The 142,752-nt window shown below is 40.2% G+C and overlaps 1 protein-coding gene across 1 annotated transcript; it reads right to left on the reverse strand.

Moving 5' to 3' along the window:
• Positions 1 to 1,354: 1,354 nt before the first annotated feature.
• Positions 1,355 to 80,147, reverse strand: Hephl1 (hephaestin like 1). Its single transcript, XM_069989571.1, has 20 exons — positions 79,981 to 80,147; positions 58,787 to 59,031; positions 47,875 to 48,087; positions 47,085 to 47,264; positions 44,346 to 44,600; positions 41,532 to 41,700; positions 38,809 to 38,948; positions 38,543 to 38,674; positions 36,619 to 36,830; positions 33,382 to 33,532; positions 29,041 to 29,253; positions 25,566 to 25,779; positions 21,281 to 21,420; positions 18,886 to 19,026; positions 12,345 to 12,451; positions 9,278 to 9,500; positions 6,278 to 6,417; positions 2,128 to 2,290; positions 1,641 to 1,706; positions 1,355 to 1,557 (listed from the first exon to the last, which is right to left on the reverse strand). The coding sequence occupies exons 1-20, from the start codon at positions 80,145 to 80,147 to the stop codon at positions 1,355 to 1,357; spliced, it is 3,474 nt and encodes a 1,157-aa protein (XP_069845672.1).
• Between the last annotated feature and the right edge of the window lie 62,605 nt (positions 80,148 to 142,752).

A 142,752-nucleotide genomic window follows, 5' to 3' on the forward strand; every position in this document is an offset into this window, starting at 1 on the left:
AAAATTCAAGCCCAGACTTGAAGTTCCAACCATTACTGACAGCCCTGAGAGGTCAAGTAAACTCCCAAGGAGCCTGACTCAGTGGTGAAACCAAGCCCTCTCCTTCACAGATTCTACCTCTCACAGTCTGAAACAGAAATATGAATTCTCTAGTTGATATTTGAAAACACAGACATTGCCGAAAAATATGTTATAAAAACATGTAACATGAAGTGAATTGTAAACAGCCCTGAGAGGTCAAGTAAACTCCCAAGGAGCCTGACTCAGTGGTGAAACCAAGCCCTCTCCTTCACAGATTCTACCTCTCACAGTCTGAAACAGAAATATGAATTCTCTAGTTGATATTTGAAAACACAGACATTGCCGAAAAATATGTTATAAAAACATGTAACATGAAGTGAATTGTAAACATTCAAGTATTTCTACAGGTTTGAATAAAAACAGCAGCAATTTAATTAAAAAAAAACTATTACTTTGTCTTGTATAACTAAATGTGCACAGGCTATTTTAAGTAAGAAGAATAGGCCAGAGTAAGTGGATAAAGCCTCCAAAATTTGCATTTGGTTAGATCTATCAGCCAATAGATGTTGAATTAGACCTTTTAGTGAACTCCTCATAAACTTATTTTCCCAAGAAAAATGAGGGAAATCTTTATATAACAGTGTTGACAATCAATGCTATTAGTTAGATAAATGTCTGAGGCACTATAACTAAATTGTCCATCTGGAAACAACTAGCTAGAAAAGCGTTTAATCTAAAAGTTATTAAAACAAAACAAAAAACATAAAAAACCTGGCACCAGTGACTCATGCCTGTAATCATAGCTACTTAGGAAATTGAGATCTGAGGATAGAGGTTGGAAGTCAGCCTGAGGGGACAAATCCATGAAACTCTTATCCCCAATTAACAAGCAAGGCTGAAAGTGGAGGTGTGGCTCACTCAAGTGGTAGAGCACTAGCCTCCAGTAAAAAGCCAAACAAGGGTAGTAGGCCCCAAGTTTAAGCCTCAGTATTGGCATGAAAAAAAAAGAAAGAAAGTTACAAAACATGGAGTATGAAGACATTTTTCAGAGGATCTCCACTTAAGCAAATTCATTGAGAGAACAGAGTAAGAGTAGGCATCTCAGGCCTGTGCCTTATTTTCCTGTATACTTTGTACGTGAGGATTATTCACAGCCCATTAAAAATAAATAAATAAAAGCAAATTGCTTCGGATGATGTTCCAGAAGATCAGAACCCTGACCCAGAGCACAGTGTCAGCCTTCCTTGGTGATTGATGCCACGGTCTGGTTTGCCCATGGCTGCTGTCGAACCAGCGGAGGTGACTCACTCCTTGCAGAGGTAAACCAGATGGGTCACAGGGCATCGGTGGGCAGTGCACAAGACTGGACTTCGCGGTAAGCCATCTGCCTCCTCGCAGAACGGAGTCTGAGGAGGAGAATGATGGTAGCAACCAGGAGAAGAAGTCCCATGATGAAAAGGATGACCAAGGCTGCCTTGGCACCTCTTGGACCCAGATTCTTGCCAAAGAAATAGAGCCCCTCACTGCCAGGTTGTTCTGTGAAAAAGGAAAGGGAAACATCAGACACCTGCCTCTCTTTCAGGAGGGGAACACTGAGGCATTTGCACACATTTCATTACCATTGGAGGGCACTGTGGCTGGGGGGGCTCCTCCAGGAGCCTTCGTGGAGTATGGAATTCTGTTGTCTGGGCAAACAGGAAGGTAAAAGTTAAATTTGTTGTTTTATAAACACAGCAGTGATTTTGCCCCATAGGCATCTGCCATCTTTCTCACTGATCTACTTCATGCTACTGCACATGCATTGCTACCCCTCCACTTTGCTAGCTTCTGCTCACTCATTGAGCTTCGCTGTCCTGAGCTTCACAGACTTTGAAACCTTGGTTCTTATCTCTAAAATGTTAACCATGTCCTCCCTCCGCCTCCTGCCACAGAACCCTGTTTTCTCCGTTCCATCACAGCACATCTCACACTACATTGGATTGCATTTTTGTGTATCTTTCTCTTTTATTTGAGCTCTTTGGGTTTCTCTCTCTCTCATACTTCCTGTTTTCCACAGCTACAGGAAGCTGGGTGCCATCCCCCAGCATCACTGACAGGCAACAGTACCTATGTTCCGGAGCACTGTGTAAGTTGTCTCCATGCCAGCATGGATGTGGTCAGACACATGACAGTGCAGTAGCCATGTCCCTGGGTGATCTGCAAACAGTTCAATGGTTTGGAATGTTCCAGGAAAGAGATCATAGACATCTTCTCTGTAAGATTTATCTATCTGCAATAATTGAGAAAAAAATACAATTTGTGGCTCACCACAGGGAAAGGACAAAATAATACACAATACATAGAAGGAATGAAATAATGAAAAGCAGAAACGCATAAAAGCAAAGATAGAATGGGAAAAAATAAAAGAAATTCAAAAGTAGGTGTTTGAACAGATCAATAAAATTGAAATATCTGGCTCCTAATGATCCCATTGGGAAACTGTGTAGAATTTCCTCAAAAAAATTAAAAATAAAATGGCAATATGGTCCATGCATACAATTAGAGAGCCAAAGGAAATTGAGTCAATATATCAAAGAGGCACCTACACCCTCACATTTACTGCAGCACTACTCACAATAGCCAAGAAATGGAAACAACCTAAATATCCAAGAACTGCGAAATGACAAGGAAATCCAGTACATCTACATAATGGAACTTATTCTGCCATGAGAAAGGATGCAATCCTGTCATGGATTTCATATTCATGAATGGAACAAGAGATAATTATATGAAATAAGCCAGGCACAGAGAAACATGATTTCATTCATATGTGGAATATGAAAAAGTTGGTCTCACAGAGTAGAAGGGGATTGGGAGTGTAAAGAGGAAAAAAGCATGGAGGAAAATTAAACAGTGGGTAGCAAATCATAATTAATTACAAGTAAGGAGTGTTTGTGTGTTTATTTCCCAATTGTTGATTCTAGATAATAATGTTCTGAATATTTAAGAAAGCTAGAAGAAAGATTTTTTCTTAACCATTAAGAAATGGTAAGGAGGCTGAGATATGAGGATCCTGGTTCAAAGCCAGCCATGGCAGGAAAGTCCATGAGACTATTATTTCCAATTAACCACCAGAAAACCAGAAGTGGCGCTGTGGCTCAAAGCACTAGCCTTAAACGAAAAAGGTCAAGGGCAGCACTCAGGCCCTGAGTTCAAGCCCTATGACAAAAGAAAGAAAGAAAGAAAGAAAGAAAGAAAGAAAGAAAGAAAGAAAGAAAGAAAGAAAGAAAGAAAGAAAGAAAGAAAGAAAGAAAGAAAGAAAGAAAGGAAGGAAGGAAGGAAGGAAGGAAGAAAGAAAGAAAGAAAGAAAGAAAGAAAGAAAGAGGAAGGAAGGAAGGAGAGAGAGAGGAAGAGAGAAAGAAAGAAAAGAAAGTAAAAAGAGACAGAGACAGAGACAGTGAGGAAAGAAGGAAGGAAGGAAGAAAGGAAGGAAGGAAGGAAGGAAGGAAGGAAGGAAGGAAGGGAGGGAGGGAGGGAGGGAGGGAGGGAAGAAAAAGAAGGGATGGAGGGAGGGAGGGTAAATAAGCCAGGTATCAATTGCCATGATTCTAATTCTAGCTACTCAGAAGCTGAGATCTGAGGATCATAGTTTGGCACCACACCAGTAGGAAAGTCCATGAGACTAGTACTTCAAATTAACCAGCAAAAAGCCAGAAGTGGAGGTGTGTCTCAAGTGGTAGCATGTCAGCATCAAGCAAAAAGCTAAGGAACTATGCCTAGACCCTGAGTTCAAGCTCCAGTATAGCCACACAAAAAAAAAAAGAAAGAAAAGAAAAGAAAAGAAAGGGAGGGGGGAGATTGGTAAATGTTTGAGGAAATAGTCATCTCTGCTTTGAACATTATGCAATGCATATGTGAGTAGAATATCATACAGTACTACACACATACATATTCTTTTTCATGTATCAGTTAAATTTAAAATTAAAAAGTAATAAAAAGTGGGAATAAAATTTATTTATTTTACCAAGAAAGATTTACACATGGGAACACATGAAAAGATGCTCAATATTATTAACCATTAGGAAAATATAAATAAATAATAAAATACCACTACATGTGTTATAGAAATGGCTAAGGAAAAAAATATAATGCAAACCAAAAGTTACCAAGTACTGAAATAGATATAGGTTCTCATATATTTCTGTTGGGAATGCACCTCCTTCTCCTCCTCCTCCTCTGCCTCCTCCCCCTCCCCTTCCTGCTTCCTCCTCCTCCCCCTCACCCTTTTTTTGTGTGTGTGTGCCAGTACTGAGACTTGTAGGTATTTTGCTCAAGGTTGGCACTCTATCACTTGAGCCACAGATCCACTTCTGGCTTTTTTTGTTAGTTTACTGGAGATAAAAGTCTTGTGTACATTGCTGGATTTGAACTGTGATCCTCAGATCTCAGCCTCCTTAGTATCTAGGATTACAGACATGAGCCACCAGCACCTGGCTTGATTTTTAAAATGTTAAACATACATTTACCATATGGTATAGCAATTCTATTCCTACATATTTTCTGAAGGGATGTGAACATTTATTTATTTATTTATTTTTGGGTCCGGTTGTGGGGCCTGAACTCTGGGCCTGGGCGCTGTCCCTCAGCTCTTCAGCTCAAGACTAGCGCTCTACCACTTGAGTCACAGCGCCACTTCCGGTTTTTTTCTTTTTGCTTATGTGGTGCTGAGGAATTGAACCCAGGGCCTCAGGCATGCAAGGCAAGCGCTCTACCACTGAGCCACCTTCCCAGCCCGTAAGTAGTGATTTCTATGTAACATTCAGAAAAGACAAAACTGTAGAGATTACTTGAATATGTTTTGTACTGTTATAACAGAATGCCTGAGAATGGGTTATTTATAAAGAATAGAGGTTTTTTTCCCCTTATTGTTTTCAAAGCTGAGAGTCCAAAATTAGGGGATTGGAACCTGAGGATGGCCTTTTCACCAACCCATTCCATGGCAAAAAGCTGGAGAAGAGAACACCCACACAACAAAGCAAGACACTAAATTCAGTCTCTAGCACCTGAGCTTTCGAGACCATATTTAAATCTTAGCAGGGAGGGAGAGAGCAGATCAGTGATTGCCAAGTGCTAAGCGTGGACAGGTAAGTGATACAGGGGTATGATGGGAGCATCATTTTGGTTGGTATTGATTTAATGAATAAGTTTGTGTTTATGAAAAACAGAATTATACAATAAATATGGTGTATTTTATACAGTCTTAATGTTAACATTTATATATGCATATTTGAACTTGTATATTCTTATAATTTTGTAGTACTGAGCATGGAACTAAGCACTCTACTCTTTGACCTGTACCTCCTTCTCTTCAGAGTTTTTTATTGTTGTTGATATGGTTTCTTTCTAACTTTGTGTTGGCCTCAAACTCATGTTCTTCCTGTCTTCTTCACCATAAAGCTTGTATATGCTAGTTTCTATAACATTTATAAGCTTTTAAATTTATTTCTTAGATGTATATTAAAAAGGCTAATTTCTAAAAAGGCAGCATAGCAATTTAGTATGTGAAAGTCTAATTACTGTATTAGCCAATACAGTCAATAAGTGATGGTCCTTTGAAATGAATAGTGGGGTGAAGAATATTAGATACCAGATTATATTTCTGTCGATTCCTGTATATCTGATTCTATTTTCCACATAGATTACATATGACTATTATTCTCTACTTTCTTTAGATGACACTGAAAAGTTGAGATGGACAGATTCTTTGGATTTTATCCTTGCAAATCCATTCAGCAGATCAGGGAGGGGCCTGTCAATCAGCTTCCCAGGTAATGCTACTATACCACCAGCACCACCCATTAAAGTACAACTTAATGCCAGAGAGCAAAAGGTCACAGGCAGTCCAGCCCAAGTCTCCAGAGCAAAAGTCAAGAGAAAGTTAGAGGTCAACATTTCTTCTTTCCTGAGTAAAGCCATTTTGTTAACTAATCACGAAGAAAAAACAGGAGAAAGAAAGGGAAAAGGGAAAAAAAGTGAAGATCTGAACATGAAACTAATGAGAAAATTCATCCAAGGTTCAGAGAAGGTATATAAGAAATAATATACACATACATAAAGAAATATCTGCCAGCAAAGGAGTATAATCACATTATTCTGTTCAGTCTCTCTTATAAGGCCCCTGTGAGCATCATTTCTAAGTATCTCTTCTTTCTCAAATGGAAATACATTGAATCTGTACTTCAAAAAGTTTCTTGCAAAGCACTTTCCTTACACTCACCTTGAAAAGAAAGCTCTCAGCATGGTAATGGATGGTGTGTATGTCCACTTCACTTCCTATTCCTAACAAATACCAGTTTGTCATTGTATCTTCATTCATTATGAGACCATGGAGATTTCCAAAAATCTTTCCATTAATGGCTAAGAAGATGAAAACAAAATAACCTCTGGTTAGTGAGAAGACACTACTAAATCCGATTTTCAAAATAGTTCAAGATGTGTGTGTGTGTATGTGTGTGTGTGTGTGTGTGTGTGTGTGTGTGTGTGTGTGTGTGTGTGTGTGTGTGTGTGTGTGCTCACACACCAGTACTGGGGTGGGAACTAAGGGCCTGGGTGCTGTCCCTCAGCTTTCTCACTCAAGGCTGGTGCTCTATCACTTGAGCCACAGCTCCACTTCTGGCTTTTCAGGGGTTAATTGGAGATAAGAGTCTCTAGTACTGTTCTGCATAGACTAGCTTCAAAGTACAATACTCACAACTCGACCTCCTGAGTTAAGTATGAACCACTAGCGTATGGACAAGTCAAGGTCTTTTAATCACTAATATTTTTATCTACCTGATAAATGGTGAACAATCTCACTCCCACTAACCAATAACCCCACCATGCAAGGTTCAATATTCAGATTACCAGGAAGTCTTTGTACAACACGAGCTAGGAGAGAGAAATCACAGTAGGCTTATTTTCCCCAAGCTGAATGTTGGTTGGCAGTCTGTTTATTTGTTATTTTGCATAACCTATTTGGAAAGCAGATTGCAGATTCATTGGTGAGAAACCAGTTTATACCATTCTGTAGACAGTAGAATTCTTTGTAGACTAAGCCACCAAGAATACAGTATATATCAAACAACACTGAATGAATGATAAGCCATTTCCATAATGTTTCACTTTCAAAATCTCCAAATGCAGATCTTCACACAGGCTGAACCCAGAACTTAACCAGAACCAAAGAAAGATGGTTTTATATGATAGTGACCCATCCCTCCACTTCTACTGCCTCTTTATTCTGTGCATTGTGATGCATCCAAGTAGATGAAAACCATTACAAAAGAGAATACAGGGGCTGGGAAGGTGGCTCAGTGGCAGAGCACTTGCCTTGCATGCATGAGCTCTGGGTTTGATTCCTCATGGCTCAAGTGGTAGAGCGCTAGCCTTGAGCTGAAGAGCTGAGGGACAGCACCCAGGCCCAGAGTTCAGGCCCCACGACCGGACCCCCCCCCCAAAAAAAGAGAATACACTAAGCAATTTTAAGAAGGGGCTCTGGGAAGGTGGCTCAATGGTAGAGCGCTTGCCTTGCATGCCTGAGGCCCTGGGTTTGATTCCTCAGCACCACATAAGCAAAAAGAAAAAAGCCAGAAGTGGCTCTGTGGCTCAAGTGATAGAGTGCTAGCCTTGAGCTGAAAAGCTGAGGGACAGTGCCCAGGCCCAGAGTTCAGGCCCCACGACCGGACCCCCCCCCCCCAAAAAAAGAAATTTTTAAGAGGGGATAGCAAAACCAGTAGAGGGAAGAAAAACTGAATGAGGAACCAGGCCACAGTATTCTCATTTATATTAACAGCTAGCTCTGTGATCATGGACAAGACTCATCTTCAAAACTAGGTCTTAAGCCAGGAACTGGTGGCACATGCCTATAATCTTAGTTACTTGGGAGGGTGTGACATGAGGATCAAGGTTCAAAGCCAGCCTGGGCAAGAGAATCTGTAAGACTCTCCAATTAACCACTCAAAATCCAGAAGTGGCTCAAGTGGTAGAGCACTAGCCTTAAGCAAAAAAGCTCAGGGAGAGCACCCAGGCCCTGAGTTAAGTTTCTGGATTGGCATGCGTGGACACACACACACACACACACACACACACACACACACACACACACACACACACACACACACACACACACACACACACACACACACACACACAAGTTTTAGTGAAAGATTCTGGAGATGTCTATTTGAACACATTATTCCTTCCAAAATAAAGACAAACTTCCTTAAATTATCCAGAATCAAATAGGAGATAATTTTTAATTCAGTTGGTGGTCTTTCATATTCAAGAGAATGAAACCTAATATATATATATATATATATATATATATATATATATATATATTTTTTTTTTTTTTTTTTTTTTTTTTTTTTTTTTTTGCCAGTCATGGGACCTAAACTCTGGGCCTGGGCACTGTCCCTCAGTTCTTCAGCTCAAGGTTAGTGTTCTACCACTTGAGCCATAGCGCTACTTCCAGCTTTTTCTGCTTAGGTGGTGCTGAGGAATCGAACCCAGGGCCTCATGCATGCAAGGCAAGCACTCTACCACTGAGCTACCTTCCCAGCCCCTGAAACCTAATTTTTAAATTTGATCAAGCATTAGTTACTTGATTCATACAAAACATATCAATAGCTTGGCACCAGTGACTCATGACTATAGCCTGTAATCCCAGCTACTCAGGAAGCTGAGATCTAAGGATCCATGTTCAAAGCCAACCTGGACAACGAAGTCTGTGAGTCTCTTATTTCCTATTATACAGCAAAAAGCCAGAAGAGGAACTGTATCTTACATGATAGGCCTGTTCCTTGAACAAAAAAAAAAAAAAGGACAACACCCAGGCCCTGATTCAACTCCTACATGTACATGCATATACACATACATATATATACATAAATATAGATAGATGATACAAATAATATATATGTAGATATATAATATGGAGATGCAGATATATAAGTATAGCAAAAAATAATTATTAAAAAATTACTTTGTAATAGATAAAGTAAAGATTTCTGCAGAGATCTATCAGAGATAGGCGCCCCTAAACAGCTGGTCCAAAGTCTCAGTGACTTTGCTAACAGACAACCAATGGCTAGACGGATTCACGTAATAAGAGAAACTTTAGAGAACTTTCTTGAGTTCAGGGTCCCTGAAAAGGGGAAAAGCTTATAGTACCCAAGGGTTGTCTACATTGCTAGGAATTCCTATGGACCTAGCCCAACAGTGAGAATCGCTGAGATACCATGCATTTTGTTGCTTTCTTCAAAATCATCGGTGTGCTTAAAATCTCGTGGGTCTTTATTGAGATATTTCTTAATATTGTCATCCAGATACCAAGATTCATTCTCGTTAAATACCAAGAACAAGAGAGCAAATTCATAATCAACATCACTTCTTCTTCCTTTCTCATTCAATACTCCTTCTCGGCATGTAATCAGAGGACCCATTAAACCACTATATGTATCCTGGAATTTAAAAAGAAAAAGTTGAATCATGGGTGGGGTTGGGAGGAGCAGGGGAGAATAATGCAAGGGATGACATTGATCAAGATACATTGTACTCACAAACTGACGTGGTGAATTCAATCAGCTTTCTACCACTACTCAAAGATAATTTTAAAAATAAAGCTAAAATACGTGAGTTATTAAATATTTAATTATATTTCATTCCATGTATCACCATTCTAGTACAAGAATTTAGAAACTCGTTTCTCTGTAGTCTCTGGTTCAGCCTATCAGTTCATCCTATTGACCACTGTTAGATTAGACTCATCACTCCCATAGCTAGGAGTCTTCAGTGACTGTCCACGGCCTACCAAATACAGTACAAAACTTTGACAGGTCTTAAAGCCCATCCATATGAATCCCAATGAAGTTTCTGACTTAGGTTTCCCTACTACTTTTTTTTTTGGACCCTACATGATAGCTAAATAGGCCTTTGAACACCTCCCAAACACACTTTTTACTTTTCTTTTCTTATTTTTTTGTTGTTACCCTTGCCTTTGTTTTTCTCCTACTTCCCCACCTCCTCCATTTCTCCCCCTCCCCTGAAGTTGTAAAGTTTATTTCCAACGTAGTGTCTTGTGAGTCTCATTGTGTCCTTGTTTCAGCATTTTGTTATTCCCCTTCCCCTCCCCAAATTAGATAAATGTGTATACAAGATGCAGGGCACCAAAATAAAATATACAGTGATAACAGGGGATATACCATAGTGGGAAGAACATACAAAAGAAACAAAAGAAAATCATATTACTAAATGGGCTAAAGGTTGAAAGAGAGACTTCTCTGAACAGGAAATAAGAATGGACAATAGACACATGAAGAAATGCTCAACTTCTCTAGCCATAAAAGAAATGCAAATCAAAACAAAGTTGAGATTCCACCTTACCCCAGTTAGAATGGCTATAATCAAGAGATCTAATAACAACAGATGCTAGAGAGGATGTGGCCAAAAGGAACCTTACTGCACTGTTGGTGGGAGTGTAAACTTGTTCAACCACTCTGGAAAGCAGTAGAGAGCTCCCTTAGAACCCAGCAATCCCACTTTTGGGCATTTACCCAAATGATCACAAACAAAGCCATACTAAAGCTACCAGCACAACTATGTTTATCATAGCATTATTCACCATGGCTAAGATATAAAACCAACCTAGATGCCCTCAGTAGATGAATGGATCAAGAGAATGTGGTATATTTATACAATGGAATTCAATGCTTCCATCAAAAAAAAAAATGACACCACCTTTTTTGTTAGGAAATGGAAAGATTTGGAAAAAATCATACTAAGTGAGTAAGCCAGACCCAAAGAAATATAGGTCCCATGGTTTCTCTCATTTGCAATAATTAGTATACATCTACGATAATCTTATCAAATAATGTGCAGAAAAACTCAAAAGCTATATACATATGACCATCTAAGATGACGCTAAGTGAAATGAACCCCAAGATATGGATACAAGCAGTTTTTTTTTGTTTTTAATGTACTTTCTACTTTTCTATTGTCAGCCTTATCCAAAGCCTCCTATAAAACCTTAGACACTATACAATTCATCAAAGTCAGAGTTGTAAGCATGGATGTGTGCTACTTTCCTCACAGTCATGTGTTTCTTCCAGAGAAGAATATTTGCATCTATCATAGTTTTAAATGGCATAATTTACATATCAGATGTACTTAAACATTTGTTGGAATGCATGAATGAGTAAATATATAAGTTTAAGTTTCCCATAATTATCATTTGTAAATTCATTTCTTCAAGTCACTCGTAAATCTGTCTCCTAAATTCTAGTACTGTCTAGGACAGTAATTCAAGTCAGTTAATACCTAAGACCACAGTTAAAATCTCTCACGTGTGTGTGTGTGTGTGTGTGTGTGTGTGTGTGTGTGTGTGTGTGTGTGTGTGTGTGTGTGTGTGTGTGTGTGTGTGTGTGTGTGTGTGTGCCCCAGTACTGGAGCTTGAACTCAGGGCCTAGGGATTGTCCTTTAACTTTTTTGCTCAAGGCTAGCACTTTACTACTTGAAGCACAGCTCTACTTCTGCTGTTTGGGTGCTTAACTGGAGACAAGAGTCCCACAGACTTCCCCGCTCAGACTGGCTTTGAACTGCAATCCTCAGATCTCAAGTCACTAGGATTGCAGGCCTGAGCCACTGGTACCAGGCTTAGTCCCTCACTTTTTTAATAATGGGAAATGTTTACATTTCATATCAGCTATGACTTTAACTTGAACTTTGGTTTATGACAGGTAATTAACAATTACACTTGTTTTATATACATGTACCTAACTCTGTCAGGGTGGAATCTTTGCCTTTTATATCTTAGTTTATTTATCATTCAAATAGTTTTGTTATTTCAGTCGCTATGTTTTCCTTTCCTGATCCCTGGTGTCCCTGGTAATCCTTTAAAGTTAATAGATTTTCCACATCCAAAACCATGAACAAATTATATTGTGAAACATTTTTCTTATCTATCCACATGTCTTCTTTTGCTTCAAATTATCTTGTAAGTTTCTAAATGTGTTAATTGAATGAGGTTTTGGTTTGAATGTCCTTAGTTCAAATCAATGGCTAGACAACTCTAAAAAAATTAAAGCATTGTATTGAAAACACTTTTTACTTTTTGGGTCATCCGGTCTCGGTTACACCATAGATGATGTTAATAAATTAGCCTGGCTAGATTTGGCCAGTAGGCTCTAATTCAAGACCCTACCTCTAAATTCCACCCCCTTTTCATATGCTCTCTAGAGCTGCAATGATGTCAGCAGTCGACTCACAGACACATGACACTGAACACTGAAGTGCTCTCTCCTCCTTACCTTCACAAAGTTTACTGTGGAATAGTAGACCCATGGAATACAATTGGGATCAGAAGGCCCAGGACCTGATCTTTTGGGGACATTCCATCTGTACGTTTTTATTTCTCCTGAAATCAAAGAAGTAATGAAAGAATTTGTTAGAGTGATTTACCTGAAGAAACACAAGCAGGTCTGCATATACTTTGGTCAATGTATCCATTCATTAGAAATAGTCTAACTTCACATCTTGATTTCTACAGTTCCGTAAGGAAATGGTAAATCTGTCACCCCAGACTCCAGTCTTCTCTCTGGTTTTCTTTTTCTAATGTGAACTATTATGTATTTAGGAAGTGACTATTTGTATCTGATTTTCTGCTATATGTTTTTATCTCTTTCTCAAGAGCTATCAATCCTCAGGAGTAAGTCATCAAGTGGCTCAGTATAGGCCTGTTAGAGGAGCCATCAGGGAGTTTTGTTAACTAGCTCTGCTCAAGCCATACACAAGACCAAGTGAAATCAGAAATATCTTGACTCTCTGATTCAGATACCTATGTTTTAAAAGCCTGGGGATATAGGGTATGAGGAAGGTAAAAATCCAGAATCACAGAGAATCAAGAAACCTAGACTGAACTCTCAGCCCTAGTGTACTTTTTAACAAACATTTGACAAGGTACTTAAAACTTCACTGACATTTAGTTTCCTTGCCTGTATACTTGGTTAGCTATCTTGACTATCAGATTGTTGTGAGGGCTAAACAAGACAATAAATAAATACATGCAATCGTGCTTTGCACTGAAGACAGTAAATAAATAAATGCTGACCCAGGGCCTTGCACAGAGAAGGCACTAATGTATCTAGATTAACAAGCAAAACAATCATATTGCCAAAGTCCTAAATAGGAACTACAATCAACCAAAATATCTTCTGAATGATCTCTGTCAAATTCCCACCCAGTCAGAATTAACAAACCTATGGCTAACCATGTGTGCCATAAGCAAAAGAAATGGGCACGCCTGATTTTTTATCCATTTTTATGAATTTTTATGAATGCATCAGTGGTAGTAATACAACTATAGGTCTAGTTTGTTTCCACTATGTTTCATGAAAATCCATTTTACCTTGCTAACTGAGAACTGATATTTAGCTTCTTCAGTTTGAGTAGCTTCAGAAGTGGCACTATTAAAGTGGTAATAATTCATTGTTTGCCCAGCCACCAGCATAATGATACATATAAAGGTGCTCAGTAAATGTTTACAGGATTCTTTAACAAGAAGGAATTTCACAGGGGCTGCTTCCTTTTCTTATGATGTTTTTTTTCTCCCTTTCTCATGCAAGTAGTTCTTTTATAACTTGCTTGAGTTTCCCAAGCTGTTAATTCTTTCCTTCTCCCACCAATCTCTGGGGTTTTTCACAAACCTTTCAGTCTTATCAAGAAACATTTTAAGGAATATTTCATGAGTTTGAATAGAAAAAAAAATTCTTCCTTGCACTTTCTAGTTTATTGTCCTGCCTACTCTTGTGACCTTTGGCTCTGGGAGGAGGACTGCCTTCCCACCCTTCCTGGGAAGGTGTAGTAGCTTGCTAGGGTCACTCTAGCCATACCATAACCTTACCAAAGCCTTCACCGATGCCTGGAGGGAAGCTTTTCTCCTCTCATGCTGTTGTCTTTTTAAAAAATAATTTACTTTAGTTATCATTGAGGTGATGTACAGAGGGATTACCATTACATGAGTCAGGTAATGAGTACATTTTCTTTTGTACAGTGTTACCTGTTCCCTCACTCTCTCCCATTCCTCCCCTCTCCCATTCTGTGCCCTCCCCCAACCCTTCCAAAGATATACACTTGAATAAACCAGACATAAGGAAAAGAAGACAGAATCACCACAAACTAAGAAGTAAAAAAAAAAGTCTTTTGTTTCCATATCTTGGAGCTTTTTTTTTTTTTTTTTTTTTTTTTTGTCGGTTGTGGGTCTTGAACTCTGGGCCTGGGTGGGTACTCTCAGCTCTATCAGCTCAAGGAGAGCACTCTACTGGTGGAGCCACAGCACCACTTCCGGTTTCCTAGTGGTTTATTGGAGATAAGAGTTTCACAGACTTTCCTGCCTGGGCTGGCTTCAAACCTTGATTCTCAAATCTCAGCCTCCTGAATAGCTAGTATTACAGGCATGAGCTCTGGCTCAAGTTTTATATGGAAAGGTAAAAGACCCAGAATAGCCTATTCAATATTAAAAGTGAAGAACAAAGTAGAACTGGCACTAGCAGGGTGGGAGGTGGGGAGAAGTAGATTAGGAGGAAGTAGAAGGAATGTTTGGGTGCTCTATTGTGCAGTAAGGTGACAGTAGTTTCCAATGATGAATTGTATGTTTTAGAATAGTTAAAGAGAAGATTTTGAATATTCTCAACACAAAGAAATGATAAGTACTCAAGGTGACTGTTGTGGTAATTATGCTTCTTTGATCATTAATATTAATATGCATGTTTGCAGGTATTGAAACACATATTCTAAAAGTATATGTAATTATGACAATCAAAAATAAAATAATAAAAAGAAGATATATAGAAAACAAATTGTAGTACTGACAGAAGAATAGACAAATATATCAATGAAACAGAATAGAGGGCCCCAAAACAGAAATACTTATATATAATTGTTAAATCTTTGTTGAATTAACAAACACCAATCAAGAAAGAAAAGATAGCTGGGTGTTGGTGGCTCACACCTGTAATCCTAGCTACTCAGGAGGCTGAGCTCTAAGGATCATTGTTCTAAGCCAGCCTGAGCAGGAAAGTTCATGAGGCTCTTTTATTGGTACTGGTTCAGGGGCTTGAACTCAGGGCCTAGACACTGTTCCTGAGATTTTGTGTTCAAGGCTAGTACCCTACCACTTGAGCCACAGCTCCACTTCTGGGGGGAAAAATGATTGGATATAAAAGGTAAGGAAGATATGAAAAAATGTTTCATATATCATTTAGGGAATTTCAAGTTAAAGTAATGATTTGTTATGATCATACCTGTTAGAATGTCCCAAATCTACAACTCAGATAGTAATGGAGCAACAGGAGCTCTCATTGTACATTGGAATACAAAAATGATACAGTCTCTTCGGATGACAGTTTGACAGTTTCTTTAAAAAAATAACAAAACTACATACATTCTTTTGTTTTTGTTTTTGTTTTGTTTTTTGTTTTTTGCCGGTCATGGGGCCTGAACTCTGGGTCTGGGAGCTGTCCCTCAGCTGTTCAGCTCAAGGCTAGTGCTCTATCACTGGAGCCACAGGGCCACTTCCGGCTTTTTCTGTTTATGTGGTGCTGAGGAATCAAACCCAGGGCCTCATGCTTGCAAGGCATGCACTCTACCGCTGAGCTACCTTCCCAGTCTCATTATATACATTCTTAATAATAGTTTCAGTAGTTGTATTTGTTAGTATTTACTCCAAAGAGATGAAATTTTATTTTCATACTAAAATCTGCCTGCAGATGTTTACACTAGCTATGTTGTAATTGCCAATTTTGGAAGCAACAAAGATGTCCTTTTTGTAGGTGAGTATATGAAGTGTGATACATCCATACAATGGCATATCATTTGGTACTAAAGAGTGAACTATCCAATCATGAAAAATATGGAGGATACTCAAATGTATATCAATGAATGAAAGGAGCTCTTCTGAAAAGTCTAATTCTAAGTACAGGACATCCTTGAAAAGGCCAAACCAAGGAGTCAGTATATAGATCTGTACTCACTTAGGATGAAGGGAGAAGGTAGGGATAATAGACAGGGTATAAATTTTAGGACAGTGGAATTATTCTGAGTAATGCAATGGTGTATAACAAATGTTTCACTCTAGTTAGGGAAAATACTGTTAGTGGTGGGATGCCATGCATGGGTGAGAAAGAAGGTATATGGGAACTCTCTGTACCTCTGCTCAGCTTACCTGTGTACCTTAAGTACACTGAAAAATAAAGCTTGTTGATTGTTGATTTTAAAAAAGCATAACAAGTTCTAACTCATTAAAAAAATTACCTAATTAATTCTTTCCTTCATTCTTCTAGTCAACTAATTAGCCATCACAGATTTTCCTTCTCTGATACTTTTATAAACAGTCCTATAGATTTTTTAAAAATTCTTCATCCCTTAGAATTTTATCATGTGTAATCTGCATTATTCTGCAATGATTCAGTCTTATCTTTTATCTCTTCCAACCCAACTTATTTTAATCACCTTAAGGCAAATGTGTGGATAAGAACATAACAATTGCATATTTCATCAATTATAAGATGCAAAATTTTCCTATCATTATTTAACATCTAATGCACACATTGTTTTAACTGACAGCATGTTTTTTTCTTTTTTTTTAGTAACAAATACTATAATGATACATATTAAAATCAGTGGTGCTGGAATCAATAAAATGTTAGTATCTTCCTTGCCAAATTGGTGTGAGGATAAATAAGAGTTTTATGTCTTCTTTGCTTTGTTTTAAATGCAAAGTATAGAACCTACCACAAGGTTACTGTTCAGTGTGTGTTGGCCATTGTTATTTCTTCTAACTCTATGAAGTCCCTAATGGAACCCTAGAAATTTCTTAAAGACTTAGTTATTGGAGGAATGATTTTCTCATACCAGGGTGACTGGGGAATGATGAAATACACTTAGGGTTCTCTAAGACTGATCAAAGATCAAAAAAAGAAAAGAAAGTATGGTCCCCATTAGAATGGAGCAGACAAGATGCATAGCTGATGCATAGCTAGTAAAAATCTCCCATTCTGTGGGCTTTTTATTTATCTTGCTTGCTATGTCCTTTGCCATGCAGAAACTCTTCAGTTTGATGCAATCCCATTTATCCAGTCTTTCTTTGATTTGTTGTGATTCTGGATCTTTACTTAGGAAGTTTCAACTTGTGCTTAGGGGCCCCAGTGTTTATCTTAGCCCTCCCTGTAATATTTCCATGGTATCTGGCCTTGTATTAAGGTCTTTGATCCATTGAGAATTGATTCTAGTGCATTGTGATATACATAGATCTAGCTTCAGTTTTCTGCATGTGTATAGCCAATTCTGCCAGCACCACTGGTTGAAGAGGTTGCCTTTCTCCAATCCTGTGATTTTTGCCTCCCTTGTCAAATATTAGGTGGCTATAGGTCTGTGGGTTTATTTGTGGATCTTCTATTCTGTTCCATTGGTCCTTGGATATATTCTTGTGCCAGTATCAAGCTGTTGAGACTTCTTAGAAGAAGTAAAAATGGCCAATAGACACATGAAGAAATGTTCAACATCTCTGTCCATAAAAAAAATGCAAATCAAGACAACATTGAGATTCCACCTATAATCAAGAAAACTAATAACAGATGCTGGCAGAAATGTGGCCAAAAGGGAGTGCTAGTACATTGTTGGTGGGAATGTAAACTTGTTTAATCACTCTGGAAAGCAGTATGGAGGTTCCTCAAAAGACTAAACATAAAGCTTCCCTATGACCCAGAAATTCCACTCCTGGGTATTTACCCAAAAGATCACAAACTAGGCCATATTAAAGCTACCAGCACAACCATGTTCATTGCAGCATTGTTTTCCATAGTCAAGATATGGAATCAGATGGCCCTCTATGGATGAATGGATCAAGAAAATGTGGTATATACACACAGTGGAAATCTACTCACTATCAGAAAGAATATTATACCAGTCATAAGAAAATGGAAATAATTGGAAAAATTATATTAAGTAAAGTAAGCTAGACCCAAAGAAACATAGGTTGCATGGTTTCCCTTATTTGTTGTATCTAAAAAGTGCCTGAAAATCTACATGTAAACACATTGGATGGTAAAAGACAAAAATAATACACTTGGACATGATAAATCATACATGACTCTAGACATTCACACAGTGAAACCAAAAGAGGATATTCTTGGGAAAGGATCACAAAGGTCAATAGCTATGGGCATATGATCCTATAAAATAATGTTTACCAAAATGAACTCTAAGAAATGAAAACAAGAAGTCTTATGTTACTTTGCTTCTTGGCTTTTTCCCCCTCCTTTGTCACTGTTTTTTGTTTCTGTACTTTTGTCTTTTATGTAAGTTTATCTGTTGGAAGAGGGCAAGAAGGAGGACTGAAATGGTGGGATAAAGGGTAAACAAATACAGCAGTGATACTCACTAGACATTATGTTGAAAATAACCATACAACTTGTGGGGGAGGGAGATAAGGAAGAAAAAATTGGAAGAAAACTAGGAAAAAGGTGACCCTGTTCAAAAAGTACTCATTACCTGGCTTACATAATTGTAATACCTCTGTACACCACCTTTACAATAACAATATAAAGAAGGAAAGAAGGAAGGAAGGAAGGAAGGAAGGAAAGAAAGAAAGAAAGAAAGAAAGAAAGAAAGAAAGAAAGAAAGAAAGAAAGAAAGAAAGAAGGGAGAGAGCAAGGGAGGGAGGGAGGGAGGGAGGGAGGGAGGGAGGGAAGGAAGGAAGGAAGGAATAAAGAAAGAAAGAAAGAAAGAAAGAAAGAAAGAAAGAAAGAAAGAAAGAAAGAAAGAAAGAAAAGGCTGACCTCTGGAATAACTGACCTGGCTTTGTAACAGGCACTTGGAGTTGCTTCCCGCTGTCTGTGTCCTCCACACCCTGGGCAGAGATGGAGTAAGGCCGGCTTGCTTTGTTCTTAAATATGATCAGGATGGAGTCACCCACCTCAGCATGAATCATTGGTCCTAAAGGCAGATCACGGGCCTGTGTGCATTACTGTTGTTCTTTCCAATATCAGTGTAGTTTAAACATAAGTAGCATTTAGCAGAATAAAATAAAGTTTAGTTTAGCATTGGTGCGCATCCTTTGGAGGACAATATTGTATTGTATTCTGTAAATATCATACAGTGTTTAGTAATAAGATCAAGCTGAGTTGCTTTTCTGCTTCCTTCGCTTATTGGGAGGACTTGGGTGAGCCATGTAATCTGACACATCTATACTTTTCTCACAGAATTGTGGGAAGGATTTAAAAAAAGCAATCTTTGTAAAGTGCTTATTTCAGGGCATTCTGAAATATACTATTTGATATATGGTTAACTTTTTGCTACTATTGGACAATAAGAAAAGTCATATGAACATGATGTTCACATTGTGCTGTAATTTCCTGTGTATAAACCTTTAGTAAGTATGAAATTGCTTAGTATCTGGTAAATGGATATAATGATGTAATAATGATCCCAGGAAATAATTTTATTAAAAGGTTTTGAAATGTAAAATTGAATTAAAAATGCTTACATATTGAGTTATGAACAGCACATTGATTTCACTACTGCATATTGAATGCTTTATGTTAGATATGTAGAAACATTGAAGAAACATACTCTAGGCCCTTATTTGTGCCTGAATGAGGCATAGCTTCATGGTGAATGGGCTCCCATTTTAAAAGTACTTTAGACCTGATCCCTATGGCTTTTTGCTTGGCATTTCATGTATTCTACAGTCATAAGACACTCACAGTTGGTGATGTGGCAACATTTATCCATTCTTCACTAATCCAAACCACCATTTTTGTTATACTTTTCTGAGAAACACCAGTAAAGGTAACAATAAATATAAAATTTGTTGAAATGTTTTCATATTCAGAAGAAAACTTTTATCCTAAACCAGGCAGTTTCTGAAAAGCATTTTTTAATGATAAGACTTAAAAAGCACTGGAGGCATTGCTCAGCAGTAGAGTACCTGTCTAGTAAGCATGATGCACTGAGTTCAAGTCCTAGGACCATCTCCACCCCAAATTTTAAACAGTTAATGTGGACATGTGGGTGTGTGAATTTGCATCTAATAAAGTATTCACATTGCTTCCTAAACTACATACACCTTATTATACTGATAAGTAAGAATGAATACTTTCTGTATTACAGTGTAACTGGACACAAGAAATGGTGCTGAGTAGCCATGTGCCTTATATGGGCTCTCAAGCTATTTTAGAAGCCCAGGTGTCTCCTTGTGCTGCAGACAATAAGTGTACAGGCCTCACACTTCCCTGGCTGAAGGCTGCTAAGATGCCACTGATGAAGTCACTTGCTACTCATTTCACTGAATAGGACAAATGAGGGAGATTCGGGAGTGTGCCTAAGCCCTTGGCAAGACCAACACCTTTCCTCCAGAGTTCTATAGACACCATGACTCAAATGCACGACTCATTTGGTGAGACAAACAAACTTGCAGGTCAAATGTTAATAGACCCTGGAGGTGTGGAAGAAGGTGGGTGGAGCATTTCATAGTTTTTCAAGCTGAGAGTCAGCTTGATACTTAATATTGATATGGATAATGTAAAGCTATACTGATTATATAAGTTACCTCATGCATCCAGAAGCAGAAAAAGCAGTATTAGACAGACAAAATCAATGCTGAGTTTTTGGGGTCAGTTCCTCTGGAACTGAGACCAGACTTTTAGTTTTGGCACTCATTCCACATCTGAGTTTTCTGTTTTACCCTACTTCTTTTATATCATGTGGAAAGTACAGCACTGTGCATGAAGAGTCCAGAACCTTAGAGAAGTCATGCAAATATTTTACCAGATTCTCTGAGACAATCAATTGTTTCAAATGAAAATATTCACTTGTCTCATTTCATTGATTAGAACCAAACCAGGGTTGTGTGGCAGTACCTAGTCCCCTCAACAGAATCAACACTTGTCCTTCAGAGCTCTGTTGACTCACAGCTCAAGGAGTGTCAGGCTCCTGGGGATGTAGATTCCTGACTATGTGTCCTCTGTTATATTTCTACAAGTATTCTTTGTGTGATCCAAGTTCATATTACACTCCCTAATGATGGCAGAGCAAGAATATGCTACACACAGATGAATAAAGTCATGCTACTTTGTCCCTCCTGTCTCACAGAAGTGTGTGTGTGTGTGTGTGTGTGTGTGTGTGTGTGTGTGTGTGTGTGTGTGTACCCATGCTTGGGGCTAATGCTACACACTGAAATCTGCCATACCCAGGAGTTCTAAGTGTTCCTCTCGAGGTGGCCGGGCTTTGATCTCCACAAATTCTCCATTGGTGTACTCCCTGTAAACCACCTTCTTGTACTGAGAACCAATCCAGTTTTCAGTGTGGTTCATAAATATATCTCCATGTCTGCAAACAGAAGCAGCAGAAATTTAGGTTGTCAGAAGGGAGACAAACTTCAAGTATTTCTGAGGAATTTGGGGAGAATTCAGAGTAAAGATCCCGAAACCTGGCTATAATCAGGGTCTCCCTACAGAGCTGGACATTTGCACCTTTCTTGGGGAGTAGGGGCAGGAATTGTTTCTGTTAAGGGAAACCCATGGCCCACTCTTATAATTGCTCTCAAGAATAATTATGCTGACTGCTGGTGGCTCATGCCTATAATCCTAGCTACTCGGGAGACTGAGATCTGAGGATCATGGTTGAAAGTCAGCCTGGGCAGGAAAGCCCATGAGATTCTCATCTCCAATAAACTATTCAGAAAAAAGCCAGAAGTGGTGCTGTGTGGCTCAAGTGGTAGAGTGCTAGCCTTGAGTATAAAGAGGCTCAGGGACAGCTCCCAAGTATGTAGGTTAGCTTAAAGACATTTTATTTAACGTATGATGATGACAACTCATTAATATTAAACTCACAGCCAACAGCAGTATAATTCATTCTGTGTGAACATATTTTCTCTGTAGGGTACATCCCAATCTTGTGATGCTTGCAAATGCAAATATGAGACAGGGCGTCAGTACTACTTCTGGAATGGGAAGTGGCATTTGAAACAGTGAACAAAATAAAGCACACACATGTAAAACTATGACACTAAATAGACTTTTAAAAGGATGCTTATTTTTGTGACTGTAACTCTTCTTAGTTGGCTTTTTTGCTCCATGCTGTGTTCTACCACTTGAGCCACAACTCCATTACTGGCTTTTTGCTGGTTAATTAGAGATAAGAAAGAATTCCAAGGACTTTTTCCCCCAGCCAGGCTTCATCAAACCTCAAGCCTCAGATCTAAGCCTCTTGAGTAGCTAAGATGATAGGTGTGAGCCACAGATGCCCAGCTAAATGGACCCTTGGCTTACATTTGACAAGAAGACAGAGAGACATTTTATTTCACCTTATCAGTCCACTTTAGGTTTTCTTATCATTTTAAAGATCTTCAAATGACCACAAAAGAGCCAAAGGTTACAATAAATTACAGGTTACAATAACTTGCAGGTTACAAATAAGTTTTGGAAAAAGAAAAATCTATCCAATTTATCTCCAAATTATGGCATATCTCTCATCTTTCTGCTTCTTCTTGTCTCTCCTCCTCCACACTCCTTCATCAGAGCTTTGCATAATGCCTAGAACATACACCTCTGATCTAGACTGTATACTTTAGAAAGGAAGAGACTTTTCTTCTACTTTTGTTTTCCAAGGAGCTCTGTTAATACTTGTGGTTTTGACCAACATAGACCTTGGAGTCAGCTATTTCCCAGCATTATTTCTCTATGGATATGCAGGTGTCTTTATGGTATCCTGGCTTGTGATGTTTTGGGTAGATGTCCAGCAATGGGTTAGGAGTATATTAAAAGCTAATTACTCTCTTTGACATAATCTCATCTGCATGGAATTTTTGAAAGTTAGTTGCATTGGTCAAGCACATTGTAAGGATCAAACTACATATGATTTGTAAAACTCTGAGCAAATGCCCCATAAGAGTTGTACAATACATGATGATTATTATGGAGAAACCCATTGTAATATGGTTCAACTATACACATGCCACTCCACAAACTCAGCAATATGAAATATAACTCTGCCTATAGCAACTTATTATTTTTTTCAAATTTGCTCTCACATAGTTGAGTACCCATGGCTGGTGCCTGTAATCCTAGCTACTCAAGAGGCTAAGATCTAAGGGTTATGGTTCAAAGCCAGTCTGGGCAGAAAAGTCTGTGAGACTCTTATTCCCAATTAACCAGCAAAAAGCCAAATGCGGAGCTATGGCTCATAAAGCTAAGGGAGAGAGCCCTAAGCCTGAGGTTAAGCCTTGGTACTGGCGCGCGCGTGCACACATACACACACACACACACACACAAATTGTCTCCTAGAGTTGTGCAGATGAATCTATTTGCTCCCTGTCTAGGGTCCTAAAGCCTTCCCAGATGCTCTTAACAACCTAAAGTTATGACAGAGGCCTGTGCTGATAAGGACAATGTCTCATAAGCATTAAACCAATGTCATTGACATCGAATCAAGAATCGTTCAAATCCCTAACATGTCCTCCCATGGAATTGGGGCAAAGGGCAGATGCACTCCACTGGGTGTGGAGAGGTATTTGTCCCTGGATTCCTATCTACAGAGAGATTGCAGATGCACTACTGGAAATGAAACCATTTCAGTGCTATACTGAATTTTTTTTCTACAGAATTTGGTGAACTTTGGACTTGGAAACATTTATTAATGGAAGCATTTATTAATGTTACAGGAGGGGCATGGTTATGGAACTTGCTCCTTATCTCCACCAGCATTCTCTATTTTCTTGTGTCATTTGGGACAGAGTCCCAGAGCCTGGAACTAGACCTGCCTGATCATTCACAAGTAAGGGGCTTCAAACAGAAGTAAGAATGAGTCAAAAGAAAATAATGAAAGTGGTATCTTTCACACACTTGCATATACATGAAAAAACTTTGTACAATTATTTATTTGTACAATAATTTATTTGGCTGATTAATAATGTAATCCTTTTATAGAAAGCCAAATTAGTATTCAATTCCTTTTCTACTGCTTTGTATCAATTTTTGCTTATCCTCACAGCATCGGGTTTCCAGAAGAAAGGTGTCTAGATTAACAAACTGATTTAAATCCTTCTGTTCTAAAGGCAGTCTTCAAAATAGTTAATTTTGGTGTTTCTTTTTCTTTTCATTTCTTTTCTTTCTTTCCCATTTATCAATTGGGTGGCACTGTTAGGCTCTCTCTTTCCCAGCAAGAGAAAAACCTCACAACAAAGGCCAGTAAGAAAAGGAAAAAAAAAGTGTCCACATGCAGAGTTGTTTGTGTGCTTTCCAGCCTTAGAGGGTTTCGTGAGGAGGAGGAAGAGAGTACAGGCTGGACCCAGCCCTGGCTCAAAGTGTATGAGATCCCACTTCTACAGAAATGCATGATGGTGTGTTCCTGTTATCCCAGTTGCAGAGAGATAAATAGGAGGATTGAAGTACAAGTCAGCCTGAGCTGACTCTATCTTAAAAATATACACAGCAAAAGTGCTAGACGCATGGCTCAAGTACAGAGCGCCTCCCTTGCAAGTTGTAAGCCCTCCCCAAAGTTAAAAAAGCAGACAAAAGGGTGACACTGTTCAAAAGAAATGTACTCAACACCTGACGTATGTAACTGTAACCCCTCTGTACATCACCTCTGCAATAAAAAGAAAACAGGAACTGGAGAACTACAATGTGATGTGCTGCTGAGACAATAAAACATGGATTTGCCTCCTCAAAAGGTTTCTGTTCAATTCCAAGTCTACCAAAGGCTAGTTAGACGACTTTACTCCTGGCTCCCAGGTTTACTCATCTGAGCATCAGGACAGTGGTGAGTCATGGAGTGGAGGGTACAACCTCTGGAGGAGGAGGCCTGCAGTCTGCTTCTGACCTTGTCCCTAAGTCCGGAAGGACTGGCTCCCTGGACTCCAGGAGAGGGCAGTGGAGGCCCAGCACTCAGCCTACATGGGGCTCCAGCATTGCTCATTCCTTGGCATGTAGCCCGGGTTCTGAACCTTTCAAAGGAAGGTGGGTGGATCTTGCAGACTTTCCGGGTACAGACATTGAGGGACAGCTTGGTTCGCACCCCAGGTCAGGGATCTCTTCTGAGACCATGGCCCCTGCCTCACTCCCCTCATGCATCTGTATCTGGACCGTCTCTCCGCTCTCTCTCCCAGAGACCTCCACTCCTCCTCTCCCTCCCAGCTTCCCTGGCACCGAAGACTCGCTTCTTCCCCTGGGCCTTTCCCCTCATCCTCACTCGAAGACATCTGTCCATCTGCCCCACGGCAGAGTCCATCTGTCCATCTGCCCCACGGCAGATCAATCATCACGGAGGAAAAGCAGAAGCGGCCTCGGGTAACCACCTGTCCCTGTCCAGTGGAGGACCGGGGGTCGGGGGGGAGCCCTGAGCTTCTGAGCTCGCGAGGAAAAGCCTCCACCTGTCAGAGCTGTGCAGAGAAAACCCCGCACATGTGTTTTCATGTTTCCAGAAGTGAGCATGCGCATTCCCACCGAAGAGCTTGGCGGCTTCGCCGTTGGTACCTTTCCCCTCCTGCGTCCAAGTGCTGCTTTTCGAACTCCCAGTTTTTGTTAGGGGCATAATCCCATTCTACCTCTTCAGCGGCGATGAAAAAGGTTCTTAGCATCCCATAGGGCGGCTCGGGAGGGTCCCTGTGGCCACAGCTGCTGACCTCATAGATCTGACTCATGCCTCGGGCGAAGTGGTGCAAGGTGGAGCAGAACACCTTGAAAACCCCTGGAAGAGAACAGACAGCCCAAGGTGGAGCAGACACCTTCAAAACCCCTGGAAGAGAACAGACAGCCCAAGGTGGAGCAGACACCTTCAAAACCCCTAGAAGAGAACACACAGCCCAAGGTGGAGCAGACACCTTCAAAACCCCTGGAAGAGAACACACAGCCCAAGGTGGAGCAGACACCTTCAAAACCCCTGGAAGAGAACAGACAGCCCAAGGTGGAGCAGAACACCTTGAAAACCCCTGGAAGAGAACACACAGCCCAAGGTGGAGCAGACACCTTCAAAACCCCTGGAAGAGAACACACAGCCCAAGGTGGAGCAGAACACCTTCAAAACCCCTGGAGGAGAACAGCCCAAAGTGGAGCAGACGCCTTCAAAACCCCTGGAAAAGAGAGCAGACAGCCCAAGGTGGAGCAGACGCCTTCAAAACCCCTGGAAGAGAACACACAGCCCAAGGTGGAGCAGACGCCTTCAAAACCCCTGGAGGAGAGCAGACAGCCCAAGGTGGAGCAGAACACCTTGAAAACCCCTGGAAGAGAACAGACAGCCCAAGGTGGAGCAGACACCTTCAAAACCCCTGGAAGAGAACAGGCAGCCTTGTGCATGGCATTCGCGTTACTGCGGGCCATGGGGTGGACAGCTGTTTTACCAAACCTACATAACTTATTTCCAAATCAACAACAAAGCTGGGTTGACTTTTAAAACATTGGGTTTTAAATACTTTCAAATCCGACCCCAATGGAAAGAAATTGTTTTGAATAGATTTACTTCAGAATAAAAATAATTTTAAGTTTATTTGGGGAAAAATAAACCCTACAAATTTTTACCAAGAAATGACTTCTCAGGATGGTCCTATTATACACACCCACTAAAAATGGTCACTTCTGAAGATATGACCATTTCAGCCTGTCCTAGTTTAAAAAGAACTAATTAATCTAGACAAAGTTCTGAAGTCATAGAAGATTGCTACTAAGGGATTTCATAAATTATTGTGAACAATAAGTGTGAAGTCTTATTTTTATTATTATTAAAAACATGAACTACCTCATTAAGGTCTTGAGGAGTCTCATATCTAAAGCTTGTTCTACATTATGCCAAATAAAAAGCAACAAGAACAAATTTTGATTTCCGTGCATAATTCTAGTAAATCACCCCACCTGAAATTAGATGTGATTTGTTAGAATTATGCAGAGAAAACATTAACTGTATTTTCAATGGAATTTTCTAGAAGAATTGACATCAGATAGATACATCATAACTAAACTCACTATAAAACCACATGTAACAAAATTAAGAAATTATTGGATCAAAAAATCTTCCCTTTCTCTAATAGACTGTTTTAGAATCACATAATTGGTGTGCCCATCAGTAACTATCAGCACTTACCAAAGAACTTTAATTTTTCTGCACATGAAACTGTTGTCTAATTATTTTCAAATTCCCTCTCTGACGAGAAAAAACAGTTGATTCAGTAGATATTTAAGTGCCCCTTGAACAAGAGCCTCAAAAAGCATAATAAATATAAGGTTGATTCTTCTTAAAAATGTGGGCCAGGGTCTTGTGAAACTACAAAGAAAGCATGTTTGGAAAGGTCTTCCTTTGTGCAAGCTTTTTTCAGGCAGCTCATGATGTATTTGTCCATTATTGTTTTTCAACAGTTAAGGAAGTATTTTCTCAAAGATCAAGAAGAAATGTGTGAGTTTCAGCCACTGTCTGCTCTACTTTGTGTGTGTGTGTGGGGGGGGGGTACTGGGGCTTGAACTCAGGGCCTGGGTGCTGTCCCTTTATTTTTTCACTCAAGGCTAGCACTCTGCTAGTGGAGCCACAGTTCCACTTCTGGGTTTTTAGTGGTTAAGTGGTAATGAAGAGTCTCATAGACTTTTCCTGCCAGTGCTGCTTTTGAACCATAGTACTCAGATCTCAACCTCCTGAGTAACTAGAATTATAGGCAGGAGCTGCTGGTAACTAGGTCTACACACTTTTTGAGCACTTTTCTCAGCTTCTAAATAAGGGACAAGAATAGCTAAAAATGATTAAGCTCTTCAGTATTCACAACTCTGTGTTTGCCACCAAACATAAACCAGAAACCTTTGTTATGAGGCTCCTTAGAAGGTGTGAGACTGTCATGGTTCCACACTAGAAAAGTAGCTAGATCTCTAAAATTATTCCAACCAATTCTTTCAGGGCCTGTTTCTGTGGATTAAAACTATTTATAGATCTTCTCATGCTAGGAGCTCTTGGGCAAAAGTTTTAAAGCTCAAGTCTCAAGGTTTCAACTGATGATACAGAGGCATCTCAAGTGTGGTTCCAGTATGAAGTCAAGTCCATTAATATGTGAGATTCAGCAGCTACTTGAGTAGCACATAGGTTTCTCATTAAGACTGGTGAATAAGTTGGGCGGTGAAATATATTGAATGCACATGTCACCTGCTATCCTCACTTTTCATGCAGAAAGTAGCATACACTCCCATGAGCTGCTAAAAAAAAAAACCTCAATAACCTAATTAGCTTGGGATTTCTAGGGGAAATGTTCCACATATTGGCACTTTACAAGGGCTTCTATGAATAAAATGCAGCTTTCTCTCAGGAGAAAGCAAAGGTGTGCAACAGAAAAAATGAAAATAGAGAAGTTTCCAGACAGCTAATTTGAAAGTCACTGTAAGTCATTAGGGAAGGGAAACCAAGTTCTTCTATTAATGGCTACATCCATCTCTCTAATACCTAGAGCACCCACATGCTTTGGAGCAGCACCTAGAATGATGTACATGCTCAAGAAAAGAAATTCCTTTTTTTTTTTGTCGGCCATAGGGCCTGAACTGTGGGCCTGGGCGCTGTCCCTCAGCTCTTCTGCTCAGGCTAGCACTCTACCACTTGAGCCACGACTTCACTTCCAGTTTTTTTCTGCTTATGTGGTGCTGAGGAATCGAACTCAGGGCCTCATGCATGCAAGGCAAGCACTCTACCACTGAGCCACCTTCCCAGCCAGAAATTTCTTTTCTTAGAGATAAATTTTCATGGATCAAGAGCATTCACCTGGGATTTGTATGGCAGAAGACCCCTGCATCCTGCTTGGTGGATGTTATCTCCTCCGCCCTTTGCACTGGGTGTTTGGACAAAAACACCTAGGATTCTTCTCATTTGAATGTAACTATATCTGCTTCTATAACTCTTGAATTATTAAAAGCCTGTCAATTTCTTCTGAGAGAAGACCCCATGAGGAAGAGCTGAAATCTGGTCTCTAGACAGACCCACCATTTTTACCTGCATTGTCGGGTTGCATGAACGCTGTTGTGGACATGTGGGGAAACAGAGCCAACGAGTCACGATGAGTGCCTCGAAGGTGGATGGTGTTTCCTTGGAAATAAACTCCATGCATGTCGGTGTCAGTGCCCATTCCAATCAAATGCCAGGACACTCTATCCTTTTTGCACATGCTGAGGCCTGGCTGGTTGCCATACATATAACCATTAATAGCTAAATGGGAACAAGAAGACTGTCAGAACCTTCTGTGTATGTAGACATATTAAAAACCCTCTATCTTAGTGAGAGATTATCAACATGGGGAAGGTGGTGTTCAAGTGTGTTTGTGGTGTCCAGAATATTCTTGTTATTAGAAAATAAAAACTACTAAAGAAATGTTACTAAAAACCTGGATGAAGAAGCTAGAGGGTGGATCCACTTAAACTAGCAAAATAACAATAATACAAATGCATTACAGTTATAAGAAAATTTAATGATACATATGTAAGAACATTACGAGTAAACAAGGTCAAGTTGCATTATACTCAAAATCTGACTTGTTGAATTGAAACCCTTTGTACAACTGCTTAATTAAAAAAATAAGGAATAAAGTCAGGTTGTTTGTGCATAATTTTTTTCTACAAATTGTTTCATGGCATGATATGGTCCATAAGATTCTTATCTGTAATTAACCAGTGAAGAGCTGAAAGTGAAGCTCTTGCTCAAGGGGTAGAGGATCAGCTTTGAGAGAAAAAGCCAAGTGAGAACAAGAATCCTTGAGTTCAAGCCTCAGTACTGGCACACATAGAGAAAACATTATTGACTTCCTCAATTTCCCATACTCTTTTCTAAAACTTTTGATATAAAAATCATTTTCTTTGGAAGTTGCTTTCTAGCCATCTCCCTTGTTAAATATCTCTTCGTTGGTTATCAATTCATTCAATTCTGCTAGATCCTCAATGCTGATGTCTTCACATCTCATTCTAGGAGTTATCAGACATGACTGCTTTCATGGGTTTTGTATCCTTTTATTTTCATGGTGAAAATGAATTAACATTGTATTTGCACATGTCTGATCAGTGGAGAGTAATCTAGAGGAGATGTGGGAGCAGTACATTATAAAGACAGTACCTGAGGAAATAAATCTTAATGACAAAATTTTCTTTTCTTGCTTCAATAAAAAAAAAAACTGTAGCTTTTTTTTCTATTTTTGAGTGTGTATACATGGATAGAATGAGGTTTCACTATGACAATTCCACAGATATATGCATGTACTTTGAACAAGTTTACATCCTCATTATATTTCCACATTTCTTCCATCTCTTCTCACTTCCAAAGAGTGTTTGTTTGATTCAAACATATTTCAGTCCATTTGAAATGTCTTTGGGGATAACTTATGTATAATTGACTTTACCTTTTCTATCAACCCAGTCCATTAACAGTGGCTATATCTAGATCAAAGTCTTAGGAAGAAATTAGAAACCACATTCTCGTTCTGTAGGGATAAATGTCAAGATTACATAGCAATGTCTGCTGGGTAAGTATACATAATTATGTTTCCTGATCAATGTCCCTGAGAGAGATAATGTATCTCCACCTAATCCCCACTATTGCCCACATCAGGCAAAAACAAACAAACAAATCCAAAGACATGAATGGTCTTCTGGAATAAGCCCCCTGTCAAAAAGTTCTTTTTATTTCTGTGACTGCTTGCTAAGTATACTTAAATATAGGACTATTCATAGAAATGACCTAAACTTTTGCTCATCAAATATTAAAAATATTAGTGTAAATACAGGTCTTAATAAATTACTATTTAGTAGAGAATCTTTCTTGATTTTAAACTTTTGCTTAGAACTTCATTTTCTAGATCTTGCACTGATTCCTTGAATAAACACCTTTCAAACACACACTGTAAATACATGAGAGTCAAAGCATGATACCATGTTAGACCCAGTCTCTGGTTTTGTTACTTCTTCCCCTATCCCATCCAAGCAAGACTAGCATTAGAATTTACTTTGTAATTAATGTGAAATCTTTCCCTTAATGTGAAATTCTTCCCTTAACTTTGCTTTTAAAATGACATGTGAAAATGAAAGAGGTGACATTGATCAAGTTATATTGTATTCATAAACTGCTTTGTTAAATGGCAACTATTTTGTATAACTACTTAAAGATAATAATGAAAAAAATTAAAAATGAGTTTTATATCATCAAACCAGGTTGCAACTTAATGTGATGTGGTCCATCAGTTCAATTTTTCCCTGTAGAGGTTTCTCTGATGATAATTGTCTTACAATTTAACTTCCCCATTAAGGAATTACCATGTTTGCTCATTTTTAGTTTTGTGTCCCTCTTTTACCATCTTCTACAAACTGCAGATACAAATTGCTTATCCACATATCAGAATGCTTTTCCTAGAAGATGACATTGGAAGTCGCTTGCTTCCAGACCCTGTCCAGGAAGGTTCTGCTGGAAATAAGCATCAGGGACCATGGGGGTTTGTAACCTGCTTGTTGTGCGTCACTGTAACCTTGGACTTTTTGGACTCCCTATGCTGGGAGTCCAATATGCTTTAAAATATTCCTTTAAAAAAACATGCCAGATAGCTAGAACATGTGAGGGTGAGTCAAGGCACAGAGGGGGTAGATGAATGGAGAAAGGAAGGATGGTGAATAGTCAAAATATTCAATGTACATTTGTGAAAATGGAACACAACAATGTGAAGGGATGGGTAGGGTTGGGAGAGATGGGGAGAGATGGAAGAGGTGACAATGATCAAGGTACATGTACTTATAAACTAACATGTTGACTTGAAATCCCACACTGGTTTTAAAGTCAATAAATAGATGTTATGTTCAATCCTTAAATGAGCAGTTTTGTGTCTGTTATAATACTTGCTTTAGCACTTTTTTGACTGCCTTCTTTTTAAAAAATACATTTTTATTGCAAAAATACTGTACAGAGGGGTTACAGTTACATGAGCAAGGTCATGAGTACATTTCCTATCAAACATTGTTACCCCCTCCTTTGTTTGTCCCCTAACCTCCATTCCCTCCCACCTCCACAAGTAGGCTCCCCCTTCCCCCACCTCTCTCCCCACCTAAATTGTAAAGTTCATTTTTCAACATAGTGTCTTGTACATCTCATTGTTACAATGGGTCAACCTGTATCCCTATTTAGGCATTTTGTTTTTTCCCTTCACCTCCCCAAGGTAGAGAAGTATATATAAGATGCAGGGCACTGACACCAAATACAGTGAAAACAGGGGTAATACCATGGGGGAGGAACATAGAAAGAAGCAAAAAAAAAAAATCACATGGTACATTATAAATATGTTAGGAACAATAGCAAGAAAGAAAACACCACTCGTTTTCCTATCTTGGGGTTCATTTTATCTGGTTATCTTATCTGGTCATATGTACATAGCTTTTGATCTTGTCGGCTTGTCCCAGACATATACTAGTTATTGCAAATAAGGGAAACCATAAGACCTATGTTTCTTTGGGCCTAGCTTACTTTTTTTTTTTCCCAAGTCTTTCTATTTCCTAACAAATGGGGCATTGTCATTCTTTCTGATGAAGGCATAGAATTCATATATATATATATATATATATATATATATATATATATATATATATGTATCACATTTTCTTGATCCATTCATCTACTGAGGGGTATCTGGATTGGTTCCATATCTTAGCTTTGGTAAATAATGCTACAATAAACATAGTTGTATTGGTAGCCTTAGTATGGTCTTGTTTGTGATTGTTTGGGTAAATGCCCAAAAGTGGGATTGCTGGGTCATAGGGGAGCTCAATGTGGAGTCTTTTGAGGAACCTCCATACTGCTTTCCAAAGTGGTTGAACAAGTTTACACTCCTACCAACAATGCAGTAGGGCTCCCTTTTGGCTGCATCCCCTCCAGCATCTGTTGTTAATAGATTCCTTGATTATAGCCATTCTAACTGGGATGAGGTGGAATCTCATGTTGTTTTGATTTGCATTTCTTTTATGGCTAGAAAGGTAGAGCATTTCTTCATATATCTATTGGCCATTCTTATTTCCTCTTCAGAGAAGTTTCTCTTTTAAGTCTTTAGCCCACTTATTTATCGGGAAGTTGTTTCTTTGAGGATTTGTTGGGGGATTTAATTTTTTGAGCTCCTCAGGATTATAGACATGATTATGAGCAACAGGAAAGCATAAAGTTTTACCATATCTTTGGGAGATGACCTGTGAAGCTGAAGATGTGAAATCACTTACTTTGAGACCAAGAGCAATACCCAAGAAACAAAAATTAAGATAATTAAAACACCACAACTATTTACATTTCAAATGCAATTATGCTTTTCATTTATCATACCATGCATTCGGTTGGATTTCACAAACTCTTTTTCTTCCTTGTCAACACTGGAGGGATGCCAGGTAAACTTCTGAATGTTTTCATCAAAATACCTGCTCAGATTCTCATCAAAGACTGTGAACAGTAAGTAAAATTCCTTGTCTATTCCTTTCTATGGAGAAGAAAGAAAGAAATACACAAAACATACAGCTTGCATAATTCATAGCATGTTTAACTTTCAAATTTAAGACAAAATGAGTGATGATCAACGTGAGCTACAGATTCACCAAGTCATTTTGTAAATCAGGATTCTCAGCTTGACTTGGGTGGGTTCACGTGATGTCTAGGAAACATGCTTTCTTTTTATGTCCTATTCATTACTATGAAACTTCTTTTTTGTTGTTCCTCTTTTTAAATTATTATTTTTAAGTAGTTGTACAATGGGCTTTCAATTCAGCATGTCAATTTATGAGCACAATGCATCCTTATCAGTTGTCTCCCTTACATCATTCTCAATTTCTTCCAAAGTGTGATATCCTTGCTCAGCAGGCTTTCTGCCCTGTGTAGTCCTGTTCACAGGCTGGACCTCTCTGACAGCGTCTGAGTATGGCCTCCGATGCTCGCGCCTCAACCTCTCTGTCTGACTTCATTTCCTGCTCCTCACCTCCTCACTTTCAGAAGACACTCTGCCTTTGTGCTCTTCCATCAATAGCACACCAGCCTCATTCGTGCTTTGGGGGTCTTTTCAGATGCTGTTCCCCCTCCTAAAGAAATCTCCTCCCCAGCTCGCTCCTCATGTTACATAGCCTTACCTTCTGCTTCACCCTAAAACTCATCTTACCCTACTCTTGTTGTACTTGAAGCATTTAGCTCCACCTGACATTATATTTTATAAACTTATTTTTAACTGCTTTCCTCTGAAATATGGGCTGCATGTGGGAGAGACAATTTTAAGGTTTTTGATTCTACTCTGTACCCTCAGGTCCAAGAAAAATGGCTGGAAAATCAGGCACTCAACATATATTTGTGAGAAAAATAATGAATTCATAAAACTTAGGAGACAGGGTTATTTTATGCTAACTTGGGTTGAAGAGGACTATGAATTACTAGGTTGCATATTCTTAGACAGTTTATTGGATTTTGTTTGACTACACAGTACACTCAACTAATGATTATGCTTTTCTTTCAAGCTGCACCAAATAGCTGATACACGTTTTGTCACTAGATGTCCTCCTGTCTCAAACATGTTTCCCATCCAAGCTGCCTTTTATTCTGCTGCTGTCCTTACAGTGATGCCTTGCCTGCCTGACTGCTCAGCTAATCCTTCACTCTTCTCCCTTGGTATCATGCAACAAAGCCAAGTTCAAAAGCAACTAGGACAATTTGTTGTGTTCTGCTATGTCCTTAGACATACATAGTTTGCTTCTTTTTTCTTTTGCAGACTTCTAATCCAGAGAGAGAGAAATTGGAGAAGAGGTGAGAGAGGAGGGGAATGGGAGGAAACTGGGGAAGGGGAGGGAAGAGGAGGGGAGGAGAGGAGAAGGAAAGGAAGAGTAGGGAAGGGAAGGGGAGGGAAGGGAGGGGAAGCTAAAAAAATCACCTGGATTTTTTATGGATGCCTATGGCATCCATATGAAATCTTACTAGAAAGATACATAAATACCTCTTCTCCTGCTCATCTTTTCACCTGCCTAGAAGAGGCCTGAATAGGTTTTTCCCTGCACAAAGACTGATACTCAGTAGGTAGGTTACTTCTTGAATTGAAAATAACTTTCTGTCTGGTAAAATGGATTTCTGTCTGAACAAAATTTCAGCTTTGGGGAGGTTTCAGGATTTTTTGTTCCTCATGCATCATGTATAACTAATCTCACCATAAATAATATTTGGCTTAGGTAAAACAACAACTTCTACAGACACTTCTGGAGTCTTCAGAGAGCTACGTGAAATGTAATTAGGATTCTTCTTATTTGCCAAGGTTCTCATAGTTGGCCATAAAAGAGTTGGATCTTTCACACATTCTTTATTCAGATGTTATAGACCAATTAAATCATAATTTCCAGATGATTCCAGTGTTCAGCCAAAGCTGGCGACCCCTGTAACTCGTCATTGAAAACTGGAAGTTAATTATGGTAGCTGCAAGAAAGTGTGTAAAGAATTCCTTATAAACACTTATTTAGAGGCTTACATTTTTGCACTGATTAGCAGTGAAAAGCACAGCATTTCAAAATACCTCTATGTGATATTAAGTATATTTATAAAAAGAGGAAAACCTACTCATTCAAACCTTTATTTTACCAATTAGAAATTGTAAAGCAATTTACCTAAGCTGTGATGTCTTAGAATATTTGGCATTGTAAGGACTTAGTTCTGGGCTCAAAGGAATTTCTAGACTTAGATGACACAGGCATGTTGGTCTACCAGTTCTCTGCAAAAATGAAAAATCCTAGAAATGTCTATTTCATGTGTAATACTCTTGAGTATTTGTACTATACCTCAATAGTAATATAAGGTAATACAGAATGTATTTACTATGGTAGTAAGTCAGAAGAACATGTGACTTGGCACATCTGTCTTTTCCCAGTACATTAGCTTATTTCTTATGAATTAAATACCTGAACCAAAAAGATAACGTGCCGGAAAATATTTGTAACGTAGTTTTGATTTTTTTCCTTGTTGTATTCATTCAGTGAAAAGTTTGATTTTTTTTCTATAAGTATCTGTAGAAGTTGTTGTTTTACCTAAGCCAAATATTATTTATGGTGACATTAGTTATGCACGAGGAACAAAATATCCTGAAACCTTCCCAAAGCTGAAATTTTGTTCAGAGAGAAATCCTTTTTACCAAAGTTATTTTCACTTCAAGAAGTAACTTACCTACTTTGTATCAGTCTTTCTGCAGGGAAAAACCTACTCAGGCCTCTTCTAGCAGGTGAAAAGATGAGCAGGGGAAGAGGTATTTATGTATCTTTCTAGTAAGGTCTCATAGGGATGCCGTATGTACTTCATTCTGAGAATGAAGTACACTCAACCCAGCTATAAGAAATAGAAAAGCAACAATCCTGGGTGGGCCTTGGTTACTTTGGAAATTTGGGTCTAAAGTTTAGAAAAAAATAAATAAGTCCCTCATTGTGTAGGAGTCAGTTTCAAGAGGAAAGAAGAGCTACTGCTTTTGTAAGGGCCTCTTCATCACTAGCTACTCGGTAGCCACATGGCTCATCTACTACCCGGTATAACTCTTGGTGACATTGGATGACCTACCTGTGTGCCGTCGGCATTGAGAGCACCCCTTTTACACACCAGCAGAGGTCCTACAAGCCCAGCACTGGTATCCTTGATTGCCTCAACTGCTGAGAAGTAAAGATAGGTCAAGCAGGGGGGGTCGCCTGCGGCGGGGCTGACACTTTCCGGCACCATCCATCTGTATGTGAAGGTTTCCCCAGGCTTGACATGGGCGCCTGGTTTCAGAAATCCTGAGGGTACAAATGAAATGGTTACTCAAATCCACAGCAAACACTGCCCAGGCTGGACTGACTCATCCCCATGTTTCTCTCCAACGCTGGCACATGTTACAGGAGAGTTAGTATTTACCCTACCAGGGGAGCCACTGATGCCTATAACACACTGTTGTTTTATGAGGTAGAAGCTTCACTCAAAGCACTGTTTTCTTTGTAGAGTGTATACTGTTTTATACCCAAATATTGGACTTAGCCAACATTGAAAGAGTGATATAGTCCATTTAACAATTAATTAAATATGAGACATCATTATTGAATGCCTTCTTTTTTATTTTTTCCGTCATGGGTCTTGAACTCTAAGCCTGGGCGCTGTCCTTCAGCTTTTCAGCTCATGGCTAGCACTCTACCACTTGAGCCACAGCACCACTTCCAGTTTTCTGAGTGGTTTATTGGAGATAAGAGTCTCATGGACTTTCCTTCCCTGGCTCCTGAGTAGCTAGGATTAAAAGTGTGAGCCACCAGTGCCCGGCTCATCGAATGCCTTCAATATAAAATATGTTTTACTCAGCCTTGCAGGAAACAACCCCAAAATGTTAAACAAGAGACTAATTTTTAAAGATTTTGAATCCTGGGAGCATGAACTAGTAACTAATTTAAGTAACCATACGCTGAAAGAGGTAAGTGAATGTTCAAGGTTACAAAGCTGATAAATGACAGAGCAGGGATTCAAACTCAAGTCTGTTTCCTTTGAAAGCCCATGCAACTAATTCACATTGATTGTACTGCCAAAAAACACAACAGTATCTCTCTTATTGAACCAGGCTAAAGATTCCCTTTGCATACCGTTCCATGTTTTGGAAAAATGTGCCCAGTAAGTTTTCTGAGTTGAAAAATGAAAAACACAAACATTTGGCTGGCCCTGGTGTTCTCTCTATGGGACCTCCCCTCCCCACAAGTCATTCTGAGCATCTTGATTTTAAAAAACAGAGAGCACAGTTTTATCAGGAGAGGCTGAAGATTGGAGAGTACAGATTCTTTTATCTTTCCTCTCACCAGCACCACCAAACCTAATCTTGACTGGGATCTAGGGGATGAAGAAAGATCCCAGGAGGCCATGGTGGCTGCTGCAGCCATGGTGGCAGCACTGAGGGCCCAGGAGTTTCTCAGAAGCATTGTCTTGAATGGTGGATATTCCTGCCACCTCCTGTGTGCAAAGAGCCTGCATTCCCTGCTCTGTGAGGGAGAAAGGCTGAATATGATAATATACAGCCCATAATACTGACCTTCTATCAACAGTTCTAGTAGTAAATAGAGCAACGACGTGTATAATTTTGTTAATGAAACACTGGAAATGAGCTTTCCCCTTCTATTCTTACCAGCAGAATCTTGAGAAACCTCCAGCAGAAAGACTCTCCATTTTAGAGATACAGAAGAAGCTTACTTTAAATTTACTACATTACCAAGAGAAAAGGAAAGAAATGACCATTTCCAAAGATCCTTTTGAGGAACCTGTTCTGTATTCTCCCCATTCTTTTCCAGTGCCTTATCATGTGAATGTTATTATCTGCATTGGATAGATGAGAAGAATAATGTATAGGAAGTTGAAATCATTGCCTAAGTACTTAGAGTTGGGAAGGGAAAGGACCAGGACTTGAACCAAGTCTGTATAGTTGTCAGTCCTTCCCTCATTTGCTCTGTTTCTTCTCTAGGCTCAGGCTGAGACTCACCATCTAAGTTTGGTGCTGCATCAGATGCCTTGTCATAGAGCACACCATGGGGTAGAATGCTGTAGACTTTGTCAGCTTTGTTGGCAAAGGTCACTAGCAGGGTATCACCCACCTCTGCCTTTATGACTGGACCTAGAAAATTTTGAGAGGGGAATGAAGTTGGTGAGAAGAAAGGAAATAAGTTCGAGCAGAGGAGTCATTCTATGGAGATGAACAATGCCTGGTAAGGCATGGCCTCTCCAAACACGAGGATTGTTTTACTGTACCAAGAATTCCAAGATGGCCTTCTATCCCGGAGGGTCTTTTTCTTTGAGTAAAAGTTGCATCCACATATTCTGTATACCGAGCCTTCCAATATTGCCCTCCTATTCTGTGCTCTCCTTGTGTGAAGTAGAGTGCAGAGTCACTGTAAATGATGTTGGAATGTGATTGAAAACACATCCTGCCACATCCACTGGAGACATTAATAATGGATCTTCAATGATAACCTCTATCCCACTCACCCACCAATCTCCCCAGGAACATCCACACTGGCTTGAGCAAAGTTCACAAGGAGTCGACCAGCCTTAAAAGTCTTCAGAAGTGATCGAGTTCATTTCTCTCTTGGACATGGTACTCCCTTCCCCAGAAGTTCAGCAACCAAATAAGTTACAGGCAAACTCCTTACTTACCAATATTGGGTCCCAGAACTGTGTCCTACAAAGTAATAAAGAGCTAACAGGTTTCTCTGCTGAGCAAGCATCTATCTCTTGCTGATATCAATGTGAACACGCTCTGCAGATGGTAGGATATGTGCTATCTGGCATGATTAAGTGAGTGCCTAGTTAATTAAGTCATTTAATTAATGGAAAGGATGTATAAACTGTTATCATAAAAATCAAATTTCAAAATTGTGAGATTTAATAATGTAACTTCTGACTAACATTATCTCTCAACCACCTCATCTCCACCAGTGGAAATACCACTCCTACAGTCATGCATTGTCTTTCTCTTCTTATGCTATCTAATCCCCTTTGCTTACTCATCTTCACTTTGTAAATTCTGTACACTTCTTTTTCAACACACTTTTTTGCATCTTTTCTCGTCTTGTCTTCCTTATACTAAAGCCCAGGTGATGCTCACATCACCTCATTGCATATTCTGCACCTTATCTCACTCCGGCTTACTCATTTTTTTCTCAGTATACATACTAACACAACATTAATATCCCAAAAGGTTACCAGCACTATTTATTTATCCTTAAGTGTCAATTGCTTCCAGTTGCCAATCAAACCAAGTTTTAAAGTATTAAAGAACTTTTGTGATTGATGTCCAGTATTCTCTCTATTGTTCTATGCAAGTGCTCATTCCTTTATGCAAATGACCACCACATTCTTTCTGATCTAATCTACCTCTCCCATATAGCAGGTGCTGTGCATTAACCCCTGCATCTAAATATTCCCAGCCTTCACTACTTACTTGTCATTCTACAAGATCCTGCTTAAATCCTATTTCCTGTGTGCGGTGCTCTATGACTATCTTTGTTATCTCTGAACAGCCATGAAACTACCTCTACTCATAACTTGTAAAGTTGTTTCTGCACCCCTTCTCCACATAAGGGTGAGGATGTTGTCTTAGATGCTTTGCATCTCTCCTGCCACAAGTTCATTGTACTTTCATATACCACACTAAATACTGGTTGAATATACTCTAATCTTTCATATTTCAGAAGGCACTTCAGAACTCCAGAAGGCTTCTGAATTGTTTTAAAAGCTAAACCTCACCAAGCTCCAGTGGCTTATGCCTGCAATCCTAGCTATTTAGGAGGCTGAGATCTGAGGATCTCAGTTTAAAGCCAGCCTGGGAAGGAAAGTTCATGAGACTCCTATCTCCAATTAACCATGAAAAATCTGGAAATGGAGCTGTGGCTCAAGTGGTAGAGCATTAGCCTTGAGCAAAAAAGCTCAGGGTAACCCCCAGACCCCAAGTTAAAGCTCCAGGACCAGCACAGAAAATAAATAAAACAATAATAACAAAAGTTTGTTCTTCTTATTCTGTTTAGAAAGAAATGCTCACCAGTAGAGAATATTGACATGAAAAGATTTTTATGTATGGTTCTCACAAATTCTTTGTGCAAGTTTCAGGTGCATTAGTTTGGTGGAAGAATGCATGTATATATGTATGAATGAACAGAATTGATGAATGAAATATATGCTTGAAGCAAAGGTTGTCATTACTGGTCACAAAAAGAGGACTTGAATAGGTGCCAGGGAATAGTAATCATTCTTAGCATCCAATTGTTCATTTTAATGCATTCGTAATCATCATTAACATATGCGTCTCTAAGTCACAGAAGTTCACACCAAATTATACATTTCAAGATTCAATTTGAAAAATACTAGATGCTATGGGAACCAAGAAAAAATGATTACTTGTGATTCAGAAGTCAGGGAAGGCTTCCCTTAACAACTTAAAGGGGGGGAAATGACACTGTTGGACAGGGAGGAAAGGGACTCGTGAAGGACAGAGATGGGACATCATTCATATCAAAATTCCCTGAAAAAAATAGCTCATTTACACTGAAAAGGAGTTTCTTCTACTGAAAAATAGTCATGCAATGGCCTTACTCTTAGTTTTCCAAATGGCACTTTGCATTCCAGTTTGCACACAATGAGTACTCAAACATTTGTTTAATGAAAGAATAAATGAATCCAAGGAAATAAACACTGCCAAATCTCATCAGTATTTATATTAAGAATTTTTAAGAAATGACACTGAAATTGTCCAAAAAGAAGTGTACTCATTATCTGACTTATCTAACTGTAACCCCTCTGTATACACCTTTGTAATAACAATAAAAATAAAACAAAAAGGAAGAGTGACATTGTGTCATCTATGTGGCATATGCTCATCAGAGTAGGGCCTGAAATACAAGAAAGATCATGTGTGGAGATCTTACTACATGCCTCTCTTGCAAAGAGCTCAGAAACACCAGCAAAAAAGCGCATACCTGCCGGAGGCATTCAGAGGAAGACCAGTAAACTTGTCATACCCTTGAGGACCATAATCCCAAAGAACTTTTTCAGCTGCTATGAAGTAGCGCCTCCGTTGACCATTCATCTTGGGGCGAGGAATATCACTTTTGCAGTTACCAACATTGTATTGCCCTAACATTCCAGCTGTAACACAAACCAAGAATAAATGACAGTCAGAAAAATATTGAAGAGCACTTAAAACTTTTATACAGAAAATTAGATTACATGCTAAGTTAAAAATGAAGAATAGTAGTGAGGAGAAGAGATTTTGTAACATATACGACAAAAGATGCATGTGTGAATCACTAGGGAGGTGGCTCAATGGTATGTGTTTGCATGTGGCCATGAATTTGATCCTCAATATCACTGGAAGGGCGGAAGGAACGTATGAGGGGCAGTGAGAGTGGTTTTTACTACTCTGCATATATGAAAGTAAAATAATAAAACTCATTAAATTTATAAAAGGATCAAAGAGTAATAAAGGAGGTCAGTTTGATCAAAGTCCATTTTATGCATCATGGAAATACCACAATGAAGCACTTTTGTACAACTAATATATGCTAAGTAAACAACTAAAACTAAAGAAGAAAAACACACATTGATAGACATTTATGTCCAAAGACATAAATGAATGTTTTATAAAAGAAGACACATCAGTCAAAGCAAATAAAAAGAGTTCAAGAAAACAAAGGACTAATAATGATCAGTGTTGACATTCAAGTGGAAGGAGGGGTGAGCTCACACATGATGGCTGGGGGAATAACTACTTTTAAAAACATAATTTAGCAATGTGTGGCCATAGGGTTTTTTTCTAAAAAAATAAACTTTGATCCATGGATTCCAAATCAAGAAGTTTTCCTAAGGAAACGTTCAGAGAAAAGTGAAAATGTACTATGAACTGTTTCTAATAGCCAAAAAGAAGGAGTAAAATGTAAGTGTTAAGCACTGGGTATTGGTTAAATAAAGTACAGTCTCCCTATGACAATCATTTTCATTAACATGAAAATATTCTTCTGATGTGTTAATAAGTAGAAAGAGCAAAGGACAGAGAACTAGTAGCAGACTGATTTTATTCTTTAAATCATGCATACTGTCACATAAGGGTATAGAAAATAGTGAGGGTGCATACTCATCAAAACACAATGTTAGTATCTCCATATGTGGTTACAGATTAAATTTACTAAGTTCCATAATATTTCTTTCCTAAGGGTATGGAAGATTTAGGCAATACTGGATATCAGTGAATGGATAAACATCAATTTACATTTACAACTACTGGCCAAACTCAGAGATATTATTCATCTCAAATGGTTTTCTTGATTTTAAGTCTAAATTTGGAGTGCTTAGGTCACGAATTTTCTTCTTAGATTTAACCCTGGTTGGGGACTCATGCCTGTAATCCTAATTACTTAGGAAGCTAAGACCTAGAGGGTTGCAGCTCTAATATTGGTAATAATTAATTAATTAAAAATTAGAACTTTATCTTGTTCAACTTTGTCTTCCCTGGTAGGTATTAACTGATTAACTTTTAAGTTGAATTTAACTTAAATGGAATAACTAATACTAAGATTTGTTATACAAAGTTGACAGGAACAAAACCATATTATCAAAGCATCCCTGAATATCCCTGCATATCAAATTTAGATGTTAATCAGATATTATTAAAGTGAACATTCAATCTCTCTGACACTTTTTCCCTTTCTACTTGCATCATCTTAGGCCAAGTCCTTTATATCCCATAGCTCGAATGCTTCTAGTACTTCTTAACTAGCATCCAGTGGCCTTCTGGGCAAATATGTTATATTAACCTTTCCAAGACTATAGTGTGTTACTAGTGTGCCTAAAAATTCAGGACTCAAAACTGCCTTCCACACATAGCTCTGCCTCCTTCACTTGGTCATGAACACCTTTCCACCAATACAAATGGCAGCATCAGAGAAGTTTCCAAGGAGGAATCATGGAGAGTTAAAAACTTAAGGGCTCCATCTGCCTCCTCAGGCTTCTCTCTCATTATTTCTCTAGCATGAACCTATCTTTTGGTCCAGATAAATAAGGATTTATTCCGTGTTGTCTTAAGGAACCAGAACCATGTCATTCCGCAGGCAGTTAACAAATGCCTTTTGTAGGCAAGAGGACTGTTCATTATCAATGGGTTTTGTCTTGATTTAAGGAAGAACATTCCAATAGAGCAGTCTAGAGATGACATAAGCTGATACAATCACTTAAAAGAGATATTCAAAAGGAAATTCAAAAATTGGCTGGAGAATTGATCCTGATTATCTAGAAAGTCTTTTTCAGTGCTAAAATTTTACTTAATCTTTCCAGTCATGGGAAGAAACATATACTTTTCTCAGTTTTAAGGAAGGCTTGCTTTCTTTCCTTCTTCCTCTATTCACTTCCTACCCACATTTCAAGATTTGGTTTAGGAGCAATCTCCTGAGGAAGTCCCTGGGTTGTTCTGGAATAGTGAGTACAGCATCCACAAAATCTGGCCTCACATTTTACTCATTTTGTAAACGTCTAACTGTGCCTTGCTGCTAGACTAAAAGTCCTTTTGAAAGTCTCATCCATTTTTTTCAATCATCTCCTTGTTCACAGAGACATGATTAATAAATGACTGAGAGCAGTATTTTAATTAAAAAATGTAGTATGCTTTAATGTAGTTAATATTTAAGTAACTATAATACATATAAGAATCCACCTATCAGAAAGCATTGGGCAAGCAGCAGTGACTATGTAGTTTTGTTGCACTGTTCTGTGCACATAGCATGGCCTTTGTCCTTTTTTACCTTGTAGGTGGTCGCTGACTTGGCATGTTATCATCCATTTCCCAGGATTTTCAACTATCATTTCTGTTGTCAGGAAGGTGGCTGGGAACAGGTTGACAACATCTGTCCGATGCCCTCTGCTGATGAAGGTGTTACCATAAAAGTAGATGGAATGGATGTCTATCTCATTCCCCATTCCAAACAAGTGCCAAGACACAGATTCACCAACACACATGTCAGGTTCAGGGAAATTTCCAAAGAGGAATCCATTGAGGGCTGAAAATAGAAATGCACTAGTGGAAAAGACTCCCATACAAAGGCAAACGAGACCAACACATCATTGGTTGTAATGCTTTATGGAGAAATTCAGGCCCTTAATACATATGTATTATTATCTCACAAAGGAATGGAAAGTTTTGTCTATTTTAAGGAAAAGAAATCAACACAAGTGAAGATCAAGCTGGGCATAGTAGCACATACTTGTAATCCTCCACTCCGGAGACAGAGGCAGGAGGACTCCAGCCTTAGCTATATAGTGAGGAACTGCTTCAGACATTTTTTAAAAAGAAAAAGAAAAAGCCTAAACAAAACAAAGTAGAGGGGGAGGCAGAAGAAGAAATCAGTATACATTGTACACAGTCTTAGAGCTACAGAGAGCAGTCTTGTAAGAAGGTGTATTAAGGTATAGACTGAGCCGATGCACTTCCAGAGTGACTCAATCACCTTCTATTCAAATCCTTCATTTGTATATCTACCATACCACCCACATCACACTTCCTTCCTGCTCCCTTGAGCTGGAAACATGTCTTGCTCATGTCATCAGGATCCAGCAGAAACTCTGACATGTAGCATCTACTTAATTAGGTAACACAAGCATGCAGCAGGGTGAAAAGTAAAGGAGTTGATTTAAGGATACTTATGAGACATATTTTTATTTTGTTACTTTAAAAAGCAGGGAGGTCCATGGGGCTAGTAGCTTATGCCTGTAATCCTAGCTGCTCAGAAAGCTCAGATTTGATGATTGAGATTTGAAGCCAGCCTAAGCAGAGAAAGCCATGAGACCCTTATTTCCAATTAAACATTTAAAAGCCAAGAGTGGAGCTGTGACACAAGTAGTAGAGTACTGGTCTTGAGAGAAAAAGTTAAGGGACAGCACGCAGACCCTGAGTGCAAGCCTCAGTACACGCGTGTACACACACACACACACAAAGCTGTCATTTAAATGGCAGCCACAACTTTACCAAGACTTGATTAAATTCCAACTAAGCTTTTTAAAGCTATTGCTACTAAGATAATAATGATGTAGACAGCACAATCAATTCTAAGCCATTTTGGTAGATTTGAATAAATCGAGCAATAGTTTTGTGTTGATTAACTAGGGGTTTTTCCCCCCTTGTAGTTGGCAAGTTCTCATTTGCCAGTCTCAAAGGAGTGATTGCCTGCACTTACTTATGCACGCATGCTATCTTTCCTTAAAATGTAGTGTAATGCTCAACAAGAAATGTACTTATTACCTTACTCATGTAACTGTAACGCCTCTGTATAGCATCTTTACAATAAAATAAAATTTAAAAAACACAGTAATTTTTATTAAATGAGGCAAGAGGAGAATCTACAACTCCTCTCCTTCTTTATGGGATTCTATGGCAACACAGAGGCTGCCTCAGGACGATTCTAAGAAACATGATTTCACAGTGAATGAAGACAGGTGTTTACATTAAAGATTTCCTTTATGTCCTCTAAAGTTCTCCAGCCAAACAGTAGAAAGAGACAGCTTAGTCCTCACATCCTCAAAATGCTACAGTAAGCCACCATTGTGAAGAACAATCACAGGTAAGCTTTCTGTCTGAACTACAAGGATAACTATAAATAGTTTGAACAAAAATATTCAAACAAATATAAGGTCTGGTGTACATTGGTTGCTCAATAAAACTTGGCTAAAAGAATGTGTGGGAAGATAGCATTACAAATTCACAAGTGCCCCTTTAATCCTTATGCATAGCATAGTTCTTAAAAGTTGGCAGCCACTCACAAAATAGTTGCTGAATAAGGCAAGAGGTACAAAACAATTATTAGGTGATAGTGACTCCATTCTCTTTTATGTCAATCTAATCCCATTAAGTCTCCAGGATTACTTTACCCATCAAGTCTTTGCTGATTATGACACTGATCCTTCCATTTTCTGTACCACAACCATGTCCATCATACTCAATTTAGCTTGTATCTATTGTGTTGCAGGTTGTTTAGGCTCCAACATGTATTATACCTTATTCATATTACTTCAAGCCACTGTCATCACTATTTATATATCTTGCAAAACAAGGCTTAGCATACCTTCCTGAAGTATCCCATAGTTTAGGAGACACTAGTACATTCGAGAGCATAAGAGACAGTCACTGCAAGGTCCACTCCAGGAAGGCTGGGCAGACTCTTCCCTCCTCTTGGCTAATCTCCACCCAGTACCTGCATTACCTAAGTAACTGGCACACCTGGAGGCAATCCCCTCCCCCTCCTCTGAGGTCACATCCTGGACCACCACCCCCTCCCATTGGACTGTGGGAGGGTCCAAGGCTCCGAGGTCATATTCGAATCTGGTGCAGGCCCTGGCCTAGATAAATCCTGGGGGGTAGGAGGGCTCGCCCCTTTTAGGCCATGTGTATATACACCATGCACGGTGGGCACACTGTTTGGAAATAAAATAAAACTCTCTTTCTTGCCTGAATGCCACTGGCTACCTACTTAAATTTACCTTACACTCACCATGCATTTTATTGCTTCTCTGGAAAACAGCATCCTTCTTGTCAACAGAATCAGGGTCTGTGCAGAAATGTCTTATATTTTCATCAAGGTACCAGCTTTGATTCTCATCCACAAGAGTGAACATTATAACAAATTCTCGATCCACATCAGTCCTTGTGCCTGAGTACCTGTTCAGCATACCTACAGGATGAGTTCAGAGGGCAGATTAAAACAAAAGTTCAAGGTGAAATAAATTAAAATGAGCTTTCCTTCTTACCAATGGTGTTTGGTTGATCTGAAGTTTGTCAAAGGGCTAAACATAGTTGGATAATCTACAATCCCCTCAAAGAACAACAGAAAAGTCATAAAAAATAAATATTCACAACTGTAGCCTAGGAAAGCTAACTGTCCTTTAGGTAGGTAGATTTTACTGACAACATAGACACACTAAGTCAGTTAACAAGAAGTTAAATAGCAAACATTACCTATATGTAATAATGAAGCAGAAGTTGTCTCAGGTCATTTGATGAAAATTTTCACGCTTATGGAATGTTATTTTATAAATATGAATTAGATTCATTTTAGAATGCTCCTAGGATTTCTTAAGTAGAATATAAAATATTTCCCTTTGCTATGATGTTAGACCATACTTCCATGCTACAGCAATTTCCAGTATGCTAAAGAAAGTTTAAAGGAAGAGGCACAGTCTGTGTGGAATAAGGAAGGTAAGCCATACTGGACCCGAATCTTATTTATTTGCTACACATGAGTTAACTGGGAAGAGGCTTTTGGGAGCGGGGATGCCCCTTACCTTCTTTACATACTAGCAGAGGTCCAATGAGCCCAGAGCAGATGTCCTTGGGAGCATCAATGTGAGAATGGTATACCCAAGTCAGGCAGTTGGCATCTGCAGGAGCAGGTGCATATTCTTCTCTCACTGGCCACACATAGGTATAGTTCTTGCCAGGAGGAACCATGTCATCATCCTTGTTCCTTCCAGATGTTCCATCTGGGTACAGGGCTCCTTCCGAGAAAAGACAAGGTATCATTAAAAGGCCAGAGTCTTTTAAATATCAGTGAAATTAAGTATGTTTGCTATGGAGCTTGAGGCAAAGTTAATACAATCTTTTTATTTTTTCATGGTATTAATCCTGGGGTTTGAATTCAGGGCCTGGGTACTACTGCCCCTGAGCCTTAATTTTGCTTAAGGTTAGTGCTCTACCACTTGAGTTACCATCCACTTGTGGCTCTTTGATGGTTCATTGGAGAGAAGAGTTTCATGGACTTTCCTGCCCTGGCTGGCTTTGAATCACAATCCTCAGACCTCATCCTCCTGAGTAGCTAGGATAATAGGCATGAGCCACTAGTGCCCAGCAAACATTTTTGTAGAAAAATTGTAGAAGACAAGTGACCAATATGTGCACATTATAATTATAAGAAGCATCATAATGGAGGTGGGATAAGATGGTTTCCAAAGGACGGGGAAGAATTAGATTGTTACTGAAATGAAGGCAGGAGAATGAATGACAGAGAAAGATGGACACAATCCAGGACTATGTACCATTCATTCCCCCATGCATTTATCACTCATTCATTCAACAGCACGACTTGGGATAGACCACCTGCTAATGAATGTAAAAGCATTAGAAATTCAGCTTCAAATGTGACAGTCAGTGCTCAGTATAACCGAGGCAAAGATATGACCAAAAATTTGAATATTACCTTCTAAACAAATCCTTTCATAAAAGTATAATTTGAAGTTTTGAGGACACCAGTAAAACGAACAAACAAAAAGCCAGTTAAGCCCCTACTATACAAGTATAGTAGATACTTCGTATGTTTTATCACATTTATTCTCTAAAACCACCCCCATAAGGAAGGTATTGACCATTTGTAGATATGTTAACATTGCTAGCATGTGACTGAGCCACATTTGAATTTTTTATGCCTGACTTCCCATCAAAATTATTGATGAGTGGATGGACCATTGTTATACTTGTTTATTCACTTTCATATAGCAACTGTCAGTACTTTTTACATTCTGAAAATAATGTGAGTAATTTTCTACATCAAGCTCATAAACTACATAATATCTGAAGTCAGTGACACTTATAGAAATAACATTGGCCGAAACCTATATGAAGGCAGCAGGGAATAAATTAGTTTAATCCCTCATTAATGCAAGTCTGAATTTCTGGTTACATTTAGATTAAATATTTTTAGATATAGGCTTAGCATACATTAAGTTAATACATACAAACATTAAGTTAATATAAGGTTATACAGTGTCTCTGTCCATAAAATGAAACTCATCAATTCATCAAGATAGAACTTTTTGCTAATATTAAGAGAATGTTTTTGAGAAAACTTTATATATACATTCTTTACCATTATAATAAATTATATGTTCAATGCTTTTGAAAACAATTTTCAAAAGATACAAAAAACTTTTTCAAATAGTTTTTACATGGTCTTTTGATAGGTGAGAATATTTTGACAAAACAATTTTTACTCCAAGTTAAGCTAATGTAATTTGCTACTTTCTATCTTGATAAATAATCTAACTTGATAGAGGAATAAATACAGCCTCCTTCCTTCTGTGCACAGTATCCCCCCCTGCCTAATGTCACAGTCACACAGTACCACATCAGCCACATACACACAATTCCTGCTTTTCTCTTTATCCTAGATAGCATCTCTGAACTTTTCACAGATATCTATCTAATTGACATTTACACTTGTAAATATCAAAGGATCTCAAATGTAACCTTTTGTAAGAGCAAAACTTACTTCTACCAAGTTTGATCTTCAGCCACTGTCTGCTGACCCAGAGAAAGCTACTACCAGTATATTCAATGCTACAAATCAGAAATAAAGCCGATATTCTTATCTTCTTCCTCTTTCTTCCTTCCAGTTTCCAAATAGCTAGAATCTGCTTCGCCTCAAATTCATCCAATTCTGTCCATTTCTACTATCCAAACTCTCATTCAAACAGCCAGCATCTCTCAAGTGGGCTTCTGCAGTAACCTTCCAGCTGGTTTCCCTGAATCTCTGCCTTTGATCCATCTTCCAACCTATGGCAAAAGTTAATCTTTTCAAATCTCAAATCTGATTATATTATCCTCTGCTTGAAACCATGCCATGGCTTCTCAGCAGTGCTCAGATGAAGCAATCAGAGAAAATAAAAAACCACCAAACTTTAGGTCATAAAGGAACAATGTAATAAGACTGATGTGCTACTCAAAAACCAGAAGTGGAGTTGTGGATCAAGTGGTAGAGCGCTAGCCTTGAGAACAAAGAGGCTCTGGGACAGTGCCCAGACCCCAAGTTCAACCCCCTGACCCCCCAAAAAATGAACAAACAAAAAAAGACCCTGATATGGAAGTCCAGTGGATACAAGTAAACAACACAGCTGCCCATAAAGGACACCTGGTAGAGAAAGAGAAGCTGATTGAAGGGAAACACACATGACTGGTTCCTAAGACAATGGCCTCATATTCAAAATACACCTAGGGCTCAAAAAAGTAATTCCCCCTTCCAAAATAAATCCTTAAACAAACAACAACCCAGTTAATAAATGGGCTAATGACTTAAAGAGAAACTTCTCAGACGTAAGACTGGCCAATAGACACATGAAATGTTCAACATCTCTGGCCATAAAAGAAATGCAAATCAAAACTACATTCAGATTCCACCTCACCTCAATTAGAATGGCCATTATCAAGAAAACTAATAATAATAGATGCTGGTAGGGATGTGGCCAAAAAGGAATGCTACTACACTGTTGGTGGGAATGTAAACTTGTTTAGTCACTCTGGAAAGCAGTATTGAGACTCCTCAAATGACTAAACATAGAGCTTCTCTAGGACCCAGCAATTCCACTCCTGGGCATTTATCCAAAAGACCACAAGCAATGCCATACTAAAGCTACCAGCACAACCACATTTATTGCAGCATTATTTACCATGGTCAAGATATGGAATCAACCCAGATGTCCCTCAGTGAATGAATGGATCAAGAAAGTGTGGTAGATACACACAATGGAAATCTATTCATCCCTCAGAAAGAATGATATTGTATCACTCATACGGACATAGAAAGACTTGGAAAAAATTATATTAAGTAAGCCAGACCCTAAGAAACATAGGTTGCATGGTTTCCCTTATTTATTGTAACTAGAAAGTGCCTATAAATCAATAAGTAAACACACTGGATAGTAAAAGACAAAAAACAAGGCACTTAAACGTGATGAATTAAACAGGGCTCTAGACATTCACACAGTGAGACTGAAGGAGGATATTCTTAAGAGAGGAGGATCACAAATGCTCAATAGTTATGGGCATATGATCATATAAAATGTTTACTGAAATAAACTCCAAGAATTGGAAGCAAGGTTTTTTGTTATTTTGCTTTTTGTTTGCTTTTTTTCTCCTTTGGTGCTGTTTTTTTTTGTTGTTGTTGTTGTTGCTGTTTTTTATTTCTCTACCTTTTGTTTGTATGTAAGTCTACCCATTTGGGGGAGGGTAAGTGGGGTCACAGACATGGTGGTACAAAGGGTGAACAAATGCAACACTCACTGTTGAAAATTAAGTGTACACCTTGTTGGAGAGGGGAATCAGGAAGGATAATCTGGGGAAAAAACAAGGGAAAAGGTGACACTGTTCAAAAAGAAATGTACTCATTACCTGATTTATGTAACTGTAATCTCTCTGTATATCACATTTAAAATAAGAATAAAAATATATTTTAAAAAATTAGTCAGAAAAGACAAAGAGCACTTCACACTAATAAAGGAATTATCCACCAAGAGAACATAAGAATTGTTCTTGTTCATGCTCCAAAATGCACCCAACTTCATTAAACAAACACTGGGCTTAAAAGCACAGCTAGACTCCCACACAATGATAGCGATAGACTTCAGTACCTCATTCACATCACTGGACATGTTGTCTAGACAAAAAATCAGCAATTGGATTTAACAAGCATCTACAGACAATTCCATGTAACCGTTGCATAATACATATTCTTCTCGGCAGTCTATAGAACTTTCTACAACATAGATCACATTTTAAGAGATAAAGCATGTCTCAGCAAACTAAGAAAATTGAAATTACTCCTTGTATTTTATCTGACCACAATGGGATAAAACTGGAACTCAAGAACAGAAGAAATCACAAAACATACTCAACTCATAGAGACTGAAAAACAGTTGGTTAAATAATGAGTGGGTTATTGTAGAAATAAGAGGGATACCCAAAAGTTCTTTGGAGCTAATGGAAATGAAAATATACTTTAATAGAATCTTTAGACAAATGTTTAGTTATGAGCACCTATATATAAGGAGATCTCAAATTCATAATATAATGATGCACCTCCAGCTCCAAGAAAAACAAAAACAAGCCAAATCCAAAACTGGTAGACAGAAAGAAGTAATACAGAATAGTACAAAAGCTAGGCACCAGTGGTTCATGCCTGTAATTTTAGCTACTCTGGATAAGATATAAAGGATCATGTTTAATCAGCTGGGGCAAAAAAAAATTTGTCAAACTATTTCCAAAATGATGACCAAATGTGGGGCTGCTGGTATGGCTCCAGTGGTAGAGACCTAAAATAATGATGATAATGATGACTGGTAATGGTAATGGGACATGAATGTAAAAGGGAGGCCATCTGGGAGCGGACTGGTGGGATCACTGCAGGGAAAGGAAGGGAAGCTGATAGGAATGAAGGATCTTACACACACACACACACACACACACACACACACACACACACACACAGAGCATACTGAAACTCAAAACTGCCATTTGAGACAGGTGCTAGTGACTCACTCCTACAGTCCTAGTTACTCAGGAAACTTAAATCTGAGGATTGAGGTTTGAAGCTAGCCAGACAAAAAATATTTGAGACTCTAATAATCAATTAGCCACTAGGAAAAAAAAGTCCAAAAGTAGAGCTTTGACTCAAATGGTAGAGCTCCAGCCTTGATCAAAAAACTTAGGGACAGGCCCTAAATTTGAGACCCAGCACAGAAAAAATGGAACAAAAGGTGAACAAATACAACAGCGATACTCACTACATACTATGTTGAAAATGATGTAAACATCTTGTGTGTGTGTGTACAGAGGTGAAAAACTGGGAGAGAATGAGGGAAAGGAAACATTGTTCAAAAGAAATATACTCATTAACTGACTGACTGTAATCCCTCTGTATGTCACCTCTTCAATAGCAATAAAATATATTTTTAAATGAGATTTCCAAATTTGCAAAACAATTACATTTTATACATAATGCACACATATTTTTCCATATGCAGCAGCCAAATATTAAAATCTTTAAGAAGCTTTAAAATAAATAAATAAATATAAGCCCCAGGATTTGTGCACACATACACATGTGTGTGCGTGCACACACACACCTAAAAATTGAAAATTTCAGAGAAGATATGGGTATATGGTAAAGGGAGTGAATTGATATATTCAGATATGTTCTCCAACATGATATAATAAAATTGGATATCGCCTACAGAAAGAAATCTTGTTGTTGTTGTTATTGTTGTTGGTCATGGGATCTGAACTCTGGGCCTGGGCACTATCCCTCAGCACTTCAGCTCAAGGCTAGCGCTCTACCACTTAAGCCACAGCACCACTTCTGGCTTTTTCTGCTTATGTGGTGCTGAGGAATCAAACCCAGGACCTGGTGCATGCAAGGCAAACACTCTACCACTGAGCCACCCTCCCAGGCCCCAGAAAGAAATATTGAAAATCAATAAAATATTTGGAAATAAAAAAGTACATCTCTAAATAACCCTTGGGTCAAAGAAGAAATCACAAGGGAAATTGTTAAAATGTTTGGGGCTAAGTTAAAATGAACATAAACCATGTCAAAATTTATGATATACAGGTAAAATTTAGATCTTCAACTTACAATAGAAGTGAAAAGTCTTTCAATGATCTAAGCTTTTATATTAAGAGACTAGACAACAGGAGAACTCTAAATGCAAGGTAGCAAAATAGATAACGTAGCAGAGATGGGAGCAAAATGAATTTAGAATGTTAAAAATGTAAAATAGATGTAAACAAAAAGTCTGCTTCATAAAAATCAATAAAATTCAATAAATATTATCTGGACTGTGCCAGAAAATGAAAAAATGCACAAACTGCCAAAATCATAAAGAGAGGGCTTACCTAGCAAATGAAGATACAATTGCTTATAAGGGAATATTATAAACAAAGTAGTGTCAAAATATTAGACAAGACATAAAAGTGGTAAACCCCTAGACACATGTAATGTGTGTGTGTGTGTGTGTGTGTGTGCGTGCGCGCGCTTGTCCTAAGGCTTGAACTCAGTGCCTGAGTACAGATCCTAGGGTTTTTGCTCAAGACTAGAACTCTACCACTTGAGCCACAGCTTCACTTTTGGCTTTTTGGTGGCTAATTGGAGAAAAGAGTCTGATGGACTTTTCTACCTGGGCTAGCTCCATCCTCAGATCTCAGCCTCCTGAGTAGTTAGGACAACAATCATGAGCCACCCATGCCCAGAGACACATGTATTTTTAAAATGGCTATTTGAAAAAGTGCAGTGGAAAAATAAGTATATGAAGAAGGGAATGGATTTGTTCAGAGTATACTGATTTTGAACTGACCCAAAAAAAAGTGAAAAACTGTAATCTATGTCAAAAAAAAAACCTTATTTAGTAATTTAAAATTTCCCTGTAAAGAAAATAAGTTCTATCAATTATTAAAGAAGAAATAATGCTAATTGTTTATAAAAATATTTCAGAAAACAGAAGGATCAAGCTTAAAAAGGTAAAACCTACAAGGCAGGAGAAAATCTTTGTTAAGTAAATATCTGACAAGGACTAAAAAAAGAATATACCAGGAGTTTAAAAAATTAAATCCTGGTTGGGAAGGTGGCTCAGTGGTAGAGTGCTTGCCTTGCATGCATGAGGCCCTGGGTTCGATTCCTCAGCACCACATAAGCAAACAGAAAAAAGCCGGAAGTGGCACTGTGGCTCAAGTGGTGGAGCGCTAGCCTTGAGCTGAAGAGCCGAGGGACAGCACCCAGGCCCAGAGTTCAGGCCCCATGACCGGACCCCCCCCAAAAAAAAAACATAAAAAATTAAATCCTGTAAAAATCAATAACCCAATGAATAAATGAGCAAACGAGTTAAATAGAAACTTCTCAGAAGAAGTAGTACAAATGGCCAATAAATGAAGAAATGTTCAATATCCCCGGCCATAAAAGAAATGCAAATCAAAACAACACAAGATTCCCTCTCACGCCAGTCAGAATGGGCCATCACCAAGAATATGAACAACAAATGTTGGCAAGGATACTGGGGGAAAGGAACTCTCATATACTTCTGGTGGAAATGTAAATTAATGTACTGACTCTGAAAGTCAGTGTGGAGGTTTCTCAAAAGTTAAAAATAGCTGGGCACTGGTGGCTCATGCCTGTAATCCTAGCTACTCAGAGGCTGAGATTTAAGGATCATGGTTTGAAGCCAGGCAAAAGTCTATGAGACTCTTATCTCCAATTAACCACCAAAAACTTTGGAAGTGGAGCTGTGGCTCAAGTGGTAGAGTGCTAGCCTTGAGCAAAAACCTCAGGACAGCTCGAGGATAAGTTAAGCCCTAAACTCAAGCCCCAGGATTAGCACACACACACACACACACACACACACACACACACACACACACACACACACACACACATACACACACACACACAGGAATGTAAATCAGGATACAAATGTGGTATCTGCACATATCTGTTCATTGCAGCATTGTTCACAATAGCCAAGCTATGGAAACAGCCCAAATGTCCTACAACCAATTAATATATCAAGAAAAATGGTACATATATGCAGTGGAATTTTATTCAGCTATCAAAAAGAATGCAATTATGTCATATGTAAGATGGATCTGGATAACTTCAAGCCAGACTCAGAGGATAAGAATTATGTGTTTTCTCTCATATCTAAGTATTATTAGACCAAAATATAAACATATGTAAACACATGCAGGATCATATGCATACATGTATGATCAAAATGACTGAAGTATGGTACACACAGAAGTAGAATTCCATGGTATACCACCTTTGAACAATTAGCAGGTAGTTTAATAAAAAAAACAATTAGGAAACTGAAGCATATCTTGAGTTAGAAGGGAGGGCTAATGGGAGATGGTGGATAAATAGAAAGAGGAAAAGTGTGTGAGTGCAGTAATAATATTCAATATAGATAACTGAAAATAGAATGAGGAAATGAGTGGGAAAGGAGAGGGAGGAAGAAGAATTATAGAAGCAGTGATCAAGATGCATTGCATACATAAATGGCATGTTAAATTGAAGCTTCCTTGTACAATTATTTAAAGATAATGATAATAATAAAAGAAAATAGAAGACATCCTAATTCATTCTATGGGACAATATGTCATATCTTTACCTTCCTCCTGAAGTGTAAATGATACTTTCAAAATAACTATATTTTTAAAAGCATAAAAAATAAAAATTTTAAATTTAATTTTATTGTAAGATGCTGTACAGAGGGGTTAGAGTTACATGAGTAAGGCGATGAGTACATTTCTTGTCAAGCATTGTTACCCCCTCTTTTGTTGTTCTCCCACTATCCCTTTCCTTCCCATCTTCCTCACTCCTCCCCCCTCCCCTGAATTTGTAAAGTTCATTTCCCATATACTGTCATGTGGGTATCATTGTTGCGGTGGGTCATCCTGTGTCCTTATTTCAGCATTTTGTTATTCCCCTTCCCCTCCCCAAATTAGACAAATGAATATACAAGATGCAGGGTGCCAAAATCAAGTACAATGACAGTAGAGGATATACATTAGGGGGAAGAACATACAAAGGAAACAAAAAATAACATATTACATTGAAAACAGCAACAACAAGGAAAGACCTCTTGTGTTCATATCTTGGGGTTCAATTCACTTAGCATCATCTTATATGGTCATATGTACATAGCTGTTGAGCTTTAAAAAAGCATAAAATTTTATCTCTTATAAACTTTCCAAAATTATCTTATTAGTGTAATCTTATAGTGGTATTTCCATACTATCTATATATAATATATAAAACATAATATATAATATATATAATATGTTGTGATTATACTCACTGCCTCTATTACTTTCTCCCAATACCCTTTTGGAACTTGCTTTAAAAAATCTTAAATAGGGCTGGGAAGGTGGCTCAGTGGTAGAGCGCTTGCCTTGCATGCATGAGGTCCTGGATTTGATTCCTCAGCACCATATAAGCAAAAAGAAAAAAGCCAGAAGTGGCGCTGTAGCTCAAGTGGTAGCCTTGAGCTGAAGAGCTGAGGGACAGTGCCCAGGCCCAGAGTTCAGGCCCCATGACCAGACCCCCACACACACAAAATTTAAATGCATATGTTGAATGAAAACTCTCTTGTACAACTATGTTAAAAATTTTTAAATAAAAATGTCTTAAACTTTTAAGTGGGTTTTGTCCTAGTCATACGTAGAGACAATATACTTCGATCATATTTCCTTCTACCCTCTTTTTTCCTCTTCCACCTACCTGTTCTTATCTCCAAAATAGACCCCTTTTTACAAACCTTCAAATTTGCCTAGCATACTATCTTATGGTCATTCTCAACAATTAAAAATGACAATGCCTGGGCTACCCTGTGGTGAAGGAAATGTGTCAAGAACAAAGGGCACCCCCCCCCAATTCAAGCTCATCCTCAGAGTTTTCTCCTCCGGTTGCTTACACAGACCTGGCAGGGGCAGCTACCAGTCAAGTTTGGGTGCCAGGGAACCTTCAATAACAGTAGCTCCTCCTTGATGCTAAGATGAGTTGCATCAGAGTTAATGGGACTGTGTCTGACACATTCCCCAGGTGCAGCCACCAAGCAGGTGTAGCATCATTCAACTCATTCCACCCAATCACAAGCAAGAATACAAGGGATGTTGCCAATTTGGACCTGAAGTGTTTCCCTAATAGTAAACAAACAGTTGTACCCAGAGTAGTACTGTTGAGAAGTTATAGAACCTTTGAAGATGGGGACCTTCAGGTCACGGAGGACGCGCTCTGGATGGGGCCAGTAGGCATCAGCTTCTTCCTGCTCTTTTGGCTTCCTAGTCACAAGAGGAGCTGTTTTGTTCTGCCATGTGCTCTCCACTGTGATGTTCTTCCTCACTACAGGCCTCAAAACAATGGGGTCCATAGATGACAGATTCCAAAACTGTGAGCCAAAGTACACCTTTTCCTTTATAATATAGTTGGTTTCTCTTGAATAATTGTTAGTATGGTGGCAGGCCAACTAAGTGCAAGGACTTTTACATGACTTTTTGCATTAGAGAGAAATCTAAAAAATGACCCCACTAAACCTTGTGAGAAAGACAAAGGTGCTTCGAGAAGGGGAAGAGCCACAGGCTGGTGGCAGGAGCAAGGTGTTTAGTCAATGCACTTCCATGGCACCATGGAGTGGCACAAAAGGAAAGCACTGTGCTCTGGGAATGGCATGGTGGGCACATGCCAAGGGATCCCAGCCCCGTCTCTGTAACAACACAAAGAAGAGCAAGAACAGAGAAAGTGGGAAAGAAGAAGGAAGAGAAAGAAGAGACAGACTAGGAGAGCCAAGGCAGGAAAACAAATGAATATGTGTAACGGTGGTGTTTTAGGACCCCTTAAGTGGAACTGACCTACAACCCTCACAACAGAGAATTGGTATTTACCTTCCGAATCCTTGTTGTAGAAAACACCATGTGGATGCAAGGAGTAAGGCCGGGAAGCAAAGTTCTTTAAATGAATGACAATCACATCACCCACTTCAGCCCGCAGGATTGGGCCCAGGAATCCAAGCCAAGGGGGTTTGGGGATCTCTGTAGAATAGGTCCCATCGGTGAAGTGTCTGTAAACAGCCTTTTTATAGATGCCACCTATCCGGTTGGGCCCTCTTTCGAGAAATAATGTTGCAAGTCTAAAAGTAAAAAGGAAAGTATTTTATCACTGAGATTACAAGAGAAACTCTAATAGCTTACTTGAAATGTATACTTGCATTATAATTTCTCATTTGGTATTCACCATGACATGTAATCTCTGTAGTGCCAGTAACAATATATATGTCCTGCAGGTCCTGGGGCTTGAACTCAGGGCCTGGGCTTTGTCCTTGAGCTTCTGGGGTAACACTTTTTTTTCTTTTTGGTAGCACCCTATCATTTGAGGCACAGTTCCACCTTCAGCTTTTTGGTAGTTCATTCGAGATGAACTTTTCTATCCAGGCTGGCTTCGAACTTCAATCCTTAGATCTCAGCCTCTTGACTAGGATTATAGGCAGGAACCACCAGTGCCCGGGCTCATTTTGGGCTTTTGACAAACTACAAAGAACAATAACATCCACAGCCCCCACAAAAACAAAAGCAAAAGATTCTGAAGTCACAGTCTTGGTTTTCCCTTTCTTCTTCAACTTGGTCCACTCTCCGATGCACCTGTGGCTCCTTCCCTAGAAGCCCCTGCCCCGCCCAGGTAACTGGAGCACAGTGGGAGGAACCACGTGGCAGTCTCCTTTGGGTTGGACCTTACACACTTTCCTTCTTTTTTCATGGAATCCACTCTTAATATGCACTTGCTACCAGAACCTTGCTAGGTGCTGTGTAAAAGACGCAAAAAGAGCTTTAATCTAATCATGGAAAAGTAAGCCATATGTGCTTGACAGTTGAGGGATACAGGCTCAACTTTTCTAGAATTGTAGTTGTTCAAAAAAGGAAAATGTGGCTGTGAACAGGTGTAAGAAAACACCCCATGACAAAAACAGGAATTAAGAAGCAGGCTTGTAGAAGAAAAGTAGTGCTGGGGTGCTGGAGGGCAGAGGCAGCCCAGAAAAGCCACTTCCTTATATACCACCCGTCCCAATCATACACCACCTGTCCCGATCATTCTTTGGGGGCAGTAGCCTGAAACTGCTCAAACTTGCAAAACTAGTTACAGTGCTAAAAGTTCCTGCTGACCCCTGGCCATATAAACTCTGCTACAACCAGACTCTGTGGGACCTCTCTGATCCTGACCAGGGAGTTCTCCCGGGAGTGTACCCCAATAAACTTTTCTTTCTTCACCTTTACCTCCTCCTGTGTGTTCTTTCCTCACCTAAAATCTTACAAGGAGGACAGTAGACAAGGACAAAGAGTGAAGGGGAAGACATGCAGTTAGCAGGGTGGGGAGGAGGGCATGGACTGGACACTGGTTTGAGAAGTAGAAAGGTGGTATGCAAAAATGCCTGGACTAGACGGATAATGACAATTGTAATTCCAGGTTGAAGAATTTAGAATTTCTATTGGAAGCACTGAAGTGTCATTGGGGCTGAACATCAGTGGTTCACACCTGGAATCCTAGCTACTGTGAATGATGGTTCAAAGCCAACCCAGTAGATAAATCCAAGAGACTCTTATCTCCAATTAGCCAGCAAGAAATCAGGAGTAAAAGTGTGGCTCAAGTGGTCAAGAGCCAGAAAAGCCAAGCAACAGTGCAAGGCCCTGATTTCAAGCCTCAGTACTAGCACAGGAAAAGAAAAGAACAGAAAAAGGGTAGGAAAGGAAAGGGGGGAAAAGGAAAGGAAAGGACAGGACTCACTAGGACTTTTCATAAAATGGGTGAATGATAATTGGTGTTTAAGGACCTTTCTTATGGCAGTGGTGTGCGAATTTTAGAGTCAGATAAAGGGAAAAGGCAAAGATGAGAGGCAAAAAGGGGAGAAGATTGCAGCCAAAGGAAAAGGAAAAGCAGGATTCTGGGATTGAAGTGAGCGGGTGCACTCTGGCCCTCAGGGCCAAAGGGAAGACGTGGTGTGTGGAAACAGAATTTGGAAGACTGCGGAAAAAAAGCTGCACTTTATCATACCAGCTTTTGGGAAAGTGAAGCCTGCTTCTGTACTCAGAGCCTGTGCTTAGTGCAGGGCTCCAACCAACACCTACTGAGCAAAAATGGAATGACTACTGTGAAAGCCGCTATTTGGTGTAGCTGTAAATTCCCAGGGAGTGAGCAGCAGAGGCCCAGTCTGGAACAATGCTGCGAATGCACACACCTTCTACAGTCATTCTACACATGCTATTCTTGTCAAGCCCTGTACTCAGTGCTAAGAACTCATAAAGGGAATTTAATTTGGAAAAGAGAATTGTGAGAATGCAGATGATGTTCTGGGACATCTAATCTGGAGTGTAGGACAGATCAGGAAAGGCTGCCTCATGCAATCGATGCTTCCATGTGCTTCCAAAGAGCAAAGAGGAGTTATCCAAGGAAGAAAGAAGGACATACCAATGTGGTGACCATTCTGGCAATGCAGCACTCATGTTCCATTTGGTCTAAGTGCACCCTTCCCCATTCTCATCCTGTAGGCTTTGGTTGGAGTTTCAGCTCCCGATCTGGTGACTCAGCCTAACCTATGAGCATATAATCTCCTATAACACAGATGCTGTCAAGGGAGGACGCATGGTCCAGATCAACTCGCTGATAGCATTCACCCCCTACTCTAGACCATTGTGATTAGATCCAGGACAGCCACGGAGTAACTCAAGGGTTAGATCTGAGGGCATCTGGAGGCCTGTGAAGAATGTCATAGTGCACTTACCCAGGTCTGCCTGAGAGCTGTCAGCTTCTCTGTTTGCTTGAAGCTTACTATCTACTTAACCTCTAATCAAACGCAGTTGCTTCTATCATCTTGAACATTCCTGTTCATTTTCCATTCCCATTTTGTTTTTGCTTTTTAGATAAAGCCTTGTTTTGTTACCCAGACTGGTCTCAAATTTACAATCTTGTGTCAGCCTCTCAAATGCTCAAATGACAAACATGCACCACTATACCTGGCCTTCCTTCCTCTCTTTCTCCTTCCTTCCTTCCTTCTTTCTTTCCTTCCTTCCTTCCTTCCTTTCTTCCTTCCTTCCTTCCTTCCTTCCTTCCTTCCTTCCTTCCTTCCTTCCTTCCTTCCATTCTAGTACTGGGACTTGAATTCAGGTCCTGAGCACTCTTAGCTTTTATCTCTCAAAGCTGGCACTCTACCACTTGAGACACAGCTCCACTTCTGGCTTTTTAAAAAAATCTTTCTTTTTCATGGTTTCCCTTATTTGTAATATCTAGTATATGTATGAGTCAAGTGGAAAAGGTCAGATAATGTGATGTCAGGAAAATGAACCCTTAGATGTGTATTTTAAGGTTTTTTCTTTCATGCATGTGTTTCTAACGCATTTATAAGATTATCTCTTTGTTGCTTTGTATGTCCCTCCCCCACAGTATAACCCCTGCTTTCACTATATTTGATGTCAGTATAACTTGTGGAGGAGAGGGGGAAAAACCAGTTGTTTAAGGATACAGGTGGACCTGTTGCAACAATGAGAAGTACAAGTTGTCATGTCCAAAACGAGCTTTACAACGTCGGTGTGGGGGGGGGGGGAAGGGGGGGAAGGAGAAGGATTGGGATTGGGGGGGAGGGGGGAGGCTGGGAAGGGATGTGAAGGGTAAACACAGGAGGAGGCTGCAATGCTTGGTAAGAAATGTACGCATTATCCTGCCCATGTAATTGTAACTCCTCTGTACAGTATGTTCACAAATAAAATTAAATTTAAAAAATCTTTCTTTTTTATTGTCAAGGTGATTTTCAGAGAGTTACAGTTGCATAAGTAAGGTAATAAGTACATTTCTTGTCAAACTTGTTACCCCTTCCCTCATTTTCCCTCCCCCCAACCCCACCCCAAGTTGTATAGGTCATTTCTAACATATTATCTTGTGAATATCACTGTTTCATTGGCTTTTGTGTGTGTGTGAAGATAAGAGTCTCAATGGCTTTCCTGCCCAGGCTGGCTTCAAAACTCAATTTTCCAATCTCAGACTCCTGAGTAGTTAGAATTCTCCTCATTTTTTATATGATCTATTCTATTTTATACTTTATTTACATTTAAGAACTCAATCATTCATCAAATTCATTTAAAATGAATTTGTGACCAGAAAGTGTTTTTTCCTTTTCTATGAAAGAATAGAAGAAGAAAGTAGCCTTTAAACCCTTTCTGTATATTTTTCTTTTCTTCCTGAAGTCTTTACAACAAAAACTAGTTCATTCTTTCCTAAAGGATCTGACAGTGATTTTGTCTGTTGCTTCCTTGTGACAGTACAAAGAATGGCTTTGTGCTCTTGCTTGAATTCAGGGATTTGTGCTCTTGCTTGATTTTTCCACTCCAGGCTGGCACTCTACCACTTACACCACACCTCCACTTCTGGCTTTCTTCTGGTTACTTGGATGTAAAAATGTATCAGATTTGTCTTCTCAGGCATGTTTAGAACTGCAATCTCATTCCCCAGAGGAGCTATGATTACATGTGTGAGTCACTGGCACCTGACAGTCTAGTGTCTTTAATTGAATGTGCTAGAATGAACAATTCAGTCAGTTCTGCTCTTTGCAGGTTCACAATGAATATGAGCATGGTTCTATGAGGACCAGTTGGATGTAGAAGTTCCTAAATGATTTGTTCTATGATATGGCAGCCTAAAGAGTTATGTGCTTATTCCAGTCTCCCAGGTTCCTCCAGAGTGCCTGGTACCAATTTTTGCCACCTCATCCCCCTCAGCATGGGTACAATCATCACATTTGACTTGGCTTTCTGAGTCAGAATCCTAGACTAATGGCCCTGATTCAGCCACCCTTGTCTGACACTGACAGGTGGGGGTGTAAATCTAGAGACTTCTTAACTCAACCTCACCACATTTCGGTTCTGCCCAAACACAGAATCAGGGATGGTTCTGTGCACCCTCTGGGGTAGATATAGCCCTTCAACCAAATGAACTCAATAGCTATTTGTGACTGTGTCCCTGCAATAGAGAAAGCTCTTAATAAAGATGCATGACTACTCTGGAAAGAAATTAGTATGGAATCTTGGCTCTGCAGTAGGCTTTGTTGATAAGAAAAAAACATAGTATGACTCACAAACCCTCCTAGTGGACCATGTGTGCACCCACCATAGGGTAAGCCTGTAGACTATCTGACTTTCAAGAACAGATTAGAGTCCATAGCATGTATTGTTCTGGCCTAAATGTTTAGGACACAAAAATCAACAAGATACAGTTCCTGAATATGTTTATGGGCAAGAAGAAGAGATTAATATTGGTATCTATACTGAAGAGAATGATGAGAGTCCTATGAACAGAACAAATGCTCTGGGAATTTAGCATTCAATAAAAGGCAACGGACACTCCATGTGGCAGGAATAGCTTGAGCAAGGTGCCCAGGTGAGAGGATTAGCAGTTAGAAATGAACAAAAAAAAGCTTTATATAGCCAGGAAACTTGATGAGAGTGAAACTGTAGAGAAATTTGGATGCTGGCTGAAGACATGTAGGTACAATGATATTTCAATTAAAAGTCTCTTCAATTAAAAGATTCTTGATCAAGGAAATTAGACCATATATGTGTTTAAGGAATACAATTTGGGTGGATTCTCTATCTTACTTCTTTTTATCATATCTACTTACATGATTTTTTCTATTTACTTTTGCTCATTGGATTAAGCCCTTCCTATGTTTATACATCTAGATACTGACTGAGTCATTACACCTGGCACCTGACCAAGACTTCATTTAATTTCATGTTTGATTTGGTGGTTTTTATTCCTTGTTATCTGAACTCAACTAAACCTCACATTCTCCATTACCCATGCAACATCAGCCATACCTAATTTTGATCTTTTTTAAAGCCAATTTGGTAAATCTCCTCATCGCCCTTATTCAACGTCATATTCTCAATTCCTGTCCTATCAAATCTAATCATTGCCCTAGCCTTTATTGCCACAGCAAGTCTGATATCCTCAGTATTAACAAATACATAATCTTCATTAAGATTGGGGAGAGCACCATAGATAACAAAGTCAAAGATATTTTAGGGGCCTCATCTTCATTTACTAGAAGAGACTGTCAAATGTTAAGTGTGCCCATGAGTCAGAAACAAGCCTCAGAACTGCCTACTGCACAGTCCTCGGCAGTCCCAGGTATGAAGGATGGCTTTGTCCACCTATCAGGCATCCCAGGACATGGAGGAGGTCACCATGTCAAGGAGCTAGGAGACCATCCTGCAATGGAACGAAAGATGAGAATCCTCCCAGATTCCAGAAGAATCACTTAGGCAGATGGAAACAAGAACACCTGAATGTAAGGTGGGAGAAGAATCCAGAGGATCAACCAAAATAGTAGAGGTCCTCTGAAGAAACCTGTCCCAGCTTCATTTCTGGCCTCATTTTCTTTCTCTTTGCCCCCATTTCTAGGTCTTCATCTTTTTTTTCTGTTCTTGAAACACATGCTTTTAGCATTCTAACACTTCCATACATTCTTTTTCTCATGTCTCAATATCTTTTTTATTCTCTACCTGCTAAGAACTCTTCTTCATCAGTTGAAACTCTCTCTTCTTTCCTTCTTGCTAAACCACATGCATACATGCTGCACATACATTTGAAACAGACTTTACAAGTTATGCTATAAGGTAAGATACATACATCTCTAGTTTGTGAGTTTATTGAACATAAATATTCTTCAAATATTTTTCTTCTCGCTAATGCCTAGCCTCGTTTCCTATTGCCTACTATCCTCATGCAAATTATCTCTGAAAGAGAGTTGGTGCTTAATGCTTTTGTAGTCTAAAACAAACAAAAGAATGAGTTTTTCTCCCAGACTGACAAGTTAAAGCTGGATAGTTTTGCAAACTTTATTGCAGTAAAACCTGTGTTGCTTTGCTTGAATATTATCTAGACCCATAGTAACAAACATGTTTTATTTTATGCCCTAAATCAGATCATCGGTAGTGATTGCTTAGTAAAGGCGTCAGGGTTGAGGTCAGTCAGATGGAAGAATGACATAATCCACACCAGATGTCTATACTAGCAATGGGGCTTGAGGCACACATGATGGTAGTTGCTCTTCATACTCTATGTGGATGGCCATGGTGCTCTTGGCAATATGGTGGTCAAGGTCTTTAGGTGTGGCCCTCTCTACAGCTGATATACCTCACTACTGGAAGAACACACACACTGGGCTATTTTTTCATGGTGGCAACAACTAAAAAATAATCTACTCACGTTCATTTACTAAGTCCCTCTTGTAACCAAACTACACAAGGCATTATCTAATGATAATGGATAATGGATCAGCACATCACTGATCATTATCCAATGGCTCCTGGCTCCAGGATACAGTTCATAGCCATCAGAAAAGAACCAGTGAATGATGATAGGAGTTTGCATATGATTTGGAATTTTCTTTTTCATTTTAAATTTAAAAATATATGTAAGTAGTTGTACAAACGAGGGACCACATAACAAAGCAGCTTATGAATACAATATATCTTGATCAGGGTTGCTCCCTTCAATATTCTCATCCCCCTTTGACCATCCCCATCTCTTACTTTTCTTAATTTTGTGGTTAAAAAAAGAGAAATGAACCAGTGGATATGTCTCAGAATGAAACACACAAAGAAGTCTCATAAGTCATCTTTGCTCATAAATCTACCTTTGCTAGTTATACCTTCCAAAAACTATTGGCTTCTTTCCAAGAACTTACTGACACGTAGAGTTTACAACCACCTTGATGTAAATCCTTTGTAATTTATAAACTAGGGCTTACAAGGTAGTGAAATTAAAAAGGAAAGCACTTACACAGAGCATAGCAAGATTTTAAAATCAAGCTAAAAGGCCATTCTTTCCTCTCTCTCTCTCTAACCAGCTCCCTCTTTCTTTTTTTTTAATCTAATTCATTTCTTTAATTCTTTTAGTAAAAATAAACAAAAACAAACAATTGCAGGCTTCCCCAAATTAACATTCTCTTCATAAAGAACCACATTTTTGGAATAATAATGTAACTTCACTGTCTTGATGGGAAGAGCTTTGACTGGCTTCTCAGTCATCATCTGATGGGATGCAATCCTTGTTGAAAGACGGGTCCACATGGCCTCTGCTGGTTCCTGCCCCACTCAGTTGCAGAGATCAAAGAGCTGTCATCAGATCCCTGACCTACCCAGTTGGTCTTGAGCCATCTGAACGAACCTAGGCATGAAATTGAACATTCAATTCTCATGACCAGCTCCCTCTTTCTAACCAACCAGATTCAGCTTGTTTTCAGGCCCCCTAATATGATCATGCATAAGGACAAACTCACTAGTGACAAATGTATTCTTGGTCTCAGAAGCTCAAAAACCTACAAGAATACTCAACTGAGCCAGATTAAGGTGTTAAATGGCTGGATCTTACCTCTGAGCTAGAAGCACCACAGGGAGGGGGCAGGAGGCAAGAAGTCAGCAAATTCACTAGAAATGACTGTGAAGGTTGAGAGAATTGTAACTTTAAGAATGTCTCCAGAGTGAGTACCGTATGAGAGGTTGGAGAGAAGGCTTTGGTTAAGTAATTGAGTTGGGGTGTGACACATGAGTAAGGAAAGCCCCGAGATCTAGTAAAGCAAGTGGTCACCAGAATCTATCCCAAGGGAATTAGTCCAGTGGACTCTAGGGTGAGCTCTTTTTGCAGCAGCCAAAGGGTAATTGAGAGCTGCTAACTGGCAGGTCATTCATCTTCTCTCTTCAACCCTCAGTGTCATTGTTAAGAATTGAACAGGTATTTTTGCAAATATCAATTGAATGAGCCCTGCACTATTTATCTGCCCAAGCACCAGATTTTTAACCTACCCAGGGCACTCAGATGTGGCAGCCCTGCCTAATGCTTGATCTGAAGTCAGTAGGGGAAGTTATCAGGTCAGCAGAGAACAACATGGGTTCAGATCCCTCATGGAAGAGCCAGGGTGTACTTGGCCAGCAAAAGATGTGCACCCCAAGAATCACCAGGCAAAATCTCCCAGAGTCAGCAAAGCTCTCCCATCTCCTAGCTTCCCGGTTCAACCACCAATCTGCATAAGGAGTTCAACATGATTGGAATACTACTTAAAATTGCAGAGAACAGTAGAGCAGTAAACATCTGAAAGACAGAAATGTTTTTCAATTGGTACATGATGTATATTTATGCTGTATCGGCACTAATAAAAAAGCTAACACTTGTAACCACTTGCATACCATCCAACATGCTTGCTTATAGATTTATAAGTACATTCTATCTACCACAAATAAGGTAAACCATTCAACCTTTGTTGGTTTTTTTTTTTTTTTGGTCTGGCTTACTTCACTTAATATAATTTTCCCCAAGACTTTTATTTCCTTACAAATGGTACCATATTCTTTTTAATGGATGACTAGAATTCCATTGTGTACATGCAAGAGGGGAGGCTGGGTCAAGGGGAGAGGGTTTGACTTATGAAAGGGAAAGAGAATGCAGTTAAGAGTTCATTGTATATACTACAAAATTAAAGTAAGGAAAGGAGTGGGTTAGGGGGGGTGAGAATGTTGAAGGGGTGACATTGATCAAGATGCACTGTATTCATAAACTGCTTTGTTAAATGGCACCTCCTTTGTACAACTACTTAATGATAATAAACAATTTAAGCTGGTCCATACAAACTTTTATCAGCTATTTTTTCAACATTCTATTAATATCAATTATTTTTACAGGGGCATTTAATTTTGATATATTCATTAACATACAATGTACCTTGATCAGATTTAGCCCTCTACTTGTGTGGTTTTGAACAATATTCATATCTGTAAATGCAGAGAAAACATCTGGGAGGTAGCCAGGGAAGCAAGAAAAAGAGCAGCTTTGAGAGGACTCATCTTCATTCTACTATGGAGGTATTTACTCTGAACCCATGGACTCACATAGTAACAATAAGCTCACATTTTATTTAGGCTCAGACTGTTTTACCACTGAGGCACTTACATACTCTTGCGTACATTTTAACCCCCTGAAGACAATGTTGGCATCACAAAGTACGTAGATGGAGTCAGCTCTCCTTCTCTGACAGGGGCAGGACCTCCAAGAATCACCACTCAGCCTCTGGTTTGCTAAGACCCCATTCAGACACTGGCACTAAGTTCCAGGGTACATTGTGCACATTCAAGGTGCTTTTGGTTGAGCCAAAAGTGATAAGGAGGATAAAAGGTTTAGAATGCTGATCCTGGGGTATAATAGTCGAAGCTGTTGCATTCACCAGCCTCACTGTGGCTTTACGTAAACATATATATCTAAATGTAAGCAGAAGTCACTCAGTGTCACTTCTCCATATATAGTTGGCAGTGACTGTTTGGCCATTTGCTATTGCCTTTTATTCATAACAGAAAGGAAGATGTGATGGCTGAAGCTTCAGAAGCCACTCTGAAATAATGAAGAAGAGGATCACATCATAGGAGTAGTAAAGCTGAACACCAAAAGGAGCCTAGAACCCTGATGACTGTCAACCTTTAGATCTCTCTTGTGTTTTTTTAATTGAGAAGAACACAATCTATTAATTTGTTTCATTTATACGAAAATCACCCTGTATGTCTAAAGAATTGCTAAATAGTTTTTTGTAAATACAATAAACTCCCTAAAATTGAAGAAAAGTAGTTAAGTAGATATGAAAATAGGCAAATTAGTTTGCACAGAGATTTAAACCACTCAATTTGAAGTGGAGGATGAGATAGATCTATACACTAAAGCCTAAGGTAACATTTAATCTAATTTAATTTAATTGGGGAAAACAAATCACTTAATGTTGGAAAGTTTCAATCAGTGCTTTGGACAGTGAAATGAAGATTTCTATTAAATTATGTAGAGCGGATATCAGTGAAAACAGTCATTTTACTACAAAAAGTGTTAGTATACATTTGTTTATGAAAGTAGTTCATGACAGATGACCCACCCCCAGGAGGCATATCCATACATGAACTTGATTCAGGAATACCGAGCCACTGTTTTGCTAAAAGCCTTACTGAAATTAGATCTCTTTTGTGTAAGAAAAATTAACACATTTAAACTATTTTATAGTCTCCTGCTAATAATCAGGTGACTATAACTTCTGACTGAACAGGCTGATCAAAAGGACAAGGAAGAAGCAGAGAAAGATACAAGTCTTCCGCAAGCTGCCTAATTAGCACCAGCCAGAGTAGGCAGAGCTACCTGGCTTTAGAGCTGACACTGGGTCACTAAGTGAGGTAGAAGCAGAGCAAGGATTTGATTCCATTGCTGGTACTCGTGACCCCTGATGAGTAAAAGATATAATGAAATTACTCATAGTTCACTGCAGCCAGCTCTGAAAGAAGTCCCTACACTTCTCTACCTTACTATCCCAGCAGACATACACATAACATGTACATGTGCACACACACACCCATATATGCATACTGAAACTTCCACATTCATACTCATACTCTCATGTACATTCTGCTGTTTTTAATCTGGCCTAATTCCTGCCAGAAACTTCTCTATCCTGCTAGAATCCCAGAGGTTTAGGACCCTCACAGAAGTGCCAAGGAGGATGTGTACTGGGAATCACAGGGCAGGACCTCATTACTCTCCCTATCATCAATACCCAAAATGTTCCTATCACTTTTCTGGAAAGCCATGCAAACAATTTAAAAAGAGACAACATGGAACATTGGAGGAACAGAAAATGTTCACTGGTTTCCCACAGCATTTGTATCTATCTATCTATCTATCTATCTATTTAATATATATTTATATATATATATATATATGTTGCAATGTTTCCCACAACATTTGTGTGTGTATATATATATATATATATATATGTATATATGCTGCATATTTTAGCACTGAATTACATGTTGACTTGTTTTGCACATTGCTGGGCATTCATCAGTCTTATTTACTAAACTGACACTAGTTGACCCCAAAAGGGATTAGCAATCCTGAGCAAAAAAAAAAATGTAATGCTGGCTTCAAACTTTACTACAGATCTATTATATTGAAAACAGCTTGTAATATGCACAAAAACAGGCCTGAGGACCAATGTAACAGAATATATGACCCAGAAATAAGCCCACTGACCTACAGCTATCTAATATTTTATAAGGAAGCTAAAAAACATAAGATAAAAGAAAGACATCTTCCACAAATGTGTTGGAGAAACTAGATATCCACATGTAGAAAACTGAAACTGATCCTATTGTCATCCTGTATTTATCAATTCAAACATGGATCAAAGACTTCAATGTAAGACCTGAAAACATAAATCTACTATAGGAAGGAGAAGGAGAAAGGTTAAAACTTTTCAGCACAGGCAAGAACTTTCTGAATAAAGTTCCAGGGTTCAGCAAATAAAGAAATAATAGACAAATGAGATTGCCTCAAACTAAAAAGTTTCTACATAACTAAGGATACAGTCAACAAGCTAAAGAGACAGCCTACATAATGACAGAAGATACTTGCCAGCTCATCAGACAATGGCATAGTATCCAGAAAGAGCTCAAAAGACTAAACCTCAAATAATTAACAACCCAATTAATAAATGGGCAAATATGATAAATAGAGATTTCTTGGAAAAAGAAATAAAAGTGTCCAATGGATACATAATAAAAAATTCTCAGCATCTCTGACCATAAAGGAAATGCAAATCAAATAATATTGTGTTTCTATCTCACTCCAGTTAGAATGGTCATCCTCAAGAGTACAAACAACAGATGCTGATGCAGACATGGGGGAAAAGGAACCACAATCCACTGCTGGTGGGATATAAGGTAGTATAGCTTCTATAGGAAGCAGTTTAGAGATTCCTCAAAAATCTACATAGAACTACCCTAAGATCTGTCTATATCACTCTTGGGCATTAATCCAAAAGATTACAAATCAGAATATAGTAAAGCTACTTGTACAACTGTTTGTAAGGAACAAAGTAATCATAACCCCCATAAGAACATCCCAGCCTACACTGCAATATTTTCATTCAATGTGGAGAGGTGTCTGTGTCCTGTGGTGAAGAAATCTGTTTGAATTGGGAGGTTTCACATTAACAACTGCCTTAAAGACAGGGAAGAAATTTAGACTCTCACATGCTGAAGCCAAAAGGCTATACTGTAAGAAATGCTTAAAAGTTGCTTTAAAGTTGTTTTTTTGCCAGGCACTGGTGACTCACACCTGTAACTTTAGCAATTCAGGAGGCTGAAATATGAGAATAGAGATTCAAAGCCATGGGGACAGAAAAGTCTGTGAGACTCTTATCTCCAATGAATCACCAAATAGCCAGAAGTGAAGCTGTGGCTCAAGTGGTAGCATGCTATCCATGAACAAAAAAAGCTCAGGGACAGCACCCAGGCTCTGAACTCAAGCCTAGGACCCTCACCAAAATAAATAAAAAAGCTGCCCTTTACTGAGAAACCTTGACTCCTTATTTGGTCCCATAAAACTCGATAAAGGGTAGGCATTCCCGATTCCTCTGTTTTATATCCATATCTCTTTTCCTGAGCCATTCTCTTCCACAGTCACTTAGCCACCAGCTTGGAAGCCAAGAAGCAGCAGGCTACCTGCTAGGAGACAATGACTCTTAGTCTAACAAGATCCCATCCAAGCCATCCTGAGACAATAGAGCATCAGACTACTTCACACTATCTCTGACCATCTCTGAACACACCTATGATTTGATATTGTTTTAGTTATGAATACTTTCTCAGTTCCCACCCTAATTCTCCCTACATAACATAAGGCAACTGTTGTTACCCTTAAAGACAGCCAAAGATGGCTGAAGATGCTCTGAAGTGCTGTGTTCTCATGGCTGCTTCATAATTAATCTTTCTCTACCCTTCACCATACCTCTTAATTTAGCACACACGGGTGAGTAGCATAACCTGACATGGGGAACTCTGGAGTTTCAATAACATGGTAAGAGTATCTTCCAAAAGCAGGTGAGATTAACCATAGTCAGGAAGAGTCTGCTGTAAGATGGAGACTTCCTGGTCAGACTCAGAGGAGCTAATTGTTTATTGGGTGTGTGTACCTACCTCACCAGTACCTCAGTCTTTAAGCTGGGTATTTTACTAGGATTTTTCCTCAGCATTCAGCCTGGATCAATTATTGAGCATCTACTGTGTATGGAATATGAAACAAGAAACTAGAACCAAGATATTTAAATCTCAATCCTTACTGTTTAACAATCTGGTTGAGAGATCAAATCATATGCATTGAAGAATAAATACTAGGACAAGGCTTCATATGTTAGGTGGTAATTATGCAGCTTAGAGCCTGAATGTCTGGTAGCATGATAAAGATGAGCTGCAAAGTAATGTCAGCAGAAGGTGTTGTTTGAGCAGACATGTATAAGGACACAGAACATTGTCTGAGCTTGAGAAGGAACTATTTTTTCACAGAGAAAATAGTGTCTGATTGGACAAATGCCACTTGGCCAAAAGGATAGAAATAGCACATTGGAATCAGAGCTACACCTTCCTTAGTTAGTTGGGTATTAATTGCTTCTGTAAAATTCTTTCATCCTGATCTCCCTAGACCCAAATAGATTTTTGATCCTTCATTTTTGGACTTCATTTCCATAGAAGCCACTAGAAATTTATGCAATTTATGTTAAAAATGCTTCCATCTAGTGAAGGAGAGGAAGAATTGGCTTGAATCTCAACTTTCCCATTTGGGAAAGTGATTTAACCTCCCGGAACTCCAGACTTCTGAGTTGTAAGCCAATGATCATGATAGAGCCATCATGAGAATTACATGAGTTCAAAACCCCATGCACAGTCCCTGGCATATAGAACTCCATCAGTGGCACTTACGAGGATTTCTGGTGAAGCTCTCTTAGTTAAAAGAAGAAAGCGACTGCTCAAGGTCTCTTTTCAACAAAGCTTCTGATGCTCAAAATCCGCTGACATTAGAAAGCGACTATTTTTAATGAACATGGAGGCTGAAGCCGGAGTAATGCAGCCACAGGCCTAGGAATGCTAGGAGCCATTGGAAACTCTAAGGGCTCTCTTAGTGTCTTCAATGAGTATGGCCCTGCCAATATCTTGTGGCCTCCAAAACTAGGGACAAGCAAACTGCTATTGTTTAAAGCCATCTACTTTGTTGTCATTTGTTACAGCAGCCATAGGAAACTAATATGCCCGAGAGGCAAGTATCATGATCACTATTTTCCCAATAAGAAAATAGAAGCACAGAGAACTTCAATTACATGACTAATAAGTAGATCAAGAATTCCAAATTTGTTGATTGTGCCAGAGCCTCCTGCTTCACCAGCAAGCTGGACTGCTTGATACTTCTGTTGGACCATCGCTAGCTACACTTAGCTGAGACCACCTCCTTACGCTTTCTGGGTCCTTGGCCAGGTAGAGGAGATCAGTCATCCCCTCCACATGACATGGTAAGCTTTCAGAACCTTGCTTGAAGCACAGCAGGCACTCAGGGACACTAAACTATTATATTGTCTGTCCGTGCTCCAGATCCTACCCACTGGGCCTTGGGGCCTTTCTTCATGGAGTGGGAAAAGAAAAGGACTGTGAAAAAGCAAAGGAAAACAGGAAGAAGAGGGAGTAAGGACTGTCAGCTGCCTTGCCATATTCATGCTCTTCTTTCTTAGTTACAAAATTGAATCTCATTTTTGTTAGGATCATATTCTGAAAATAGGCTGTATTTTAGAATCTCCCTTACATCTATGGCTATTAAAAGAGATGTGGGCTGAGTAAAGTTGGGGGAAGTTTCCATGAGAGGTCTTTTTTTTTTTTTTGGTCGGTTGTGGGGGCTGAACTCTGGTCCTGGGCGCTGTCCCTCAGCTCTTCAGCTCAAGGCTAGCGCTCTACCACTTGAGCCACAGTGCCACTTCCAGCTTTTTTCTGCTTATGTGGTGCTGAGGAATTGAACCCAGGACCTCATGCATGCAAGGCAAGCACTCTACCACTGAGCCAACTTTCCAGCCCCTCCATGAGAGGTCTTTACAGGACTGATGCACCTGGAACTATGCTCTTTCAACCTTTTCCCTTCTACTCTTCTTTTATGGAATACAAAGATAATGGCTGGAGCTTCAAAAGCCACTTTGTGATGAAAACCATGACTGGGTCAGAAATACAGGAAAGCTCCTAAGTCTCTATCATAACAACTCTCCACCAGCCTAGCCCAGGAACCTCTGGATTTCTTTTCAACCAAATACAAAATCTTAACTTTTTCTGCTGTTGTTGTATCTTAATCACTTCTTGCAACTCAAGGCACCACTTACTGATACAAGATATAACAGCAGTTTCAAGAGATCCATGTGGCAACCGGGTCACATACATTTTTAATACTGGTAAGACCAAGTTGAGATTTGAATGTCATCATTTGTCTAAGACAATTACTAATGAAATTATATCTTTCTCTTAATTTCAAAGGGAAATATTTTTATAAAAGCTTCTTTCACCCAATTACTTCCCCTCACTTGGCTTTTCTTTTAAAGGAACGTATGGGTCCCTTTCTTATATCCACTGTAGCATCTCCTTCCCATTAACTAGACTGATGCAGAGATATGGTTAGGTAGACCCACTCTCACAGGTCCTACAGACTTGGAGTTCTGTCAGTGGTCATTCCCACTCATGTCCAAAGGTAGTTCTGATCATAAGGGAGCCTATAGAGGGAGAGAGAGAGAGAGAGAGAGAGAGAGAGAGAGAGAGAGAGAGAGAGAGAGAGAGAGAGAGAGAGAGAGAGAGAGAGAGAGAGACCTACATTTACTGAAAAGAAGCCTGCCTGTGTGGCTTTAACTAAAGTGACCCCACTCAGGTCCCATTAAAGATCAGGCTTTGCCACTGAAGTGGCCACACCTTAATTAAGTACTTTATGAGCCTGAGCTAGACTGGCATGAATGGATCAAAATGCTGACACCATCCTCGGGCAAATCAAAGAAGCCTGGTATCCCCAATTAAGCCAGTGAAGAGAAGGAAGAGGAGGGGAAAGGAGGAAGAGGAGGAAGAGGAGTATTTTAGCTGGAGAAACAATTTCTAAATAGAATGTAACTCTGAAATAAAAAATATTCCAAGAAAATAGTGGTGAGTACAGTCTGAGTTATAGTTTCGAATACTAAGACCAAAGAAAGATACCAAGTTGGAAAGTCAGATTGTACCATCTGGTTGCTAGAGTCTTGATCAAATGGTTTCAGTTATTTCTCATCTCATCTCTGTCATCAGGATTTACTAGGGTCTTTGTTTGCCAAATTTTAGTTTGGCATTCACCTTCTTGTTCTTCTAGTTTATGCCATTCCTCTTCTTCAAAAATAAAGCAACCAGAACAATTAATGAAGTGGCTTATTTTTGCTTTGATAATTCTGAATGCCTGCCTGTTGTTCCATGGTCTGTGGGATAGTTCACTAATAAGAGTCTATGTGTATGGGGGAGGGGGTCAAGTACATCTGGGCCCCTCAACTGCCATTATGGTGCTACTACCCAAGCTGTAAAGGTGGAAGGTGGCTGGTATTCTTCAAACAACTAGGGAGTAATAAAGACAGAAGAAAATTATTACACCAAGTTCACGAAGAGACCTCAATCTAGAAGGGAAATGACAAGAACAAGTCAGAGTTATGTAGAAAATTCTAAGCACAAAGTGGAGCTAGTTCTTAAAGAATAGAATGAAGAGTATGGTTAAAGTTAAAAACTGCTGTCTCCCCACTATTATTCCTAGGCTCTCTCTAGCTTCAATCCCTAATATTGGACATATGCAAACCATTTCTCTTTTTGTATTCCCCATTTATAAAATATTTCTAGATTTTTTAAAGAAATCAGGTAAGGTTGTTTTTTAATTTGGTTTCAAATATTGTATTGATGTTTTGAAACTATACTTCTCATGACTTTAGGGATTATAACTCTGTTGACTTAAGGAAATTAAGAAGAGTGATATTCAGAGAGAGAATGGGGACATGCGCAATATCACAAAGCATGTAGAGGTAGACTAAGAGCTAGAAGCCAAGTCTCTGGATTCCTGTTTCAAGATCTTTCCACTCAGAGTGAAATACAAAGCACCTGGCAATCATCAGAATACAGTAATTCATCTTGCAGGAAGCTGAGGCATGACTAAACAATTGTGAATGGCTCCTTCCTGCTTCTAGGGAAATGGCACAACGCAGAATATACATATCTAGCTCTATATCTGTCTCTCCATAATGGCATCTCCTTGTGTACCTGTGACAGATATTCTGTAGCCTAAAAGCAAGGCCAGCAGCCTATCATAGCCATACCTACCCAAATATCAAAGGGTTTACCACAACCTAGCACAGCCACTAGAATTTTCCAATATGCAATGTAAGCTTACCTGAGCTTCCCTTTCAAGGGGCATCAGCCAGTCCTACAGAAGCACCCTACAACAGAGGGAAATAGCTAGGAGTCTGAAATTCTAGGTGTGACATCTTATCGTGCCGTCAAGACCAAGGGATCCACTCATAGAGAACCATTTCATCTAAGTTTATGCCAAAGAAACTGCATCATGCTAACTGCCTTGATCAATATAAGAATTTCCCAACATTATATTACACTTCCTTTGAAGCACTCACTCTCTTCTAGATAAAATTATCAAGAGGAGTGGCTCATGCCTGTAATCCTAGCTACTCAGGAGGCTGAAATCTGAGGATCATAGTTCAAAGCCAGCCTGGGCAGGAAAGTCCATGAGACTCTTATCTCCAATTAATTACCAGAAAACCAGAAGTGGTGCTGTGGCTCAAGTGATATTGTTCAACTTGAGCTGAAGAGCTCAAGGACAGCTCCCAGGGATAGAGTTCAAGCCCCACAACTGATCAAAAACAAAAAAATATCAAGAGGAAGCTCTTCACTTCTAGTTTTCTGAAAACACTGTTTGAGTATGTAAGGTATATTGGGGTATCTTGGGAAAGATGGAGGAGAATGACAAAAGGTGTAATGCTGCTGGAGATACATCGTACTCACAAACTGACATGTTGAATTGAAACTCCTTTGTACATCTACGTATATAAATGTAGAAGTACATGTCTAATATCTAACATATATCTAATATATTATACAGCTAATATAAATATACATATGTATATGTGTATGATATGTATCATAATATATTATTAGATATATATTTGTCATATATAATATGTATATATGTACACTTATATATGTATATATATGATTAGACCTACATTGCCAATTTGGTCACAAATTATTAGTGATTATTTTTCAGCATCTCTCAGAAGTTTGGCAAGTAAGACTAAATGTACCTTTGATAAGAATTACAGCATTCTAGAAAGTTCTTTTGAAATTCCTGGCTTTCTCCAAAGTTTAATTTAGTAGGAAAAGATCATCTTCGTCAAGAAGTAAGTTGTGTATCAAGGAAGAATGAGGCATTCTGGCTCAGAGACAGGTTTTTTTTTTATTTATGCAGTAAAGGTAGGCAACTCTTTAACCAGCCTTTGTTCCTGGTTTGTAAAATGGAAGCAGTAGCATCTGTAGACAGTAGTGAATTGCAAGTCCCCTATGGAATGTCTGGGTCAGAACAAATGCCTACATACTGATATGCTAATATAGATATTGCGGAGGGGGGGAGGAATTGAATTTCTCTGGGTTTTACTCAACTGTGTAGAAAGGCAACTCAATATCAATTTTGACTATATTCAATGTGCTCCATGTACACATCTTGAACATTTGAACATCTCATAGTTGCTCACACTAACCACTTCCTAGTAACCCTCTCCAAGAGAATAGTGATACCCAGTAACATTAGGATATTGTTAACTAATATCCATTTGCCACATTAAAACCAGCACCATCCGCTGTCCAGCAGAGGGAAAATTAAAAGAAATTCAGGGTTTTCTTTAGCAAAATCCTATAGACAATAAATTCCTCAGTATAAAGCCTCAGGAAAGGTTTTCCTTGGAAGGCTGGTTAGTAGAAACACCATGGTTCTTTACTTAATAACACTTGTCTATGCTACCTCTGTTGCTAGAAATGAAGCTGTGTCACCAAACAAACTAGCTCTTAGGTCTCTCCTCCAGGAGGAGCTGGTTCTTCAAGACCTATTGGCAGACCCTGTGCAGTAGCTCAGGAGTGCCTGAGTTTTACGAATGAGCCTCGTCTTTTAGGAAATAGAATGTGGATGCTGAATGCGATGGGCCTGTCTATCAAGAAAGAATCATGCATTCATTGACTCAACACTGGTTGCTAAATCAACTCAGAAGAGATCCTGAGAACTACCAAGGTAAAATCCAAATGACAGCTTCTAGAGCTAGAGGTGAGCTAGATCTAGAGGTGAGTTGAGAGGAATACCCTAAAATATTTAAGACCCTGGCCCCAGGCTGGGGGAAAGAAGCAAGGACCATTTTCTGAAAAACAATGAAAATTCAACAGCATCTGATACTCTAGTACCACTTCACCCAACTATGCCATGGGCTGTGAGCAGAACATTTCCCTAGGAATGAATGAATGAAGACTAGAATAAGCTCTCTACCACAGAAAGAGCCATTTGTAAATAGACTTGAGAAACTCTTTAAATACAAACTAGATCTATTGTAATGTCCCTCAGTTTTAAGTATTACAAAAAAATCCAAAACATAACAGCAGAATGATCTCCAACTATAATGTTTTGTTCTAAAAATACAACTAAGAAAACAGTTTTAACAGTGTTCTCAAGTGTTCACCCCAATTTTACAGTTAAAAAAAGCTGATATGTGACTTATGAAACTGCAACCTCTCTGAACATCACCTTTATAATAGTAATGAAGAATATTTTTAAATGGAGACCAGAACCTCCTAGAAGTTACTGTGAAAATTATTCTTTTATATAACAGCTATTTTTTCAAAAGACCAAATTGTGTCTACATCTCTTCATAAAGTTAACAGACGACTCAACAGATATATGGAGCTAAGAATTTCTCTTACAAATTACAGATCTACCCATGCTACAAGTCTTCAACACTATAACAATACCAGGAAATTATTACTCCGTCTCCATCAGCTGACCCTCATTATAACCACTCAAGGAATACAACCTTTCCCATGCAGAGTTTAAAAAAAAAAACAAAAAGCCAAATCTGGGAGTCTGTAAGAACTCCAAGTTCACTCACTTGTCTTCTGCAAAACTCTTCCCAGTAATAACATCCTTCCCCTGAGGTACATAGTTCCAGTATTCTTCCACAATCCCAATGTAGTATGTTCTGGTAAGTGCACCAGCCAGCCCAGAGAGAGCCAAGAGTGTGAGAAGGAAGCAGCCAGCCAGCTGCTTCCGAGGCATTTGTAGATGTAACCTGGGCACGCAGCCTGCACAGGAGTCAACCTTGCCCGTCCCTCCCCCTCACTTAGAGCTACTTATAAATAAGGAATGGACAAAGCCCAGCTCCTCCTCCTCCTCAGGTAGCTTGGGGTTGGGACAGGAGCTGACAACTTGTGTAAGCAGAGCAAGGTTGATGGGAGAGTTGCTATGACGACAACATTTTTGCCAGCCATCCAAGAAATGTCTAACTGGCTTATTCATGTACTGCCCAAGCAAAACAGGCCTGTTTCTGAACGTTTTGGTACTCTGCGTTGACATGAGTCACTCAGCACGTTTACCAAGAACAACTTGAGCTTATGGTTTTCCCTCACCTCTTTTCTCCTTTACACCTATTACAGAGCTTTATTTCGATTGACAAAGTGGGCTGGCCTGAGTTTAGCATCAGGAAACACTCCAGGCACCAAAGAAGCCCTCGTCTCTGTCAGGAGGGCAGGAGTGATGTAATCACCTCTGGCTTGTTTTATGAGGCTACATGAAACAATCAAGTCACATTATAAAGTTCCTAACAACACTGTAAAACTCCACTAATACTTCATCAGCTCACACACCATCATACCATTTCCCCCCCCAATCCTCTGAACCCCAGCAAATTTGAGGAACTCAGACTGGCCAGGCCACCATCCCTGAATAGTTGACAATGACAAAGGAGGAATAGCCCTCAAACACACGAAAACCAATTTCAGCAGGAGATCCTTGGATTTCAAGGTGAAGAAGATGCTGTCCTGTGTGCTCGTCTGTGACCTAGAATCTCAGTGTTGAGTGAGACCTTGTTCAACCCTGGCAGAGACCCAATCTGATCCCCATCAGAACTGCTCCGGAGTCAACACTATGCAAAGGGAGTAGCCAGTCCCTGGGCTCAGACTCACTCAGGTTTGAATCCTGATCCCATCACCTACCAATGGATGCCAAGAGGAATCACTTAATCTCTCTGAGCCTTTCTCTGTGAAATAGGATTGAGAGATTATTGAGATGATTTTCAGTGATGTTGTCTTCGAAGTGTCCGCCAGCACAGAATTAGTGCTCAGTAGGTGCTGAAGTGCTCATCTCTCCCACACCCTCAAAGACACCTTATCAGCCTGTGTAATAACTGATTTGAAGTTCCAACAGCATTCTTCTGATTTCCTTTCCCTTCCCTAATTCCCATGGACCATGCATTCTGTCAATTTCAAGTATGGAAGTTCTCTATCTCTGTGATGTATGGATGTCCCATGACACAGATATTGAACTAATCTCTACATCAATAAAAGATAAGCTGAATGTACTTTTTCACAGTCTTTGATTTCTTGATTTGGCTTTCTGTGGAAATTCCTGTAGGATAATGACCACAGCACATGTTTATTGAACACAAATCCATCTGACTTGAGAGGCTAGGAGTTTAACCCATTGACATCCACAACACAGCCTTAAAAAAGGGAAGGAGTTATGAATTAGAAGTGTTTGGACTGAATAAATTTTGTTTATAGCCCATCAAGTGGCACAGCACCTTTGTTGTTTTAAAGTAAGACTTTAAGAAAGATTTCTAGAAATTATTTCATTGTTGTATAGTAAATTCCTCTGGCCTTTTGCTCCTTTATTTCTTCATTCTTTTATTGCTTCCCCTTTTTGAGGCTGTGCTGTGAGTTGTGGATGTCAATGGGCCAAATTCCTAGCCTCTGAAGTCAGATCGATTTGTGTTAAATAAACATGTGCAGTGGTCATTATCCTACCAGAATTTCTACAGAAAGCCACAGCCCCACGTTGGGTTTTCTTGGTGGTTAATTGGAGGTACGAGTCTCATGGCTTTTCCTGCCTGGGCTGACTTTGAACTGTGATCCTCAGATCTCAGCCTCCTAAGTAGCTAGGATTACAGGCATGAGCCACCAGCACCCGACCATTCCTCCTGTTTGTAGCAAAGAGCTTGGTAAAAGAGCAGCAAAAGGCAGGAATTTTACTATAAAACAATGAAATAATTTCTAGAAATCTTTCTTAAAGTCTTACTCACACTAAGACAACAAAGATGCTGTGCCACTTGATGGGTATCTGAATTCCATAAAAGAAAAGAAATTGGCTGAGTGCTGGTGGCTCACACTTGGAATCCTAGCTACTCAGGTGGCACCACATAAACAGAAAAAGCCAGAATTGAAGCAGTGAGTCTTTATTTTTCTTTTCTCTTTTTTTTTAAAATAGTGCCAAGAACTAAACACAAGACATTCTGCATGCTAACTAAGCATCCTACCACTTGCTATTTGTGTGTGTGTGTGTGTGTGTGTGTGTGTGTGTGTGTGTGTGTGTGTGTGTGCTGCTACTGGAGCTTGAACTTGAGGCCTGGACACTGTCCCTGAGCTCTATGAGGACTTTTCCTGCCTAGCCTGGCATCAAACCACAATCCTCAGATCTCAGCCTCCTGATTAGATAGTATTACAGATGTGAGCCATAAACACCTCAGCCCACTCACTATTTTTGTTTTATTTGGTTTTGGTTTTGGTTTTGAGGCAAGGTCTTATGAAGAGCCTAGGCTGTCCTGATCCTGGAACTTGTTATGTAACCCAAGCTAGCCTAGAACCTGTAGTCTTCCTGGGACTACAGTGCCATAATACCTGGCTAACATGTGTTCTACTACTGAGAGGATGTTTTTAGAGGAAAAATGAAGAAAATTTCATAAATTGTTTTGAAACAAGAATCCTTGGCTACAAGAATTACAGAAGGGTGGTATCAGCCTAAATGGGGGACACACGGGTGTGTGAGCAGGTGTCTCACTGACATACTCTTTGTACAAGGTTACAGTGACTACTATGTGAGGCTGTGGTTCTGGCAGAATCCTTTGTGATAACACTATTATCAGGCAAGGCATTCATGCGACATTCATAGCATCATGGCTTTACTTACTATTTTACAATTGACATAAGTGACTCCATTTTAATTGTGACAACTTTTGTAAATATGCTGTCACATTAGCTTATTATAACAGCCCTATCAGATACGTACCCTATTCTACAGGTAAGAAAGGTGAGGTTTAGAAACATTAGATGTTTTTTTTCCTCACTGTCCTACAACTGGTAAAATGTGTAGTTCTACAAGTCTCCAAAGCCAGTCTTCCTATAGAGCTCAGCCAGTAAGTATAACAGGGGACCAGAGACCACAGCTATCTGCTTCTCATGACAGATGAGACCCACTCTTTATAAATAAATAGAAGCTCAGATTTCCTAAGTATCTGTCCACTGGAGGAAGATCCTGAAAATGTCCCTTGACCCAAGGTCATGCACCCCTGACAGTCCAGATAATCATTACAAAACCTTACATGCACCTAAGCATACCATTCTGTTCCATTTTCATGTCTTAGCCCTCCACTCCCAGGAAATACCTTCTCATGCCCCCATCCTCCTGGGATCTTCCTCTCCTTGGTTCCAACCATGCCCGCCATGCCCTCCCTCCCCCTCCAGCATTAGCCATACCTCCTGCCATGCTTTCTGTGCACTAGGCATATGCTCATTCATGTTTATATGATCAGTGGCTTATACCTTGCTCTCCCTAACACACTAGAAATGCTTTAAAAACAGTGTCACACCAGCCATCCACACTGCCTTCATACTATACATGATACCTCACAGCTTTATTAAAACAACTTGAAGTCACTCCTAGTCCTAGCTACACAGGAGAATGAGATCTGAGGATCTCAGTTCTAAGCTAGCTGGTGCAGAAAAGTCCATGAGACTCTTCCCTTCAATTAACCACCAAAAAAAAAAAAACAAAACCCAGAAGTGGAGTATGGCTCAAGTGGTAGCACTAACCTTGAATGAAAAAAAAAAAAAAAAAAAACAAAAAGCAAAAAAACTCAGGGACAGCACTCTAGCCCCAAATTCAAGCACAAGGACTGGCACCAATAATAATAATAATAATAATAACAACAACAACAACAACACAATCAAAGCTGGAGACCATTCCATCCTCCACTTCCAAGCCCTCAATCTTTGAGCTCTTGATCTTACTAACAGTCTCACCCTATTCAACAGTTGGGGGATGCTGACTTCCTGGTTTGGGAGTTGCCTTCGCCTGTGCTTCCACAATGTTACCTTTCCCTTAGACAACCTTGCCTCTCCCTCATGCCCTGGGATGGTGCTTGCGCCATTTCTTATCTGGATCAGGAGATTTAAAAGGCATCTTGTTTATCTCTGTATCTTCAGTGGTGAGCCTAGAAGCAGACTCTGAGGAAATGGCAGTAACAGTAACAGTGTCAAGAAGTCTGCTAGCTGTTACACACACACACACACACACACACACACACACACTCACACACACACACTGTCCTTTATCCTGTGCCATAATACCTTGGGAGGGCAATGGTATAAACTAAGTTTGGGTAGATTAGAACTTTCAATCTCTGAGCAAGGGTAAAGGCAAGTCTTTTTGACACTGAGGCCCACATTCTAGGCCACTACACTCAACAGATGTTAAAAAAAATACTGGATTAATTTTCACAATAAAAAACTTATTCATTAAAAAAAAGAAAAAATTGGATTAGAGGGTATAGAGGCTCATGCCTGTAATTCTAGCCACAGGGGAGGTGAAGATACAAGGATCACTGTTCAAGGCCAGCCAGGGCAGGGAAATCTGTGACACTCTTTATCTCTTATCAAGTACCAAAAAAGCTGGAAGTGGAGCTATGGCTCAAGTGGTGGAGTGCTAGCTTGAGCCAAGAAAACTCAGGGGCAGTGCCGAGGCCCCAGGATGGGCTCAAAAAAGGGAAAAAAAACTGTATTAAAATAAAATCCAAGGCTAGCATATCCTCCCAAGGAAGGAAATATTAGCACTATACAATATGTTTCCTTAAACACAAGCAAGACATAAAGACACAGAACAGAATGTACAAAAACAAACACACTATCAAGTCTAAGTCCCATCATGAGTTCACTCAGCTGAACATCTACTTGTTGCCACTCCATTCTTATCAACTGGGGATGAGACAGAACAGAGCTTCTCCAGGTGGAAGGAACACACTGTAAATAATAATTAAATTTTAAACATCAATTAAATAGTACAATGAGTTGAGTGAAGTTCAAGTTTAGACCAAATGATGTAGGGGGAAAAAACTCACAATCATGTCAAGGAGAAGCCTTTGGCGCTAGAGGAAGTAGCCCGTAAGTTGTTCTGAAGCTCACTCAGACTTTATAGGATAGAATAAAACATATGGAGTCTCATCGTCAGAAACCCCACCCAGTGTCATCAAAAGAAAGAACAAAAAACTACCAGAGTGTGCCTAAGAGACACTGGTTGACATCTGTAAGGAAAGGAACTGGTCACTATCCTACCCAGTAGGAGCATCCATTTCCAACATTTGTTCCTCATTGGGAAAGAGCCTGATGCTGCCTCTCAGCCCATAGCCTGAGGCAAGCCATGGTGCCAGAGACTCATGACAACCAACCTTCAATCATGGGTATAATGAAAAGCAGGGGAAATCATCTTCCTTTCACTCTCTCTTCAAACTCCTCCTCTTCCCCTCCTCCCCTCCAAACCACCAGTCTCTGAAGACAGTTTAAGCCCCCACTACTCTTTCATGTGTGACTCTTGATAACTGTTTTGGTTTTGGGGGGTTTCGTGTGTGTGTGTGTGTGTGTGTGTGTGTGTGTGTGTGTGTGTGTGTGTGTGTGTGTGCGTGCCCTTGTGCATGCATACGCATATGCTATTACTGGGGTTTTAACTCAGGACCTGGACACTGTCCCCTAGCTTTTTCACTCAAGACTGGCACTCTATCACTTGAGCCACAGCTCTACTTCCAGTTTTGGGAATTGGAAATGAGTCTCACAGACTTTTTCATGCTTGCTTTCAACCATGCTCCTCAGGTCTCAGCCTGCTGAGTAGTTAGGATTATAGGCATGAGCCACTGGTGCCTAGGTATGGTAATGAGTTTAAGCAAGACAATCTCTAGGGAGTGTGTGTGTGGGTTGAGGGGGTTCCATATAAACCATGTGAGTGTCCCCACATTACCAGTTACCACTATGATAATCCAACCTTACAATATCCAGCAAATAAAACATCAGACGGGACTAACCAGCCAAAAAGTCACCCTCATGGAGCTGGATGCTAGCCAGAGGGCCCTGGAACAGGCCGGTAACAGTAGTTACAGAGCCTCAGGGTGACCTGGTCAATTCTCTATATAAGCTAGAGGATCAAAGAGCACTTCAAAAGATGAAAACAAGACCAGAGACCAGCCAAAATCTGGCGGCTCACGCCTGGTATATCCTAGCTACTCAGGAGGCTGAGGCTAGAGAATTGCCGTTTAAAGACAGCGTAGGCAGGCAAATTTGCAAGACTATAATTTTCAATTATAATTAACCAGGACCCCCAAAAAAGGTCAGAAGTGGAGGGGAGGTTCTACCAGCTTTGAGCAGAAATCTAAGGCAGCATGCCCTGACCCTGAGTTCAAGCCCCTGTACAGCCCCTCTTCCCAACCTCCCCCTGCAAAGAAACAAAAACCCAGACCAGAGGCCAAGGTATGTAGGTTCCTGCTTAGGCTCAGAGTTCCCTGCTCTAACAGTACTGCCAGGCCCAGATTGTCTTAGACACCAGAAGGAACCCATCTTTGTGGAAGGTATCAGAAAAAAGTACCCAAAGGACTGTAGCTCTCAGCCCAGGGTCTTGATCTGGGGCAAAAGATACTAAATCCATCTGGCTGATTCAACTTTCAGGCCCAGTGGTTGGATCTGGTTTTGGTTTGGTTTTTGAAGGAGAAGGGTACAGGGTGGAAGGTATGGTACTAGGGTTTAAAGACGAAGTTTTCCCATGGCATCTTGTGAGTAACACCTTTGAACGCTTTATGCCAAGAACCTGTTTTTTCTTCAAAGAGCAAAACAAGAATAAAAAACTAGAAAGATTCCAGAGACCTACCTCCTACCTCTTTTCCATGAGACATTCATATGATACAGAGTTGCCCTGCACAGTTGCCACACATGCCCTGCTACCTTCCTGCTCACATCTCACAACCAGCTGCACTGTAACCTGTGTGTATAGAATGTGCCTAAACCTGGTCCCTGAACGCTCTTAAGATTTCCTATGTGTTCACAGTTAAATGCACACATGCGTGAGTACATGAATGGGAAGCAATGGTCTGAAAGCTACCTGGGTGTTCCATTACAGTAGATCTCTCAGGATTTTTTGTTGGTCATAAAATCTTGTATGTATGCAATACTCTCTTAAAACAAATGAGTCTCCCCTCATCTTCATATCTTACTTTGTAATGATCTTGGTTGCAATAGTCCTAATCATGCTTAGAGAGAAATCTCCACTTTTCAAAAACCCAGTAATGACTAAAAAAGAACATGCAAACTTAGAATTTTCTTGTCTGAGGCCACAGAATCCAGAGTGATATTTGGATGATGACATTTGGAAGTGAGGACAGTATCTAGGTTGGCTGAAAGCAATTCAGATTCTAGATCCCCAGCTTTGTGACAGATGGAAGAGCCCTTCCTTCTTCCTTCTCGCAACCACTGTGGCTTTTCCAGTGATGGCTCACAAGGCCTGTTCTTAGTACATATCCAGTGCCTAGATTCACAGAATGGAGAAGAGATAGGCCAGACATTCCAAAGGGAGTTTGCCACTTTTCCAGGAAATTACCAGAATCTTATCTCAGCACCTCTTAAGAAAAATATCTGGGTGCCAGTGGCTCATGCCTATAATCCTAGCTACTCAGGAGGCTGAGATCTGAGGATCATGGTTCAAAGCCAGCCCAGGCAGGAAAGTCCATGAGACTCATCTTCAATAAACTACTAGAAAACTGGAAGTGGCACTATGGCTCAAGTGGTAGAGCGCTCACCTTGAGCTGAAGAGCTGAGGGACAGCACCCAGGCCCAGAGTTCAAACTCTATGACCAGCGAAAGAAAGAAAGAAAGAAAGAAAGAAAAAGAAAGAAAGAAAGAAAGAAAGAAAGAAAGAAAGAAAGAAAGAAAGAAAGAAAGAAAGAAAGAAAGAAGGAAGGAAGGAAGGAAAGAAAGAAGGAAGGAAAGAAGGAAGAAAAGAAGGAAAGAAAGAAAGAAGAAAAGAAAAAAGAAAACCAAAATCAAAACCAAAACAAAACACTGCCTGAGAAGCAGACCTCTTCAGCAAAACTTGTTGCCTGGTATCAAAGATGCTGTCAGCTGCAACCAACTTCTGGCTATGGGTGTCTACAGAAAGTGAATTTCTTCTAGAAAGGAGAGTTGTAGTACAGATGGGTGTTCATTTGCCTGAGACCTCCTAGGAATGGAGATTCCCAGGAAAAGAGTTTCTGATGATCAAAGCCTTTATCCATTCTGGGCTTCATAAGCAGGGCTGTGTCTCCCAGCTTCCAGGCCTGGGCAGGTAGACACATGTGGTATGAATCCTGGAGCACAGTCAAGCCTGCCTGGCCTGATCACTGATGCGTGAATTGTACCATCAGAGCACCCTTACTTTGGCTTAAGACAAACTCTTATAAAAATGTAAGTATCTCACGGTGTTCATCTCACTGGTTGTGATTGCCGTCAATGAATGAGTTTATTAGGTCTTTTCCCATGAATAAGTTTAGACTAAGAAGAAGAACCAAGAGAGCATGAGGGCTCTGTGTTCCAGGAAGAGCTACAGGTGAGAGGGCTTCAAATCAGAAAAAAACAAAAAGACAAACAAAAACAAACAAACACACAAGAGAAGATCCACATCAGAAGTCCCAACTCAGCTCACAGGCCAGCCTGGTTCTTTGTCTAAAATAATGTAAGAATAAGTTGGAGCTAACAGTGGTGGTATACACCTATAATTTCAGCATGCAGAAGAATCATAACTCTGAGGTTAAACAAGGCTACAGAGTAAGGCCCTATATTAAAAAATAAAAGCAAAATTGAGTACTAGTGGCTCATGCTTGTAATGAGAGACTAAGAACAGGAAAATAACAGTCCAGGCAAAAGTTTTCATGAGAAGAGAAGAGAATCTCACAACTGAGTATGGTGGCACACACCGGGCATCCCATTGTGCTACATGAGAGCTGCCATTGGTAAGATCTTAGATCTAGACCAGTCCAGTCCAGGCAGAAAAAAAGGCTGAGACACCATCTCTTGCAAAGGAAGCTGAACCTAGTGGCCTGTGTCTGACCCTAGTAACCAGTGGAAGTCTAAAATAGACTGAAACTTAAGCATACACCTAGGTAGAAAGTGAGACTTTATCTCAAAAATAGCCAGCAAAAAAACTAAGTTGGAGTCATGCTCAAGTGATACAGTGACAGTGTAGCAAGTGTGAGACGCTGAGTTAGGAAAAAAAAGATTCCAATAACACACACATCACAAAGTCAAAATGTTGTTTCTTTGCAGGCTACGATGCCTCCAGCTCATCATGGACCCCACCCCTCCGCCCCATCTCCCATCAGTCTGCTTTGCCCGTGCATTGTGACCCCTGAATTCTGGTCTAGTTTTTCCACTCAATATGGAAGTTCCTTCGACAACTTATGTATTCTTTGTTCAGGAAGAATACTTGGATATATTCTAGTCCTCTCATCTTCCAGGTGATATAACGGAGGTCCAGAAAGCTACACAATATGAATAACTCTACAGAGCTGCTTCAGGGCACACCTGCAATGGATGAGAAGTCAGACTTGGATTCCCCACTTGAGACTGCCCAGCATCTTTCCCAAAGCCAGTTACACGCTGGCCCTGGCATCTCCCTGTTGGAACTAGCTCAATGTCTGCTATGTGTAGCACAGGAACTCCTGGGGTCCCTGAGATCCCTTCAGTGATCTGCGATGCTTGAACTATTTTTCCTCATGACATAAAGCCATCATTTGCTTTTGCCCCTCTCTTTCTCTTACTGGTATATGTTGAAGTTTTCCAAGGGTACAAGACTTATATCATGAAAAGTTGAAGGCAAAAGGAGTCATGAAAATATTTTGCCTTCTATAGAATAGATTTGCTATTCTTTTCACTAATTTGTGGGGAGAGATACATTTTGTTTTCTTTTAAAACTGTGCTACCACACATATTTATTATAGCACTATTCAAAATACCCAAGTTATGGAATTAGCCAGGTGCCCATCAACAGATGATTGCATAATGAATATGTGGCATATCTACAGTAGAGAGTATTATGTAGTTATAAAGAAGAGTGCATTTCCTGCATTTGCAGGAACTGAATATCATTATGTTAGTCATATTTAAAAAAAGAAATATATTGAATTTTCTCATATTCAGAATCTAGTCTTTAAAAAAAGACATGGCCCCAAAAGAAATGTGCTTATTATCTGACTGATGAAATGGTAACCCTCTGTACATTACTTTAATAATAACAATAAAAACATTAAAGACATAAGACATGTAGAGGCATTTAAAATTAAAAAGACCCTGGGCATTCACACACAGTGAGAACAAAGGAGAATCCTCTTTTGTATTGTTATTGTAAAGGTGATATACAAAAGGATTACAGTTATATAACTCAGATGAAGAGTACATTTCTTCTTGAACAATGTCACCCTTTCTCTCTCTCTCTCTCTCTCTCTCTCTCTCTCTCTCTCTCTCTCTCTCTCTCTCTCTCTCTCTCTCTCTCCCAGTTTTTCCCTCCCATCCCCACCTACAAGTTGTATAATTCATTTTCAGCATGGTATCTAGTGAGCACCACTCCTGCATTTGTTCACCTTTCATCCCACCAATTCTGTGCCCCTACTCACCCTCCCAAACACAGACAAAGGAACAAATAAGACAAAATGGAATTAAAAAATGGCAACTAAGGAAAAAAACCTCTTGTTTCTATTTCCTGGAGTTCATTTTGATAAAACTTATTTTATATGGTCAGATGAACTCCAGGAATGGAAACAAGAAGCTTTTTTTCTTTGTGGATATTTTGTTTTTCTTTTATTTTTGTCTTGCTTATTCATTTATCTGTCTTTGGAAGGGTATGGAAGGGCACAAAAATGGAGGGACAAAGGGTGAACTAATGCATCAGTGCTACTCACTAGACATCATGTTGAAAATGAACCATACACCCCGGGGGAGGGGGGGATGGGTGGTTAAAAACTGGGAGAGAGTGAAAGAAGGGGTAAAATTATCCAAAAAGAAATATATTCTTTATCTGACTTATGTAACTGTAACCCCTTTGTACATTGCCTAATTTAAAAAAAAATAGGACTGGGAAGGTGGCTCAGTGGTAGAGTGCTTGCCTAGCATACATAAAGCCCTGGATTTGATTCCTCAGAACCACATAAACAGAAAAAGCTGGAAGTGATGCTCTGGCTCAAGTGGTACAGTGCTAGCCTTGAGCATAGAGAGGCTCAGGGACAGTGCCCAGGCCCTGACTTCAAGCTCCAGAACTGGTAAAAACAAATTTAAAGATCATACAGGCCACCAAAAAAAAAAAAACTATGAGAGAAGAAGGGGGACCTTGGACAGAGGAAGGGAACCAGTGTGATAGGATACTGAGGTGAATATTATCAAAGTACATTACATATATACATGTATGAAAATACCATGATGAAATTATACCATTATGATATATAAAAACATTTAACCATTCTACCCAAAATCTAGTAGAACGTATATAATCTATATCAAAATATATTGGGGTTTTTTGTTTTTTGTTTTTGTCGGTCATGGAGCCTGAACTCTGGGCCTGGGCGCTGTCCCTCAGCTCTTCAAGCTCAAGGAGAACACTCTACCACTTGAGCCACAGCGCCACTTCCCGCTTTTTCTGTTTATGTGGTGCTGAGGAATCAAACCCAGGGCCTCATGCATGCAAGGCAAGCACTCTACCACTGAACCACCTTCCCAGCCCAAATTATGTATTTTTAACTTCTCAGTTTTAATTTGTAATGTGGTAAATGCCAATAGATAAAACTCAAATATACTAAAGCTCTTTTTAAAAGCATAAAGGGAAATAACAAAATGTTGAAATAAGGATACAGGTTGACCCATTGTAACAATGAGATGTACAAGACACTATGTTGAAAATGAACTTGACAACTTCAGGGTGTGGGGAGGGAGAAGTTGGGTAGATGGGGAGGGAAGTGATAGTAAGGAAAAAAACAAAGGAGGGGGTAACAATGCTCTATAGGAAATGTGCCATTACCTTACTCATGTAACTGTGACCCTTCTGTATAGTATCTTTACAATAAAAAATATATATTAAATAAAAAAATAAAAATAAAAGAATAAAGGAAGCCAGGCACCAGCAGTTTACCCTAAATCAGAACTACTCAGGAAGCTGAGATGAGAAGGAGCTCAACTCAAAGCCAGCCCAGTCAATGAAGTCCTCAAGACTGCACCTCCAAAATAACCAGTGAAAAGCCAGACTGGATGCCTGGCTCAGGTGTGGAGTATCAATGGAGCAACCAAGTGAGTACAAGGTCCTGAGTGCAAACCCTGGTGCCAGAAAGAAAAAAAAATGGTTCCAGGGACAACACTGAGAACACAAATGTAATAAACCCAGCAACAATAAATTATAGTATTATAATATAGTATATATTTATATTATATATTGTATTGCATATATTATACATATTATAATATAGCTATATAAATTATACATAAACTTTCCAACAAACACACAGTCATATGTAATTGTATAATTAAAGGGAAAAAATGAATAATCTCTCTTTTTCCTCCTGGAAAGACATACAAAGTGGGTCTTGGGGCTAGGGGCACAAGGATTAAATTCAGTGACACTTTTTTTTTTAAGGGAAAGGAAAGGAAAAAGAAAGTGGGTCTTTTGCGTGTAGTAATCAGTTACTGATGCCTTTGTATTATAACAAACATCACAAGAACTTGCAAGCAGTGGCTCAAAAAAGTAGTGATTAAAATGCAACCTTAGGAATAATATCACCTAGTTTATACCTCAGCTTCCAACTGTGTTTCTCCAAAATCCATCCTAGTGACAGGCCCCTGCCACTATCAGCCTCAACCAGAACACCTCAGTGTCCCTCCCTCTCCAACACACCCACAGTCACTGCATCCTTTAATGCCGCTAAGAGACATTGGGCACAGTCATTCTCATGCTGGGAGTTATTAGTGTGTGCCACAACCTATCTCCTCCATCCTGTCTCTATCCATTATGTTCCCAATCCCTCTCACCCAACCTTCTCCATAACATACATGGCACTTCAAAATCCAGCCACCAAGGCCCTAGGCAGCCTCATCATCTCCCATGCCTCTTTCCAGCTTTGCTCCACCATGAAAGCCTTCACAGGCCGGCCAAACACAGAGTCCTTAGCAGCACTCCAGCATGGTGCTGGGATTCTTGAAGTCTGGACAGGGTCCCTTCCCTTTTGTCTATCCCACAACTTCATGCTTCCTAGTAGTGCAAGAACTTCCTCCTTCTAAGAAAGCCACAGCTTCTAGAAAGGTCTGGAACAGAGTTTGGCACACAGTAATTGTTTGTTAAATAAATGAATTAGTCCCTTTCAAAGAAAGAACTCTTTCTTGGATGTCTGCTGAAGGTTCCTGCATTATTATCTCACAATGAATGTTCTACCTGGCTTGGATTTGACCTCAGATCCCATGCTCAGAATTTGTGGTTCTAAATCATTGGTAGGTGGTCTGTTAGTTCTGTCACTTTAAGGCAAAGATCACAATACTTACAAAGCTTTTAGTTGGATGCCAGTGGCTCACCACTATGACCCTAGCTGCTCAGGAGGCTGAGATGTGAGGATCAGTGTTTAAAGCCAGCCCCAGAAGGAAAGTCCCTGAGACTAATATCTTCAATTAACCACCAAAAAGCCAGAGTGGAGCTGTGCCTCCAGTGGTAGAGAGCTAGCCTTGAGCACAAGAAGTTCAAGGACAGCAACCAGGCCCTGGATTTAAGCCTCAATATGGAGCATGCGCGAATGAGTACACACGTACACACACACACACACGCCAAGCCAGGGCCTGAGGCCCTGAGTTCAAGCTCCTGCACTGGCATGCATAACAATAGTAAATCAATTTTTAAGAAACAGCAATCCATTGACATATTAATTCTGGTGGTGTTGACATGGCCTGTGCCATGGGCAGCCAGGGCAACCCCTGTGCTTGCTATGGGTTCGCGACCCCCAGGGGTGGGGGAACCCTAGCCCATTCGGAGTCCCAGAGTCAGGCTCGATTCCAACAGGGAGCCTGGAGCAGGAGCTACAGGGAATGGCCAGGTGCTAGCCCGGGGCCTGAGCCGGGTGGGCTCCCAGGCTCTAGGCCATCTGTGGGCGCAGGGGAGGGGTTGTCTCCGACCCCTTGGGACCAGTCCCTTCCTAGTGACCAGTCCCTTCCTAGTGACACTGCCGCGGCCCGTGTGCAGAGTGGCGCACGCTCAGTGTGGTCGTGGTCCCAGCGCTGGACTACGGGGCCGTGCACAGAGCGCCGTGCAGTCCGCCAGGGTGGCCGGGTTGCCTTTGCCTCCATGCATAGCTTCTGCCCGGGGGTGCTCTCCCCAGAACCCTGAAAAGACTGAAAACAGCAATCCAATTCCAGAAAATTCGGAGGCAAATGGAGGCCGGTGTTCCCCGCCCAGAGCCCTGCAGCGAGGCCTGCTGCGGTCGTGGAGCCTCCCTTTGGCCCTGCGCGGGGTGCACACGGTGCCCCTCCGCGTGCTCCTGAACGTGGAGGCATCTGCAGGGCTCTGCAGAGTCCCGCACCCATCTTATTCGAAGAGTCTGGCACGTAAATGTGCAACTACTTTGAAGCAGAAGCTGAAGCAGGATCACAAAGGCAAGATTTACAGGGACATTCTAGTTACTACACATGAGGGAAACCATGCAACCTGTATTTCTTTGGGTCAGGCGTACTTCATATAGCTTTTTCCAAGTCTTAACATTTCCTTACAAATGGAGCAATGTCATTCTTTCTGATGGATGAGTAGATTTCCATTGTGTGCATATATCACATTTTCTTGATCCATTTGTCCACTGAGGGGTCGGGGTTGATTCCGTATCTTGGAAGTGGTAAATGATGCTGCAATGAACATGGTTGAGACATGAAAAATCATACAGGTCTCTAGGCATTCACACAGTGAGACCAAATGAGGATATTCTTAGGAGAGGATCACAAAGGAGCAATAGCTATGTGTATATGACCATACAAAATAATATTCATCGGGGGCTGGGAAGGTGGCTCAGTGGTAGAGCTCTTGCCTTGCATGCATGAGGCCCTGGGTTCGATTCCTCAGCATCACATAAGCAAAAAGAAAAAAGCCGGAAGTGGCACTGTAGCTCAGGTGGTAGAGCGCTAGCCTTGAGCTGAAGAGCTGAGGGACAGCGCCCAGGCCCAGAGTTCAGGCCCCATGACTGGACACCCACCCAAAAAAAATAATATTCATCAAAATTAACTCCAGGAAGCAGAAACAAGAGGTTTTTTTCTTTGTTGCTGTTTCTGTTTTCATTTCCTTTTGTCTTGTTTGTTCATTTATCTGGGTAAATGGAGGGACAAAGAGTGAACAAATGCAGCAGAGGTACTCACTGGATACTATGTGGAAAATGAAGGACACAACTTGTGGGTGGGGATGGGAAGGAAAAACTAGGAAAGAGCAAGGGAAGGGGTGACATTGTTCAAAATGAAATGTACTTGCATGCCTATAATCCTAGCTACTCAGGAGGCTGAGATCTGAGGATCGCAGTTCAAAGCCAGTGCAGGCAGGAAAATCCCTGAGACTCTTTTTTTTTTTAATTTTTATTTTATTTGTGAACATACTGTACAGAGGGGTTACAATTACATGGGCAAGATAATGCATACATTTCTTACCAAGCATTGCAAGTCCCTGAGACTCTTATCTCCAATAAACCACTTAGAAAACTGGAAGTGGCGCTGTGGCTCAAGTGGTAGAGCTCTAGCCTAGAGCTGAGGGACAGCGCCCGGGCCCAGAGAATTCAAGCCCCATGACCAGCAAAAGAAAGAAAGACAGAAATGTACTCTTTATGTAACTGTATGTAACTTTATGTAAATATACTCTTTATGTAACTGTAATCCTTTTGTACATTGAATAACATAAATGATTTTTTTCAAGTCCTTAAGAAACCTGGACTTGGGGCTGGGAAGGTGGCTCAGTGGTAGAGCGCTTGCCTTGCATGCATGAGGCCCTGGGTTCGATTCCTCAGCACCACATAAGCAAAAAGAAAAAACCTGGAAGTGGCACTGTGGCTCAAGTGGTAGAGCACTAGCCTTGAGCTGAAGAGCTGAGGGACAGCACCCAGGCCAAGAGTTCAGGCCCCATTACCAGACCCCCCCCCAAAAAAAGCCATACAACCGACAAAAAATAAATAAATAAAAGTTTCCATTATTTAAAAAAAAAAAAAAAAAAGAAACCTGGACTTGCCCTCTCGGTCTGGTGGTTCCAGGGCTCTGGGTACAGCTTGCAATGCAGGCCACTCAGTATCCAGCTCTCTGCTGATGCCAGGGGATGAAGGTGATAAGAGTGGTAGAACATCCATAGACAGAAGGGAGGAGTCAAGGAGTCCATGGCCTGGTTCCCATCACTGAGGTCTGAAGTCATCAGACAGAACTGCAGCAATAGAGACCCTGACAGTGGTAGATTGCCAAGTGGTGACCAGTGATTGAAGGCAGGGGAGCCAGATGGCCAGAACTTCAGCAGCAAAGTAGGACAGAGGGGGGCAAGAGTTCTTGGACTTCTTACTCAGAATCTGAGCTGGGACCTTACTCAGAATTGACCTGGGCAAGTGTATTTGCAACTGGCAGGATTTCCGCCGATGAGCTGGCCGCCTGGGAGTTGGAGGAAGTGGTGAGCCTACAGTGTGGAGGATTGAAGCTTCCTGCTCTGTGGATGAAATGATGATCATTGCATGCTCAAAGCTTACCAGGAAAATTACTCAAGCTGTATGCAAAGTGCTGACAACTGTCTGTCACACATGCTAATCACTTCTGACATTCTAGCATTGCATTTATTTTGGGAGCACTTACCACCTTAAGTTTTTACATTTACACAAGTATATATGAAAACATCTTTTTCTCTTATTTCCAAGGACCACGCAGAACACCTGGTGAGTAGCCAGTGCTCTATAAATTGAACAAACTCTCTCACTTGAAATTGTATTTGGTATTAATGTTCATATCTGAGCTTGTTTGTTTTTAGAATAGTTTTATTCTCTTGATGTCATTTTACAAAGGGATCGCAATTCAACATGTCAGTCTATGAGTACAATGATTCTTGATTAATGTCATCCCGTTCATTCCCCCCCCCCCCCGCCCCATCTCTCTCAACCTCATCCATCCCATATGCAGGTCTATAACACAGTGGTCAGCTGAGAACACAGTTCTTCGTTCTGACTGCTCACGTTTCATCCTTCATATGATTGTCCTTCTCAACAATAATGTATATTTTTTTCATTTCTCTTTATGTGTTTTATAACTGATTTTCTTATAAACATTTTGCCATTAGAAAAGAAATCTCTGTTTCTGGGATCTGGAACTATTTGATCAAAGCATGCAAACAACTTTCTAGTCCTTGAGAGAGATTGCTTGATTGGGCTCCAAGAGCCAGCACAGATACACAACTCATCATGAAATCAGTCCATTTCTTCAGCTTTGCCATTATAAGATGTTAACACTGGTTTTGTGGCTTTGATAGGGATATAATGGTACCTCTGGATTGTGTTCAGGCAGATGCTCTACTACTTAAGCCACACCCTCATTCCTCTTCTTTCAGTTATTTTTAGTACACTCTCACCTTTAGGCCAGGGCCTACCTGGACCACCATCCTCCTATCTACACTTCACGTGTACTGAAATGACTGGTGTATGCCATGGCACCTAGCTTTTTATTAGTTGAGATGGAATCTCATTGTTTTCCCCTGGCTGACCTTGCCCTAAAACCCTTTGGATTTCTACTTCCCAAGTAGCTAAGATTACAGGCTTGAGCCACCACACCTACCATAAGGTACTGTGCTTTGTCCATCAGCAGCAAAACATCAATTCATATCTCACTACATTTAAAATGGAAACTATAGTATGAAGTCTTTAAACTAGTTTATACAGACAATTTGCATAATGTATTCCTTTACTTTTCTCTATGTATTTTCTAGCACTTCCTTACTGCCATGGGTTTCTGTAGATGCATGACTCCATAATCACGTACAGAGATGCTAGCATTCTCTCTGCGGGGGGGGGGGGGGCAGGGGAAGGGGAGATGGGAAGGGATGGGAAGGGGAAACAAAGGAGGAGGCCACAATGCTTGATAAGAAATGTTCTCATTACCTTGCTCATGTGATTGTAACCCCTCTGTACGGTATTTTCACAATTAAAAAAAATGTACTCAAAGACTGCTAAGCTCCAGTGGTACAGTGCCTGCAAACTCCAGACTCTGAGTTCAAACCTGGTATCAGAAAAAGGAAAAAAACTCAAGAATTTTGTTGTGAGTTCATTCTCTTCCCCATTGATACTTAGCTTCCTCAAAATGTAAATTGTAGTGATTCCTTCCTTAATATAACATTGTGTCTACACTGTTGTAAAGTTCTTTGTAATTTTAAATTTCTGTTCTATTGAATCTTTGAATCTTTTAAATTCCAAGCTGTATAATTTTAATTCCTGTTACTTGTAACATGCTGTATTAGCATTGCTAATAGTATTACCCCATTATTTTGGCAAGAGAAGGACAATGAAAGCTGGAGTAGGTCAGAGGATTTTAATAATTTACCCCATCATCATCATTTGGAAGGCTGTGATAGTAATGTGATGGTATATTAGAAACTGACTATCCCAACTGCCCTGTAATATTGAGATTGCACTCTGTCTCTCTGTCTCTGTCTCTGTCTCTGTCTCTTGCTCACTCAACTCACTCTTGCGCTCTCTCTCTCTCTCTCTCTCTCTCTCTCTCTCTCTCTCTCTCTCTCTCTCTCTCTCTCTCTCTCTCTCTCTCTCTCTCTCTCTCATGCTAGTATTGGGTCTGGACTTGAATGGGCTTTAGGCTCTCATTTGGCTTTTTCACTCAAGGCTGGCACTCTACCACTTGAGCCACATTCACTTCTGGAGGTTTTGGTAATTAATTGGAGATAGTATCACAGACTTTTCTGTTCAAGCCAAAATCTCAGTCTCCTGAATAGCTAGCAGTACAGGTGTGGGCCACCAGAGTTCAGTGCTCAACTTCTTGGCTGGTCTTTAAAGACTGCTTTTATTTTGTTTTGCTTTGATCCAAGAATCTTCAGGTAAAGCATGCACATTCATACCATCAGTTCCTGTTATCTTGAACTTGGCCTATATGTCTTAATTTCATTATCTGCTTGGTACTTGGCATTCTTTAATTTTCAATACATAAAGTGTCAGTGTTTCTTTAGTTGTAGAATGGGGACAAAAATTGAACATCTGTGGCATCCACATGATGTTACAAGTAGAAAGTTGCACACCTCACCTCCTATTACAGGTGACAGTCAAAGCATGGCCACACAGAAAATCTACACAATTACCTGCAGGCCATATGTATAGGGTCTACCTGGAATATAAATGGATTCCACAGTTCGACTTGCTTCCTCCAAGGAATCTCATCATTTATGTGCAAACATTCCAACTTCCAAAAAAAAATCCAAACTATGAAGCTTTTCATCCCAAACATTTCAAAGAACTGATGTCAAGTTGTTGACAGGATTATGCAGGATAACCTGAGAACACTGACCACTGGAAAACCTCTTCAGATCACTTTGGGTTCTCTGGGGGCAATGAAGCTTATCTTTATCATCTTTGCATCTTTACCCCATTGCTCAGGGCCTGGGACATGGCAGTTTACTAAATGTTGCTGGGAACCTATTTTTATTAGCATTAGCCTAATCTCTGCTTCAGAAACATTTCAGGAGAACATAGGATGTTAGGATCATGGGGATGTTAGTATCATGTGCTCAGAGGCCAAGCTGTACATACAAATTAGAAGAGCCCATACTTCAGCTTGCCATACCCCAAACACCTCCTTGCAGTCTTACAGCTGACCCTTTGTCACTGATAGAGGCTGCGCTATGGGACCTGTTGAACTACCAGTTGTGTCACAACTAGTTAGTTGGTTTCTGTTTTAACTTGGCCTTACTTAATAAGCACTAACAAATAGCTGCTCAGCCCACATTTACCTGCATTAGTCTTTGTAGCTCCAGTGGTTGTCTTTCCCATTTGGATAGTCAGGGACTCATGGTCAGCTCAAGATCTAAGTTAGACAAAGTTCTCTTCTCTTAATTGTGGGTATAGCCAGGTCACCACAAATTACCAAGAGCTGTTAAGATCTGCCAATCTATACTTATTTTGACTGATGGCCAGGGAAGCCCAGACTTAATACCTGAAGCAAAGCTGCTAGAAGGCTCATATTTATGTAGAGAACTCTTTGTTTTACTTAATGAAGAAAAGTTTTAGATTAAATTAAAGTGTACTAACTCATCATTAATGCCAGTCCTACTTAATAAAACATTACAAAAACTTACAATAATTAGGTGGGGGTCGGGGGGGGGGAGAATGGGAAGGGATGGGAAGGGGAAATGAAGGAGGAGGCTACAATGCTTGATAAGAAATGTACTCATGGGGCTGGGAAGGTGGCTCAGTGGTAGAGCGCTTGCCTTGTATGCATGAGGCCCTGGGTTCGCTTCCTCAGCACCACATAAGCAAAAAGAAAAAAGCCAGAAGTGGTGCTGTGGCTCAAGTGGTAGAGCGCTAGCCTTGAGCTGAAGAGCTGAGGGATAGCGCCCAGGCCCAGAGTTCAGGCCCCACGACCGGACCCCCCCCCAAAAAAGAAATGTACTCATTACCTTGCCCATGTAATTGTAACCCCTCTGTACAGTATTTTCACAATAAAAAAACTTACAGTAGGTAATATACAAAAATAAAAGTGTAAGACAGGAGAGAAATAATTACTTTCTACAAAAATCATGATATGTTTCTGCCATCACTTTATTAAACACATTTTATTAAACTCTAGTGTAAAATCCTAAGAGGAATAAGAGAATAGACAGTGGCAAATCCCATATTCTTTTATCACACTGCAAAGACTTGTGTCTCCCTAAGTCATGTGTAAGACTACTCATAGAAGAATCACCTGGGTGCAATAGTTTGTCCATAATCCTAACTACTTAGGAGGTAGAGATAGAAGTTCAAACATAGCCTTGGCATAAAAATTTGGGTATGGTGGCATGCACCTATTATGCCAGCTACAGGGGAAGCACAATGACTGGGCACAGTGGTGTGCTCCTGTCACCCTGAGCAACATGGGGAAGCACAATTAGGAGGACAGCAGCCCAGGCTAGCATAGGCATAAAGTGAGAGCCTCCTTCCAAAAATAACCAACCAAAAAAAGGTGGTAATGTGGCTCACATAGTAGAGCATCTGCCTACCAATTGCAAGACCATGAGTTCCATCTCCCAATACAGAAAAAAGAAAAGAGGGGGGAGGGAGAGAGGGAGGGAGGGAAAGGAAGGAAGGAAGGAAAGAAAGAAGGAAGGAAGGAAGGAAGGAAGAAAGGAAGGAAGGAAGGAAGGAAGGAAGGAAAAAAGAAAAAAAGAAAAAAGTTACCACAAATGAGGGAAACCATACACCTTATGTTTCTCTGGGTCTGCCTTACTTCGCTTAATATAATTTTTTTTCAAGTCTTTCTATATCCTTACAAATGGTACAATGTCATTCTTTCTGGTGGATGAGTAGAAGTCACACACACACACACACACACACACACACACACACACACATATCACATTTTCTTGATCCACTTGTCTACTGAGGGGAATCTTGGTTGCTTCCATATCTTGGCTATGGTAAACAATGCTGAAATGAACATGTTTGTGTTGGTAGCTTTAGTGTGGCCTTGTGTGTGGTCTACTGGATAAATGTCCAGAAGTGGAATCACTTGGTCATAGGGAAGCTCTGTGTTTAGTCTTTTGAGGAACCTCCATACTGATTTCCAGAGCAGTTGAACAAGTTTACACTTCCACCAACAGTATAGTAAAGTTCCCTTTTGGCCAACACACCAGATGATTTTTTTTAATACACTGAACATGATAAATTATGCAGGTCTCTAGGCATTCACACCATGAGATCAAAGGAGGACATTCTTAGGAGATGAACACATAGGTGCAATAGCTATGTGCATCTGACTGTATAAAATAATGTTTTTCAGTGGTGGGACAAAGGGTGAGCCAATTCAGTAGTGAAACCCACTAGATATTATATTGGAAATGAGCTTTACAACTTGGAAGTGAGAGAAGTTGGAGGGGAAAAACTGGGAGAGAATGAGGGAGGGGGAGACACAGTTCAAAAGGAAATGTACTACCCTTGCTAGCTGTGCAGCAATGCACCAAACTGTGGCCAGCCCAGCCCGGCAGGGGCTGCTGGAGCCCTGGAGACACAGTGGGGTCATCTGCAGATCGCCCATGCAGAAGATGCCTGAGGCTCCGGTGCCAGACCCACTGATCACAAACAGAGAAACCTCGGAGCTCAGAACCTGCACAAAAACCCCTCTCCCACCTCTCACCCACCAAGTGGCATGGCTCCACCCTGCCAATGCCACTTGGCCCCACAGCCCCATTAGAGGGAACCCCAGAGCTATAGGGGTCCGCCCACAGAACACCAGTGCAGAAGACCCTCAAGGTACTGGTGCTGATCTGGAGAGCACAGACACAAACCTCAGAGCTCAGAACCTGCATGGAGACCCTTCCCTCACCTCTCAGCCAGAGGCCAGCGCAGCCCATGGTGCCAACCTAGACAGCATCAACAGAGGCAGAGATGGGAGAAATACTAACGGAGAGCCGCCACCACCCGTCCCAGCCCACAAGCATCTCCACCCAATGCAGATTGCAGCAGCAACCAGCAACCTACATCACACAGAAATAAAAGCTGGAGAGTTCTCAACAAGCTCCAAGGTGAGTACTCACAGGGGACAGCGTATCCCCCTCAAAGGAGACCAGAGCTGGCAGGAACCCCCAGATCTTGACCCAGGCTCCTGGCCCAACACCTGGACTACAGGTCCCACTAAAACTGGGAACTATTCAAGTGCTCCACCAGCCCATGGAGCACATCCAGCTGACCAGTCTAGATCAAGAGCACCCCTGGAAGGGAGCTTAAATGCCCAAGCATGGAACAGCGCTGGGTGAGTCACAGCAGCCAACAGTGGAAAAAACCCAAACTGTGTACCCCAGGCTGCATACCCCAGGCAGGATACCCAGCAGCACAGGTCCAATTGGCATGCCCCAGGTGGGGGACTGGGAGCCAGGGCCAGGCCTGGGGATCAGGTGCCTGAACAGGACAACCAACTCCTCCCAATTGAAGTCAGAAGCTGAGCACATGCCTCAACAGATGGGGGAAGCAGCAAACTGTACCCCCTGGGAATCAGCTGTGACAGCAAAAGACCTGTATGTCCAGGGTAGGAGAACCAGAAGCCCAAACCCCACCAGAACCTGACCTGTATATCCCAAGCCAGGGATTGGACAACTCAGGCCGCCAGCACCTGATAATAGTCAGGAGCTCAGGCTGGTAAGGTGGCTCAGTGGTAGAGTGCTTGCCTTGCATGCATGAGGCCCTGGGTCCAATTCCTCAGCACCACATAAGCAGAAAAAGCTGGAAATGGCACTGTGGCTCAAGTGGTAGGGCACTAGCCTTGAGCTGAAGAGCTGAAGGACAGTGCCCAGGCCCAAAGTTCAGGCCCACAACTGACCCCCCCACCCAAAAAAAAATCAGGAGTTCATAGCAGACTCCAACAACTGGGAGAATACACTCGATCTTGCCAAGAGCACCTGTAGGAGTAAACAGGAGCAGTCTAGGTTGCTCAGTCCTTCTAAAGGCGGGAACTGCCAGTGATCTACAGCAGACAGCTGAGAGCCCTACATGGGTCAGACTAGCAGCTGGAGGTTGGCCTCTCCTCTTACAGAAATAAGACCAAGTAAAGACTCTCTCAGCCAACCCAGGACTGAGAATGAGCTTCATCAATTGATCCAAGAACCAACCCAGAACCAAGCAAAGATACCCATCTATTGACCAAATCAGTCAGAATTTCAGATTAGCCTCCAATAATCCCTAAATCCCCATGTGAAAAATCACAGAGAAAAATTACAAGGTTTATCATCACCCAGGATAGCAAGCTACCCCAAAAGCCAGCAGCCATCCAGAGGAGAACCCCAGTGGAAACAAAGCAGGAATGGAAAACAAATGCTGCAACCAAGAGATGCTGGAGGCAATGACTCAAGAAATAAAGCAAGAAATAGATCAGAAATTTAAAGAACACAGAAATGAAATATCAAAAGAGATACAGGATTTCAAACGGGATGCATGCAAAAATAGATGCAGTACATACCTGTCTAAGGGATATTAACTCTGAGAACCAACATAGAAGCCATAAATGGCTCAATTTCCTCCATGCAAACAACAATGGAAGCCATAGTTAACAGAGTGAATGAAATGGAAATTAGAATATCAGATACAGAAGACAAAATGCAGCAACTAGAAAAAAAGTCAGAAATATGGAAAGATCACTTAACTTATGCCAAAGAGAAATCCAAGAGCAAGCAGACAGTGCCAAAAAATTTAACCTTTGCATAATTGGAGTAGACGAAGGTGAGGAATATCAAAGCAAGGGATTGCAACACCTCTTCAGCAAGATTATCAATGAAAATTTCCCCATCTTAAAAGAGAACATCTTATCTACATAACAGAGGCATATAGAACACCCAACAAGCAGAATCCCAGGAGAAACATTTCTAGGCACCTTATAGTAAAAATGATAGATCTGAATAATAAATAAACAATCTTGCATGCAGCAAAAACAAAGAAGAAGGTATACTACAATGGGAAAAAATCAGAATCAATGCAGATCTCTCCACACAGACACTGAATTCAAGAAAGGCCTGGGAAAGTATGATCTGAGGCCTGAGAACCAATAACTTCCAGCCCAGACTGATATGCCCAGCAAAGCTAGCATTCACATTCGATGGAGAAACTAAAATTTTTAATAGTAAAGTAAAACTAAATGAATTCATAAATAATAAGCCAGCATTACAAAGAATACTAAGAGGGGGAACACAACCTGAAGAAAGAAATCAAGAACAGGAATCCTCATCAGACAGGTATCACTAGAAGTCCAACTTAGTAAGCACAGGAAGAAATGAAAGAAGAAAAACTTAGGAAAACAGGAAATTGACAGGAAACACAATGCATCTCTCTACAATAATCATAAATATCAACAGACTCAATTCACCAATCAAAAGAAAAAGAACTGCAGATTGGATCAGAAAACAAGACCCCTCCATCTGTTGCCTTCAAGATACCCACCTCACGGCCAAACATAAAAACAAACTCAGAGTGAAGGATTGGAGAAAAATCTACCAGGCAAATGCCCCCAGCAAGAAAGCAGGAGTAGCTATCCTGATATCTGACAAAATAAACTTTTCATTAAAATCAATACAAAAAGAAAAGGAAGGACACTACATATTAATACAGGGAACAATCCAAGAAGAGGATATCACCATTATCAACTTATACTTCCCAAATATTGGAGCACCCAAATATGTTAAGCAAATACTCTCAAACTTACAGAATAAAATAGATCCAAATACCATAATACTAGGACACTTTAATACCCCACTCTCACCAAAGGACAGGTCTACCAACCAGATGATTGGCAAAAAAGCTACCAAATTCAGTGAGGCCGTATTTCAAGTAGAACTAATTGAGATCTACTGAGTTTTTCACCCTAAAATGACACAATACATGTTCTTCTCAGCAGCTCATGGAACTTTCTCCAAAATAGACCGTATCAATAGCTCATACAAGGAATTTAAACAAATCCAAGGAGATTGACATAATCCCCTGTATTCTATCCAACCACAGTGGAATCAAGTTAATTCTCAATAGCAAAGCATACTGTAGAAATTACTTAAATACATGGAAATTGAACAGCACACTTCTAAGCAACACCTGGGTAACAGAAGAAATTAAAGAAGGAATTTAAAAGTTCCTACAATTCAATAAAAATGAATATCCATCACAAAGAAAACTGTGGGACACAGAAAAAAACAGTCCTGAGGGGCAAATTTAGTGCCCTCAGTGCCCCCATCAAGAAAATAGAGACAGACCAAGTAAATAATCTCATGTTGCAATTAAAACTGCTAGAAAACATGGGAAAAAATGGAACCTAAAGTTACTAGACAGAGCCAGATAACCAAATTAAGAGCTGAAATTAACAAGATAGAGACTAAGAAAATTATAAATAAAATTAATAAAACAAAAAGCTGTTTTTTGAAATAAATAAAATCGATGAACTTTTGGCAAGAGTTATTTTTTTAAAAAGAGAGGAAACAAATTAACAAGATCAGGAATGCCACAGGAAAAATCACAACAAATACCCAAGATATCCAAACAATTATAAAGAACTACTTCCAGAATCTATACTCTCTAAAGAAAGAAAACCTACTGGAAATGGATGCATTTTTAGAAAAATACAAGTTGCCCAAACTGAGCAAAGAAGAAGTAAATCAATTAAATAAACCAATATCTTACAATGAGATACAAAAAGCAATCAGAAGTCTTCCAACAAGGAAAAGCCCAGGACCAGACGGATTCACTACGGAATTCTATAAGACCTTTAAGGAAGAACTAACACCCATACTCCTCAGACTCTTCCATGAAATAGAAAAAGAGGGAGCTATCCCAAACTCATTCTACAATGCCAATATCACACATCCTCAAACCAGGCAAAGACCCAACAAAAAAAAGAGAATTTCAGACCAATCTCCTTGATGAACACAAATGCAAAGATCCTTAACAAGGGCTGGGAAGGTGGCTCAGTGGTAGAGCGCTTGCCTTGCATGTCTGAGGCCCTGGGTTCGATTCCTCAGCACCACATAAGAAAAAAGAAAAAAAGCCGGAAGTGGTGCTGTGGCTCAAGTGGTAGAGCACTAGCCTTGAGCTGAAGAGGGACAGCGCCCAGGCCCAGAGTTCAGGCCCCACGACTGGACGAAAGATTAAAAAAAAAAAAAAAAAAAGATCCTTAACAAAATTCTAGCCAACAGAATCCAGAAACACATAAAAAAAAAAATCATACATTACGACCAAGTAGGCTTCATCCCAGGAATACTGGGATATGTAAATCAATAAATGTAATCCATCATATCAACAGATACAAGGTCAAGAACCACATGATTATCTCCATTGATGAAGAAAAGGTGTTTGATAAGATACAACATTCATTCATGTTAAAAACTCTGGAGAAAATAGGAATAGAAGGAACATTCTTTAAAACAATAAAAGCTATATATGACAGACCAATCACCAATATTATACTTAATGGGGGAAAACTACAACCAATTCTCCTAAAATCAGGAACAAGGCAAGGATGCCCACTTTCTCCACTCCTCTTCAATATAGTTCTGGAATCCTTAGCCAGAGCAATAAGGCAAGAAAAAGACATTAAAGGAATTAAAGGGAAGGAAGAAGTTAAACTATCCCTTTTTGCAGATGACATGATATTATACCTTCACGATCCCAAAAACTCCATCCCCAAACTCTTAGAACTTATAAAACACTTCAGCAATGTAGCAGGATACAAAATCAACCCACAAAAATCAGTCACCTTCCTGCACACCAACAATGTACAAGCAGGAAGGGAAATCAAGGAAACGACCCCATTCACAATAACCCACCCCCCAAAAATAAAATATTTAGGAATTAACCTAACCAAGGATGAAAAAGAACTATTTAATGAAAACTATAAAAACTTAAAGAAAGAAATTACAGGGGACACCAGGAAATGGAAAGACCTTCCATGTACTTGGATAGGCAGACTTAATATAGTGAAAATGGCAATACTGCCAAAATTAATATACAAATTCAATGCAGTTCCTATTAAAATCCCAGTGACATACATTACTGAAATACAGAAAACAGTCCAAAAGTTCATATGGAACAACAAAAGACCTAGAATAGCCAAAACAATTCTAGGCAAAAAAGACAACATGGGAGGGATCTCAATGCTGGACTTCAAACTCTACTATAGAGCTATAATAACAAAGACAGCATGGTACTGGCACAAAAACAGACCTGAAGACCAATGGAATAGAATAGAAGATCCAGAAATACAACCACATGCCTACAGTCAGCTGATGTTTGACAAAGGAGCCAAAGACATAAAGTGGAAGAAGCACAGCCTCTTCAACTACTGGTGCTGGAAAAACTGGGCAGCCACATGCAGAAAACTAAAAGTGGACCCCAGCCTATCACCATGCACCAACATCAACTCAAAATTGATTAAAGACCTTAACATCAAACCTGAAACTCTGAAACTACTGTAGGACAGAGTAGGAAAGATGATTGAACTTATAGGCACAGGCAAGAACATCCTGAACAGAGTCCCAGGGTCACAACAAATTGGAGAAAGACTCAACAAATAGGACTACCTTAAAATAAAAAGTTTCTGCACAGCTAAAGACATAGCTATCAAACTAGAAAGACAGCCAATTAACTGGAAAAAAATATTTGCCAGCAGTATATCAGACAAAGGGTTAATATCCAGTATATACAGGGAACTCAAGAAACTAAATGGGCAAGTGAACTAAACAGAGACTTCTCAGAAGAAGAGATAAAAATGGCAAAGAAACACATGAGGAAATGTTCACCATCCCTGGTTGTGAAGGAAATGCAAATAAAGACAACCCTGATATACCACCTTACCCCAGTCAGAATGCCCCACATCCAAAAGTCAGCCAACGACAAATGCTGGAGGGATGCAAAGGAAGAGGAATCCTATTACACTGCTGGTGGTAATGTACACTTATACAACCACTTTGGAAAGCAGTCTGGAGGGTCCTCAGAAAGCTAAATATTGACCTCCCCTATGAACCAGCCACACCCCTCCTAGGCATCTGTCCTGAACAACAGGAATCAGGATACAAGGACAATAAACACCTCCGTGTTTATTGCAGCACTGTTCACAATAGCCAGGATAGGGAAACAATCCAGATACCCCACTAGAGATGAATGGGTCCAAAAATTGTGGTATCTATATACAATGGAACATTATGCAGCCATTAAAAAGGACAAAATAATGGCATTCGCAGGGAAATGGATGGAACTAGAAGAAATCATGTTGAGTGAAGTAAGCCAAGAGCAAGGAGACAAATGGCACATAGTCTCCCTGATAAGTGGATGTTAAATCCAAAAATGTAAGGTGATATGACAAAGTAAACAAGACTCAAGAAACAAAGGACCTCCACTCATCTAGTCAAATCATTACTAAATGACCCCATGCTGCTCATCACATATATGATAGATGTGTGTGTGTGTGTGTGTGTGTGTGTGTGTGTGTGTGTGTGTGCACATCAGAGGGAAACTAGGAGGAGGACACAGAGCTAGAGGGAAACAGTGGAAAACATACAACAGTGGGGCCCATCAGCTGCACTGGACATTGATCAAAATCAGCTGCACTGGACATTGATCAAAATGAACTAAGCAACTCAATGGCAGCGATGGGAGAGAGGGAATGAGTGGGAAAGAGGGAACAGTTGACAATATTCAAGAGGAAAGGAATGTACATATCACCCAATGTGGAAGAAATAACTGTATAGTCAAAGCCTATAGAACTCATAAATGTTATAGACCACAATAGACAATTTGCCCCATGAAGGTTAGAATGTGTTTGTGACTTTAACTAAGCATCACTATCCCACACTACTGTGAAACTGGTGAAATTATGTAATCGCTTAATCACAATAAAAAAAATTTGCGAAAAAGCAAAAGGAAATGTACTTATTATGTGGCTTATGTAACTGTAATCCCTCTGTACATCACCTTTACAATAAAATTTTAAAATAATAATATTTATCAAAATGATCTCCAAAAAGTAGAAATGATGATTTTTCCTTTGCTGCTGTTATTGTTTTCATTTCCTTTTGTCTTGATTATTCATTTATCTGTCTTTGGGAGGGTATGGGGCATAGAAATGTATGGGGCATAGAAATCCAGGGACAAAGGGTGAACAAATACAGCAGTGACACTCAGTAGACATGATGTTGAAAATGAACTATACAACTTTTGGGTGAGGATGAGAGGAAAAAACAGGGAGAGAGTGAGGGAAAGGGTGACATTGTTCAAAAAGAGATGTACTCTTTGACTTCTATACCTGTAATCTCTCTGTACAATACCTTTACAATAACAATACACTTTTAAAAAAAGAAAGAAAGAAAAGAGTGTGTTCATAGCACAATCAAAACAAGCCAAATTCTTTTCAGCCAGAAGATGGGTAAAAGATGGTGGAAGGGTCATTCAATTGAATGTTTCATCACAATGACACCACATGCCGAGCACAAAAGGGTAGAAATAAAACTGAATATAAATTTCCACAACGTATCTCTCATAAACAAGCAAAAAAATCTCTGTGCTACTGGAAGATAGGATGAAAAGGAAAGGTGGGGGAAATGACCAATAGTGGATGTGAGGAATGCTCTGTTTCTTCACCTTAGAGCCAATTACACAGGTGGGTTATGTGAAAATTCCAGTTGCACACTCATGATTGGTGCTCTTCTCTTGCCTGTACATTGTTCCTCAGTAAAAAGTGTATTAAACCTAAACTTCACTAGGAAGTGTCTGAAGGCTGAGCTCTAATTTTTTAGATGCTGGCCCATGCATTCTCTAGAGCTTCTAGAAAATACACAAAGGAGCTGTTCAGTTCTACTCGGAAACCCATGACTATGGAGCACTGGACACATAGCTAGTTTGAACTAAGATGTGCTGTAAGTGTAAAATTTCAAAGATCTACCATAAAAGAAGAATGTAAACTATCTCATTAATAATTCTGCATTAAGCTAGGTTCTGGTGGCTCACACATTTAATGTGAGCTACTCATGAAGCTGACATCTAAGGACTGCTACTTGAAACCAACCCAGGTAGGAAAGTCCATCAGACTCTTACCTCTAATGAACAAGCAAATAGCTGAAGTGGAGTTGTGGCTCATGTGGTAAAGTACCAGCCTTGAGTGAAAAGCTAAGAGACAGTGCCCAGGCCTTGAGTTCAAGCTCTAGAACTGGTACAAAAAATAATTTTAAATTGATTACATATTGGAATAATAAATATAAGAAAATATATTAATTTGCCACGCTATACCAAAAAAATACAAATTTAAAAATGTTAAGCTTACAAAAAAGAAAACACACTGGTAAAATCAACTTTACCTTTTTTTTTTACTTTTCCACAGAGACTACTAGGAAACTTTAAATTATGTGGCTGACATTATGGTTCTAGAGTTGCTCTTCTTTCTGAGATTTAATGCTGTGCATTTATACTTGGGAATGAGACTAAATCACAAAATGACCCTAAATCTGTGGCTGTGACTGTTAACAAACTCTGATATGGCTAACATGATATCTAACATCCTTGGCCCAATTCTTAACTCAAAAACTAATGATACATTCTGTGTTGGAATGAGAATTTTCAAATTCCATGTAAGAGTTAGAAAGACTCCTAGATGGATGATTCTTTTGCACTTCTCCCCACTAAATCCACTCTTCACTCTTCTTGCTCTGCTCTGTGCCCCAAATGATGCTGCCTATGAATTCCTTTTCTCAAGATCCCTTGCTGGCTGACAGGTCTGCCAGAGAAGAGACAGACAGTAGTCTCCCCATCCCCTCTGTCAGTGCCTTGTCTTTAGCAATAGCAATGTAGTGATGCCTACAGCTGCCTCTAGATGACCTTATTCTTCATCCCAGCCTTCAGTGAGCTCTGGTGCTTCTTTTTCCTATTTCTATTCCTTTGACCCTAACAGAAATAATTGCTTCTCACTTTGCTGATCTTTTGGTGCCATAGCATTTCTAGTGTGCTTTGAGCCCTGGTACACCTCTCCATGTAAGCCTTTCATTGAAATCTCTTTATGTAGCCATTGCTGGGACCCACACTGGGACTGTGTGGGTCACACAGTTAATGAAACTGTGTGGGACACACAGTTAATGAAACTCCATCTGTAGCCAATCCTGCCACAATATCTTTGACATGGCTGTGTCGTTTCTACTTAAACATTCAACCAACTCTGTATAACAGGTGTCTCTTTTCCTCCTTCTCACATCCTTAAAATAGAATGAGAGTGATGAGAAGGATTTTCTTTTTCCTTTTTCACACCATTTTATTGAGTTTTGATGTTATTGTCTGCTAGTCTACCCACATGTGTTACATGTAGCCAAAGTCTATGCAAAACTGATAGGGAAATAGCCTTTTCTCTTCTCAGTCCTTACATTTTAAAAATTGTGACAAGTGCATTTAATATAATATTATTCTCTTGCTAAGCTTTTAAGTTGACAATATAATATTATTAATTGCAAATCCCATGCTCTTCAGGAGATCACTAGAAATCATTCTGTATCCTTGTGTATTTAAAACTTTCTACCTGTTCACCATCAAATCCCCTCACCTTCCTCCTGCCTCTAGCCCTTTTCTACTCTGTTTCTATGAGTTTACCTATTTTGATACCTTATTGATATAGTATGAATAAGGATTGAGGTTCAAAGCCATTCATGTCAGGAAAGTCCATGAGATTATTATCTCCAACTAATCACAACTCCCACCCCACCCCCAAAAAAAGCCAGAAATGGAGCTGTGGGTCAGTGGTAGAGTGCTAGCCTTGAGAGAGAGAGGAGGGGTAAGAGAGAAGAGAGAAAGAGAGAAAGAGAGAAAGAGAGAAAGAAAGAAAGAAAGAAAGAAAGAAAGAAAGAAAGAAAGAAAGAAAGAAAGAAAGAAAGAAAGAAAGAAAGGAAGGAAGGAAGGAAGGAAGGAAGGAAGGAAGGAAGGAAGAAAGAAAGGAAAGAAAGAAAAGAAAGAAAAGAAAAGAAAGAACACTTGACCCAGAAGCAGGAATTGGCCAGTATGGAAGAGAAAATTACAGATGAGTCCTTTGAAAGGATCAGGACACCTTGAGATCCTGAAGGTGTACCAGACCTGCACTGCCAGGATGCACCTGCAGCAGCAGGTGCTGCCACTGGAAGGGCCAGTCCAGAATTTTCTGAGCAAACACATCACCCCCAAACCTCCCTCACACACATACACACACGCACACATACACACACACACACACACACACACACACACACACACACACACACACACACACACACACACACACACACACACGGCCATCATGTCATGGCTGTCCTTTTGGTCTTTAGGCAGCCAGTGGAGTGGTTCCCCTCATGAAGACTCACATTGGCATGTTCAGCACTTGAGAGCTCCAGTTTCCCTTGATTTTCTTTCTTTCTTTCTTTCTTTCTTTCTTTCTTTCTTTCTTTCTTTCTTTCTTTCTTTCTTTCTTTCTTTCTTTCTTTCTGTCTTTCTTTCTGTCTTTCTTTCTGTCTTTCTTTCTTTCTTTCTTTCTTTCTTTCTTTTCTTTCTTTCTTTTCTTTCTTTCTTTCTTTCTTTCTTTCTTTCTTTCTTTCTTTCTTTCTTTCTTTCTTCCTTCCTTCCTCCGTCCCTCCCTCCGTCCCTCCCTCCGTCCCTCCCTCTCTCCCTCTCTCTCTCTCTCTCTCTCTCTCCTCTCTCTCTCTCTCTCTCTCTCTCTCTCTCTCTCTCTCTCTCTCTCTCTCTCTCTCTCTCTCTCTCTCTCTCTCTCTCTCTCTCTCTCTCTCTCTTTCTTTTTTTGTCGGTCATGGGGTTTAAACTCTGGGCCTGGGCACCATCCCTGAGCTCTTCAGCTCAAGGCAAGCACTCTACCACTTTGAGCCACAGCACCACTTCTGGTTTTCTGGTGGTTAATTAGAGATGAGAGCCTCATGGACTTTCCTGCCCGGGCTAGCTTTGAACTGCGATCCTCAGATCTCAGCCTCCTATGTAGCTAGGATTACAGGTGTGAACCACTAGTGCCCAGGCTCTCTGTTCTTGTTTTTGTTGCCTGGCTCTGGAAGTGCTGGGATGTGATTGTCAGCTCTGTGGGCCGGTTCTCTGGTTCCCTACACAGAAAATGGTCCTGCCCTCTGGTAGTGTGTGCAGCATATTAAGACATTTCTCACACCCACCAACAGAGTTGGGTAAATCTACTTACATGAAGATTCTTTCAAGAGATGCAATTGTAATCATATTGTTTAGATATTTTTTTGTCCAACAAGATGTTTGGGGCAAATGACAGAAAATAATGGAAAGGAATATTGATCAAGAATTGATCTTGAATTTTCATTGTGAACCGTGATTTTGTTTTGAATGAAAATCTCAAACAGTTCTTAACCATCTTAAACTATCTTTTCACATGAACCAGCATTCTGGACCACACTGGAGGGCATTCTACATTGGAACTTGAAGACCTGCCCTCAAGCCCACGCAAAATATGTAAAGACCTGACCAGAGCACAAAGGGCCCTGAGCTCACCACCCCCTCCCTGCTCCAGATTAAGTCTGTGAAGTTCTACCATTCCACACCTGCATTTTTTTGATTCAGGGTGGATTTTCCTGTTCTAGGAAGAACACATGTATCTCTCTAGCTTTCTCACCCAACTAGCCCATTTATGCTAATGCTGAAAGTCTGGTCACTTCTGAATCTGGCCCTTTAACTTTGTCAGGGTACAGGAATGACCTCTACTCACTGCCCAGATCACTGCACTCACTCATGAGTGTGTGAAGAGACTTCTACATTCTTAATTTTGAGCAAAGGCCTGTGGCCCTTCTGTGTATGTGCACATGTGTGCAAGAGAGAGGGGGAGGGAGAGAGAGAGCAAGTGCTGGTATTGGGGCTTGAATCCAAATCCTGGACACTGTCCCTTAGCTTTTTTTGCTCAAAGCAGGCAATCTACCACCTGAGCCACCAGCTCCATTCCCAGCTTTGTACTGATTAATTGGAGATGAGGGTCTCATGGACTCTGCTTTGGGGCTGGCTTCAAACTGCAATGCTCTGATTTCAGTCTCCTGAGTAGCTAGGAATACAGACAGGCATACGCCTCTGGTGTCTAGAAGGCCACATTTAAAATTTCTTTCTCTCTCTCTCTCTCTCTCTCTCTCTCTCTCTCTCTCTCTCTCTCTCTCTCTCTCTCTCTCTCTCTCTCTCTCTCTCTCTCTCTCTCTCTCTCTCTTTCTCTCTCTCTCTCTCTCACACACACACACACAAATATGGTAGCACCACACAATTATTTTTGAAATTCAGATCAACAACAGATAAATTTTTAAATGAAAAGTCTTATGCGATACATTACACATAATAAACTAAAAACTATTTGTTGATTCCTGAAGCTGAAACACATTTTTATCTTGCAATCCTGACAGATGATCTCAGAGTCTCAGCCTACATACAAAGAAATATAGAGGATCTATTTGTCCATTGAGGGGCATCTGTGCTGATTCCATATCTTGGCTATGGTAAACAATGCTGCCATGAACATGGTTGTGCTGGTGGCTTTAATGTGGCCTGGTTTGTGGTTATTTGGGTAAATGCCCAGAAGTGGGATCACTGGGTTATAGGGGAACTCTGTGTTTAGTGTTTTGAGGAACCTATATACTGTTCTCCAGAGTGTTCCCACCAACCGTATAGTAGTGTTCCCTTTTGGCCACATCCTTGCCAGCATCTGTTATTATTAGTTTTCTTAATAATGGCCATCCTAACTGGAGTGAGGTGGAATTTGAATGTAGTTTTGGTTTACATTTCTTTTATGGCCAGAGATGTTGTGTATTTCTTCATGTGTCTATTGGCCATTCTTACTTCTTCTGAGAAGTCTCTCTTTAAGTCATTAGCCCATTTATTAACTGGGTTGCTGTTTCTTTGATGGTTTATTGTAAGGGTTAATTTTTTTTAGCTTTATGTATATTTTGGATATTAGACTCATGTCTGGAGTATAGCTGGTGAAAAATCTTCTCCCATTCTGTGGGCTTTCTGTTTAACTTGTTAGCTTTATCCTTTGCCATTCAGAAACTTTTAAGCTTAATGCAATCCCATTTATCCAGAAAATATGGTATGTGTATATATATATATATGCATATAAATATATAATGTAATTCCACTCATCCTTCAGAAAGAATAATGTATCATTCATAAGGAAATGGAGAGACTTGGAAAAAATACCAAGTGAAGTAAGCCAGACCCAGAGAAACATAGATTGCATGGCTTTCCTCATTTGTGGCAGCTAGAACGTGCCTATAAATCTACATGTAGCCAAGCACCAGTGGCTCACGCCTGTAATCCTAACTACTCAGGAGGCTGAGATTTGAGGATCATGGTTCAAAGTCAGCCCAGGCAGGAAAGTTTGTGAAACTCTTATCTCCAATTAACCACCAGAAAACTGGAAGTGGCGCTGTGGCTCAAGTGGTAGAGTGTTTGCCTTGAGCTGAAGAGCTCAGGGACAGCACCTAGGCCCCAAGATGACAAAAAAAAAAATCTAGATATAAACACACTGGAATGTAAGCAAGTGGTTACAAATGAGTTAACTAAAATAGAATAGACTCTGGAGAACATAACTAGTGAAGGATTGACTCCCACCCTGTTTTCCCAGGTGTGTACAGATACCAAGCAATCCACCAAAGGTAAGTACAGACTGCCTGACTCCAGCAGGGCAATCTATCAAAGTCTGGCTGTAAACATTCCATCATGGGCCCAACTGAAAAGCATCCCCACCTCCCTTGACCTAGTGGCTTTTTCATTAACCTGCCTCCTTGCTCAGACCTCATAAAACCCAGCTCCTGTCCCAGCTCTGACACACAGTCTCCAAGCCCGCAGGAAGGCTATGTCCCTCACTGCTTTATCTCAATTAACAGTCCTCACCTGTGAAAGATCGTGTCTGGCCTGTTTCCTTCCTTTCTCCTCCATTTTTTTAACAAATACTATACTTCTTATAAAAAGAAAAAACCCTAGGTCAAAGCCCAGCAAAAAGAAAAGTACCAGGAAATAGGTACTCAAAAGAGGTTAGAGTTGGGCTGAGGAGAGAGGGAAGAAGCATGGAAGGGGGAAGAATGTAGGCAAGAATTTATTGTATATACCACAGAATTGAGAAATATAAGGAAAGCGGTGGGTTGAAGGGGGGAGGGGTTGAAGTGGTGACACAGATCAAGATGCACAGTACACATAAACTGCTTTGTCAAATGGCAAAAAATTCACTTCATAACCTAAAATGAAAAACAAGTGAAGGAAGGGGTGGGTGTGGAGGGATGGGGAGAGAATGTTGAAAGGGGTGACATGATCAAGATGCATTGTATCTGTAAACTGTTTTGGTGAATAGCAACTCCTTTGAACAACTACAATCTTATTCTTCTAGAAGATCTGGCTTAGGACTTGAACACACACTGCAAAGAGTGGAAGTGAGAACGGTACCCAGGCTTCTGTCTTATGAAAAGAGTCACCACTGTCTTTCAGTTCCTTTATCTAACTAACCTGATCACTTCCCCTGGTATTGACTGGGGTAGAGACAGCAGAGCTCCAAGGGAAAAAATAAGCTACAGCTCACTGGAGCTGTGGAGAAGTGAGAAAACCATTGTGAGGAATATCACCTAGTGTGGCCCCTAGCCCATTAGGAGTCATTTTCTATCACACTTTATCATGGCCTTCCAAAAACCAGAGCCCATATGAACAGGGATTTGTAACTCCTGACGCCAGTGTAATCAGTCCATGGTAACTTCAGATTGCTGGCTGCCTGGTTGCCTTCCTGAATAATGATTTCAAAGATGAAAAAGTGAAATGGAGTGTATCATAAGGGTCCTCCTCCACCACCACAGACTTCTCAGCACCCATGAAGTGGGTGGCTTCTAAATCAGGTTGATGTCTCTCCGCTTGGCTTCTGAGCTCACCAAACCCGCCCCACGGTTGCCTCACATACCCTGGGCATCCATAAATTATCACTTCATTAGACACATTGTAACACCACTAAAATTATATCCCCAAAACGCTTCATTAAAGGACTCCGCCTCCTTCAGAAGGAATGAGTCACCAAGATGAAAGAAAAGCCACTTCAGAGTCTTAACTTTTCTTGAGAAATTCCCTGAGGCAGCTCAGCCATAGTAACCTGCTTTGGCAGTGGGCTGGCTTCGCTGTAACTTTCTAGAGGACAGACTTCACCTCTTCCCTTTTGAGTCTTTCTACAGATGGAGGCAGGATGGATTTCTTGTCAAACATGGTGAGGATTTAGAGATGTCTGGGGAATCAATTTGCCAAGATGCTGGGGTGGGGCTAGGTAACCTAAATATATGCTCCACCTTGATTTCATCCCAAGTGAATGTAATCTTACTTTATTATTGCATGAAGGCCTGGGGAGACCAAGCTGTGTGAGCAGAGTACAATTCAGTGCAGCCACACATGCTGAACGTGACTCTAATGGTGGGTACATTACACATTTACTGAAACCACAGAATACAAGTACACACACACACATACACACAAATAAACTTGTTAATTGTGGAATTTAGTGATTAATGTATCAATGTTGACTCATTACTTGTAATGAAGGTACCTCACTAGCACAAGATGTTAAAAAAATAGGAGAAATCAAGTAAGCATACAGAAATGAACTATACTTTTTACTTCATCCTTCTGTTACCTGAAAATTGTTTAGGGTTTTTTTAAGAGGCAGGGTCATGTGCCAGTAGCTCACACCTGTAAGTCTAGCTACTCAGGAAGCTGAGATTTTAGGATTAAGATCAAAGCCAACTCAGCAGACAAATCTGAGACTCTTTTCTCCAATTCGTAGTACAAAGCCAGAAGTGTAGGTGTCTTTCCATTGATTGAGCACCAGTCTTGAGCAAAAAATGCTGATTATCAGAACAATACATAAATACATAAAATATGTATAGCGGTGTAGCTCAGTAGTAGAGTGCTGTCTGCCATCCTCAAGACTCTGGGTTCCTGAGCTTCATATAACACACCAGAAGAATAAAAATAGGAAGCCTACTAATTTAAAAAAAATGCTGTAGCATTGTCCCAGGACAATGTAGGGTAGAGACCAAAAAAGCACAAGTTGGACAAATTCATAGACAGGTAAGGTTGAAGTATGATGTACATGAACTACTTTAGAAATCTCCACATATATTGTTCACCACAACCTATTAGCTCTCTATATAAGAGAATGAAAAGTGAGAAAAACTGATCTACTATATTTTAATACAGTTAACAGGTACATGGATTAGTAACATCAAAGAATCTAGCCCATAAGTTATGGCATACATACCTGACTACACACATATACACACACACACACACACACACACACACACACACACACACGCAATGCTTACACACACACACACAGCTTGCAACCACTGTGTCTCCTAAATGAAGACCTACTGTTTTTCAGATATCTGCCTCACCCTTGATGCGCACAGACAAAAGATTGTGGCCCTTGGTTGTCTGGAAGAGACCTCAAAAGAAATTTGTTTTTACCAGATGGTTTTGCATGGAATAAAGCACCACCCACAGGCAAAGGCTGTGGCAGCCAGCCTTACTTTGCTTCTCTTCACCACTATCTCTCTCTACTGTAGTACTTCCCAGCCTTCCTTAAGGACTCCATAGACCTCTAATAATTGTCTACATTATACCCTGCTCCATGCTGGGTACCTAAGGTGGTCTGATCTAGTTAGCACCTTCCTCCCTGCAAAGAGGTAAGAGGATGCCAGGCCTGCCTGGACTGTAAAGGGCACAGAGGAAGCTGCCAGTGGAAGAGCTTTAGAGGTTCAGGCCCCAGGGTAAGCTGAAGGTCAGCAAAAGATGTGGAGTAAGCTTCCAATTCCGGAACTCAAGAGTGTTCTCCTTTGAGCTCACCTCAAGGATGAATAGAAATTTACATGCAGGCAGAGAAGGCGGAAAGAAACTGGAATCAGAGTTTGGCTGTTTTAGACATTGTTAGTAACACATTGCCCACAGCCCAAAGCTGACGAGAAAACATAGGCATAACATAACATATTCATAACAGCCTACTCCGGGTTTCCTGGAAGGGTTTTATTCAAAGCAGGAAAGGTTCCCCTAAGTCAGGACAGCACCAGATGCCACACACACGGAAGTCCCATCTAGAAAGCCCATGAGTCCTGCTGAGCATTTTATGAATTACGTTAGCGCTTCCCAAACTTTAATGTGCATGCAAATCACCTGGAGAGCTCATTAAACTACAGGTGCTGATTCAACAAAGTTATCTGGAACCTGAAATTCTTCATTTCTAAGAAGCTCCCAGCTGTTACCGAGGCTAGTGATGGATGAGATCCACTGTGAGTAGGAAAGCACATACCACCCCAATGCACAGGGGAGCAATTCTCACACAGCTGGTAGGGTGCATGAAAGGAATCACCCAACTGCTCATAGCTACTTCCAGCTAGCAGTTTCTCTGATCTTGACAGGCATGCTTTGGCCAGACTGGTTGGTCCTGAATATATGCAAATATCCAGAAGGTATTTATATATTCTTCATCCCTATCTTCAGACTACTGAGTAGTATAAGGTATCACACTACTTATTTTTTTTCCTTTCCTGGGACTTGAACTCAGAGTCTAGTTGCTGTGCCTGAACATCTTTGTACTCAAGTCTAGCACTCTACCACTAGAGCCACAACACTACTTCTGGATATTTTGAGTAGTTTATTGGAGATAACAGTCTCACAGGGACATTTCTGCCTGGGCTGACTTCGAACCATGATCCTCAGATCGCAGCCTCCGGAGTAGCTAGGATTATAGGTGTGAGCTACCAGAGCCCAGGTCTTATGCTACATTTTAATAAGCATTTTGGTTTTTTTAGTTGAGTTATGTATTATATATTAACAAGTTATATATTAACAAGCAAGCTGAGAAAGAGAAATGGAAGGGATAAGAGTGAAAAACAATCTACACACACATACACACACACACACACACACACACACGTGACAACTTGACCAAATATGCCTATTCTCAGCACCCACATGTAGTAAACTTTTGCTGACTAATCTATGTAACCTGTTTCCTCCTGGATCCCCAACCTATGTTTGTTAGCCTCACTTCAAATTCTGGCCAATACAATGTGGGCAGAAATACCATACATATTCCTCCAGAACTGACCTATAAAACCCTCACATACATGACTCTCACACTCTCCATGGCTCATAGTGCATCTAAGAAAGGGCTTCAGCCAGGCACCAGTGGCTCACAACTGCAATCCTAGCTACTCAGGAGGCTGAGATCTGAGGATCACGGTTTGAAGCCAGCCCAGGCAGAAAAGTCTCCATGAGACACTTATCTCCAATTAACCACTCAAAAGCCAAAAGTGGCACTGTGGCTCAAGTGGTAGAGTGTTGGCTTTGAGCACAAAGAGGCTCAGGGACAGCACCCAGGCCCTGAGTTCAAACCCCACAACTAACAAAAGAAAGAAAGAAAAGAGGAAGGAAGGAAGGAAGGGAGGGAGGGAGGGAGGGAGGGAGGGAAAGGAGGGAGGGAGGGAGAGAGGGAGGGCAGGCTTCAAGGCCCCAAAGAAAAATAGTCACAGGGAAAATGGATCATGTAGATGTCTAACAAGCACTGACTTAGACAATCTGTGCTGTTCTAAGCTCTTGAAACTACACTACAGTTTCACTCAAAATAAACAAAACAAACAAACATGAATACTTAATTTGCAATATTAAACATATATTAATCCATAAGTTTGATGTCACTGAAGATGGGCTGTATGATTGGAAAGTGCACTATAGCAAGAATTTATTTGTCAAATAAGAGAATTGTATCAGATTACAAAATATCCCTCTTCTGTTTATGATAAATGTAAACAAGATTTAACTCTTTAAGATCTGTTCTGTTCATCATCATATTCCCAACAGCAAATACAATGTTCAAAGGTACCTACTAAATACTTGTTAACTAAATGGTCGGGGGGGGGGGGGGGGGGATCTATGATTCTATTACCTAGCAAATGTGCTTTACGTAAAACAACACCTTGTCTCAAAATACCACTGACAGAGGTCTTGCCTAGCATAAGCAAGAGTTTGAATCCAGTCTCAGCACACTAAATAAATAAATACATGAATAAGATACAGACATATTGTAATTAGCTTAAACAAGGTTATGATATCCCAAGCTTATTACGATACATAGTAACCTGTATATTGTTTATTAGTAAATATTTAAAATGTTTAATACTAAGTCTTTGGACTCTAGTGTGTTGACTTATGGGATATCTTAATTTGAAAGTTAAACTTTTACTTGAAATGCTTAATCTATGTTTATATTTTGTAAAATTACTCTAGCTGTTACACACATGCTTGAATGTTTTAAAATTTAAATTTTAAATTAATTTAAACTTAAAATTTATTTCATGTATTATACAAGCCACATTTTAAGTGTCCAATAATTTGGCAGTGGCCACCACACAGGACAATTGAGTTTCAGAAGCTGGTCAACAGGCCATAGCTAGGAGTAAGATCACCAGAGAACCATTTTCCATCAGAATTTTTCTTATCTTGGATACACTAAAGCGTAGAGGTAGTAAAGTTCATCAGAGAGAAAAAATAAAGAAGGTTTCCTTCTTGACTTCGCTGGAGAGGAAGTAAGAATAATGAAGAAATGTTCAACAGCTTTGGCCATAAAAGAAATGCAAATCAAAATCAAATTGAGATTTCACCTCACCCCAGTTAGATTGACCATTATCAAAAAAAATAGTAGATGCTGGAGGGAATGTGGCAAAAAGGGAATGCTACTACACGGTTGGTGGGAATATAAGCTGGCTCAATTGCTCTGGAAAGCAGTGTGGAGGTTCCTAAAAAGATTAAACATAGATCTCCCCTATGATCCAGTAATCCCACTCTTGAACATTTACCAAAATGACCACAAGCAAGGCCACACTAACACTACCAGCACAAACTATGTTCACTGCAGCATTATTTACCATAGCTAAGATATAGAACCAACACAAATGAATAGATCAAGAAAATGGGGTATATGTATACAATGGAATTCTGTGCTTCCATCAGAAAGAGTGACATTGACCCATTCATAAGGAAATGGAAAGACTTGGAAAAAAAATCATACTAAGTGAAGTAAGCAGAACCAAAGAAACATAGACTCCATGGTTCCCCTCATTTGTAATAATTAGTATATGTCTAGGATAGTCTAGCAGAGGATCACAATAGCTCAATAATTATGTACATATGACCATATAAAATGATGCTCATTGAAATAAACTCCAAGATATGGAAGCAAGAGGTTTTTTGTTGTTGATGATGTTGTTGTTTTAATGTACTGTATCAAGTTCTTTTTTTAAAAAAAAATTCTTTTCTTTTTCCCTTTGGTTTATCCCCAGTAGTCACTGTTTTTTATTCTGGTACCCTGTATATTGTATATATGTTTGCCTGATTTGGAAAAGGGAAGGGGAATAACAAAATGGTGAAACAAGGATGAAGGGTGAACCAATGCAGCAGTGATACTCACAAGACACTAGGTTGGAAATGAACTACAACTTGGGGTGGGGGAAGTCGGGGGAGGGGAAGAGGGAGAAAAATGAAGGAGTGGTTAACAATGTTTGACAAGAAATGTACTCATTACCTTACTTATATAACTGTTACTTATATAACTTACTGATATAACTGTTACCCTCTGTACATCATCTTTACAACAAAATTAAATTAAAAGAAAAAACGGTTACATCATGACAGGCACCAGTAGCTACTTAGGAAGCTGAGATCTGAGGATTGCAGTTTAAAACCAGCCCAGGCAGGAAAGTCAGTGAAACTCTTACCTCCAATTAACCACCAGAAAACCTGAAGTGGCACTGTGGCTCAAATTGGTAGAGCACTAGCCTTGAGTGAAAAAGCTCAGGGACAGCACCAAGGCCAGGCCTGAGTTCAAGCCCCATGACCAAGCAAAAAACGGAGGTTACATCATAAGTTCCCTTAAGCAGGGACAAGGTTCTGTGCACTTATTTAAGTTTTTATCTAACACAGTGTCTGAAAAGTGGCAACTATTTAGTTAGATGTTAACCAACCTGAGCAAACCCTTTCAGCTTAATTCCTTTTGGGCATTCTCAGCATACAGTGAATGTGGCCATAACTTACAAGGTTTTCGCATTTATCTTCTAGTCATTATTAGCATCTGACAGTGAGAGTTTCTGCTGCAGCTCAGGCATCAGCTAGAGAATATAGAGCAGAGATGCAGAAAAAGCAGATGACCTTTTCGCTCCTTCTTGTTGTTGTGGATATTCCAGTACTGGGGCTTGAACTCAGTGCCTCACACTCTTGCTTAGCTTCTTTGCTCAAAATTGGTGCTCTACCACTCCACTTCTGGCTTTTTACTGCCTAATTGGAGAAAAGAGTCTCTTAGATTTATCTGCTCTGGGCTGGCTTTGAACCTCAATCCACAGAAGGGGCTTTATCCCTTTACTGCCTACCTGTTTTTCCCTCCCTCCTATTATGATTGATCTATGCAATAAATGCAAAATATTGTTCCACAGTTTTATGAAACTCTGAAAATTCGGATCTTGTCCTCACAGTTCTGTAGAAACCCTTGCCACTGCTCTGAGGGAAGATTTAGTGATAAATATCATGCTTTTAAAAAATTATTTTTTTTTTGCTTAAGACACTTGTCTTTATTTAACCACCAAAGAAACCTTGAGGAAAAATGCTTGTCAGTGCCTGGGCTCCGAGTTCAAGCTGCAGGACTTGTACCACATACAAAGAAAATGCATCCCTAAATGTGTGTCCTTCCATGTTCTTTGAATGCTTCATGAGCTGATTTGGGGACAAAAGGTAATGTGAAAGATTTTACTACTGTGCACATTTTGTAATAAACAAAGAATGGTATCTTCCATCAGATCTTCCATTCAAAAACTGAAATGGAAATAGTAAGTCATTTGTGTGATAAGGCATGGACCACACATACAGTGGAAGACTTTAGCGGAGCAGTGAAGAAATCAACACTCTCATGTCGTGGCTCAAATCATGACAGTCTTTCCTCATCTATCGCTCCCCAAACCACCTTGTAGATGATCTGACTTGAATCTCAAAGGGCCTGGAGCTCTTATTTCTGAGAAGAATTATAGAATTACCTTGACAAGCCATTCCTTATTATAAAAGACACTCTCTAAATTACTTCTCAAGCCTGGAAGTAATTAATGCCCATCATTTGGGTGCAAATCCTTTGGATAATATTCAGGGACATCATGCCCACTCAACATAATGCAAGGATGAGAAATGTTGACTCAGTGAGTAAAGATTGGTTTCCAATTATACCTAGCTTACTTCTGCCATGAAGGATTTCACTGTATAATTTACAGAGGTTTCTGACAAAGAGTTTCCTACATTTGCTTTCTTTCCTGTGTGAGTGTGCTAATGCTTGAAGGTTGACCTGGTTCAAAGACTTCCTCTTCTGTTTACATTTACTAAGATTCTATCATGGCTCCAGGTCTCTGATACCTGTAAAGATGTGACTTCTGACTACATGTTTTCTACATTTATTATACTCAGCGGTTCTCTCCTGTGTATGTTCTCAGATGCACTGAGGACTGACTTCCAATTAAAAGTCATTGCACATTTGTTATATTCGTTAGTTTTCTTTTCTTCTATGTGAGTTCTCTAATGAACACTGAGGTATGCTTCCCAGGTGAAAGACTTTCCACATTTGTAATATTCATAAGGTTTCTGTCTTGTGTGTGTTCTATAAACACTGAGCCACGCCTTCTTGGTGAAAGACTTTCTACATTTGTTACATTCATAAGATTTATCTCATGTGGGTATTTAATGATGAACTGAATGGTGCCTTCTGGGTGAAAGGCCGCAGATTTGCTACATTTGTGAGGCTTCTCTCTTGTGAGGGTTCTCTGATGCACATTGAGTTTTCTTCCAAGTGAAATACTTTCTGTTAGGTTTTTTAAAAGAGGTAACCGAGTAAGAACAGCAGCACTCATGTGGTATTCAGGTAAGGGGTAGGTTTATTCACTAGAACTGCTGGGACCAGGCAAGGTTGGCACTCCACGTGGCTGGGAAAGAGAGAGGAAAGAGAGAGAAAAGAGCTAGAAAAGAACAGAGAGAGAGAGTCTGGGCCTGGGCTAGCCCTTATCTAGGGTATGGGTGGAGAAAGGTGTGGCCACATCAAATTCAGATGTGACCTCAGTGGATGCAGATGTGAACTCTTCCAGGTGTCCCAGTTGCCTAGGTAACACAGGTACTGGGTGGAGACTTTGCTGCTAGGAGGGTGGAGTCTGCTAGCCATCCAGGAGCGGACCTTACACTTTCCACATTTATTATTTTTATTCTTATGGTTTCTCACATATGCGGATTCTCTTGTGCCTGCTGAGGTGTAAATTCTGGTTGAAGGACTTCCCACATTTCTTACATTCATAAGGTTTCTGTGTGAATTCTGTTATGCATGCTGAGGGTTGACCTCCACTGGAAGATCTTTTCACATTTCTTGCATTCATAAGGTTTCTCTTCTGTGTGTGTTCTCTGATGCAAATTGAGGTATAAATTCTCTCTGAAAGATCTTCCACATTTGTTACAGTCATACGGCTTCTCGCCTGTGTGAATTCTCTTATGTGCATTGACATGTGACTTCCAGGTGAAGGACTTTTTACATTCCTTACATTCATAAGGTTTCTCTCCTGTGTGTGTTCTCTGATGCGCAGTAAGTTTGTTTCTTCCAGTTGAAATACTTTCCTTATTTGTTACCTTCTTAAGATTTCTCACCTGTGTGAATTCTGTTACGCTTTCCCAGGTGTGACCTCCACTTGAAGGTCTTTCCACATTTGTCACATTCATAAGGTTTCCCTCCTGTTTGTATTCTCTGATGAAAAATGAGATATGACTTCCATCTAAAAGACTTTCCACATTTGTTGCATCCATAAGGTTTCTCTTCTGGGTCAGTTCTCTGATGTCTGGTGAGAGCTGACCGGGTGGAAGATTCATCTAGACTTTCATGGAAGGTCTTAATTACATTGGACATCTATGAAATTCTTGTCTGAGACTACTCTTATCCATGGTTCTGCACCTTTTTCCAGCTTGACAATCAATTTAGGCTTAGGAACATAGTGTCCCAAGGACACCAGGTTGCTGTAGGTCTCCAGCATTACATCTCTATACAGGGTCCTCTGAGCAGTGTCCAGGTCCTGCCATTTCTCCTAGCTGAAGTCCAAGCCACATCATCAATGACACCAGTTTCTGTAAGGGCATATTTCCATCAAGGAATAAGCCCTAAGTCATGAGAACACCAAGTCTGGAATTTCAGTCTTTTACATGTATGCTTTTGTCTTAAATAAAATGTTTGAAGCTTGCTGTGTTATCAGAAGTCCTCTCATTCTTTCTTGCTGTTGACAATGAACAGAAGAGTCTGGAAGCATGGCGGATATCGGTTCTGCAGCCTGCGATCCCGTTAAGCTACAGCTCCCAAGGTCCCCTGAAGAGAGACTGGGTGCCTGCCTCAGGTCTCTGACCGACCCAATGCAAAACTGTACTTCCGAGCACTTCCAGCAGCAAGAGAAAGAGAAAGAAACCACAATTTGCAGACTGAAAACACCAACAATCAAATATCATACCTTTTTCTCAGATATGGAAACTAAACCAAAGAAATTAAAACAAAACAAAAATAAGGACATGAATGTAAAAGGAGGGACTGACTACTTGAGGAGGCAGCAAGGGATCTGGGAAGAATGAAAGGAAAGGGTAATATGAGGGGAAACACAATGGAAGTAACTTACATGCATGTATGGAAATAGAAATATATATATTAAATAATTGGATGGATAGATAGATAGATAGATAGATTATAGAAAGTAGAGTGCTGAGGGGTAAGAAAAAGTAACTGGAGGCATAATATGATCAAAATACATTGTAAACATGTATAGGATTATTATAATAAACCCTGTTGTGAAATTTTAAATAAATAAATAAATGACAATAATAACAGCAAGACTTGAAGACCCTTCAGAAGATCTTTCAGATGTTCAGAGACAACAAAGTCTGATTAAGTGTCCTCTACATGATTGTCAGACATTATAATCACTATCACAACAAAATTATGTCAGTGCCCAAGGTAATCACTGGCTAGTTGCCAAATCAGTCCTCAACATAAATATTTACATGTCTTAAAGACTTTTCCAGTACATGTTAGTGCAGACCAAAAATTCTTGAAAGTTAATGGTTTTCTTACTGAGGAGAAATGAACATATTAGATCCCACTATAATCCAAATCACGGAAGATTCCAAGTGTCCTTTCAGATGTTAGTAACCACTTCCATAGCCAACTTTCTCCTGGAGTCCTAAAATCCCTTCTTCTATTTTGCTTATGAGTGGGTGCTTTTGTTTTTGTTTTTGTTTTGTTTTGTTTTGTTTTTTGTCCGTCATGGGGCCGACGGTCTGGGCTTAGGTGCTGTCCCTCAGAGTTTGAGCTCAAGGCTAGCATTCTACACTTGAGCCACAGTGCCACTTCCGGCTTTTCCTGCTTATGTGGTGCTGAGGAATCAAACCCAGGGCCTCATGGATGCAAGGCAAACACTCTACCACTGAGCCACCTTCCCAGCCCCATGAGTAGGTTTTGATTCAAAGAAAAAGGGAATTTCCAGCAGTTTGTATGTTCATAACTAATAAAATAATAGATCCAATCAAATAATGCATCAAATTTTTGCTCATTTGTTCATAGATTATTGTCTTTCCATCTGAAAAATATCCATTTAGTATTGACTAGGTTGTGCACAGTGCTGGGTAGCAGAGACTCAAAACCAGCTCCACTCTTTAAGGATATGAGGAATGAGAGTGGATTACAGAACAATTGTAATACAATGTGGTAAGTGCCTTTACCTCCCCAGTGCTGGGATGACAGGTGAAAGATTAATTAGACTTTGCCAGAGAACCATGCAGGTACAGAGAACAAAGAAAGGTTTATTGCTGAGAAAGGGGGCTGACAAGACTCCTTCTCACAAGGGAGAAGTGAGAAGAAGCACCGGCTATTGTCTGAGGTGACTTGTATAACCTAGGAGGTTTAGGAGGGACTAGAAGGGGCTAGGAGGTGGAGACCTGGTATGGACGTGTGGGCCAGGGGCTTCTTCATGGCAGACTAGGATGTATGGCTGCTTTCCAAATAGTAGATAAGGGGTCCTGCAAATGCCCAGACCTAAGGGTCACTCTAAGGGGCTCTTATTGCCTTATGTGGTGGTAGCTGCCCCAGAGAAGTGTCATCCCAAGGTAAAGGGGGTTGGAAGCTGATTACTTACTGCCTGTACTACATGAGCCTAGTGTTGCCTAGGAAGGGAGCATGCTAAGTAAGCTGTGGAGAAGGGAAGGAGTGGACTAAGCTATGGGAAGGGAGCTCATTTCACTAACAGACATGCACAACTACTTTTTTCCAGAAACTACAAGAAAATCTATAATCAAAATGTGTCTTGCTCTATATTTCTGCTGGGCCAGATTGAAATAAACTTACCATAACATCTAAACTGATCTTTAATCTCCAGTGATTCTGAATTTTGCTCTGTGATGGCTCTCTGAGAATGTTCCTTCTCAAATTTGATCGTTGCAGCTCTCCACTTAGCACTTCTCAGTTGCCTGTCACAGGCAATTGAAACTTTCCAGTTGGAAGCCACAACTCTCTATACCTGGGTTGATTCTTTGCAGCCCATATGTCCTTAGAACATACACCTCTGACATCTCCTAACTACCTCCTACCATCCTATCTGCATTCTAGTCAAACAGATTAAAAGTTACTTCTTTGTCCAATGTTCCTTACCTGAAATATCATTATTTTTCTTGTCTAGTCCATAGTCTCTGCCTCCTTCAAGACATGTGTCTAAATCTATCCCTTTCAGAAATAGTTTCCCAAATAAATATCAACCTTGCTTCCCCTTTCCAAGATCCCAGATCTCATAAGCCTCCTGATCCTTTCATAGTATCTGCCCTTGTCAATAGATCTGAGTGTCATGTTAACTTCTGTGTCACCTGCCCTGTGCCCAGGACTGATGTGCCTAGCTATCTTGTAACCTCTTGCAGGACACACGCTGTTTTATGTCCACCAACAAGACCTCTGTGACACGACATGAATGCTTGTGAATGAGCAGTTGATACCACAATAAACCCTAATGAAAGAGTCATGTCGACAGAGAACAGGGAACTCATGTACTGATACTTCTTCCCACAGGTGTTTTTCATGTGGTATGAGACCACATCAGGCATGTCATCTTTCATGTCATTGCGGAAAAGGCACACCTTCATCAAAGGCTTACTTGACCCAAGGTGGTTTACAATAAAAGCTCTTTGATTCTGAACGAGCCACTTATCCAGGCAGGGCTAGCAGCATTTTATCTAAAAGATGATTTAGCATTTGTTCATGTCAAAAGCAGCTCTTCACTAGTCACCATGACTATTTGTTCAATACCATTAGTCTTTACTATCAGAACTTTTCATTAATTTCCTTCGTAATGAAGCAGTTGTAGTTTGGATTGAGAAGGAAGTTGTTTGTTTTTTATACATTTCTGTTTTAAAATATTCCTCTGAACCTCTAATACATATGCTACCTTTTGTTCATTTGCTCAAAAAAAAAAATACTAAGACCAAGAGCAGGTAGCGCATGCCTATAATCCTAGTTATTAAGGAGACTGAGATCTGAGAATCGGGAAGACAAATCCATGAGATTCTTATCTCCAGTCAAAGAGTCAAAGAGCCAGGAGTGGAAGTGTGGTTCAGGTGGTAGAGCACTAACCATGAGGGAGCAGGGGAGGAAAAACAGTGAGAGGCCTAGGGATCAAGTCTCAATACCAGCACACACCAAAAAAAGATACTGTCCCAACAATGTGCTCCTCTGCTTTCAGAGGAATCTGAATGTTCTTCTTGATACCAAGTCAAAGGATAAGGGATAAGCAAGAAAGAACACTGCTTTGACAGACACTTGTTCCCATAATTTCATAGCCTAGAAGAGAACTGTGACCAACCCTTATCATCTTCAATTTGATAAGCATAGTGAGAAAAACAAAGGACACCACAGGGAGACCTCATGGGCGAAAAGCCAGAGCTTCAGGTATTTCTTTATGGGTTATTTCCCTGATATCAGGCATCTTAGCTCCAGAAAGTTCTCCAAGCACCCAGGACACTTTCTAGTACTAATTCTGAAGCTTAATTACAAAACAATCTCTAGTGTAAAAAAATTGAAAGTGTTATATGTGCATTCAATGGTGAGATACAGAGAAGCCACATTTTGAGAGACTGAACTGTGAGTCTTTATTAGAAAACTGGTGACTGCAGGTGCGTTCCTGTCCCAGAGACCTGCAGCCCAGAAAGTAGTTTGCACAAAACTTGGAAAGGCCAAAACCACACGCTTGGGGTGGGAACCAAGCCTTGCCAAGTGTTAAGCAAAGCAAACCATATAGGGGAGTATTCAGGGGCAAGCAAACCAAACCGTCCAGTGAGACAATCAGGGGTGAGCATTCTCTGGAACAGACCTTTCCTAGGGCTAAACAGCACAGCGAATCTGCAATTCAAATAATGTCCTATATCACCTCTAGGCTTTTTGGAGCTGTAGGAGAAGCCACCCAGCAAGGTGCCAGGATGGAGGTGAGAAGAAGACATTGTTACTTAGACCCAGTATCCTTATTTCAAAAGGAGACAGAGTCACTTTGTATCATCCTCAAATGATTTTTCATAATTCAAGAAATCTATGTCCAAAGCACTCATCAAGACCAATCAGAAAACATTTTCCCAATCAAAAAGGAAAATGGAGACAGGAAGTTAAGATGTTCAAGGTCCTGGTAATATCAATGAAGACCTCAAAGATACCCTAGTTACACTTCTGACAGTCACCTGAAACACAAGAAAGCCAACCCCTAAGAGCAAAAGACTTCTCTGGAAACAGCAACTCTCTGGCATTTTGTCCTAAGGATTCCTTTACATTCCTGAAAAGTGTTAATGACCTCAAAGGGCTTATGTATATGTAGATTTATTGATCAAAATTTACTTCATTAAAAATTTAAACAGATATTTAAAATATTAGTTCATTTATAACAGTCATATATCCACACATACTAATACAAATAGCATATATTTTTAGAAAATATATTTTTTCTAAAATATATATATATATATATATATATTGCCTTTCCAAAGGCAAAAATGAGTGGGAAATTTACTGTTTTGTATTTTTGTATTTTTAGTGCATGTTTTGGTAGACAGTAGGTAGATTCTCAAATATGCTTCTGCAATTTGTTGTGAAAAGTACAATAGAAAAATATATCATTGATCTTTTAACATGAATAGGTGTTGTCTTTTGTCAAAAGCCTTTTCTGAGCTGAGTGCTGAGGCTGAGATCTGAGGATTGCAGTTCAAAGGCAGCCTGGGCAGGAAAGTCCATGAGATTCTTTTTTTTTTTTTGGTCCAGTCATGAGGCCTGAACTCTGGGCCTGGGCGCTGTCCCTCAGCTCCTCAGCTCAAGGCTAGCGCTCTACCACTTGAGCCACAGCGCCACTTCCGGCTTTTTCCTTTTTGCTTATGTGGTACTGAGGAATCAAACCCAGGGCCTCAGGAATGCAAGGCAAGCGCTCTACCACTGAGCTACCTTCCCAGCCCGTCCATGAGATTCTTATCTCCAATAAACCACCAAAAAGCCAGAAGTGGCACTGTGGCTCAAGTGGTAGAGTGCTAGCCTTGACTGAAGAGCTGAGGGACCGCACCCAGGCCAGAGTTCAAACTCCATGACTGAAAAAAAAAATGGCTTTTTGCATTAATAGAGATAATGTTGTGATTCTTGACCTTGGTTCTGTTGATGTGGTAAATTTCACTTATTGATTTACATATGTTAAACCAGCCTTGCATCTGTGGAATGAAGCTTATGTGGTCATAATGTATGATTTTTAAAAAATAAATATCTTTTATTATAAAGATTCTGTACAGAGGGGTTACAGTTACATGAGTAATGAGTACATTTCCTATCGAGCATTGTTACCCCCTCCTTTGTTTTTCCCCTACCATCCCTTTTCTCCCCCACATAATGTATATTTTTTAAAATTTATTTCTGGATTCTGTTGGCTAATATTTTATTGAGGAGCTTTGTTTGCATCTGTATTCATTAGAGAGAATGGTCTGTATCTCTGTTTTTTTGTTGGGTCCTTACCTAGTTTGGGGATGAGAATGATATTGGCTTCATAGAATTACTTTGGAATTGCTCCCTCTGCTTCTTTTTCATGGAAAAACTTGAGGAGTATTGGTATTAGTTCATCTTTAAAAGTCTTATAGAATTCCATGGTGAATCCATCTGGGCCTGGGCTTTTTCTTGTTGGAAGACTTGTGATTATTTCCTTTATCTCATTGTATGGTATTGGTATATTCAGATGGTTTATAATTTTTGGCTCAGTGTAGGCAGTTTATATGTGTAAGTCTGTCCTGGGGCCATGCAGGCCCTGGCCTCCCCACCTCCTACATTGTCTAGGTAACTGGCACAAGTGGAAGCAGTCACCTCCCCCTCCTCCAAGGTCACATCTGGGCCTCCCTGGTCCTGGGACCTGGGGAGGGTCCTAGGCTCTGAGGTCACATCTGGATTCAGTGTGACCACATCTTTCCCCCACCTACCCACACCTCTTCTTTTTGCTGGCCTACATAAGTCCTAGCCCGGGGATGGGTCACCCCTTTGGCAGTGCACTTCTCCATGCACGGTGGGGTACCACTTTGGTAATGCAATAAACTTCTCTTCCTGCCTGAATATAGCATGGTCTCATTTAATGGCTATCTACTTTAATTTACCTAATAGTAAATTTGCCCATTTCTGCTACATTTCCCTTTTTTAGTAAGTATAGATTTTGGAAGTTGTTTTTTGTAATCATTTACATTTCTTGGATGTGTAAGGTATATTAAATAGGTAGGTTTCATTAGGTAGCCGAACACCACACACTATTCAGGCAGGAAAAGAACTTTACTTACTGAACTGTTGTCCCTACCGTGCATGGTAGAAAGGCATGGCTGAAAAGGAAGGGGCAACCCAACCCTGGGCCAGACTTATCTAGGCCAGGGACAGGAAGAGGTGTGGCCAGGTGGGGGAAAGGTGTGGCCACACTGGATCCAGATGTGACCTCAGGGTCTGGGACCCTTCTAAGGTCAGATGGGAGGCATGTGACCAGAGGTGGCCCAGGCTGTGACCTAGCTGGAGGGGAAGGTAACTGTTTCCAGGTCTGCCAGTTACCTAGGTAACAGATACTGGGCGGAAACTTAGCCAAGAGGTAGGGAGGTGTCCCTGGGCAGACCTTACTGGATGTTTGTTATCATGCTTACTGTGCCATCTCTGATCTTACTGATTTGAATCTCCTGTCTTCTTTTTTTCATTAATCTCACAAATGGTCTGTCAATTTTATTAATTTTTTAAAAAATGGATTTTTTTTCTTTCATTGATTTTATGAGTAGTTTTTTAAAATTTCTATCTCATGGATTTCTGCCCTAATCATTGCAATTTCCATCTAGTAGCTTTGGACTTAATTTTTTTCTTGCTTTTCTAGCAGTTTTAATTGCAGCATGAGGCTATTTACTTGAGCTGTTTCTGTTTTCTTTATGTGTGCACTTAGGGATATGAACTTTCCTCTCAGCACTGCTTTTGCTGTTTCCCAAAGGCTCTATTGTGTTGTGTTTTTATTTTCATTGCATTGGGAAAACTTTCTGATTTCTTCTTTAATTTTTTCTGTAATCCAGATGTTATTCAGTAGTGTGATTTTCAGCCTTCATGTATTTGAGTAATTTCTGAAAGTTCCCACACATCCATCCTAGAGGACCACACAGAGGTAGGCAAGCACAGGAAAAAGGCTATTATAAGGTTTATTGGAGGAGCCATATTTTCCCCAAGAGGGAGCACATAACCGCTGTCACCATCCGGGTAGCAGGAGAAGTCTGAGGGTGGGAAGTGAGGTAGATGGGAGCTCAGGTGGATCTGGGTAGAGAGACTGAGGGGCAGCTATATGGTGGGAACTCCAGGGATGAGAGGGGCTCAGGTCTGGGTAGAGCTGAGGACTGAAGGTGAGCATAATAATAATCTCTACAGAATGTTTTGCTGTTGAACTAGTTTGATTCCACTGTGGTCAGATAGAATGCAAGGGATTAAACCAATCCTTTTGTATTTGCTTAGATTCTTTGTGTGTACTATAATACGATCTAGTTTGGAGAATGTTCCATGGGCTGCTGAGAAGAATGTGTATTGGGTCATTGTTGGTTGGAAAACTCTGTAGATGTCTTTTAAGCCCATTTGGGTTATGGTGTCATTTAGTTCAGAGGTTTCTTTGCTTATCTTTTGTTTGATTGACATGTCCTTTGGTTAGAGTGGGGTATTAAAATCTCACACTATTATTGTGTTTGGGTCAATCTTGTTTTTTAAGTCCGAGAGTATTTGTTTAATATATTTAGGTACTCAATTGTTTGGTGCATAGATATTGACCACTGTGATTTGCTCTTCATGGATCATTCTCTTTGTTAATATATAATGACCTTCCTTATCTTTTTGTACTGATTTTAATGAGAAGTATGTTTTATCAGATATCAAGATGGCTACTTCTGCCTTCTTGCAGGATTTTTTTACATGGAATAGCTTTTTCAATCCCCTCAAAGTTTGTTTTTATCTTTGACTGTGAGATGGGTCTCATGGAGACAACTAAAGGATGGATCTTGTTTTTTGTTGTTCTTTTTTTTGGGGGGGGGGCATTGTGGGGCCTGAACTTGGGGCCTAGGTGCTGTCCCTCAGCCCTTCAGCTCAAGGCTATTGCTCTACCACTTGAGCCACAGTGCCACTTCTGACTTTTTCTGCATATGTGGTGCTGAGGAATTGAACCCAGGGCCTCATGCATGCAAGGCAAGCACTCTACCACTGAGCCACCTTCCCAGCCTCTGAATCTTGGTTTTTTGATCCAATCTGCTGTTCTTTTTCTGTTGATTGGGGAATTGAGTCTGTTAATGTTTAGCATTATTATAGAGATGTGTTATGTTTCCTGCTATTTTGTTATTTTCCTGTATTTTGCTTCTTTCCCCTTTCTGTGCTTACTAAACTGGTCTTCTAGTGATTTTTATCTTATGTGTTTCCTTGATTTTGATTGTTTTCTTCAGATTGTATTCCTCCCTTTAGTATTCTTTGTAGTACTGGTTTTGTATTCATGAATTCCTTTAATTTTTACTTGTCATGAAAAGTTTTAGTTTCACCATCAAATGTATGTGATATCTTTGCAAGGTACACCAGTTTGGGCTGGCAGTTGTTGATCTTCCAGGCTCTCCTTGAATTGAGAGTTTATGTGGAGATGTCTGCAGTGATTCTGATTTTCTTTCCATTGTTCATTTTCCTAACATCACATTATCTGACCTTTTCTGCTTGACTCAGACATATACTAGTTATTGCAAATAAGGGAAACCATGTGACCTATGTTTCTTTGGGCCTGGCTTACTTCACTTAATATAATTTTTTCCAAGTCTTTCCATTTCCTAACAAATGGGGCAATGTCATTCTTTCTGATGGAGGCATAGAATTCCATTGTGTATATATATACCACATTTTCTTGATCCATTCATCTACTGAGGGGCATCTGGGTTGGTTCCATATCTTAGCTATGGTAAATAAGGCTGCAATAAACATAGTCATGCTGGTAGCTTTAGTGTGGTCTTGTTTGGGAACATTTGGGTAAATGCCCAAAAGTGGGATTGCTGGGTCATAGGGGAGCTCTATGTGGAGTCTTTTGAGGAACCTCCATACTACTTTCCAAAGTGGTTGAACAAGTTTACACTCCCACCAACAATCCTAGTGATTTTGTTTTCAAAGAAATAGGTTAGCCAGGCATTAGTGGCTCACACTTGTGTCCTAGCTACGCAGGAAGGTGAAATCTGGGATCCAGGGTCAAAGCCAGCCTGGGCAGGAAAGTCTGTGATACTCTTACCTTTTATCTTTTATCTCCAGACCAAAGGCCACCCAGTGTGTTAGTATTAAAGCGTAGAACCAAGACCAGAAGTGGAATTTCTGAGAATAATAACAAAAGATTCAAATCTCAAGTCACAAGAGGCTTCTTACCAAGAAATTGTCCTATTTCCACCACCCTGACATCAACTTGGAGAAAATCAAGAAAGAAAGACATGTGAGCACTGACTACAGAAGGTGTTAGAATGAAGCTAAAATTTAAAGATATGACAATTCCTAACAATAAACTCTAAAATATATTCCTTTTCACAAATCACTTTCATAGAACCTTGGCATATTACATAGCAATTTGAGCCTTCAGCATTAGAGACCATGTTTAGCATGCTCACAAGCCCTGAGTTCAACCCCCAGCAGCCTAATAATAGGTTAAGCTTTGCCTTCCCATTCCACTACAAAGGCAGAGGTCATGAGCAAGTGCAATATAATCATCCAGTGTTCACACAGGGAAATTGCAGCAATCACTGACCACACACACACACACACACACACACACACACACACACACACACACACACACACACACACACACACACACACACTGAAGATTGAAAGAATAATTGTGTTTTTCTTCCTTCTCCCTTTGTTATATGGTAAGAGGAGAAGCCATACTTTAAGAGATCAAATTGAGAGTCTTTATCAAAATGCCAGCCTCTGCAAGTGGACTCATGTCCCAAAGAACTTGCAGCCTAGAATGCAGATAACACAAAGCTTATATAGCTAAAACCACATATAGTGTGAGGAATTAAACCTACAAAAGTGTTACACATAAACAAAGCAAACCATCTAGGGAAACAATCAGAGGCAATCCAAAGCAAGTTATCTAGTGGGGAGCAATCAAGGACAACCAAGGGCAAGTATTCTCTGGAGCAAGACTTTCCTGGATCTTAACCACTCCAGACACATCTGTAATCCAAAGAATGTCCTCTATCAGAAGTACAAAATGTCATGTCAAAACCAGCTTTACAATGTCGGTGGGGGGGGGGGGAGGGGGGTATAATTGGGTGGGGGGAGGGGGGAGGCTGGGAAGGGAGGTGAAGGGTAAACAAAGGAGGAGGCTGCAATGCTTGGTAAGAAATGTATGCATTATCCTGCCCATGTAATTGTAGCCCCTCTGTACAGTATGTTCTCAAATAAAATAAAATAATATTAAAAAAAAAAAAAAAAGAATGTCCTCTATCACTTCTAGAGTTCTCAGAGAGCCTCCATCATCTGCCAAGATGCCAGATGGCCCCAGTATCCATATTTCACCTTCCCTTTTTGGTACCTACTAGACACTCACTAAGTGCTCATTTTCTTAAGCATTTACTTAGCCTGGCATCATTCTCCACCATTAAATCTCTGGATTAACATTAACTGAATGTAACTGTTCTCTGGTTACTATATAGATTTAAAGATCAAAATTCAAATTTTAACCTAGCATGTAGAACTCCATAGTTGTTATTCAGCTTCCCAGTGTTTATACCCTTATGAGACAATTATCTCTCTCTCCAAATTTATTTATTTATTTATGCTTGACAGTCCTGGGGCTTGAACTCAGGGCCTGGGCATTGTCTCAGAGCTTCTTTTGCTTAAGACTAGCACTCTAACACTTGCGCCACAGTGCTCACTTCCAGGCTTTTGTGTTTATGTGGTAGTGAGGAATCGAACCCAGGGCTTCATGCATGCTAGGCAAGCACTCAATCACTAAGCCACACTACCAGCACCCAAATTTATTTTTAATATTCATTTTTACATGCTATAAAAAGTATGCCCAGCAATACTAAGGAGTTAATTCCAAATAAGGAAGATATCAGCCTCAAATGCTGAAGCAGTGAGAAAGCTCTAGAATTACTCTCCAGCATCTGAGAGCTGTTAGAGGAGGAAGACATTCCACAGAATGCCCATTTGGACCAATCTTCACAAATAAACCAAGATCATAAGAAAAACAAAAGTGCCAGAATAAAAAGAAAATAATACTGCTGAGTGCTGGTGGCTCACACCTATAATCCTAGCTTCTCAAGAGGCTGAAATCTTAAGGATCAAGGTTCAAAGCCAGCCCAGGCAGGAAAGTCCCCAAAATTCTTATCTTCAATTAACCACAAGAAAACCCGAAGTGGAGCTGCAGCTCAAAGTGGAACAGCAAAAAGAACTCAGGCTCAGCACCCAGGCCCTCAGCTCAAGCCACACAATTGACCAAAATAATAACTATTAGGTAAATTAAATTGCCAGCGAGGACAGACAGCAGCACGTGGTGTTCAGGCAAGGGAAAGGTTTCTTTGCAGGCTGTCTCTGGTCAAGTTGGAAGCCCACGGATCGAGCCACAGCTGGCACCGACTTATCAACGCCACGAGCGGGAGAAGGTATGGCCATATTAGATGCGGATATGGGGGGCGGGGAGAGGAGGGGGGGAAGGAGGAGAGGGGGTGAGGAAACGGCCTCCAAGTGTGCCAGTTACCTAGGTGATGCAGGTACTGGGCAGAGACTTAACCAAGAGGAGGGAGGAGTCTGCTCCTCTTTCCCAGGGCGGACCTTACAATAACAATAATAAAATCATAGGAAAATCCCAATGCCTTACAGGAAAGAAAATATGATTACAGTACAAAAACCAGGCTAACCTTGAAATAGTTAAGGTGGGGCTGGGATTGTGGCTCAGTGGTAGCGTGCTTGCCTAGGCCCTGGGTTGGATTACTCCATACCACGTAAATAAAAACAAAACAAAAAAGTTCATTAAATAAATCATGTTTTTAATTAACAAAATAAATAAAGGTGATTTTCAGCTCTTAGACTAAACCCAAAGACAAAGCAGAGCAAACAGTTTCAGAATAGAATATAAATACTATTGATGTTAACAATGTACAAATTCAACTGATGGAAGATCACTTGACAGGAGGTTCAAGGCAGCAAGCCAATCTAAAAGAAAGGTAGAGGCAGACATGATCTCAACTCATAGTGAGTGGCTTACACCTATAATCCTACGCAGGAGGCTGAGATCTGAGGATAGAGGTTCAAAGCCAGCCTGGGCAGGAAAGTCCTTGAGATTCTTATCTCCAATAAACCACTAGAAAACCGGAAGTGGTGCTGTGGCTCAAGTGGTAGAGTGCTTACCTTGAGCTGAAGAGCTGAGAGAGCGTCCAAGCCCAGAGTTCAAGCCCCATTACCGACTATATATATATATATATATATATATATATATATATATATATATATATATATATATATACAGTAGTAAGTTCAAATGAAACTTCTAAAAGAAATGTGTCATGACTTCATTAAATGATAGAGGAAATTAAGGTATTGGGTGGTAATAGTAGATCAATGGTAAAAATTCAAGAGCTAATGTCTACAGAAATGAAAAACAAAAATACATTTACCCTTCTCAAAAAAACACAACCATAAACATTTTGATTATCTGGGCATCAGTGGCTCACATGTAATCTAGCTACTCAAGAAGCTGAGATCTGCCAGCCTGGGCAGGAAAGACCATTAGACTCTTATCTCTAATTAAGCCCCCCAAAAATAAAACAACTACACAAGGCCAGAAGTGAAGCTGTGGCTAGTGTAGTAGAGCACTAGGCTTGACCAAAAAACAAACAAAAGCAACAACAACAACAACAAAAACACCTCAGGCATAGTACCCAGGCCCTGAGTTCAAGCCCCAGCATTGGTCCCAAAAAACAAACATTTATTTAGAAATATGAAATTAACATCAATAAAACAGTAATAAGACTAAAAATGGCTGCTTGTGGGAAAACTACAGAAATTTGGATAGGGTGAGATAAGGAAAATCATGTGAGATCTGTACTCTTACATTATTAGCCAAGATAAATAAATGTTATCAGTTTTGAAGTGGAGATCCTGGGTCTAACCAGTGCCATCTTGGCCATGTGGAAGAGAGGGAATTGAGTTTAACTGGCACCAAATTGTCTTATGGTGGGGGAAGGGGAAGTCCCACCTCCCAGGTGATGGGTGTGTCTGTATTCCTAGAGACAGAGGTGAGGACTTGGATGATAGGTTACTGTACTTGTCAATCCTGTGCCTTGAACTTGGGAGTCACTCGAGTTTCCTGTGACCCTGCCCCCTATAGCTCAGATGCCATTATGCCATACCACCCGTCTCTGTGTTCATGTCTCTGTCTCCTGGCGCTCCTCCCACTTCAGCTCTCCATTGGAGCCGATCTGGTTTGTTGGTATTGTTTTTCTGCTTTTTCTTTCCTCTCTGGCTCTCATGGCTCAGTTTTCTAACAGTGTTAGGTGCATTTGCGGGGCTGCAGATCTTTGTGGCAAGAGTCCCATCTGCAGATCGCCAGCACTCCAACACAGGTTCCAAATCCCACATCTCAAAATGTGACTTCTCTGTTTTCTTGACATACAACAATTTCTTTTAAGTTTTTTCAAGAACTCTGAAGTTTTCTATGAGCCCACTACCAAATTTCCTTTAGGCCCTTTTTTCATGTACAGATCCTAATTCTCATGAACTGATTCTGAGTCTCAGTGTCAAGAGGTCATTGGGCACAACCTCAGTCTTTTCATAGATCTTGCTGTGAACACCATAAGGGTCAAGGGCCTTTAATAGCAGTCGGAGTTTATATACTAGCTTTCATCTGAAGACTAAAATGTATGTTACAACATTATCTCACCACATTCTCTGGGGAAGGTAGGAGACAGTGGCTATTAACCCCATTATACACATGGGAAACTAGAGAACTCTCATAACCAACCTGCTAGATTGGTTCTATCATTCTGACTTAAAGGAGTAACTTCTGGGCCTTAGGAACCTTGTAAGGGATTCTGAAAGATTTAACCTTGTTCGTTTGAGGATCTTTCTAAGACATTATGAGTGGGCTTAATTATGGGCTTCATCTTTTCCCTTTTCTTCTAGCTGAGTGATCCAGGGCCAAGGGTAAAACCATGGGGAAGGGGATTAATTCAGAGAGTAGGTGAGGATCAAGAACAAGAAAAAAAGAAATAGACTTTGTGAGCAAAGACTTGTCCATTCGCTAAGAGAATCAGAAAGGGTGTGTAAAACTTCCCATATACTCAATGCCAAGGAGAACTCAAGGAAAGGTAGAACTAGTGCTCTTTCATTGGTAGTTTACAGCTTACCTGAATAAACAATATGGAACCAGTGTGCACTGGAAGATAGAAACAGAACAGCAATGTAGTAAGATTTTAAGAGAAAATAAGACAGGCAAAGGCTTGAACTGGTGTTTTTTTCCACTTTCTTTTTCTTTCTCTCTCCTTCCTTACTATTGCTAATTGCACCCACAATCGGCTTGTTGCCTGAATCATTTCCATTGCACATATTCCTGAAAATTTCTCTTTCAGCATCTTAGATTAATTTTGTAAAGTTTCCTTTGTTATAAATATTTACCCCTTTGCCTGGAGCCTGCTTTTATCATGACTATGCCACATCTTAAATATGAAAGGGAGACCATCATCCACTCGAGCTGCAAGTCCACAGATGGACTTACGATGGACTTCCAGTCAAGCAAGACATGAAGCAGTAGATCACCAAAAGTACTAACGGCCACATGGCCTTGGTCTTCATCAAGGAAGAAGTGTGCTACATCCTCAGCACTCTCAGTGCCTGTAAAGGAGGACCAGGAGACAGGAAGTCAAGAGAGTGATTCAGTTGGAACCCAAAAAGGAATACTCCCTGATCTTTCCCCAATGATGACACTGGGTCAGATGAAAGGAAATCATGTGAATTAATGCATGCCACCTACAGTCCATATACACATCAAAAGACAGGACCCTGGTCTCCATTTTCTGAAACAAGAACAGCTAGTGACATATGACAAAGCAGAGTTCCCTGGTTTTTCTGTTGCTGGATTAGTGCCCTGGTTGGGTATTAAATAAGCCCCAAAGGTTGTGTGTTGAGGGCTTGATCACCAGCCTGTAGTGATACTGGGAAGTGGTGGAACTTTTAGTGAGTGG

This window comes from Dipodomys merriami, unplaced genomic scaffold (genome assembly GCF_024711535.1).
Source record: "Dipodomys merriami isolate MVZ:Mamm:240054 unplaced genomic scaffold, mDipMer1.0.p SCAF_38, whole genome shotgun sequence".
Lineage (NCBI taxonomy): Eukaryota > Metazoa > Chordata > Mammalia > Rodentia > Heteromyidae > Dipodomys > Dipodomys merriami.

What these genes read in the sequence shown, in the direction of transcription:
- Hephl1 (XM_069989571.1), bottom strand. Translation starts at nt 80,147, where the DNA reads ATGCCTCGGAAGCAGCTGGCTGGCTGCTTCCTTCTCACACTCTTGGCT. An exon ending in AGGCCATCTTGGAATTCTTG is followed by an intron (nt 38,675 to 38,808) that starts GTACAGTAAAAC and finishes AAAATTTTCTAG; the next exon opens with GTCCAGTCATAAAGGCAGAG. An exon ending in TGCAGCACCAAACTTAGATG is followed by an intron (nt 36,831 to 38,542) that starts GTGAGTCTCAGC and finishes TTGTACCCTCAG; the next exon opens with GATTTCTGAAACCAGGCGCC.